The 137,206-nt window shown below is 39.7% G+C and overlaps 10 protein-coding genes, 1 long non-coding RNA gene and 1 pseudogene across 14 annotated transcripts in view; 4 read left to right on the top strand and 8 right to left on the bottom strand.

Annotated features, from left to right (window-relative positions):
* Window positions 1-2,058: 2,058 nt before the first annotated feature.
* LOC133733794 (dof zinc finger protein DOF3.2-like) lies at window positions 2,059-4,316 on the bottom strand. The gene is made up of 2 exons (XM_062161431.1): window positions 3,772-4,316; window positions 2,059-3,115 (listed from the first exon to the last, which is right to left on the bottom strand). Exons 1-2 carry the CDS (start codon window positions 3,799-3,801, stop codon window positions 2,201-2,203), a joined length of 945 nt encoding a protein of 314 aa, XP_062017415.1. The 5' UTR covers window positions 3,802-4,316; the 3' UTR covers window positions 2,059-2,200.
* Window positions 4,317-16,066: 11,750 nt separating this feature from the next.
* LOC133730471 (uncharacterized) lies at window positions 16,067-17,238 on the bottom strand. The gene is made up of 3 exons (XM_062158053.1): window positions 17,116-17,238; window positions 16,622-16,920; window positions 16,067-16,508 (listed from the first exon to the last, which is right to left on the bottom strand). The coding sequence occupies exons 1-3, from the start codon at window positions 17,236-17,238 to the stop codon at window positions 16,067-16,069; spliced, it is 864 nt and encodes a 287-aa protein (XP_062014037.1).
* Window positions 17,239-18,137: 899 nt separating this feature from the next.
* LOC133733050 (arogenate dehydratase/prephenate dehydratase 2, chloroplastic) lies at window positions 18,138-23,280 on the top strand. Its single transcript, XM_062160661.1, has 12 exons — window positions 18,138-18,515; window positions 18,605-18,672; window positions 19,704-19,796; window positions 20,807-21,007; window positions 21,095-21,175; window positions 21,538-21,633; window positions 21,710-21,787; window positions 21,890-21,979; window positions 22,059-22,132; window positions 22,331-22,412; window positions 22,499-22,574; window positions 22,988-23,280. The coding sequence occupies exons 1-11, from the start codon at window positions 18,266-18,268 to the stop codon at window positions 22,556-22,558; spliced, it is 1,173 nt and encodes a 390-aa protein (XP_062016645.1). The 5' UTR covers window positions 18,138-18,265; the 3' UTR covers window positions 22,559-22,574; window positions 22,988-23,280.
* Window positions 23,281-23,605: 325 nt separating this feature from the next.
* On the bottom strand, window positions 23,606-25,050 carry LOC133730035 (histidine-containing phosphotransfer protein 1-like). Its single transcript, XM_062157682.1, has 6 exons — window positions 24,918-25,050; window positions 24,668-24,798; window positions 24,488-24,556; window positions 24,240-24,311; window positions 24,023-24,095; window positions 23,606-23,911 (listed from the first exon to the last, which is right to left on the bottom strand). The coding sequence occupies exons 1-6, from the start codon at window positions 24,975-24,977 to the stop codon at window positions 23,879-23,881; spliced, it is 438 nt and encodes a 145-aa protein (XP_062013666.1). The 5' UTR covers window positions 24,978-25,050; the 3' UTR covers window positions 23,606-23,878.
* Window positions 25,051-37,408: 12,358 nt separating this feature from the next.
* LOC133733555 (protein NRT1/ PTR FAMILY 5.5-like) lies at window positions 37,409-41,928 on the bottom strand. Of its 3 annotated transcripts, none has more exons than XM_062161186.1 (3): window positions 41,473-41,928; window positions 40,335-40,549; window positions 37,409-38,764 (listed from the first exon to the last, which is right to left on the bottom strand). In XM_062161186.1, the coding sequence occupies exons 2-3, from the start codon at window positions 40,512-40,514 to the stop codon at window positions 37,427-37,429; spliced, it is 1,518 nt and encodes a 505-aa protein (XP_062017170.1). In that variant the 5' UTR covers window positions 40,515-40,549; window positions 41,473-41,928; the 3' UTR covers window positions 37,409-37,426. The 3 variants fall into 3 exon arrangements, with proteins under 3 accessions (XP_062017170.1, XP_062017168.1, XP_062017167.1); XM_062161184.1 differs by lacking the exon at window positions 41,473-41,928 and adding an exon at window positions 40,670-41,039; XM_062161183.1 differs by lacking the exon at window positions 41,473-41,928 and adding an exon at window positions 40,689-41,039.
* A 14,755-nt stretch (window positions 41,929-56,683) lies between these two features.
* Window positions 56,684-58,642, top strand: LOC133734625 (uncharacterized). Its single transcript, XM_062162235.1, has one exon. The coding sequence runs from the start codon at window positions 56,704-56,706 to the stop codon at window positions 58,417-58,419; it is 1,716 nt and encodes a 571-aa protein (XP_062018219.1). The 5' UTR covers window positions 56,684-56,703; the 3' UTR covers window positions 58,420-58,642.
* Window positions 58,643-58,998: 356 nt separating this feature from the next.
* LOC133731970 (NEDD8-specific protease 1) lies at window positions 58,999-61,078 on the bottom strand. Its single transcript, XM_062159422.1, has 2 exons — window positions 60,909-61,078; window positions 58,999-59,936 (listed from the first exon to the last, which is right to left on the bottom strand). The coding sequence occupies exons 1-2, from the start codon at window positions 60,970-60,972 to the stop codon at window positions 59,239-59,241; spliced, it is 762 nt and encodes a 253-aa protein (XP_062015406.1). The 5' UTR covers window positions 60,973-61,078; the 3' UTR covers window positions 58,999-59,238.
* Window positions 61,079-63,043: 1,965 nt separating this feature from the next.
* Window positions 63,044-72,917, top strand: LOC133731657 (V-type proton ATPase subunit a1). Its single transcript, XM_062159046.1, has 18 exons — window positions 63,044-63,416; window positions 65,073-65,117; window positions 65,666-65,788; window positions 65,993-66,100; window positions 66,804-66,917; window positions 66,998-67,171; window positions 67,253-67,390; window positions 67,766-67,873; window positions 68,025-68,132; window positions 68,695-68,843; window positions 69,426-69,579; window positions 69,698-69,858; window positions 70,772-70,978; window positions 71,090-71,273; window positions 71,367-71,450; window positions 71,712-71,905; window positions 71,999-72,058; window positions 72,200-72,917. The coding sequence occupies exons 1-18, from the start codon at window positions 63,273-63,275 to the stop codon at window positions 72,405-72,407; spliced, it is 2,463 nt and encodes an 820-aa protein (XP_062015030.1). The 5' UTR covers window positions 63,044-63,272; the 3' UTR covers window positions 72,408-72,917.
* A 202-nt stretch (window positions 72,918-73,119) lies between these two features.
* LOC133730470 (uncharacterized) lies at window positions 73,120-82,501 on the bottom strand (annotated as a pseudogene).
* A 7,674-nt stretch (window positions 82,502-90,175) lies between these two features.
* On the bottom strand, window positions 90,176-97,184 carry LOC133731890 (disease resistance protein Roq1-like). 2 transcript variants are annotated; one of them, XM_062159331.1, is made up of 8 exons: window positions 96,488-97,184; window positions 96,283-96,383; window positions 95,597-96,059; window positions 95,401-95,513; window positions 94,024-94,876; window positions 92,826-93,940; window positions 90,604-92,263; window positions 90,176-90,408 (listed from the first exon to the last, which is right to left on the bottom strand). In XM_062159331.1, exons 1-8 carry the CDS (start codon window positions 97,015-97,017, stop codon window positions 90,381-90,383), a joined length of 4,863 nt encoding a protein of 1,620 aa, XP_062015315.1. In that variant the 5' UTR covers window positions 97,018-97,184; the 3' UTR covers window positions 90,176-90,380. The 2 variants fall into 2 exon arrangements, with proteins under 2 accessions (XP_062015315.1, XP_062015316.1); XM_062159332.1 differs by having other exon boundaries at window positions 95,597-96,069; window positions 96,488-96,512.
* Window positions 97,185-125,126: 27,942 nt separating this feature from the next.
* Window positions 125,127-127,965, top strand: LOC133734217 (uncharacterized). The gene is made up of 4 exons (XR_009858150.1): window positions 125,127-125,757; window positions 125,841-125,964; window positions 126,759-126,835; window positions 127,911-127,965. It is a non-coding gene; the product is annotated as an uncharacterized LOC133734217 (long non-coding RNA).
* Window positions 127,966-135,513: 7,548 nt separating this feature from the next.
* LOC133731926 (disease resistance protein RUN1-like) overlaps window positions 135,514-137,206 on the bottom strand; it is a 7,702-nt gene continuing 6,009 nt past the window's right edge. The window contains exons 7-8 of the mRNA XM_062159375.1: window positions 135,948-137,206; window positions 135,514-135,746 (exon numbers count right to left, since the gene is read on the bottom strand). The exon at window positions 135,948-137,206 is cut by the window's right edge and continues 413 nt beyond it. Of these exons, the coding sequence (XP_062015359.1) occupies window positions 135,719-135,746; window positions 135,948-137,206 (1,287 nt within the window). The 3' untranslated portion in view covers window positions 135,514-135,718. The remainder of the gene's footprint in view (window positions 135,747-135,947) is intronic.

The following is a 137,206-nucleotide window of genomic DNA, read 5'->3' as shown; positions in this document are numbered from 1 at the left end:
AGATTAGAAATAATTTCGGCTTGTTTTGGAGAGAAAATGATAGGGAAGAAAACAATTTTTACGACCGTGATATTACCCTTGGCATTAACCTTATCGTTGATCTGGTTCCGACCAGTTTCAACGTTCCATGGCATGGGCTGGGGAGTCCTAATGGTGCAACTGACCTTGTGGTTGCACTTGAAGCTTTTCGTTATGGTGGTCATCGTAGCGGCCGGTGGCGGGGCAGTCCGTGGCATGGGGCTGCTGGGTCATGACTGCGCGACGCCAAGATTAGCTGGGCCTTTTGGGCTTGCTTACTCCTTTTGGGGCTGGGATGAGGTCTTTGGGCCTTGTCTTGGGCCTCATGAGAAGTGGGTCAGCCTTCTAGGGTCGGGTCTCATTTAAGTTTTTATGTACTTAGCCTATTTACTTGTCTTTGGTAACATAGTTTATAGGCTTTCTTGAATAAGTGAGCATTGGTACCGTCAAATGATCGGATCTAATCTATGTATCGCTGTGGTATACCACAAACTCTTTATCTACCCTGAGATGGTAGAGGGAGGATATGTAATGGTCTTTTCTGGCCTGAGTTTATTAATATATCAACATGATATTCTTCAAAAAAAAAAAAAAAAAAAAAAAACACTGGCATTCCCAATTCAATGTAAAAGCACCACTCGTTTAGTTTTGTACACTCTAGAAGAACGCATCCACCTACGTGTTCGAAACTTCGAATTAAAGTCTCCAAGTATAAATAGACCTTCTTTGCCCAAAAAAAAAAAAAAGTATAAATAGACCTTGAGCTGCTAGTGAGTTAATCTTCCCTAATCCTCTTCTTTATTCTTAGAATCAAAACATTCATTGAATGAGAGAGAGGTTACAAACAAAGAGCTATACATGGCCTCGTTAAAACTTTATACAAGTAAAACTTTAGATTTATAGTACTCGAGTTTAGGTAATATGTCCCCTCTTACTATACAATCATTCTTAAATTATTAATAATAATTTCGAGCCTGAGACTGAGTTCTTAGTTAGATTGGGTTCCAAATTTTATTTTATTTAAAAAAAAAAACACAAAGATTTATTATTTAAAAATATCTCATACACATAAAACATAATAAGAAAAAGAGTACGTACAACACCCTAGATAACAAAAGATACATTATCAATTAAATTAGCCTCATCTATCTTGAGTCCTCACTCAAATCCAAATCCCTCATTACACAACTCATTAAGCATTACGACTAAATATCTGCTTGTTTATAAAAAAAATTAAAAAGAAGGAAAAAAAAAGAGAGAGAATGAATAGACAAAAGATAGAGTCATGATGACGAAGGCAAGTAGATTTGGTCATCTCGAGTAAAATAACTCTTGGAATAGCCCCAACAACCACACCCATATGGTTCAAAATTATTTGGCAGGCACTGTCATTTTCCATAGGACATATTGTCATTCTCATATCCAAACCTAGTACCATATGATATAAAATTAAATGTAAAATTCCATGTTCCCATTCTATTGTTAGAACACCCATTGAAAATCTTGTCCCACTCAAATATTCAAATGTCAGTCCAATTTGCTCAAATTAACCAATAAACAAAACCAGACAGCAGATTTCAAAAACAGAAGCTGCTGACTATTCTCTCACGCCCAAATCCTAACTTGGATTTGGTCTGCTAAGAAAATGGAAAAATCCACCATGAAATTTGTGCTCATGCAAAGTCATGCTTCACTGAAATTTAAATCCTTGAGGGGAGGAAAACCCATCAGCGCCAATAATATTATAATTATTCCTCTCTAATTTAATACTCCCAAATTGAAAACACAAATATCTACCTGAAAAATCTAAGATGTAGTCATAGCAGAATATGTTGAAATCATCCAAAGCCTGTAACCAACAAACCAGTCAGAGTTCAGACTGCCCAAACCGTGAAACATCTCTCTCTCACTCTTCGTTTAAAATTTATATGGAAATGAATAATAAATAAAAATTCCATGGCAACCTCTGCAAGTTTTTTTTGTCTTGGTTAGCAAACAAAATCTGGGATTTCAGAAAAAAAAAAAAGAGAAGAGATCATATCATGACATATCTTAATACAAAACTTAATAGAGGACTGAAACTGACATTTTGAGTCTCTGATCATAAACTAAGTAAACAAATTAAATTTAAAGTACCCTATGCTTTTAGTTTTGGTAATTTCTGGGTGAGTACCACTTGATTTTAAACTAGGGGAAGAAGTCCATGCCAAGATGGATTTGCAAGTCCATTCCAGCTCTCTCTTCCTGAGTTATCATACTCATGATGAGCACCACCACCACCACCACCACCACCCATGTTCAAGTTGTGATGATCTCCATTGTTCATCTGCCATGGAAACCCCCACAAAACTCTGTTGTTGTTGGTCTCAGTATCTCTGCTCAGCTCTTGCTTCATTGTTGTGACCGTCACAGCTGTTGTGGTTGCTACATTGCTCAATTCCTCATAAGGGTGCAGCCCCATTTCTCCGCAAACCCCATTGTCCATTTCCGCCTCACCCACCATGGTGTTCCCCCCACTTGATCCAAACCCATAATACAAATTGTTCTGGAAGCTGTTGCTGTTGTGGGTTTCGAGAAACCCGGTCCGGAGAGCATCCAGAAACCCTGGCGATGCTGATGCAGATGAACCGTTCGACAAAATGTCGCTGTGGGAATTGGTGGTTGGGTTTCCTAACATGGATAGGTGATCATCATAACCCAACTGCCCACATGACCTCTGGAGCCTAGCAAAGGCAAGACTGAGGTCATTGGAGTCGTAGGAGAGCGACGGGAGGAGCGGGTTGGAGTTGGGAGTGAGTGGTTGTTGAGGGTCTTGCGACGATCGCTTCGATGAGGATCTCTTGTTCTTGCGGCAGCCACCGCCCACCGGAACGTTCCGCAGTGTGCCGCCTTTGGTCCAGTACCTCCTGCAGGACTTGCAGAAGTACCTGGGCTGGGTGAGGCTGTAGTTGTTGTAGTAGCAGAACTTGGTGTTGGTGGAGTCACATCTTGGGCACTTGAGGGCTTGTTCTGGCTGTGGCCTTGGTTTTCTCTGGTCTGTTTGCTGCTGGGATTTTGAGCAAACCAACATGTCTAGGGAATTATGAGCTTGCATTTCCTGAAAGGTGGATCCAAGGAGTGAATTAATTAGAATACAAAATGATGATAGATTATATTCTAATCTTGGCTTTTAAGTCATATATGGTCACTTGATTGAACACCTGACAGTTCATGATACATGTGTTGAAAGTCATAACTGACATAATGACATGTAATGCTCATCATCATGATATATTAAAACCAGAGAATTTAACTAAATTATGATCACAACACACTTAATTTCATGTTTGCTTCCTTCTTTTCATGAACAATCAGAACCGATTAATAACAAATTACCGACCGGGAATTTAATTAATTACAAATTAGTTGTGCTGATCAAGTGTGAAAATTTAAACCAAAACATGAAAATCAGAAACAAAAACCCAAGGGAATTTTTCTTTCCATGTTACTTTACCTACTCAAGCACAAAAAGAACTGAAGAAGAAGGAAGGAGAGGGATATCAGGCATTATAACAGTAAAACAAAACTCGAACATCATCAATTCCCCCTGTGGAAAAATGAATACTTCTTTCTTTACAAATTCGACCCGGCCGAGGAAAGCCAGAATCAGAATTAAAAACAAACCCAGATAGAGACTAAAGAAATGAAAAAAGCTTCAACAAGATCATGCTATCACTCAAAACCAAAACTCAAAAGCTTCTGATCATGTCCTACCTGGTTTTGTTGTCCACTTGAAGGATCCATAAGCTCATGCACTGATGAAACACTCCCCCAAAATTGAAAGAGAGAATGGCTTAGTTTGTGTACCAAACAGGAACTGGAAGATGGAAGAGTAAAGAGAGAGTTCTGGGTTTTTAAGAAAAAGGAAGGCAGTAGTCACATGCAAAGCGAGGATATATATATATAAAGCAAAGCAAACCCACAGGAGACTGACAGAGAGGCTTAGAGAGAAGCTTAAATTAGGTAAAAATAAAAATGATGGGTTCTGCCGTACGAAAGATGATAATGGATATGAGAGGCGGTTTCGAGGTTCTGGCTAGGTAGCTTGCACGCAGAGAAAGAAAGAAGGAAAGCTTGATGGAGTAATAGTAGTAGTAGTTAGTAGTAGTAGAAGAAGAGCAGCGAGTCCCACAGGTCCCTCTCCTCTTCCGTAACGGTTTCTTTATATAATGGGAGAGCCAGCTACTGATGATGATGATGATGATGATTCAGAGAGAGCCAGGCAAACCTCGCTTGCTCTCCTACGCATGTGGGCCCCACTATCGCGTGGATTGCAACTATTTTTTGTGCGGGCCCTAAACCGGCTGACCCCTCCCACCACTACCACCACCACCACCGCTCGCCTCCAATTTCCTTAACCTTACTTAGTCCTCTCTCTCTCTCTCTCTCTCACCTCGAGCGCAATCCTCGTGTTCCAAAAACAAAGAATTAAGATAATAATAAAGACAAACGAAAACAGAGACTTGGTCTAAGCAAGCAAAGAAGGAGAAAACGATGTGGGCACTTGGTTTTGGACTGTAGTGGGGGTGAGGGACCCACTGGAAGACTGGTGAAATTATTTGAATTGGTTGAATGGTTGTTGCTGTTACTGGGATTGATCGAGATTTTTGATGATGTGGACAAAGGTGATGATGTTGGGGACAGGCAGGGGACAGGGTTTGATTGAGACACAAGACAAGGAATATTTCTTTCCTTAGTTACTTCATTCTTCGTTACTATTATTACTCGTAGATCGACGACATGGCTAGAGTCCTAGAGAGACTGAGCTATTTAGCCCACTATGGCTACAGGGAGAGAGAAAGCAGCTCTGCAATTCGTTGCTTTGGTCTTGCCGTGTAGTCATGCTTCGTGGTCCATCTATGGGAGCATTTTGTGACTAGTCCTAATCATCCTCAAAGCAATATACTACCATAATTCACATCCCCTCCTCTTTGTACCAAGTAGTACCAACTCTGTAGTGTATGTGTCCCAAAAACTAGCTGTATGGGAGTTTGATAGTGTGCTCTAATGTATCTCAATCTTCTCATACATCGAAAATTATAACCGGATCTTAATAGTTTATGTGCATATTTCAATGAAATTGTATGGAAATTGGGTATTATATATACGAAATATATAGCTAACATGCATGTATATGAAATGACTCTTTTTAGTATATTTTTAGAAAATTCGAGGGTCGATTTCCTAATCACGACATGAAACGTGATCACGGTTATATAAAGTTTTCTTAACTCTTTGTACTACTCGAACAGTTAGGATTCTATTAAAACCTTTGAATCAAGAACCGATTGACTTAGCTAGTTGACATTGCTTATTAAACTAGATAAACATAAGATCAATTTCAAGCACAACATAGCTTCATTATAAATAACATATTCAGAAAAGATGTCAGCTTAATATTTCAATCGAGACATTAATTTATATTTTCACCATTTGCTTCTCTTGACGAGGAAAGCTCATAATAACATCTTCATCAAATCACCTCGTGGATGTGTGTTCTTGTGTATAGTCTAATCCCACTAACAACAAGATGCTTCTCTTAAAGTGCATTTCCAATTTTCTTTCATTTTCCCGGTAAAGAGTAGTGCCCTACTCCCCCGAGAAAGCAAAGGCTGGCTAGCTTAGAAATCCAATCCATCGTATACAAAGACCAAGACCAAGATCAAATTAACAATCATGATTCCCATTTTGTTTTCTTGCATAAATTGGTAGGCTATCTTCTTTTTAACTAAATCAAGCATCAAAATCAACATGACCTAGGCAATGTTTTCATGTCACCAAGAAAACGAAGCGATCTTTGTCGTTCTAAAAGGGTCTATTACTTAATCATTCACACTAGGCATTTCATCAACACCAGCTTTTCCTTCTTCGTCTCTATGATTAAAGCTAATGAAAAATTAGCACAATTAGTTAATTAACTTGTTTCTTAATCAAATTAAGCTGCATCATTACTTTGTTATCCACATGCAACCCATCATGGGGGTTGATAGCTCAATCAAATCGGGATCTGACGGCTCAGATTTGAGCAGCTTTACAAGTGTTGAAGTTACGATATAGGGACCAAGATTCTTGGAGTAGCTAGCGGGAAACACAATGTACCAACCACTAGTTTCTAGTTGCATGTTATAATATGTCAGAAAAACTATGACATGTACCGGAGAAAATGATAAACAAAAAATGATTGAGACCACCATGATCGATCACATTCTTTGGATCCTATGAGAATTTTGTCTTAGACTCCAAGAACCCAAGAAAGATCACGAATGATCGATCATTTTTATACAATTTACATAAGTAAAGGCTAGGTGAGACAAAACTCATTAATTTGAAGATATTAGAGGGTCAAGGCCTAAATCAATACTAGGATTGCAATTTAATTAGCTTATCAAAAGAAGACAAATCGAATAAAAAATGAGAATACATCCTTTGTAGCCTGTAACCTACAATAACAGTGCAACCACACCTCCACCACAACATCTTCTATCCACATAAAACCAAAAACCAACCTCTTTCACAATAACTGCCCAGATAATTGATAAACAATAACAATACTGAAGCTTATCTTTTTCGATAACAATATTTAAGCTTATTGATAGTAATCTTTTATTAGTTAGATGATTATGATGATCACAATTCACAAGTAAGAACACAGCACTTTGGGAGCACAATAAAATTTACAAAAATTCCGTTGGGACATTCCATGGGTGATGCATCAGCGTGGGGACAATGGAATGATATGGGGATTTGATCAGTCAAGTTAGTTGACTGGTCAAATGGATCAGTCAAAGACAATACTGGGGTAGCTAGGGCCCAATTTTAAAGCCGAAGTGGTAACCGGTGAGGTGGGAAACCGTGCCGGGAAACACAATATGATAGGCCTGACTGGACTACAGGAATAGAGAGTATCAGAGTATGCGTCTTCTGTCAAGTAAAGAATGTTGGCATGCATTCTCGTTCTCACTCTGTCTAAGCTTGGAGAGAATCTCTTGGGATTTTTGGCCAACTATTCACACCTAAGATTTGGTTGGGATTTCGTACGGCTGCTGCAGCTTATTGTTTAAACAACCAACGACATGGTTTTGTTTGTTGGGGAATTTCATAGTGATCTTTGAAAATGATAGGGATTGAGGGGGATGACTTTACTCATATATGGTCACTTAGTCGTACATGCATGGGGATTTTGGGTTCATAGAACCCATCGTGGTTGTTGGTGAGTCTAGGTTTTTTTTTTTTTTTTTTTTTTTTTTTTTTTTTTTTTGTAAAGAATGATTGATGCGGCTGCCCTCAAGCCTTCATTAATGAAACTGCTGAATACAAAGGGGGGGACGTAAAACCTAAACTCCGAACAATTAGTAACATGAGAACTTCCTGAATAATAACAAGAGCTCCCACTAATCTTATGTATTCAAACATGCACCAACTAGCAAGGGTTGACATACCAGATATCTGGGCAACACCATTTGCTTTACAAAAGTGACATATCGGAAAGTCAAAGCTCATACAAAGCCATAAAGCAATAAAACCAGCTTTTCCACTATGCTGTCGACCAGAACAACCTCTGGCGACACTTCGTTTTATCCTGCCACTAGAAAGTTGTGTCCATTTGAAGAGAGAAGAAAGTAAGGGAGTTGCTCGTGGTCGCATTCCACCCTGGAATTGTTGCAAATTAGAATTTATAGTGGTGTTCCCCTGGTCAGTTATGGATAAAAGAAACTATGCTCAATCACCTCTAAAGGTAAATCTAACTGTTGAAAACAAACAACTCAACTTAAAGTCCACAATGAATTTACATTTAATGGTGGTTGAGCATATTTTCCTTAATGAGTTACTCTGACCAAGTGAACATGTTTGTTAAAATATAGGTCTGCTCTAACAAACTGATGTCTGCGTTGTTGTTGTAATGGACATAGCGATATATATTTTTTTTCATAAATTGATCAAGGTTTCAATGAGATCAATGCATTTTTTATATCATAATCGATGTTATTAATTGAGTTCTATATGGCATTTAGGATCAAGTTTTTGTATATAAAACATCATGATTTTGGGTGGGTTTTTCTTATATCACGTTTAAATTATGACAGAATGTATATAAATTTTTTTTTTTTATATGGTCACGTACATATGTCATGTTTGATGTGAACTAGTATTTTAACATATTAGGATTTTGATTCGATTTGGATGGTGTCTTGATGGCTAAGTTAAGTAGCATGATATACAAATAGTTTTTCTTATTGGGACACGAGTCAATGCGTCTTAGTCTTTTGGAATTCTTGTAATGTCCAACACCTGTCGATTATGATAGAGAAATATATAATATAGAAAGGACTTTTGGGTCGCCATCTATCATGGCTAGGGCTGCCACTTGATTTGGTAATTACCAAACTGACCGAATACCAACCGATGTTTTAGGTTTGGTAAACCGACTTTTTGGTAATCGAAACCGATAAGGCCGAAATTGAAAATTACTGAAAAAGTTGGTTGATTTTGGTAAATACCGAATATACCGATTATCTAAATATCAGCTTTATATACTATAGTTTTCAATACACATACATGTATACTAAAAAGTAAACATAAAAATTTTCATAATCTGTGAACATTACTACATATATTACATCAATAGTACATGTATTTTAAGTAACTTGGTCAAATGTGGTTAAATAACCTAGTTTTATTGAAAATTGCTAAAACTTTTGATCTCATATGTACAAACGAAAGCTCTAATAAGTAGATGAATACAAAGTTTACAACTATCAAAATGAAAAACCTAATATTGTTCATTCTAATTTACATTACAAAGAATCAATTGTTCTAAAATTGGTAATACCGAAAACCGAAATATCGAATTTGGTATATATGATTAAAAACCGAAAATTTTGGTTGGTAATTGGTAGCTCAATATTGAAACCGAAAGTTTGGGTTTTGAAGTTGGTAATACCTATAACCGATTCGAACCGACCGAGTGACAGCCCTAATCATGGCACCTAATATCTACAGTATATTTTATTGTGACATAAGTCAATTGATATGAAGAATGTATCTATGACCTAACTGATCATATTTTTATATTTTCATATCTGACGCATATATATATATATATATATATATATATATATATATATATATATATATATATATATATATATTGATTGGGAGTGGCTACCTCATCTCAGTTACGTTAGTAAGTTAGTAACACACACACCCAGTCAGTATTGGGACCGAGGTCCACGAGAGTATCCCAGCAAAGCTAGACTAATCTTCTGCCGCAGGCGCACGAACTAGAAGTCCCCTCAAACCCACTGGCCACAAACTGGTGGGAGTTGAGATTCGAACTCTAGACATGGGGGTTCCATAATAGGCAGCTCGACCAAGCTTACCACACCAGGTGGTTTGACACATATATTTTCTGATAATTGAATATTCTTAAATTAAAATTTTTAGTGTGTGCAATATTATAAACATAATCTACTTAGGGGTCATCATTTGGCCCGTGGGCCTAAAAGCCCTACCCGGCCCGCAGTAAAGCCCATCTCAGCCCTGCCTATTAGGCACAAGGCAGGGCTAGGGCTGAGGGTTCAAAGCCCAAGCCCGGCCCATTATATGCCCATTAAAGCCCTCCCGGCCCAACCTTATAAGCCCGCCCGAAAGCCCATTCAAGTCTTGTATCAATATCTTTTTATGTAGTTATATTGAACTAATTATTGCATTAGGCCATATGTTTTTTTAATTTTGTATTTTATTTTGGTCAATCATTAACATATCATAATTTTTTCATAGCTTTTTGTATTTCTTTTAACAAAATAATATGACATATAAATATAATGGGCTTGGCCTTGCCCACCCAAAAAAGCCTATCCCGGCCCATCCCTAAAAAGCCTGTAAGGCCCTGGGCCCATGGGCTGCCATGGGCCTTGATTTTTAAGAGAAGCCCGGCCCTGCTCGGCCCGAAAAATAAAAAAAAATATGTTTTGGCCCTGCCCGAGCCCATTAATTTTGGGCTGGGCCGGCCCATTGACGACCCTTAATCTACTGCTTGCACTATAATATAATTTTTTTTTTGGGCAAAAGTTACAAATAATACCCCAATTTAAAGTCATTATACACTTTGGTTCCTCGTCTTCTAAATATATCACTTTGGTACCTGAACTTATTACTTATGTATAACATTCGTACATGCCGTTAATAACACCGTCAACTCAAGTGCCATGTAGCTTTCTGCCATGGGTATTTTCGTCTACTTATGTTTTCCCACCAAAATTTCATGAGAGAAGATCTAAAATTCCTTTCTTTTTGCTGAAAATAAAATCTTTCATCAAGGAAAATATTGTACTGAAAATTTAAGTTATTGTACTGAAAATTTTGACTTATTACTATGATCCTAGGAAACATATTAATTAAAATGAGAATAGGTGAGAGATTTATCATTTTTCAGCCTGCTAATCCACAAATAAAGAGTGATCTGGATGAGATCAGATTATCGGCTAGCTTTATTAATTGTTGATTCTATATCATCTTATCTTAGCTCTTTCAAGTGTAATTTCTTTCAAGTTTTGGGCTTTGAGCCTTTTCTCTTTTAATTGAAGAACTCTTCAGCCAAAAAAGAAAAAAATGCATGTTCAATTCATTATGCATAATTAATTTCAATATCAATCATAGCAGATTGTTTAGTAGAGTTGTAGAAGTTGCTAGAAACTTTTAGGATCTAGGGTTGTTGTCGTTATTTGCTTACTTTTTAAATATAAATTCATGGTCGTTTGGTTTCCTCGACATTGATGAAGGATGCAACAAGTGTTATTATTATTATTTTTAAATAAAAATAAATATGAATTAACGTAGTGAGTGTTTGTTAAGTGGCAAATACCATGAGATTTTTGGTGAAAAACATAAATGGATGAAAATACCCATGACAAAAAGCTACATGACACTTGAGTTAACGGTGTTATTAACGGCGTGTATGAATGTTATGCATAAGTAATAAGTTGATATATTTAAAAGATGAGTTATCAAAGTGTAGAATAACTTTAAATTGAGGTACTGTTTGTGACTTTTTTTTTTTTTTTTCAATGATTAAAACAATAAAGGCTTATTTAAAAAAAAAAACAACAAAGGCTAAAAAAAAGGCTCTCTTAATTAAACTACCGACACCAAAAATATCTAAATAGAAGAAAGCATTTCTAGCTTGAGGAGGAACTTGTTGAAACCAAACTTTTGTAATGACAGTATGTCCTAAGTGAGCAAAGACATCTGCTAAAAAATTAGCATCTCTCAATCATTTATTTTTTTTGGGCAAAAGCCATTTCAAACATTAAGAAATTACAGGTATTGAACAATATAAATAAATAAATAAAAACTCAGAGCATTCAAGAGTGTGAACAAAGTAGGAAGTCTTTGGAGTTTCCAGAAGCGGGAAGAGGAGCAAAGAAACAAGTAGGGACAAAGCTAGGGAGATTGATATGGGTTGGTCCAAGGTGGGACCCATGCTGATTATTCCCTGATCCCAACACGTGGCAGCCACAATGCGGCCAGGAGACGAATATCTCTGTTTACGAGGAAAAGAGCAGTGCACAGTCTTTGTCAAATACCACCTTGGGCCGCCTCCGTGGGCTTTTAATCTGGGCCCCACATGGCATAACTTCTCAAGTAAAGGATAATTCTCTCTCTGCAAATTTTGTCCAGTATTATAATGGGAAGATGACGGGGAGAGAGAGAGTCAGAGAGAGAGAGACAGAGATGAGGTTGGTTATTTTGGCACGTGGGAATGATGACGGGAGGTCACGCGGGGCACGAGAACGGAACGGGGACACGAATACGTAATACGTACGTGAGTGAGTTTTGGTAACGGATTCTGGGTTAAGGTGCGTTTCCGTTACGAAATACACTTCAAGTTGTATTTTATACCTGACGACAACGTTTGTGTACAAAACTCGATAACGTACCTACGTACGTATACATGTATGCATGTTGCTGAGAACTCTGAACCTGAAGAGGGTTATCCTCTCTATATATAATTGTTTTTTTTTTTTTTTCATATAAAGCGCATCCATCATTTCTATAAACTAGTTTCTGTTTTCTTGTTGGATCGACCAAGGTGAAATGTTCTGATCAGATTAGGTTTTGAGTTAAAAACGCACTCTTTGTATGGTAAAGGGAAAATATATTTCTAACAAATCAAGGGCCAAGTTTAGGATTTAGAAAGATCCTTCTCGATTCTCTAGATAATTAAAGTTAATTCTATGCGGATTATGAAACTCCAGAAATAGGTTACAATTAAAATGTAGACTTGTAACTAGTTAAATATCACAGATTCAAAAATTAATAAATCCACCTCTCCTATTGAAAAATGTATTGTCTCGCTCGATTGTACTCCACCTAATACTCATTGCAAACAACGTACACGCATTGAATTAATTTGAAGAATTTCGAATCTTCGATGTTGTACTGTTGGTCTACTCCAACTCTCCCAACATCTTTTGTTTAGATTGTCTTTCCATTGCTGGTTTATTTGTAAAGCTTCTTCCAAATTTTTAAAACTTTGCTGGCGATTATTGAATACTATAGTCGTAATTCTTTATATATAAGATTTCAGAAGGTACCTGAAGACTTAAAAGACTTGGAACATGTCGAAGAAAAACAATATACTAGAAATGAAAGTGATCAGGTGAATATATTCTTATCCCCTCGTTTTGTTTAAACAACAGGTCTTTCTAGCTAGTTCTTGTACAACTGTACATGTACACAGTACAAGAGAATGCATTCAATGCAACACGTTTTGAGGAACAGTTTCTTCCTAAGAATGGAATATTTTTTAAATTAGTTTAGTTGATGATTTGACTAGCAATATACCTTGTCGGTATTAGCTTTTGTGCTAATTAAAGATGGATTATGAGAACTAATCAACCATACAGTTTTTTTTTTATAATTAGATTTATGGTAATTATACCAAAATCTGCACTTTAATGGGTTCAAATGTTCAATTGATCCAGATGATCTGATCTAGTCCCAAATAGTATCCGAGTCCAATCCAGCATCCTTAATGGGTTCGAATGGTAGTGGGTTTTAGTGATTGGAAAACATGGTTTGGGCTTAGGAATGGTAAAAGTAACTAGGATATTGGAAGTTCCCAATTTCCCAACTGAAATAGAGCTATATATCATAGACAACTATTTTCTCTCCTAAAAAAAACCAGGGTTTCCTTGGTCTAGGGTTTTGAAAATCTGCTCGTCCGGTGGCGCTCGGGATTGGTATGGGCTTGCCTTGCCATACATGAGTCGCTGCCGGACGGGTCTTGATAGCTACTTTGTTCAGTTTGTCCTAGAGAGTGGTCTCGGCTCAAGGGGCAGAGGGCTGACTAGATGGTGAGCATCAGACGTAGTCTCTACGCGTGGTGGTTGGGTTGTGCAAGGATGGCTTGAGCGGCGGTGTGGGTTCTGCAAATCTAGCGGCGGAGGCGTGGGTCGAATGAACAGAGCGGCGGTAAGGTTCCCAGGGGCTATGCGGCAGCGAGGTTTTTTTGGCTGATCCGGCGTCGACTTGGTGGCTGTAGAGTTACGCGGCGGCATAGGCAGGTGTGGGATGTTGGGTTCTGGCTGGCGAGGACGTGGGTCGCGCGGCTGGATGATGCGAAGGTGCTACACGGTCACTGCGTGCGATGGAAATAGTTTGGGCTTTCACCAGCAACCCTGCTAGACCTGGAGTTTTGGGATTCCTCTTTGAGATGCTGGGCTTCGAACTTGGGCCACGACTTTGACCCTTGGTCCAACACTAAGTTTTTTAGTTTTTGTCTGAATTACAATAATGTTCTGTTTTTCCGGGACAGTCTAGGCACCTTTGTGCTTCTTGTTTTAGCATTTGGTCTTGGTCTTGTCGACTTAATTCTCAGTGTCTCTAGTTGTACACCAATTGAGGTCTCTAGGCGACTAGATTTACTGGTTAAGAGTTAGGTTGGGAGGGCCGGATCTTTCTAGCGCTTCTGGCGTAGTACCAAAGGGGGATCCCGCTATGTCTAGGTATTTGATTGTACAATGAGTAGGTTTATTTTATGTACCACTATCTTCTTGTCTGTCTAGTTGGCAGCGGAAGGGTATGTAACGACCTATTCTGGCTTTTGATGAATATATTTTCACCCACCGGCTATATATATATATATATATATATATATATATATATATATGAACAAGATCAAATGAATCTCTTTCAAACAAATCATAATCATGAAATAAAGTAAATGAGTTACTAATTACATCCTTCAAGCTCAAATGGAAAATGCTTTGGGTAAAGCCAAAGATTGTATCTAACCACCAAATGATGACCGAAGGATATTTTGAGATACCATATAAATTAAACTCCGAAGTAAATAAAAAAATATCACTGAAAACATGTAGCTAGCGAACTAATAAAATAAATCAAAATAGTATCATGCATCATTCCAATTAATATAACATAAGAAATTTAGAAATCAATCAACTTATTATAGTAACGTTAGTCATCTAAATTTACAAGCAAATCCATGTAGCTAATTGGATAGAGCGTAAGTTTACTAAGCAGAAAGTCTAGTTGGATCCCTACTTGGCGCACATTCAATATTTAGGTTTTGTAATCACATACATTAGTTTCTTCCAATATCTTAAATTATTCGTTTTTCTTACAAGCAATCATATACTTAACTTTCATATAATGATGCATTTTATCCTCATCCTTTTCATTTAAATAACAAAAGCCAATATTTTATCAGTGCTATATATTCATTGTCATGTAACCTGTGTTACCAAGTTTCTCACAAAAGTGGTATCATTCATGTCAAGGTTGTTGTGGTTTAAAAACCATAGTTTTCTCATTGATATTCATTGTAATGTAAACTTTATGTTACCAAGTTTCTCACCAAAAGAGTTGCAAGTTCATCCATGTCAAGATTGTTCTCAAGTCACAAATGAAAATACGTGAAATTAAGATTATATTTCATTTATGAGCGAAAGACATGAAATGAGTGACAAGTCTGTAACAACTTTTTTTATAAAAAAAATATGTTAAATTATGAAGCAACAGAATATGTTTGGTCCACTCGTGTTTGTATCACAAGACCTTTATATTACCCTCACTTATATTTATTATATTTTGTATTTGTTTTTCGAATTGCAACTTTTCATTTTCACAACATTAGTTTCCATTGAACTTGAGCTGCACAGTCCTAATAACTTTTTGGAAAATGTTCATTTAGGTCATTGTCAGTTAAAATTCAAAAGAAGCGTTGACTATAGTTAAGATATAAATGGTCAGATTAAATTAAGAGCACCATTTATATGTCATTCTAAATTTCTAATGGTAGTTTAGAAAATTAAATTGCATGACTAAATGCAACAATCCGCACAAATTGTGCTCACATCATTTTTTCTTCTTCTTTTTTTTTTCTGAGAAACATTTTTTCTTCTTCTTTGGTTTCTATAGGCTTTTTGCTCAAAATATGTGACCGATCCCGCCCCATGTTTTTTGGGTTTTGCCGTTTTGGGAAACCACCCATTTAACAACGCTATACTTGGCGAGCTTTTCCCTACAACTCATAGCAACTCCTCTCGCTTGCAATCGAGACCCCCATATCCGCTATCGCTATCGCCATTGCATGTACTTGCCCTTAACCCATGATTTACCCAGATTATAGTGGCAGGATTCATTTCCCTTGTTGTCCCAGAATGAAGAGTACTGGGATAACTTCCCAAAGAATATCGGCGGAGGATATTCCATCAATTCCAATGGATTAGTGTCAAAAATTATTGGAGTTAGTTTAGTGAGGCTCTCAACTTTGTTGTCTGTCTTTGTTGCTCTTTATAGGTCGGTTGTAGTTTTTTTTTTTTACAAGGAAAAAAAATTATAGATTAAAACCTCTGAAACAACCAGAGTTTACAGTGTCAAATAACAAAGATTGAGTACCCTCAGTAGGGACTCTATTAGTCTAAGTTACAACATCGGAAGTAGCATGTCCTAGATTGGCTATTGCATCTGCTACAAAGTTCGCTTATCTTAAAACATGCTTGAATGAGATGGATTCAAACTGTGAAGCCAGTGTCCTTATGTCTTTGATAATCTTGAAAAGTCTCCAGGGTGGTTTGAAGAGTCCACAAACAGCATCAATGACTAGCTTTGAATCACCTTCGACTTCAATCCTCATGAAGCCACGCTCTAAAGCACAATGAAGGCTATCATGAAGAGCAACAGCCTCTGCAACTGGAACTGTTATCTTCCCCATATGTCGAGTAGCTGCTAGAAGAGGCTTGCCAAGGAAGTCTCTAATTACAAACCCACCAGCAGCCGAGCCTTTAAGGATTGAGCCATCGAAGTTTATTTTAACATGATCACCAGAGGGAGTCTGCCACCTAATTAACTTTGGGTTTGTAGGCAGCAAGCTAGCTCTAACAATCACACCTTGTTTACCTAAAGCTGTAGTTACAGCGCTGCAGCTGCAAAAATAGAGCCCTGGTTGGCTTTAGCATTACGAAAAACAACATCATTTTGAGCTTTCCAAAGTTGCCAGCAAATGGTAATAATTTTCGCAAACATGACACTACAGTACGGTTGTAATAAGAAAAGCTCATTAAACACTTTAAGGTAGCCTTCATTCCAATTGACTTGGGGGTCAAGAGCAGCAAGATTCCACACTGCTTTAGTGACATTGCAATAGCCAAATAAGTGATTGGTAGTTTCATTATCTTCTTGACACAGTGGACAAGAATTGTCATTAATTAGTCCAAACCTTGACAGTCTACCCCTGGTCTTAAGTCTTTCTCTGAGAAGAAGCCAACCAAACATTTTCACTTTTGGTTGTATATTCAGCTTCCACAGCTTATTGATTAGCTCAATTTGATCATGTTTCTGAAAATAAAAAATTTGTAACTAAGTAGCTGAATTTATAGAAAACTTACCATTGGAGGCAGGTCCCTAAACATACTCATCTTGTTGATCTGTAAATGGAATGGGGATGCCAAGAAACTGGTTGACAATGGAAGGCTCCAGAGCAGCAGAGAGCTTTGCCTTATTCCAAAATTTGTCTGAAATGTAGTCACTTACCGTTTCATCTATATTAATCAGGTGCCTACTATCTTCAGGGATGTAATCCAGTAGTGGATGGTCTTGCGCCCAATTGAACGCCCAGAATTTGATGTCCTTGCCATTTCTTACAATCCAGCGCATTCTTTTGATAAAATTAGCTGCCTTGCATCGAGTATGCCATTCCAAGCCAATTTACCAAGAGCTGCATTGTTGAAAAAAGCAGCTGGTCTAATACCTAAATCACCCAGTGATTTGGGTTTGCAAACCTATTCCCAGGCCACAGATGGACATTTCATATCATTGCCCAGAAGAAGGTTCTAGCTTGTTAATTTGTCAATTTCATTGGTAACTTCCTTGGGGCATTTGAAACAAGACATGACATGTACCAGTAATATTAGATTTAATAAGAGTTGGTCTAACTGCATGAGATAGAGAACCTTTTTTCCAACCTGCCAATTTGTTGAAGATCTTAAGGAGAAGCTCTTTGGTATTTATAGGGTCCTTCCAGAAGATGAAATTGTGTATGCCAAGATATTTCATAGATCAGTTGTAGTTGCTCTCAACCATTTAAGATTTCATTTTTTAGGCCTTATAGCTGGGCTATGAGATTTCATTTTCTAGACCTTGTAGTTGGGCTTGTTGCCTCCTTGTGCATGCAAATTTTTTTTGCACATTTCTAAATACTCAATTGGATAAAATTTTCTTGTGTATTTTTTTATCTAAAAATAAATGAAATACCTACCCATGATATGACATTATAATTTGGTACGAAAATACCAAGCATTCTACTAGTCTACGTTTCGTGTCTAGATATAAATAGAGATTTTTAGAAATAACTAAATATAGGTTTTTTTTTATGAGAAAATAAAATATACTGGAGTGGTTCTATTCAAATCTCCTAATTTACTTTTTAAACTTCTCCTAATTTTTGTAAAAATTTAATCCCCATTATCTCTCTCTGACCAAAAAATAATTTTTTTTTTAAAATATTTATTCAATAATCGTATATTGAGTGGTTGTATTCATATCTCTTGAATATACGGTCATTGAATAAATATTAAATTTTTTCTTGGTCCATAGTCATCTAATAATTTTCTCTTCGTCGCCTACCCCGCCAATCTCGGCTTCACCATTCTCCGGCGCCGACCTGACCTCCACTCCACGCGCCATGGCAGCGACTTCCATTGCACGATCCGCCGCGACTCATCTCTCACCACCTCTCCCATCGAAGCCCTCGCCGTCTGATCACTTCCCTAGAACAACACTAAAGTTCTGCCCGAAACGGCGTCGTTGTGCCGTCGTCCTCGCCTCTCTTCACGGAGACGGAAACGGAAAAAGCCACCACCAGGTAGGCGGTGCTCTGGATTTGGAAGACTTGCCGTTCGACGACGCATCCAAAGACGTGCACACTCTTCCAAGTAACCGATCTTTTGCTCTGATTCAGATCCCTGTTTCTGTAAATTTATGGAAAATTGAGTTCATTTTTGATTCGGATTCGTTGATTCAGGACCTTTGTCTTCGACGTTCGCCTCCAATTCGGTTGCTGAGGGCTCTCGTCTTCGTGTTGCGTATCAGGTAGCTCTCTATTCTCTCTGCTCAACTCTCAGGGTAGTACAAGCTAAAATGAGTAGCTAAATACTAAATTGGACAACCAACTTTCAAATTGATCAACTAACTTTATAGAGCTGTATGTATAGGTATATGCAAACACCTAACTTTCAAATTCTGATCCTGACAGAGAAAAAAAACAAATGACATTGTAATTGTGATGATTTATTTATATTTAAATTAATGTATGAAGTTGGTTGTCCACAGTAATAGGGAAGGAAATCATGATCATATTGAAAGTGCACCTGGTGCGAAACTGGCTGATTTTATACATCTTGCATGCCGGATTTAATGATATCCGGAGATGTTGAGCTATCTTACCTAAATGTGAATGTTAGTTTGGCAAAGCTTCAAATAGATGGGAAAACATAATCTGCTTAGACTTGGGGTATGTATGCAGTATAAAGGGAATATGTGATCCAATATTAGGGTTGGACAAATATTGTAATTTTTTCTTATTAAGCGGTTTGTCGACAATTGTGAGTTTTCAAGTGGAAATATGAATGTATGGTTTTGAAATTTGGTTAGCAGTTTGACAAGAAAATGTTATTTTGATTCACAGTTTGACAAGAATACATTACATCATATGAGGTTATTCTGTGGTGAAGTCCTTAACTCTTGATAACTCTATATCTGGTCAAGTCTAATAAAAGTATAATCTGAGGGCTTACATAGAGGAGTTCCTTTGATAACCTGGATTTTACTGTTTTAGCCATTAGGTCAGATATAGTTGATTGATATGTAGAGTACGTGAGTTGAAAGAGGTATATTATAACCATCCATGTTCTCAGTTTGAGCCGTCAACTTAGATTCTTATAAGATCATTTTGGTGTGTATGTATGTAACAAATCTGGGTAATGTGACTTTTTGGGCTCTGATAATTTAAGTTGCAGATTGGGATTGAGTCACATTGGTTCAAGCATTTTTAGTTGGTAAAAAAAAAGGAAGGGGGAAAAAAAACTTGTTTATAGATGGTTGAATATTGAATTACATTTCAGGGTGTTCAAGGAGCATACAGTGAGTCAGCTGCTCAAAAGGCATACCCAAATTGCGAAGCAGTGCCTTGCGAACAATTTGATACTGTATTTGAGGTAATTATTTCTGTTTTTGCCATCCTCATTGTTTCTCTTTATTGGATTTGATTGTATCACTAAATTCTGGTAGCATTACATATCATTTATTCATTTATCTTTAGTTCATGAATAATGACCCACGATGTATGTGCACTATGGAAATGCAGTGATCATGATGCATATTCATTCTTGAATTCCCCTGATTTTTAAATCAAAGGGCAAATGCATTTCATTTCATGGACCTGAAGGCCTTGGATTGCATTTCGTTTGATGAATTTAAGTCAGGCTGCATGTGGTAGGGTGTCCTTTTGGATCTGATTTGAGAACCGCTTAATTCCTGTAGCTGTATTTTGATTCTATTTGTGGGAATTGATAATAGTCTTTCCAATTTGTTTCTCAATTTGTTGACACTGAAAGAACTTCCAGTTATGATATAAGTTTGGTAGAGGCCTTCTGTATAATTGAAGAGATGGGACCTTATGTATAACGGGAATGATACAGAAATATGTTAAGTAGGGAAAGAGCTGTTAGAAAACTAGTCAACTCATTGCATGCTCCATATTGTACGAATTTGCAATAAATCATTTTCAGCGAACTCACTACGAATATGCAATCTTTGTTTGTTGACTGTGAGAATCTGAAGGTTATAGAGATGCATAGCTTTAGAATCTTGTTTTGCATCTCCTGTGGTGTCATCCTTAGCCTTAGGCTCTTATTTTAGAGAGAAATGTCAATATCCTACCCCTCCAGTGTAGAATTATTTACCTTCTTTCCTTTAAATGTTTGGGTGTTGATAAATACAGCTCTGATGACTGGCTTTTTATTCTAGCTAATTGTACATTCTCCTATTGTTCTATTGTTGTTGACTTGTGCCTGTGTTCTTTTCTTTTATCTCTTTTTGGATATTTGTATGGTTATTTGTTGCCTCTCTAATAGGAAACTAAGTAAACCATCTTTATAGTGGAGACAATGTCCTTTAGTTTGGGTGAACTGTAGGGTTAATGCTTCTTTGGTCCAACTTACTGTAGGCTGTTGAACGGTGGCTTGTGGACAGAGCAGTTTTACCATTTGAGAATTCATTAGGTGGTAGCATCCACAGAAATTATGACCTTATACTCCGGCATAGTTTGCATATAGTAGGGGAAGTGAAACTTGCAGTTCGGCATTGCTTACTAGCTAACCATGGTGTTGAAATTCAAGACCTAAAAAGGGTTCTCAGCCATCCACAGGTATATTAATTCTCACTCCATGGTTCTCTCTTCATCTGGTATTTTACTTTTTATCATGATCTTCCCTCATAACTAGTCATATTTCAGGCTCTTGCTCAGTGTGAGCACACATTAACCAGGTTTGGATTAGTCAGAGAGGCAGTGGATGATACTGCTGGTGCAGCAAAGGTGAGCCCCTGATTGTAGTTGGACAGCTTACTCCAAGAATATCTGGTGCTAAATATATCTCATGATATGTTTGCACTGTTGTGTTTGTGCATGGAGTGTTTCTTTTCTGTTTCACAGAGAAAAAAAAAAAATCTTGGTTGCCTATTTTAAGTTGAAAAACTCAGTACTGTCATTTCTGGGGGCCTGCCTGTTTTAAATTGTACCATTTTCATTATTCTCATCTCAGAGGGTCTTCTGGTTCTATATCGTTGGGTTTCATTGCATGGTAAATTGTGTTATGAGGCCTCAGTCTAAAACTAGAATATTCAGATTGATTATCTATCATGGCTTATAAATAATTAATTCATTTTTATAAATTGTAGCATGTTGCATTCCACAAACTGAAAGATTCGGGAGCAGTGGCCAGCTCTGCTGCTGCAGGGATATACGGTCTGAAGATACTTGCAGAGGATATTCAGGTGTTGTCCAATAAGATTTGGTGTTATGATGACTTATAGTATGCATTAGAGGTTGCTTATATTTTTCTTTGTACAGGATGATAGTGATAATGTTACTCGATTTTTAGTCCTCGCAAGAGAACCTATCATTCCTGGCACAGATAGGCCATTCAAGGTGAATCCTGCAAACGTGTTTGTGTTGAGTTGTTGAATACATGTATTCCACACCTTTTTTTGAAAGATTGATCTTATTAACACTTGATTATTACATGTATAGACGAGTATAGTTTTCTCTCTAGAGGAAGGCCCGGGAGTCCTTTTTAAGGCACTTGCTGTTTTTGCATTGCGTCAAATCAATCTTACAAAGGTAGGTTCTGAAATCTCTAGGTCTTCCCATAGTTTCATTTTGGTAATCTATTGATAGCCCACTTTGTTTCTTTAACCAGATTGAGAGCCGTCCCTTGCGGAAGCAGCCCCTGCGAGCATCTGATGATAATAATGGTGGAATTCCAAAACCAAAGTAAATTCAGTGAACATCTCAACTGATTTATACTTCCATAGTAATGAAATAAACACGCAGTTGAGATAAAAATTACTGATAGGCCTTTATTGCCACGCCAATTTGATTTTGGCATTAAAAATTATAATCAATTTTTTTATCTGATAGGATTTTTAGTTAATGATTATTTTCCTATGATATTTTGTATTTTTCTTGCAGATACTTTGACTATCTTTTCTATGTGGATTTTGAAACATCGATGGCTGATCATAATGCACAGAATGCCCTTAGGCATCTCAGGGTTTGTATCTTTCTAAAATAATTCTCAACTCTATGGAAATAATCTTAAACAGAGATATGAAAGTGTATATTTGCTTTCCTTTGCAGGAGTTTGCTACATTCTTGCGGGTACTAGGGAGTTACCCAATGGATGGAAGCATGCTATGATTGACCTACAATTGTGGTAAGAATCCAATTTCTGAATGAATGTCATAAACTTGTTTGGAATGATTCAGTCTGTGTATAGGCGATTCTGACATGAGTCCTTATCATCCTATAACATTGATGTTGTATATGAATTGGTCCCTTCAAGCTTTAGTTGCACCTCTAAGTGGAGCCTGTTCAGATGTTCTCTAAAAGAAAACGTCAAAAGTACTTTTTTTTCTTTCATTTTTATCATTCAAGAATCAAGACTCAACCACTATTGTTCAAACCAGTTGCTAATTCTCTCTTGCTTTATATTTCTTAATCCTCTGCCATTTTTAATCAGCTTATTGTTATAGAAATTATTACCTATTGTAAGAATGTTGTGATTGTGTCAGATGGTCTTCTTGGTTTTTCAGTTCTGATCCTATTTCTACTCCACTGGTCTTGCAGATACAGGGTTTATGAAGGTACCTTTAATATGGATCTGCGTTGTTGAGCTTCTGTCTGTCATTATTGTCCCGAGTTAAGGAAAAGAATTGAATCATAGGACAAGCTGTTGTAGAGCTCGATTTCCTGGTTGGTTTTGTATGTCCTGCAAGTATAGTAGTTGGGTAATATCTTGTTAATAGAAGCTGGTTAACATTGCAGTTGGATGCAATTTTGTAGTGGCTTTCGCTGATTTTTGCCATTCAATTGTTTATAACTACTTGATGAATTATCAAGGTTTCTCCTTTGTTGTTGAAGATCTAGTCCTACTCAGCATTCTTGTCACTGTCGGTTTTTTTATTGTATTATATATTCCATTTTACCAATAAAATGTGGTCATATTATTGCTGCCCATTGTTGAACTTTCAGTTTTCCCTGACAAAACTAGTACTGAACCATACACTGCGTTGAACACTCGACATCAGTACAGGTTTTTTATTTATTATTATTATTTTTATTTGTTCTAACGATATTCCCCTTATTAATTAGAGTAACGAAAGCATTCAAAATATGTGTAATGGAAAAATAATCCAATTGACCAAAGGAAAAAGGAACAATAACTATTGGGTTTATATAGGCGATCATAAATAAAACTTGCATACATGTCTTTCACCACACCAGAAACTGACTCCTAAAAGTCCAATACAGGCAGTGTGCATAATGTTCACTTAGCAGTGAACTTATTCTAAAGTTAAAATGTAGATTCGGGTCCTAAAATGTATGACAAACATGACAGAATTACTAATTATTTATGGTAATGAGTTCATAACAGATCCTCAGTTCTGTTATAACCAACTTATTTAAGGAAACATCTGATCGGCTATTGGAGAAAACTGTTCAAAAGCTGTGCTCGATCTACTCCTCATTATCATGAATTGCTTGCTCCAACTGCACAATCCAGCATGTTTTTGAAGGTTTTAAAAATAAAAGAAAAATTAGAATATTAGAAGAGTTTACAGTAAACTTAAAAGACGAGAAACACCAAAGTTACCAATATACCTGAGCAATCTTATTCAGACTCTCCTGCAAGATAGAATATTCACGATTGACCCCTCCAAAGAGTGCAAGACACCTGAAAACATAACATTAATTTTCCTTAAAGCAAAGTTTTTATAAGAGGGAATTAGAGTCTTCGTCTATCGATTACATTGTTTAGGGTTTGTATAAATTCTGAACAATTAATTAACTGGTGATGGTGAGGGAGCAGATTTCTTACGCTTCTCTTTTGTTTGCCTCACTTGCCTCACAGAGCTCAGCGCAAACATCTGCCATCCGAGCGCCACCGATACTGTGATATCAACTTTCTTTTGTTATTCATGATCAATAATAAGTTGGTAATTTTGTATAGATGATAAAGACCATTGATATCCTTAAAATGAAAGAATGCATAAAGTCATAAACTGCTGTATCAAAAAGGAAAAAAGAAAAAAAAAAGAAAAAAGAAAAAGAGAATGTAAAGACTACCTCATGCTACTTCCCTTCAGTTTATCCGCAAGATAAGTCACCCTGGGATAGTTCACTGCAGGCTCGCTCCTAAAAAGAATTGAAAGCAACCAAAATCAGTTTTCAACATGTAATTTGTTAGGTACTTGAACAAAACCATTAGTTACTTGAACCATTAATGGAGAATCTAAAATTACTTACAGATTTTTGGTGAGTTCTGCAATCGTATCGTCTGCTCCACCAAGGTAAATAGTTATAGTGTTGGTAACAAACTGTGGACTTTGTTCATCTTGTAACCCTTTCAGTTCATCAAAGTAGTCATCCAGAATGCCCTGCCAGAGACAAATTAAAGTGGAGATTAATGAGCTTGTAATAAACTTAATTACAACCAAAATTGTTTTCTTCTTTTTAATGAAAAATGATAACACATATGGTGGGCTACTTAGCTGACCTGGTCTTGCAAGGAGCTGATGAGTTCATTGAGCTTCTGGTTGAGATCCTTTCCGGCCATTGTCTTCTTCTGGTTGTGAGAGAGATGAAAGTGCTCGAAATGACAAAAGAGATTGATGGAATCAATTACTAGATTGAATCAAATGGTTTTTCATGATTAAACTGGCCTCTTTCAATTTTATTTATAATGTGTCGGTGTTGTTTCATGCTACACAGGGTCTATATGCGTCAAATCAGTACGAGTGCTAGGTAGCATGAGCTTTGCATGTCTCTGATTTTTTCACAACTTGATTATGAGTATTTGGATTTGGATGCATTGTTTGACTCATGCTTCATACCAATTGTGGGGTTCAATGCAAACTTCGCCTGGATTCTCATTCTGATTGAACCCCAAATGATCCATCTCCATCCACATCAACAATCTATTTCAGTTATTTTTTTTTTCCTCCTCACTTGTTTGTGTGAGTGTGTGACGAGTTAGAAGTAAAATTTGGCTTGACCATACCTGAGGGCATAAATTTGTCACCAAAGAAAAAAAAAATCTAAGGGATTCAATTACAGAGAAAGAGATCAAATTAACTTGTTCCATTCAATATACAGAAGACAATCATGAAATCGATCACATATGTTTATTCTTTAGTACTTGATAATTAGTTAACTATAACGACCAATCCGAGTTCAAACATAACTTGAGCTGTCTGTAATGAAAACTAGTTGATCATAAGCTTTTCAAGATGAGCATACAAACTGCCAGAGCTTGATTGGCTTGTTTCTCTTCATAAGTTGATTGTGAAAGAGACGAGCGAAGCTCATTACAAGCTCTCTATATCTTCTATAATGGGCAGAATTATTTCTCTATACTGATTGAAGCATTCATGTAAAATCCTACTTGAACAATAGAAAATTAACTGAAATATACTATATCCTAGGAGAGGCTGCAGGTATAGTTTGCCTCCAGTCACCCTTTTATGGGAGCAGCACTATAGCTAGCTGTGAACGTGTGAGAGTGGGAGGTGTGGATATGATAAATTCATCCGACTTTGGGAGAGGGACTCGCTTTCGAACAATATTGTGAATGAGAAATACTACTATATTAATAGTTAATGATCAATATACTGAAAATTTGAAAGTTAATATGATTGCATGTAGTAGCCGTTAAGTTTAAATGTTCCAAGTCGTTAAGGACTTAAGGTCTTGTACTTTTTTTTTTTTGAAAGGAAGGTCTTGTACTTTAATTATTTACGTGAACTGGTTATTGAACTTAATTCCATTATATACAAAGATATTGTAGAATTTTTCTCATGTGTGTCACATATTGTAAGGCAATCTCCCAAGTGGTCTAGTCAATTCCATGTGATTCTTTTATGTTCCAATATCTTTGACAATCTGATTTCCGCCTTTTCAATGACTCTACGTACTCTCCTTCTCTTAATTTGCGACTATTTGTTCTATTACTTTATCACTAGAGTGATCATGGAGTTATTCCTATCGTTGGTTTTATATAGGAATCTAGTAAATGCTCGCTATATTTCTGAATCAATTGGTTGTATACGGAACAATTATCTAATAGGGCCAATCGTAGATAAAACTCACTCGCATCGATACACATATAGATAGTCGTTAACCAGAAATTGACTCATCAAACAGAGTACCTACATAATGTTCACTTGACAATGAACTTATTTTAGAGTTCAAATATAAAACAAGGATACATAAACATGATTACTAATCGTAAATGAGTATATAACAGATACTCAATTCAGTTGCAACCAACTTATTTCATACTCATAATATAGAACATCTGATCGGCCGAGAAGACTGGAATAAGCAAACAAACCAGCTCTCTACTTAAGGTGTATGTATCTCTTCAGACCTTATTATCATAAATTGTGCGCTCCATCTGCATTATCCAGCGTGTTTTCGAAGGTTGTCAATATATCAGAATAGTAGAAAAGCTAGCAGTTTGCAGTGAATTAAATACGAGAATTCAAATATCAAAGTCACCAATGTGTTAATAAGATTACCTGAACAATGTTGTTCAGATTCTCCTTCAAGTTTAGATATTCACGATTATGTTGGGTTAGTCCCTCCTTATTTGGAGGAGAGTAATTCATGTGGTAGTTTTTCGTACTACATGAGGAACACACTTTCTACTATTCCTTTGGTGACCCAATAAATGTAAAGGAAGGCTAGCTATATGAATAGCTAAGGTGGTGCAGCAATTGTTGATTGTTGGAGGGAAACATGCATTAATGAGCATGACAACATTGAGCATGAAACAAGGAGGAAGCTTGACTTTGCTTCCGTGCATACGTTGAATTGCATGAACTCCATGAAGAGCAATGCCTATATAAAGGCATCAGATACAATAACAAAATATCGGTAAATTCTACTATGGACCAAGGTCCACGTAGACCATAGGCAAAAGAAAAAGTCTTGGGTAGGGGCTGCCACGTGGTGGGGCCGTGCGGCCCTCCAATCAAAATTCTCAAACTTTTCTCTTTTTTCTGAAACTGCCCCTGATTTTTAACATGCAATACTCAAAATACCCCCCTGTTTGGGGTATGATTGGCCCGCCCCACTGCCACGTGGTGCGGGTGCCGTACGTAAGACCTTCTCTAGGCAAAATGGGGCATTTGGGTGCAAAAAATGCTGATTTTTTGCCTTGGTGCAGGTGGACCAAGGTCCACACAAGACTCTTTGCAAAATATTATCTGAGAGAGAAACATCTTCATCCAAGTAGAGAGTGAAGAGTGTCCACTTCATGTTAAGAGTGTAGTAGTGGTTAGGTAGCAAAACAAGTGTGAGAGAGAGAGAGTTTCATTCGAGTAGTGTTCTTGAAGTTGTGTATCGATCTCTTGTACCCACCTTATCATAGTGGAAGTTCTTGTTGTTGCTGCCCCGTGGACGTAGGCACCTTGCCGAACTACGTTATATCCGGTGTTTCATTTCCATTACTCTTTTATTTCTTTACATATTATATTTTTTTTGTGGTTGGAGTTATTACTTCCATTTTATTATTTTTCCCAACTGATTAAGCACCTCAAAGATCTCAAGGCACCTGCAACATCAAAATTGATTTTTCTTAAAACAAAATTTTCATAAGTGTACGTAGTAAAATACAGTCCTAATACTAGTAGATTACATTGTTTAGGACTTTAGGGTGCTTATAAAATTCTTATAAACTAATCGGTGATAGTGAGTGAACAAATTTCTTACTTTGCTCTGTTCTTTGCCTCACTTGCACCGCAGAGCTCACTGCAGGCATTGTCCACCCGAGAATCACCCACTCTGAGAACAAATTTGTTGTCACATTTATAATATATATATCAGTTAGCTTTCTTTTGTTATTTAGATGATCAGTAGGAAGATAATAATTTTCTATCTCTAGATGATAAAAATCGTCAAATAGAACTTTAACATCCTTCAAAAAAATTGTATAGATACCTTAAGTTATTTTGCTTGACTCTATCAGCAAGCTCTCTCACCCTGGGATAGTTCACTTCAGGTTCTCTACTAAAGCAATTAAAGTATCCAAAATTGTACAAATATCAGCCAGCATATTATTTGTGAATATATATAACTGAAGAATCATTAATCAATAAACTAAAGTTAATTGATTACAGAATTGTTGTGAGTTCTGCTATGGCATATATTGTCTACTTCGGCAAAGAAAAGAGTCATCACTTCTGTAACAAATTTTGGATTTTGTTCGTCTTGTAACCATTTCACTTGATCGAAGTAGTCGCCCAGAATGCCCTGTCGACATAGAGAGTAATTATTAGCGTGGTGATCGATCAATTGGATTAGGTTGCAACTAATTTAATTACACGCATATGATTGTTTTAGTTTTAGTTTTTTTTTTCCCGCTTTTTTAGTGTAAAAATGATAAAACATAGGGTGACTCAGTGAGAGAGATGAAAGAGCTCAAAATCACAAAATAGAAGGGATTAGTTATTACAAGATCAAATATATGGAGTGCTTCATATGATTTTATATATGTGTCAGTAGTGTTAATTAACCTAGAATTTGGGCCAGACACATATTCTGGATTTACTTGAACACTCCCTCTTGTGTCGCCCAAACGTGGTGCTCCTCTCGTTGCCTCATTAAAACCCTTGCCGAGTAACAAAAACCCTGTGGGACAAAAATAACATCGGTCGAAGGGGAAAAAGAGCACAACACACCCTTCACATTTTGAGACCCTACATGTAGACATCTCCCCCTGATGACAACAGTCATGGGAGTTCGGATAACTTCAGCAAACGATGCTACCAACATGTTTCTCGGAAGTGGAATTTAGGCAATGACTTAGTGAGCAAGCCTGCCACACCATCCTCAGATCGAACCTAGTTCACTTTGATCTTGAGGAGAGTCTGTTGTTGCTAGTCCACAGAATCCCAACGGATTCTATGTAAGAACAGAATGAGTATTTTCATATCCTTTGCATAAGACGGTCTCAGTCCTAACTTCTCTAAGGAACAGGCTTTGTAAAATGAGCGAGAGGCTTTAGAAGAAACCAATGAGGATTTTGGTTGGGCCTGAGCGTCTGAAGCGCTATTTGAAGCAAAGTTGGTGATTGCAGCATCACCTGGGGCGCCATCACCATGATGGACGCCATCCATGGTGTCATGGATAGGGACTGTGCCAGCCCTAGGCTGGTGGTGGACGGCGGCGGTGCCAGAGGCAGCGACGGCGGTCACACTTAGTCCAATAATCAACCTTTGATTCATGCTTCATTTCGCTCGAGAGAATGGATGTCCGTGTGAAGTCTTTTGTAGACGGATCATCATATCATGACTAGGATGATCTATCCTGTCGTGACAAAACCAATATGTGTCTAAATCCAAGAGATCTGCTCTCATAACTTTATTGGATTTAATAGCTCGAATAGTGATACAAAGTCCACTAGAGAGACGCATAAACTTCTCTAAGATGCGCCTTTGTTCGCAATCATTAGAGGTATTGCAAATGAACTCATTTCCATTCTCTACATGCGTTTTCGCATGGAATCCGTTGGCTATTCATAGGGTATGATTTGCCCTAAGAGCATAGAGAGTTTCTGTGACAGTAATCAAGGTGCCATTTGGCAGGGGGAACTTGGGCTATTCCATGTCCTTGAATTAATACTGATGACCTAGCCATTGTAGTCACAAAGTAATATGCTCAGAATCAAAATGGAGTCATAATGAAAAGAACTCGAAATTTTATTCATAACCCAACGGAGTACATCATTGTCTCTTAACCATTAGGAGAATCTAATCCAAATGCTAGCTAATGCAAAACAAAGGTAGTTGTTTGACTTCTTTCGGTAACTCCAAAATAAATATGACCAGGTGAGTAGAGAGATGTCGGTGGAGCAAAGCTCGCTTAAGTACCACTTATCTCAAAACCTTCTTAGACATCATACTCATTTTGGAGGAGCCTATGTGAAGAAAAACTAAACCAATGGCATTTACTACAAAGTATATGGCAATTGCCTATTACATTTCTTAGAAAAATAAAGACTTAAACAGAATTGACGATCTATTGATCCCAGCCAGATTTGTAGTCTTCAACCCTTCACGTTAGATCATCTTCTTGATCTTTTTGTTCCACATAGTGAGCTTCTCTTGCTTCACAATATGCTTTGTATGCGGTGACAATTTCTTCACGAGCTCTACAAATGTGTGCCCAATGACCGGATACTCCACATCGAGAACATACATCTCTTTGCTCAGACTCCATTGATTGAGGCACTTTGAAAGCTTCATTTAGATGGCTCTTAGTGTTGGTGGCGCCACCAACATGGCCAGAGGCGTTGCCTCCCTCTCTCTTTCCATGTTGACCTCTTCGGTTCCGTGTTCGCCTATTTTGGCGGTTACCTTCCTAAGCAGAGCGATTATATGGACCAGAACGTCCAGAAGTATCCCTAAGATTAGGGTTTCGCTCTTGGCGCCCTCTCTTAGGGGCGCGACTATAATTGGATTTCGAAATATGCTCTATTTCCACAGATCTCGAATTATAGTTCTTCACAAGGATGTTGTCATGCTTTTCAGCAACATTCATAGCTCCAATGAGCTCATGAAACCTTGTAATCCGTCTTGCAGTAACATCGATTCGATAGTTCTTAGCAACCATCAATGCAGAGACGGGGAAGGTAGAGAGAGTCTTCTCAATCAATATCGCATCTGTGATCTCTTTACCATAGAATTCCATTAAGGATTTAATGCGAAGTGCTTCCGAGTTGTAGTCAAGAACTGACATGAAATCACAGAAGCGGAGGCTATGCCATCTCACTTCTACGTCAGGAAGCAGGGAGTCACAGACGTTGCCAAGTCTTTCTTCGAGTTAGACCCATAGCCTTCTGGGGTCTTCTTCATTCATATACTCGTACTGGAGCGAATCATCCATATGATGAGTCATTAGGATGATGGATTTCACCTTATTTGCCTCTAAGGCTGCTCTATTTGCTTCCAAAGCTTGAGCTTGCTCAACAGTTAGCACGTCCTGGCTAGGCTCGAGAATCGTATCCAGGATTTCATCGGCTTGAGATGCTGGTGGACATCACGAACCCACCTATGATATCCAGAGCCAGTTGTTCCCAATGGAGCAAAGTCCAATTTGTTCAGGTTACTCATCTTGAAAGAGAACAAGAAAAAAGATTAGTTTTGGAGCGGAAAAAGCTACCACGAAAAACATATAAAATTTCTGAGCGTAATTGCTTCCAAGAAATTAGGAATTTCTTAGCGGTATCGCTTCCCCAAATTTAATTCCAAGAGGTATTGGATTGGATCGAAACAATGGCGTAAGTGGTCGATCATAAATTCTCTACAAACTCTAAGTTTGGAGATCTCAACAAGCTCCAAGCTTGAAGTGAGCACGAACCCCCACAGTTCGGCTTAATTATGTCTCCCCTATGATGAAGAAAGGGGGGTAGGAGAAGGGAGTTTGCAAGTTCTCGAGAAAAAGAAGAGAAATTGAATAAACACTCAAAAACGGGAACTTTTAGTAAAAAATACCTTGAAATAGGTCGCCGGAAATCTGGCAGGAAAAGTAGCCAGTGGCCGGAGATGACGTGGCAGTGGGTCCCTGTGCTGACATGGCGATGGGCCACGATGCTGATGTGGCAGTGATGACGTGTCAGTGGGTCTGCGTCTGTGGGCTGCCCTTTTTTTTTTCCTTTTTTTTCCTTCTTCTGTTGGTTTTTCTGCAGGCCGGTTTAGCAACTTCTAGATGGATTTTTAGATTTCTGTTTCCGGTTCCTGGATCCTGGGATCGAGACGCTGCTGGTGACAAAATTTGGTAGCAATCGGAGGTCCGGAAGGTGGTGAACCAGTGCAAGGATCCCTTTTTTTCTTCTTGGAAGGCTGGTTCGATACTTTCGGTGGTCGGTTCTGTGGTTTTCCGGCTGGTTCCGGTGGTTCCGCCGCCGGTTATGGAATCCTGGGATTGAGGGCTTCAATATATGCAGCGGTTATGGAATCCTGGGATTGAGGGCTTCAATATAGAGGATTACAAGACATAAAATCAAAATTGTACAAGGAAAGATAATCGGATATCTATGAATATCTTCGAGAATATCTCTAATTCAAAACCCTATTACAACTAGGTCAAGTAACCTAGAGTTTGGGCCAGACACATATTCTGGATTTACTTGAACAAATATATATACATATTGAGTCACATTTTGAGAAAATAAAAATAAAAATAATGTGTTCTTTTTATAAACAAAATAAGGCCTTTTTTGGCCCATTTCAGCCCTATTCGGAAGGTCGGCCTGTCCCGGCCCTTTAGGCCCTAGCGGCTAGGGCCTTTTGGGTGGGTAAAGGTTGACATATTTAAGCCCCGGCCCTAAATTTTGTTGACTTGGACTAGGTCCAGCCCGGCTTGACCCTAAGCCCTAAAATTTAGGGTAAGGATGATCCTAGGATGTATTAAGGACCTGCTCCATGCTTTGATCTCCATGTCTGTGTCATGTAGAATTGTATGTGCCACATATGTCTAAAAACAAAAAATAGGATGACAATGCTTAAATTTGGGGTATCAAAAATTATAATTTGTGATAAATTAGGTACCATACAAGCTTAAGGCTTCACCAAATTCAAAATATTAAAATTACCTTATGTTAAATAAGGGGCTAAATATTGTTTATTATCCTGTGATTTGGGTCCAACATCAATTCAGTCCCTCGACTTCCAATTTCATCAAAAACACCCCACACTATCATTTCTCGTCTAATAGGTCAATCTGTCATGATTCTGTCAAATTCATCCGTTTAACTGCTGATGTGGCATTCCGACTCAGCATAGGTGGGGCCCACATGGAAGGCAAAATTTCAAAAAAGTCCCTGACTAAATTTACTAATGGCTTATTGTTTGCATTACTAATAATGGCTTATGCTAGAAATTCAATAAGCATACAACAATCTTTCCGGATAAAATCGGGCTTGATCCAATAACTCTATCGACTCAACATCAGATGATACTACTATATCTCAATAAACCCTCCTACTCCAGAGCTAGAACTAAAATCAGCCTGAATAACACACAAGCAGCTTAATCAATCGACACTCACCTGCCTAATTCAGTGAAGAGCCTCCTCTCTTTTGGCAGCTTCCTCCTTGCTTTCGTAAAGCCCGGCTTCAACCAAAAGCTTCAAAATCCATAAACCCAAAATTATCAGAAAACATAAAAAGAATCAAACCAAAACAATCTTTCCAGACAAAAATTTCGAAAGCACAAACCTTCTCCAACTCTAAAGTGCTCTGAGTATCAGCTTCAATAGGCCCGGCCGTCGAAATCAGCTTTGTGACCCTGAATTTCTTTGCGACCACCGCCTGCAGCGGCTGCGTAGCACTCAATATCTATGAGCTCACCATCTCAGAATCCCAAAGCGAAAATTGAAAGAAAAATCTATCCTTGGAATCAAACAAACAAGAATTCGCACAAACCCTAGAATTAGGTAAAGTAGAAGATTTGGAAACCCCAAATTACTTTTCCAAGAAGGAATTGGAGATCAGGACTCCGACACCAAAGAAGTTTTCTCTGGACACCAAGAGCTTCCTCTCTCTCCTCGGGTATCCTTTCAGGCGAAAGCCTCTAACCAGCGGCTCGTCTCCTCCCTTGTTACTACAACGACTTATCTTGTCCATCATCTCTAACTGAAGCACGGACAACAAAAGCTATCTTTTTCTGGGAATTGTGGTGATGAGAGAGAAACGAAGAAAGAGAAGTGGATCTCAGGGTCTCTATCTTCGTCGGCGCTGGCATATGAACACTGCTGTGATTCATTGCCGTCACGGGTATTCTCTCCAAGCTCTGATCTACACATCTATGGCCAACAGCACCTCACCAAGTCCCAGATTCGATTTCTCAAGCAGCACCTCTTGGTGACATTCCCCTATAGTGTCAGGGACAATTTTGAAATTTTGCCTTCCATGTGGGCCCCACCTGTGTTGAGTTGGAATGCCACATCAGCAGCTAAATGGCTAAATTTGACGGAATCATGATGGATTGACCTATTCGACAATAAATGATAGTGTGGGGGTGTTTTTGATGAAATTGAAAATTGAGGGACTGAATTGATATTGGATCCAAACCACATGGTAGTAAACAGTATTTAGCCCTTAAATAAAAGTACTTAAATAAATAAAAAACTCAAAATAAATAATAAAAAAATAGAAGAGTTGAATTAAAGACATCCTCTATAATATATATATATATATATATGTGTGTGTGTGTGTGTGTGTGTGTGTGGGAAGGATCAGAAAAAGTGCGGACGTCGCTCCTCCGGCCTCGATCGGGCAGCGATGGCGGCGTTTCTGTTGCCGAACGGAACCAGGCCACGACGTGGAGCAGTTCAGAAGCGGCTAGACTCGTAAGCGAAGGGTTTGAAGTCGAGCTCGATGGGCTTCCATGGTTTCCGGCGAGCTCGCCTCACACTGATGAGTTTCCGATCACCTTCGCCTTCGTCGCTTGATCGAGGTTGTCCGGGATGTCCAGAGGGTGCGTCCGGCACCCGCAGCGCAGCGATCACCGCCTTCATGACGCCAGAGGAGGGACGTCCTCACTTTTTCTGGGTTGCGAACGTCCGCTCTCGAATGCTTTTATATATATATATATATATATATATATATATATATATATATATATATATATATCTCTAAGCATAACTAAACCAAGGTGGTCATGGGTACCATAAAGCCAAGCCTCTTTTTATTATTATTATTATTATTATTTTTATCCAACTGGGGTGTCAATCCATTAAAAGGTAGAAAGAGGCAAACAGTACATAATAACTCGTCCTATGAAGACCCGTTAGAAATGAGCTATTGATAAGAACCTTAGAACCTAGAATTCTACATAAAGATGCCTTTGATAGCAACCAAAACCAAGTAAACAAGAGAACATGACACTATCAAGAAGAGAACCGAACCGGGCCAAGTTCCTCACCCAATTTATAAAGCTAAGCCTTAAGGTTTCATCAAGGTCAATAAAAGTATTTTAATAAAAATAAAATAAAATATAAATAACAGACAGTTATGAGAGCTCAACTAATTATGACATTCTATTTACATAAAAATTGTCACTAAAGTAAACTCAGTGATCATGAGTTGCGCAACTTAACTATTAGTTTAAATATGAACCATGGGTTCAATCCTAATGTAAATATTTAAATTATACTATGTGAGTGCAGTTTGTAGACAAATGAATGTTACGATAAGGATTGCAAGTAAGATTGAAATCCTGAAAATATAAAAGCTGTATAAGAAAAGGTGATGACTTGATTTTCCGATTGAGGCATGTAAAATGCACTTGACTAAAGACAGATTTTGCCCCTACTCTTGTGCTTGCAGTTCGGTGGGCGTCCATATTCTAGAATACAACAATTGAAGATCCAAAATTAAAGGACTGTAATTTTGGACTCTGCCTAACCATAAATTATATTTTGTACTCTCTTGACACGAAGAAGACTTGTAGAAGAAATGAGAAAGAAATCATTGATTTGATTCTCTTGATCTCGTTGATATATTTTTTTTCTTTTCTATATTGACTTGTATATGATATGTTTTGAAGGAGTTATGACTATGGGTTTATATGGAAATCCAAGTGAACTAATACGTATGTTAACTTATCTCCTTGAGAGACAAACTAATTTCTAAATACACCTATTGGGAATAAAAACATGTACCCTTTCAATTTGAAAGGTCATGATTAATTATATTTTCATTCATATTTAATTGGATATTTGATATAATTTTCAACATATATGAGTTCCAATCTAGTTGTTTTTCTGAGAATGAGAGGCGAGAGCAAGTCCTCTCGTAACCCTAGAGCCGCCCCTTATGGGCTGCTTCTAGGGAGGTCCCAGTCGCCTCCATATCCTTATTTGTCTCGACGATCGTGCCTTGCAACATATCGTTTTCATTCTCGATGTGAGGGATGGTGGGCTGTGGTTTGTTTGGCAGCGAGTTTATTCAGTTTCGGGTCGAGACCCCGCCATGGACGGCTCCGTGGCCGTGGTCTGGAGAAGAGATTCGAGATCTGGTGCGACCGGTGTCAGCCTTGTTATAAGGATTGGCGGATTTTCAAGGGCGAGACTGAGCTGTTAGTATCTGCACTATAGAGCGGCGGCCAGGTCTTTTTTTGGTGGATTGCAGTGATCTTTTCAACGCCGGAGTTAATGGTGTGTCCGGCAATGGTGGCCTTGATGCAAGCGGCGCCGGAGTCGCGAGGTTGGCCGCTTGTTTTTTGGGTTGTTTTACTAGAGGTGTTGGCTGGGCTACTAGAAGTCGTTGTTTGGGCTGTTAAGAAGGGCTGGTGTTGCCGCTGGAGTCATTGGATTGGATACTTGGAGCTACTGGTTTCACTGCTAGGAGGTAGTTGGTCTGATGGCCGTGCTGGGTGCGGACGACGACAGTATTGTGCGGCGGTCGAAAAGTTTGGATGCCAAACAGGAATGGGGTGTTTAGATCAAATCTGGCTAGGGCATTGGGTTGCTGGGCCCAGCTCAGTCCATGTTATCAATGGTTCCAACCCGTCTCAGGGTAAGGAACCAATAGTTGTTTAATAGGTTTTCCTAGTATCAATTGTCTATGCTTGTAAGAATAGCTCTATGAGTCTTGTGGAAGTACTTAGCTTTAGTGTACCACAATTGCGTGCTCGGCATATTAAGTTAGGTAGAATAGATTGCCTGCAAGGCGAGGTATTTTTATGTGACATAGACTACTCCTAGCAGAAATGTTTTATTGGAGTAGTCTTCTGTACTATTCTTAATCTATGAACCGGGGCATACTATTGATATGTTCTATTTTCTCAAAAAAAAAAAAAAAAAAAAAAAAATCTGGTTGTTTTTCGTGTCTAATTTTGGTTGGTCCAATTCCAATCTAGCTCCTTCTCTTAGGCTTAATTTAGAAAATATGTATTTTCTAAAGGGAAAATTCTAATTTTTTTTCTTTTTTTTTTAGAATGAAAATTCTAAATTCTTTAAACACACGACATACATGAAATTACAATTTTCAGGACTAAATTACGCAAACAATGCAGTGAATTTCTTTGACCTCAACAGGTAGAATATTACTGGAATAAACAATATCAAATTAGCTGCAGTCAATGCAGCCAAAGTCCAGTAATAATTATCCAAATGACTTCGGTTTACCGTTTCTTGGAACCAAGTATGTTTTATTTCACCCACTACATAGACCAACACCACACTGCCTATATTTCCCATTCCCTCAAGAGCATCAACAAAAAACTCTATGTATTGACGCTTGGATTTTTGTTTTGCCCTTTCGGGATCAATGTGCCCCTCACCATCTTTTTCTGTACTCTTTGTTTCTTGTTTTGCCTGATTGGGGTCCTCATCATTCTTTTCTGTAGGCTTGAGTGTTTCGTTTGCCTGTTCCATGGGGGACTTAATGTTTTGTTCTTTGGAATTGGGTTTGTCCTTTGCTTGTATATCGACATCTTTTTCTGTTTTCGGCCAGTGAAGCACCACATCAGTGTAGAAAAGAGCAATGCACTTCTCGGAAAGCCCAGAAACGCCTCCAACGAGAAGAAACTGTGGAAGCAACCATAACATGGTCATGGGAACTGTCTCATCGGGCTTGTTAAGTAAACCATGTCTCTTAACCACGCCCAACCTTCTGTTTTCCACTAATGCAGCTGTGATACAACATAGAATCGCCAATGCCATCGACAATGATATCCCAATTCTTGGAGTAATAATCTTATTAGCACAATATTTTGATTGGCTAAACCATTTTCTGACCAAACTTCGGGGCACTAAAAGGAAAAGAACAGAAACCTTTAAGGATCCAACCCTGTGATTCATCTTGCTTGCTTGTTCAGTGAAATAAGTATTTCCAAGAGACGATACAACACCAATTGGAATAAGGAAAATACATATAGGGCTCATGCGCAAGATGCTTCTGATTTCTTCCCTGGTGAAAAGGTTCCTTTGTGCTTTGTGTGGACGTATAGTACTTGTCAATAAAGTAATTGTTGCAAGCAAGGTAAATATAGCAGGGAACCCAAACCTAAGCGACCAAGGCTTTAAATAAGCAGTTGTCCCGAGTACCAGGGTGGAGACCAGAATTTGAAATGACAGCAACCTTACTTTCTTAGGGCACACTGACAGAGCAAAGAACTTCATTTTTTTGGCGCCTTCTAATAGTGGCTTGATCAACTGCTCTTCTCTGAATGCACGAACCATAAAGCGACCAGAGGCTCCCAAAGCTATTAGAGTTAAGGCTGTGTAAAAGAGAATCTTTTGTACTTTGCCAATGCACTCGGCCTCATATGCTCCACAAGTGCCTGTTGCCCTATAAAGAACTGGTGGTGTTGACATGGTCAAGAGGAAAAACCCCTGCATCCATTAAACCAAAATCATGTATGTAAATTGTAATCATATTAGTTGGTAGTGTTCAAATTATTATTGGGTTAGTGTGTGTGTTTTCAAGCCTAATTAAGAAAGCTAGCGGCATGCATATTGGTTTACAGAATCCTTGTTCAAATAGCAAAGATAGAAAGCTAACCAAACAAAAGTTTCCTCCCATTTCGTTGTCTCTCCTCGTTAATGGGAAAGTTCCTACCACTCCTTCAATTCAATATGGTAATAATCCAAAAACCAATCAAAGTCTTATTGTTGTATTCAACCTTTTAAAAAAAGAAAAATTCGAAAAATGCAACGAGCAAGAAGTATCACATACAAAGAAATTGCTTTTGCAAGATAGTTTTGAAGCTTTTTGATAACTCATCTTCAGTAGGCAGACACAGAGCTTTGTTCATCTTCGCTCATCTTTTAGATACAAAAACCAACTTTCCACGTTTTTATGCATGTATAGCTTTCAATTTGTTGATCAAATGACAAAAATATGGTTGGTACAATCGTAATCAACTTAGTAAATTGAAATAAAAAAGTTAACATTTGAAAGACAAATAAATAAATACAGGTCGTTTTCCAAGACTATGCAAGAAATATAATAAGATCTTGCAGTACTTTGAACTGGACCTTAATTAGAAAACCCTAAAATCCTAAACCTGAAGCTAAACCTGACTCATTTTCCACTGTCCTCTACCTCTCTCTCAACTAGGACCACATTAGCTGCTTCTCTTCCAACAACCACATCGACTTCCGCTTCGGACCAACATGTCTCATAGACAACACGAGGAGGACAAAATCCGCCAACAAAGAACACGACGGATGAAGACAAACAGAAGGAGACCATCCACAGAAAAAGACGTAGAAAATGACCTTAGCCTTTTTATTAAGGATCAAATACTATCAAGGTGTTCATCACCTAGTCACCAGTGACTATAAAGTTGGTTTTGAGAAGTACATGTTAAATATGTTTTCGTACAAAAACGTTTTTACCAAATTTGAAAAGCACTTTACGTTTTTGAATAATAATCTCAAATTAAGTTGGGTGATTCAAATATTGAAAAAAAAAAAGGAAAACAAATTGACGTATGCGTAAACATGTGTAAAGAGGGTCATTACAAAACAGACAAATTACATTTTGCAATCCTTGTCCTTATAATTTTGACGAATCACTACCCTCTGCTCTCTGAAAATTTTGAACCCGAAAAAATTATATCATTTTACACATCTTTATCTTCTAATGAAATTAATAATTGCTTTCTTAATTGACACCACTTTGGCGCTTGCTTGTCTCTTTCTACACAATGGAATTGTCTAAATTGAAAAGAGAGAGAATATATGCATCGTCTCTGGGTGTAAATTAGAGGGTAATGCAATTAATTAACGTAGTTTGCCCTATATAAGAATTTGCATGTTAGGAGTTCAAAAACTTTCGAGTAGTGAGGTTGTGCTTTCTTACGTGCATAATGCTCTAGTTGATCCATGTTTTCATACAGAATGCTCTAGTTTAACAATGATGTCATATTTGCGACAGGCTAGGGAGAAATTAACTCACCATGGTGTAAGCACAACCGGAGAGTATGATCAACCAATAGTTACCGATTACAGTATCAACAACAAAAAGCATGCCCAGTCGCATTACGGCCACTGCGCCGGCATACACATTGACGACAGCGGCAGCATCTGTGAGATTTAACTTCCATACACTAGTCAAGTATGTAATCATTGTGCCCATTGCATATCCGGTCAGTAAATGCGTCTTCTGCAGAACTACAATTCAAGATTGATCGTTCAATAAATTCAGCAGAAGGGAAATTAAGAATCAATCCCAAGAAAATATCATTATATAAAAGAAGAAAAATTAAGAAAACAGAAACACATAACTAGGACCTGATGAGGGTCAAATTACCAGCGATTTTCACCCAAACCATCATCTGAATCATCCGAGTATTAGATGAGGCCATTGTTGAGGGGAAGGTAATTGGGTGGGGGAAAGAGAAAAGGAGCAGGGAGAGAAGAGGTTTGTGGACTTATATATGAATCTTCAATCTTTCTCGTTATAGAAGGTAGATTGATTAATATTTATAGTAAAAAAGTACTTCAGGGTTTCTCCGTTGAAGGAAATTTCCATCTATGGAAGACCTTTTCAATAATAATATTCCTACGTACATAGTTCATTGATAGCAACTTCAAGGAAAGAATAATTAAAGAAGCTGATATTCCTATAAATATCAATAAAGCTCAGACAAGGAAACAACAGTTTGAGAGAAGCTAAGGAAGACGATGATATTGTACTATATATTCTCGATGAATATTGAAAAGAAAAGGACTAGCTGCACTATTATTCTCCCTGTTTATACTTTTAAACTAAATTAGCTACTTTACCCTTTCACGGATCTTAAGATCCTACCTCAACCTCGAGATGGGAGACCAAGCTGGAGGTTGGAATAATATATATATATATATATATAGTGTGTAACTAAAAAACCAAAAATGAAGAAACAAAAGTAAATTAATTTCCGATTTGTTGTCTGGCACCGTCTGCTTCACCAAGGTAAAAATGGTTATCTTTGGAGACTGAATGTGAATTTGGATTTAGATTTAAAATCTGTAGGACTCTGAAATTACATATTTCAAATGCTCTTATTTGGATTAAAAATTTTACTGTAAGGATTTCATGGGAAAAAAGTTACCCAGATCTGATAGACATAGAGTGATGAGAAAACTCCAACAGAGAGAGACAGAGCTTTGAAAAACAAACAACACAGAGGAGCCCGCAACGTCGAGAAGAAGTCACTGCTGCCACCGCGACGCCATAAAGTTCCCGGACAGTGAAGAACCCGCCGGAAAAGCCGCTACATTCTCTCCTTCGATTCTCTGTTATCGAAGCTCGTTTGATGAAACAAAGAGCATACAGAGAACGACCAAGTCAAGGCGATGCCAAAACAACCAATCCGACCCCGGGAGATTGCCAGAAGACCGAAAACCGTTGGGTCGTCGTTGTGGGTAAACTGGTCGAGGAACCGCGTCGGAGACTGATGATTCCTCGAGCTGCTCCAGAGATGAATTTTTGGAGTTTGAATAGAGGTGAACAGAGCTGATCCACAGACGCCCTTTTTTTGGTACATTGATCCAGAGACGCCCTCTGTTTTTATGAGATGGAAACAAAAGTGATTTCAAATAATTACCTTGAGTAGGAATTTTAAATTCTCAAGAAAATTCATTCTAAAAAAAAAAAAAAAAAATCGTAAGAAAACTGTGGTGTGGATAAGTGGATTTGAGCAAGATGGTTTGAAATCTAAATACACGTATGCAAAGAATTCGCCAAACATGTAGATTTGGATTTGAAGATCAAATCCACAGTCTCAAATCCTCAAATCTAAACAGGCCCTAAAGAAATTTGCACTTGCTTCATCTAGTAACCCCTAATCAGAGTAATCCTCCACAATTCGACAAAAAAAAAAAAATTAGTGTCCACAATGCTCTGTCGAGACTGATCAAGAGACGAGTTACCATGGCTACTAATTAGCTTATTGTAATTATTTTTTTTTTCTTATTTTTTGGAAGGGGACTGGTGCGGCTGTCCTCAAGCTTTGATTAATGAAACTGCAGAATACAGGGGGGGAGACGTGAAGCCTGAACCCCAAATGTTGTAATTAGTTCATTGGTCCAAAGATTAATCCGCTGGAGATCCGGACGGCCAACAAGGCATTGCAACTCCTCAGCTGGGCAGGTTTATAATTCAATAAATAATACTAAATCAGTCTGTTGTTCAAATGCAAGATGTGGGGGTTCAACATCTTGAATATTTCCGTGGTAGGACCCAGTGCATCAATTGAGCCACTTGCTGTGGTTTTGTTTTTGTCTTAATGATACTCTATACGTAGGTTGTGTTAGAGTTGCATTTCCTGACAGGCTGATTATCTGACCCATTCTTGGAAGGAGCGGATGAGGTTCACTGATCGAGCTCTTGGTTGAGATGATTTCCGGCCATGATCTTCTTCAATCAGTGAGCTCGAGAGATGGAAGTGAAGATCGAAATGCCAAAATAGAAGGGATTAATTGATTACTAGCTAGGGATGAACTAATGGATTATGCGTCCGTGTTAATTTTCATCCTACATCTAGCTAGGTTAGTGTTTAGTAGAATAGTAGGATGCATGAGCTTTTCATGTCTCTGTTTCTTCACATCTTGGTTATGAAATTCATGTGTTGTACTAATAAATTTATTTATATTGATTTTTAAAATTAAATAAATAAACACACAGTATGTGTGTTTTCCTTCTAGTTTTATGTACATTAACTACTTATTGGACTCAATTTTCATGCATCATTTATTAACATATTGTATAATTTTCCTCACATTTATCACATAATCTAAGGGAAATCCCGCAAGTTGATCTAGTCAATTCGTTTCTCTTATGTTCCAATTTCTTTGACAGATTCTACATAGCCATCCTTTATATCTGGTTGCTTGTCTCTAATTTTGGTTGCTTTCTTCTTCTCTTCTCTTGGGCTTAATTTGGGACTAATTATTCTATTACTAGTGACCATCGAGTTATTTCAATTGTTATTGTATATATGAATCGAGTAATGCTCGCTATGTTTCTGAATCCTTGGTTGTATATAAAACAATAATCTATATTTCAAAAAAAAAAAATATAACAAATAAAACAATAATCTAATAGTTATATCAAACCCAATCATAAATAACACTCTCATACTTCGATAGTGATCGAACTCATCAAACAGACACATACATAATGTTCACCTAATCAACAATGAACTTATTCGCAAGTTAAAATATAAAAGGGCTAAATATTGTTTAGTCCCTAAAGTATGGCTTCGTCCTCATTTCAGTCATTGTCTTTCTAATTTAGTCTCAAAGGTCCCTGAACTCAAAGTGAGTCCAACTGGTCCATTCCCTCCATTTCCTCCGGTTGCTTGGTGACATGTCAGTTATATACTTGCCAGCTCAGCGCCACGTAAGACACGGAATTTGTAAAATGACAAGAATGCCCCTGCTTCAGTTTCTTCCAAAATTTCCTCCAAAATGGTAAGTTTGACTACTACAGCAAATCATGAACACGAAATCAAAACAACCAAAAGCAAAGCAAAATTGGAGGTACCCTGAGGGAGAAATTTTTGTACGTTCTCGATGGGATCCTTGCTCTGATGTGCTGGACGATTTGTTTCAGCTGATCGGAATCGGCTAATTCATTTGAATGTAAGGGCTTGTGCTTTGCCATCGTGGGTGTACTAAGCAATTGCTCAAACTGGGATGAAGAGGATAGGGGTGATGGTATGATGGTGGGATGTGGATGCCTATTACAATCAACACCAAGCTTCAATTAAAACATCAAAATTAGAGCGTACCCATTTGCCATATTAGCCCAGATTTTCTAAAAGTATATGCCCAGACAAGCAGTTCGACAATTTGGGTGTCGGGTGCAAGTTGGGAGTCGGGCTGTCGAAAGTTAGAGTGGTGGCGAGACTGAGAGTAGGTGTTGCTGTCGCCGGGAGCAGGTGCCTAGATGAGTTGTTGCGGGATGAATTGTTGCCAGATGACTAGCTTGTGATGAATCACCGAGAGGAGGTGATGAGTGTTGCCGGAATGTTGGCCGGAGATGTGATGGTTAAGGCTGATCCGCCAAAGGCCTACGAAGGTGATGGTGACGGTGGTGAGCCATGAAAGCAACTGGAGTTCGTCGACTGTCAGAGAGAAAAATCAGAACCCAAACCTGGAGTGCCTCTCATTTCATCTCTCTCCCATCCATGATCCCAGAACATGAAATTTTCAGATTGGAGAAATTGAGGGTGATGGAAGGTGACGATGACCAGCTGGAGAGAGACAAGTCGAACAACCATGAAGGTCTGGGTGTCCAAAGCAATAGTGGGTGCTACTCCGTCAGCGCGTAAGCCTACCTTCAGGGGTCAGTAGACATCTTGGAGGCCTGGTTTGACTCGTCGGAGGTCCCGTGGGCTACTTTTGGGCATCGCCGAATGACAAAGAGGCTGCCAGTGGATAGTCAGAGGCCTATGAGCACGATGGTGATGGGGGTGAGGCACTGGTGGAAGGGAGACAGAAACCCAGATCTATTTTCTCTCTCCTCGAGTTTTCTCACGCTAGGTCTAAAACTACCGTAATAGGGGACATGGGCATTCTAGTCACTTTACACAATCTGTGTCTTACGTGGCGCTGAGCTAGCAAGTACATAACTGACACATCATCGAGCAACCGGAGGAAATGGAGGGAATGGACCGGTTGGATTGAAAATTGTGATCAGTTCAGGGACTTTGGGATTAAATTAGAAAAGCATGGACTGAAACGAGGATGAAGGCATACTTCAGGGACTAAACATTAATTTTCCCAATATAAAACAACCGTAAACATGATTACTAATCCTAAATGAGTATATAACATATACTCAATTTAGTGGTAGCCATGGCCAACTTATTTCATGCTCATCATATATATAGAAATCTAACATCTAATCGGCCGAGAAGACTGGAATCAGCAAACAAACTAGCTCTCTACTTAAGGTGTACGTACGTCTTCAGACATTATCATAAATTGTGCTCTCCATCTGCATAATCCAGCATATCGATCAGAATATTAGAAAAGTTAGCAGTTTGCAGTGAAAATAAATACGAAAATCCAAACATCAAAGTCACCAATGTGTTAATAAAATTACCTGCATGAGCAATGTTGTTCAGATTCTCCTTCAAGGTTAGATATTCACGATTCATCACCTCAAAGCTGTCAAGGCATGCCTGAAACATTAACAATGATTTTCATTAAAACAAAATATTTCGTAAGAGTATGTAGTAAAATACATTCCTGATAGTGGTAGGTTACATTGTTTAGGGTGTTTATAAAATTCTTATAAACTAATCGATAATGGTGAGGGAACAAATTTCTTACGTTGCTCTGTTTTCTGCCTCACTTGCACCGCGGAGCTTACGGCAGGCATTGTCCTCCTGAGAACACCCATACTATAATGTCAGTTAACTTTCTTTTGTTATTCAGATGACTAGTAGTAAGGGAATTTTCTTAGGTACCTAGGTGTTCGCCATACACCAATTTTGTTAAATATTTTGGACCATTGAATTAGTAATATCTATACTATTATTAAGAGAAGAGGTTTTGTTAGCCAAAATAAAAAATTTTGACAGAAATGACCTTAAGAGATTAAAATACTTTGAGAATTAATTAAATCACAGGGGCTATTACGACAATTATAAATTATATTCTTATTAATAAAAATAAACAAAATAAATCTCACAACCCACTTTTCTCTCCCACTAACTTCTCTATGCAATAACTGTTTTCTTTCATTATCTTTTCTTTTTTATTTTCTGAAAAAAAAAAAAATTTAATTGCACATGCTCTGCATGTGTGGAGGAAGGCTAGTATCTAATTAATGGTCCAAAGTATTAGAAATTTGGTAACTTGTTTAGTTCGTAGCCAATTATTATTTGTTAAACAGTATTTATTACTAATTAATTTTATCATTAGCCAATTAATGTTTGATTATCAACTAACAATTACACTATTAACAATTACGTTTTTTCCTCAAAAACAAAAGACTTCTAATATAGACTCATGGAATTAATATTAATTAAATAGTCTTTATTACTAATTAATTATAGCATTAGTAGTTTCCTTAACCAAATATAATTCTTTTTACATGCATTTTACGACAACCACAACAATTAATGTAAAAATACATAATCTTTGTTTTAGATGTAATAACTACTTCACGTACAACTTGTTATTACTGTTTTTTGAACAAATTTACAAATGTTACCACAATGTGTTATCATATAGGCAAACCATTATATTTTGACTAAAGCATGCACGTATGTTCTCATTGGTGTAATGAAGTTCTCCCTTACGTAATTTAAGTAATATATTGTGTAATTTCCATCATCGAAGTTGTAATTACTTTCAATCGACGCAATTTACCAAAAACTACAACAATTGATGTAAAAACGATAATTTTTGTTCTAATTGTAGTAATTACTCCACCTACAACCTATTTACTAGTTTATGGACAATTTAACAAGTGTGACGATAAATTTGTTGTTAGAGTGGTAAATCTTTATGTTTTTATCATTAATGAAATGATTACTTCAATGAGTATGCATTTTACCACAATTTACAATAATTGATGTAAAAATGGTCATTTTTGTTCTACTTGTAGTAATTACTCCACCTAAACTAATGTACTAGTTTGTGAACAAAACGTTTGTGTGTGTGTGTATTAAGGAAACTATAAAATATGATTTAAGAGAAAAAAATTTATACAAATGTCGTATCATTCTTACATGTAGGAAAGTGGAAAAGCCCAATAAATTTTCTTTCACCTAACTCTTTCATAAAAGCATAACAAAATTTTGTGATTCTCGCAATAATAATGTAATAAATTAAAAGAGTTGTATATAATAAAAATCAATAATCAAGGTATTTAAAATTATATCATGGAACTCAGAGAGAGGGAGAGACAGAGAGAGTTTTATTGAGGTATTTGAATAATAGTTCTAATTCTTATTCAATAACGTTGAATGCTTTAACAATATTTTCGGAATCATAATGGCTCTCAACCCTAGCCGCCTTAGGCTGCGGCTTCAATGGCGATGTTTATCGTCAATCACTTTCTCAATTTATGCCAACTCTTTACCCGTTGGGGAGAGAGGTGGAAACTACCAAGAAGGCGTCGGAGGCAGACCTCCAAGGACGAGCCTCGTGCGCTTTCCTCCAAGCGACAACGATGGCTTGCTCCTAGTAGCGAGTAAAGTTTGCGGCAATTGGCGGTATGGTGCTCCTGCATCCACCCTTTCTGATGAATCGGATCTCCGACTTGCCTCAAGATGGGGGTGGATAGGAGGCTGGCCCTCGGGTTTGAACTTGAGGAGGCCTTGTTCTAGAGTCATCGAGCTCTGGGATCTGAGGAAAATGGTGAGGCCAGGGGTTCATCGCCGAAGCAAACTTGTAGAGGAAGAAGAGTCTGATGACGGTGGTTGGTCTCGGTCGCGTCGGGGCCGTCTCAAGGTGGAAAGTCTTGCTGATTCTCGGTGTTAGATTAAAGTTTTGCGAGATCTGAATTCGGTCGTGGATCCGACTAGGAGACGAGATGGCCTGCATCTTGTATGTGCGGCGGAGGTGGAGGCTGTGACAGTGATCGGAGCAAGAATGGGTATGCTCATTCTGGGTTGGGTGCCAAGATTAGTCTCGAGGTCCAACTCGATTGGGCGACCCAAATCTGCTGTATGGTCCAGGTCAAGTTTGCCGCCCAATTCTGGGAAGCTTTGGGTGCCTAGATCATTTTGGGTACTCAAAACAGATTGGGTGTCAAGATTGTGGATTTTGGCCCAAGTTTGGACCAAACAAGCGGGCTCCGGCTTACTAGGGTTTCGGTTATGGGATCCTGGTGGAGGGTATGGGCTCATAAGGCTTTTCTTTAGCCTTCCTTTTAAGTCTTTTATGTACTATGCTTATTTACTATGCAATCGTTTCGTAAGACAGGCCTGTTTAGAATAAGTGAGCATGGATGTTCGTTAATGAGTGGTACTAGATATATATACCATGTTTTCTTATTTGCCCTCTGTTTCTCAAGGCAGTGGAAAGGTATGTAATGTACTGCTCTAGCTTGAGACTATTAATGAGAAATGTTGAATTTCATTCAAAAAAAAAATATGCTTTAACAATAGTGTCCTAGTGAGATTGAAAAATGGAAATGGATAATGTCATTTATATAATAATTGATTTGAGAGATTTGGAGAGAAAAAAAAAATATATATATATCTATACTATTATTAAGAGAAGAGGCTTTGTCAGCCAAAATCTAAAATTTTGACAGAATTGACCCTAGAAGATAAATAAACTTTGAGAATTAATTAAATCACAAGGATAATTAAGACATTTACAAAATGTATTTTTATTAAAAAAATTAAAAAAAATACCCACAACCCACTTTTCTCTCTCCCATTTTCTTTTCTCTGCAATAACCAACTCTTTTCTTTTTTATTTTCTGAAAAAAAAAATAATAATAACTTGCACATGCAGAGCATGTGTGGAGAAATGCTAGTACTATTATTAAGAGAAGAGGTTTTGTTAGCCAAAATAGAAAAAATATACCATAATGACCCTGATGTTTTAGGGAATCAGAAATTGAGAGAAAATTGTTGTGTGTTCTCATCGATAATAGGGGCCTCTTTATATAGAGGATTACAATGCATAGAGTCTGAATCATACAAGGAAAGATAATCTCTAGATTCTTCTAATTAAACCCTATTACCACTAGCTCAAGTAACCTAGAGTTTGGGCCAAACACAAATTAGGGTTTTACTTGAACACTCCCCCTTGTGTTGCTCAAACGCGGTGCTTCTCTCGTTGCCTCGCTAAAAACCTTGCCGAGTAACAAAAACCCAGTGGGACAAAAATAACATCGGTCGAAGGGGAAAAAGAGCACAACACACCATTCACGCTTCGAGACGAACATGTAGACATCTCCCCCTGATGTCTGCGACTCCCTCTGATGACTACGATCATGGGAGTTCAGATAATTTCCGCAAGTCAATTCTTGCCACATGTTTCTCGAACGTGGATTTAGGCAATGACATAGTGAGCAGGTCTGCCATACTGTCCTCAGATCGAACCTAGTTCGCTTTGATCTTGAGGAGAGTCTGCTGCTGTTGATTATGCTTGGTGTTGTCGCTTTTGATGTAGCCCCGCTTCATTTGTTCAAAATATGTAGCATTATCCTAAATGCTTGTAGGCTCATCTGTGGTAGACTTCAAACCACAATTGTTCGAACATGCGTACCTATGGATCCAATCCATATATATTCACGAACCACTTCGTGAAGAGCAATAATCTCTGCATGGTTCGAAGATATAGCGACTAAGGTCTGTTATGTAGACCTCCAAGATATCACGGTATTTTCCCATGGTGAACACTTAATCAGTTTGGGAATGACCCTTGTATGGGTCAGAGAGATACCCAACATCAGCAAAACCTTCCAAAACGCTTATCGTTTTGGGATGGGGATAGTGGACTCAGGCTAGTGTTGGCGGCGTTCCTGGTGTGTGATGGGTCCGAATCCATCGTCTCTCTGTAGAGATCGATAGAACAAGCCCATATCAATCATACTTCTCAAGTATCGAAAAATATCTTTTACACCAATCTAATGGCGTCGCGTTGGCGCAAAGCTATATTTAGCTAACAAGTTCATTGCAAATGAGATGTCCGATCTTGTGTATTTAGATAAGTACAATAATGCGGCTATTGTACTTATGTAGGGCACTTCCGCTTCTAGCACATTTTCGCCATCATCCTTCGGACGAAGAGGATCCTTTTTAGGATTAAGACTACGGACGATTATGGGGGTGCTTGAAGGTTTGACCTTATCAAAATGCCTGAGCATCTATCAACACGATGCTCAAGTTCCAAACCGAGACATAATCGTGTTCTCCCAAAATCCTTCATCTCAAACTCGGATTTCTAGTGTTCAGCTGTTTCCCTTAACTCTTTAAGGGCTTCCAATGAAGATCATATCCAACATGAACCGCGATAGAATCCGAAACTTGTTATGGAAACGCGTGGGCATATCCATTCCCAATCAAGTAGTCATCTTAGTGAGCGTTTCAACCTCTTTGTAAAACGCGCTCCGTGGTCTAGAGCCACTTGACTTGGGTAAATGAAGTTCACTATGAACCTTCATGTATATTCCGTATCTAGATCCCCATAGAGATACGTAGTGACCACATTTGTAAGCTGCATAATCAGTTATTTGGAAACTACCAAACTGACAGGGTAGTGGAGTGTAGTGACATCCATTACGAGAGAATATGTCTCATCGTAGTCGATTCCAGGGCATTTTGTGAAAAGCCTTGCGCCATAAGGCGAGATTACCATATCTTTTTCTCACTACACTTTCTAACAAAGACCTATTAGTTAATAGGTTTTATGTTAGGAGGTGTTGGCATCATTGGCTCAAAAACCCTCCTCTTCGTTAGAGAATCCAACTTAACCTGGATCGCATCTTTCCATTTAGGCCAAATTTCTCTACGTTGGCATTCATTCATCAACGGAGCATGGTTCGATATCATCGGACTCAACAAACTCATGCGCAACTACATCATCAATTATGATGGAGTTTCTATCCCACATCTCATGTACACTAGTGTAAGTTTCATAGAGTTCTATATTCTCAGGAATAGTTCTGACGTTGAGGCGTCCCCCAACGATAACCATAACCCGGAAGATACTCATGAGACGGATTTTGAGTGTCGATGATCAAAGGATTGGAGTGTGTCAAAGTATCCTTCGAACCCACGGGCCTCCCATGTATCCTAGCTGGGGCTATGGCCTGTAACGCCAGAGTGCCACTCTCTTTGGCGTTGGCACCATGCCTACCTCCGTGTAGGATGGCTCTACGTCCTCTCGTAGGGACGTCCTTCCTTGCAGGCATGTTTGCAGCATATTTGTGTGATCTCGTCACTTTAGTTGGGATAGAGATGAGACATAGTGGGGACAGGCCATGACAATTCCTGTCGTTCCTGCTGAACATCTGTGTTATTATCTCCCCCTAACAACGGGAAGACTATCTCATCAAATTGACATCCGCAAATCTAGCGGTAAGGACATCGCCATGCAAGGGCATTAAGTGGCGGATGATTGTTGGAGTCTCAAATCCAACTGAGTTGCTCATTCGTCTGTAAGGACCCATTATAGAGCGTTGTGGCGGCGCAATTGGCACATAAATAGCATACTCAAATATGCATAAGTACGATATTTGTACCCAGCCACTAGCTGTAACGTAGAGGTAGATTGAGTGGCGGTGGGTCGTAGACGAATTAGCATAGCTGCATGCGATATTGCATCACCCCAAGCAGATATAAGGAGGTTGGTGCGCATTACCAATGTCCGGACTACCATCGTAGTCGTTTCCGCAAGACCATTTGGGTGTGCTCATGGGAATATGATGTCCAACATCAGTCCCAATGCAATAACCATCGAAAGTCTTCGATGTAAACTCACTAGCATAGTCAAATCCAATTGACTGAATAGGATGATTCAGGGAGTGAGCCTGTTGTCATATGATATGTGCTAGGAGTGTATCATAAGGAGTGTATCATAAGCAGCATTACAAGTGGACAATGGCACAACACGTGACCAACGTGTTTGCGTGTCAACCAACATCATGAGATATTTAAACATCCGCAAGTTGGTTGAATCAGTCCAGAGAATCCCCATGGATTCTATGTAAGAACAAAGTGAGTATTTTCATATCCTTTGCATAGGACGGTCTCAGTCCTAGTTTCCCTAAGGAATGAGCTTTGTAAAACGAGCGAGAGGCTTTAGAAGTAACCAATGAGGATTTTGGTTGGGCTTGAGCGTTTGAAACGCTATTTGAAGTAAAGTTGGTGATTGCAGCATCACCTGGGGTGCCATCACCATGATGGACGCCATCCATGGCGTCATGGATAGGGACTACGCCAGCCCTAGGCTGGTGGTGGACGGAGGCGGTGCCCTAGGCAGCAGCGTCGGTCACACTTAGTCCAGGAATCAACTTTTGATTCATGCTTCATTTCGCTCGAGAGAAAAGATGTCCATGTGAAGTCTTTAGTAGACGGATCATCATATCATGACCAGGATGACCTATCCTGTCGTGACAAAGCCAATATGTGTCTAAATCCAAGAGTTCTTCTCTCATAAATTTATTGGATTTAATAGCTCAAATAGTGATATAGAGTCCACTAGAGAGACACATAAACTTCTCTAAGATGCGCCTTTGTTCGCAATCATTAGAGGTATTGCAAAGGAACTCATTTCCGTTCTCTACATGCGTTTTCGCATGGAATCCGTTGGCTATCCATAGGTGCGATTTGCCCTAGGAGCGTAGAGAGTTTCTGTGACAGTAATCAAGGTGTCATTTGGAAAGGGAAACTTGGGCTATTCCATGTCCTTGAATTAATACTGATGGCCCAGCCATCGTAGTCACAAAGTAATATGTTCAGAATTAAAATGGAGTCATAATGAAAAGAACTCAAAATTTTATTCATAAGCCAACGGAGTTACATCATTGTCTCTTTGACGAAAGAAAATCTAATCCAAAATGCTAGCTAATGCAAAATAATGGTAGTCGTCTAACTTCTTTCGGTAATTCCAAAATAAATGTGACCAGGTGAGTAGAGAGATGTCGGTGGAGCAAGGCTCGCTTAAGTGTCACTAGTCTCAAAACCTTCCTAGACATCACACTTACTTTGGGTGAGCCTACTTTGAAGAAATACTAAACCATTAGAATCTACTACAAACATATATGGCAATTGCCTATTACATCTCTTGGAAAATAAAAAGACTTAATCAAAATCGCCAGTCTCTGGATCTTGGCCTTTGAAGTCTTCAACCCTTAGAGTGAGATCGTCATCTTGATCTTCTTGCTCCATGTAATTTACTTCCCTTGCTTCACGATACGTCTTGTACGCGTTAGTAACATTCTGGGGTGCATTACATGCTTTAGCCCAATGTCCGGACGCTCCACACCGAAGACAAGCATCATCATGGTCAAGCTCCCTTGATCGAGGCGCGCCTAGAGCGCGTTGGGGTCGGCTATGATCCTTGGTGGCGCCACCACCATGGCCGGAGGATCTGCCTCTCGATCTCTCTCTTAACACGTTGACCTCTACGGTTTTGTGTACGCCTATCTTGGCAGTTTCCTTCCTCTTTGGGGCGAGAATATGGACCAGAACGTCCAGAATAATCCCTTTCCTTAGGGTTTCGCTCCTGGCGCCCTCCCTTAGGGGCGCGACTATAATTAGACTCCGGAATTGGCTTGGTTCCCACGGGTCTAGAATTATAGTTCTTCACAAGTATGTTGTCGTGCTTTTCAACTACGTTCATGGCACCAATAAGCTCATGAAACCTTGTGATGCGTCTAGCATTTACATCAATCCGATAGTTCTTGGGTATCATCAATGCAGAGACGGGGAAGGTGGAGAGAGTCTTCTCGATCAACATCGTATCAGTGATTTTCTGCCCACAGAATTCCATCAAAGACTTGATATGAAGTGCTTCCGAATTGTAGTCAAGTACAGACTTGAAATCACAAAAGCGGAGGCTATGCCATCTCACTTCTAAATTAGGAAGCAGGGAGTCACGAACGTTGCCAAAACGCTGCTCGAGTTCTACCCATAGTTTTCTGGGCTCTTCCTCATTGAGGTACTCATTTTGGAGCGCGTCATTCATGTGACTTGTCATAAGAATTATGGCTTTAGCTTCATTGGCCTCTCTCGTAGCTCTATTCTCTTCAAAAGCGGTAGCTTGTTGAGGAGTAAGCACGTTCTGACTTGGCTCTTGGATCGTACTCAAGATCCCATCAGCCTTAAGATGCTGGCGCACATCACAGACCCACTTGTGGTATCCTGCGCCTATTGTCTCTAGTGGAGCGAAGCTCAACTTGTTCAGGTTACTCATCCTGAAAAACAACAAAAGATTAGGGTTAGTTTCGGAGCGAAAAATGCTACCACGAAAAAATTTCTGAGCGTAGTTGCTTCCAAGAAATTCGATTCCAAGAGGGGTTGGATTAGATCGAAACAATAATGTTTGTGGTCGATCATTTTATCTCAACAAACTCTAAGTTTGGAGGACTCTACAAGCTCCAAGCTTGGAGTGAGCACGAACCCCCACAGTTCGGCTTAATTTGGTCTCCCCTATGATAAAGAAAGGGGGGTAGAAGAAGGAAGGTTACAAGTCCCCGAGAAAAGGAAGAGAAAAGAAATAAAAAGTGGTCAAAAAGTCGCCGGAAAATTTGACCTGAAAAAGTGGTCGAAAAGTCGCCGGAAAAAGTCACCGTCGGCTGCCGGAATAGTTGCCGGAAATGGTCAACTGGCGTTGACCGGTGCTGACGTGGCTGCTGACGCTGACGCTGGTGTTGACTGGACGCTGACGTGGCAGTGCTGATGTGGCGTCTGAGGTGGGATGACGTCAGTGGGGTAGTGGGCTGACGTCAGTGGGCCAGGTGCTACTCCCCTTCTTTCTGGCATGCGGGCTTCTGTTACAACTGGGCTTCTGGGCTTTCGTTTTCCTCTGGGCTTGTCTATGACTTGGGTTGAATGGAACAAGGATTAGGGCAGATCGGTGGCGGTTCAAGGATGCAGTGATACTGCTAGCTGGTTCGGAATTTTAATGGCCGGTTCCGGGAAGGATTTTTTCTGTTCCTGGAATCTGGGGTGGGGCTGCAGCTTCTAACAGAGGATGGCGGTGAAAAGTGGACGGTAAGGATGTGAACCAGGCAGGGGATCTACGGATTCTTCTTGGGGCCGGTTCAGTCACTTCCAAAGGCGGGTTCAGGTTGATTCCGGCCTGTTCTGGGGGTGGCGTCGCCGGTTCCGAGTTCCTGGAGTTTATGGCTTCAAGGTGGTCAGCTTTTCCTGGATTTGAGGGTTATGAATTTAGGGTTTCAGGGTTAGGGCTTCGTGCTGATAACGTGTTTTAGGGAATCAGAAATTGAGAGAAAATTGCTGTGTGTTCTCATTAATAATAGTGACCTCTTTATATAGAGGATTACAATGCATAGAGTCTGAATCATACAAGGAAATATAATCTCTAGATTCTTCTAATTAAACCCTATTAACACTAGGTCAAGTAACCTAGAGTTTGGGCCAAACACAAATTAGGGTTTTACTTGAACACCTGAATTATTTAAAAAACTCTAAACTCATAAAACAGATAGGGTAAAATAGTCAATTTATAAAATAAACAGAAAATAGAAAAAAGAAAAAAAAATGAGAAGCAAATAAGTACGTGAAAAAAAAAACCACAAACTTCCACAAAAAATTGCCAACTCCTGTAAAAAAAAAAAAAAAAACTACCCACTCTCTGTTTTAAAAAATATATATCAATTTTCACACATAATGTGTGAGGCCCATCTAGTATATATATATATACACACACACTAGCCTCTTAACACACGCTCAAGCGTGTGTCAATTGGCCTTTTTTATTTTTATTTTTATATTTTATTTGTGTTTATAATATTTTGTTTGAGTTTTTATTAGTATTTCTAAAAAAGAGTTTGTTTTAGTAATTTATCTAAAAAATGTTTATTTTTTATGAATAACTTTTTTTTTCTTCAAAAAAAAAAAAAAGAACTTTTTGTTTAATAAGCAATTTTTTTATTTAAACTACCAACTCCAAAAAAAAAAAAAAGAAACTGCCATTGCAGTTAACAAAACGTCTAAGATTTTTTTTTTTTTGTAATTTCTTCAATTCAGTTTGCTGTTATATTTACTATTTTATCCTTCATGTGTTAAATTATAGATTTTTAGACTATAATCAAAGAATGGTAAATTGTGAGTTTTTGAAAATTTAACCATAAGCCTTATTGGCTTAATTAATACTGATATTTTAATAATCATTGTACCTAGTCATTTTATGGGAGGATGGTTTACTAATTCATAAAACAGATAGGTCAAGTAAGCAAAATTTAGACACTCCAATAGAAAAACTTCTTTGTAAAAGAGCATAAATTTAATTTTGTGTAAGGATTGAAAATAAAATTAAAAATAACAAAAAGGACGAGAATGAAAAATTCTGGCAGATGGTCTAAACTTCAAGATTAACTGACAAAAACCTGTTCATGATTCCACCAAGCATAAAGAATAACAATTCCTTTTCCAAGGAGGAACTTTGACGGTTTTCTTATAATGCAGGATTATGGTTTCCTATCATTTGGTTTTGGTTTCTTTGTCTATATCGTGAAAATATTGGAATTGTAGGATTAGATCTAATCTAATAAAATATGGTGTAGCAGTACGTATAGCACACTAACAGAGAGAGAGGTCCTACCAAAACCAAGCTGGGAAAGGACTACTCTTTATAAATTAGGGTTTTGTGATCCCCTCGATCTCTATTTCTCTCATGGCGAAAGTAAAAATTGCAGGGGCATGGGCGGGCGTGCTAGAAGTCGAATTGGACAATTGGACAGTATCAATGCTGAGACAAGAGGTTGCAAAGCGATCGAACTGCGAGCCCAACTCCATCAATCTGATCTGCGCAGGCAAAGTATTGAAGGATGGAGATGGGAGCGAGAATTTGACCCAATTAGGTATTAAGAACAACTCTAAGGTTCTTGCTAGTAGGGTTAGTGCTCAGGAGGGCAAGTCTTTGGGTGAGGAGTTGATGGCCGAAGGCGAACGCTCTCGGAGATTGGCTCGAATCAAGGCAGCTGCGACTGCAATGGCCAAGAGACATGCAGATGGTTCATTGCCAATTGAAGACTTCAATATAGAACTTGAAGATCAAACCGGAAAGAAAGTAAAGATGGGAACCGAGACTGATCAGCAGGCAATCATGATGGGTCTGATGCTTCATACAGATGCAAAGAAACTGATTAAAGAACAGAATTACAAAGATGCATTGGAGGTGTTGAGCATGGGAGAGGAGGCCTTCTCTCTATGCGACCCCAAGGTTATTGAGCTGGTTGACAATCCTTCTATACTGCAAATTGATATGGTTTGGTGTTATTTCATGCTCAGAGACATCAACTGTCTCTCGGTGGCGGGAGTTCGGCTTGAGAAGGCTAGAGAAGGACTCGAAAGAGCTCACGGGAAGGATGCTTCTCGTGTGAGACTGCTTCAGGCAGGTAGGTATCCGGAGCGTGCACTACATTTGAGACTGGAGCTGCTTGAAGGGGTGGTGGCGTATCATAGTGGCGAGGTTGACAAATCTAAGAAGGTTCTGACTTCTGCCCAAGAAAAGTTCAGGCTGCTACAAGTGTCGGATGAATCTCTTTCACTTGTGATGAGCATGGGATTTAAAGAACTAGATGCAAAAAGGGCTTTGCGGATGAGCAATCAAGATGTTTCCAGTGCCGTTGATTTTCTTGTTGAGCAAAAGGCAAAGAGAGACCAAAAACGGGAAGATGATATCCGGCGGCAACATGAAATTAAGGAGCAAAAGACATATGGTGTGACACCCCTGAAGAAAGCTGTGGATTTGGAGAGATTGAATGAATTGGTCTTCATTGGGTTCCAAAAAGAGCTTGCTGCTGAAGCGCTTAGAAGAAATGAGAATGACAGTGAGAAGGCATTAGATGATTTGACAAATCCAGAAACTAATTCTTCCATACAAGAACAACTTGAATCAAGGAAAAGGAAACGTCAGCGCCGAGCAGTAGATGCTTCAGTTGAAGCACTTGTACGCATGGGCTTTGAAAGATCATTAGTAGACGAAGCTTTGCAGGCTGGAGGGACAATGGACGACGTAATCCATCGATTACTCTCGGTACAAGCATCAAATCCAACAAATGGTGTTAGCCAATCAGCGGCAATCTCCACAGTTTCTGATAACAACAATAGCCAATCTGATGCTGCTAGTGACATTGCGAATTCTCTTGCTTCAATGCTTGAGAATCAAAATGATCAAGCTGGCAGCTCTAGTAATGCGTCAGAGCTTCAGAATCAAAATGATCAAGCTGGAAGTTCTAGTAATGCATCAGAGCGTGATGCAGAAATGGAGAGTGAACTTGCTGAAGAACTGGCACAACAAGACGCTCTCTCTGACTATGACGTTGAAGTTACCAAAGAAGGTGAAGCCATAGCCAAGTACTTGGTTCTTCTGGATTCAGCACAGTAAAACATCGACTTTAGCAATAGTGCAGAGGGAATGATTTATAATGTTGTTGTGATGTGGAAATAGACAGTAGGTGATCAATTTAGTTATGGCATTCCAGATGAAAATGTCACTATTGATAGCAGAGATCTAAAATGACACTGTTTTAGCATGGACATTTGCATCTAATGAAATTTCTCTTTTGCTTTTTTTCTTTTAAATCTTTTTTTTTTTTCCTTTAATTTTCATGAGCATTGGTGTTAAGACAGCAAATGTGGAATCATATATATTCATGCGGATGAAGATGTTTTTGTAAATCATCTTCTGAGTTTTTCAATTCGGATATTATTTCTTCTGTATTGGTCTTGCAGTCTTAATATCGATGGTAATTTACCGCCTTTTGTGCAGTTTTTCTTCCATTATTGTTAGAGTTCAAGAAAATAGATTAAATAAGAGCAGAAGCTTTTCCAAAGCTCGCTGTACTTGGTTGATTTTGTGTGTCCTGCCAGTACAACTCTGTAGGACACAAAAGCTTGAACACAATAACACGATGCAGAAGTAGCATTTTAGAGCAGAAGGGCAGAACAGAAAATAGATTCCACGCAAACAAGCATTGTAGAGCTATTTCCTGCATACACAAGTATCACTAATAACGGCAGTAAATACCTGTAAGCCCACACTTGAATTGCTAATCCTGAATTTCATAAGCTTAACAATGCCATAAAATGCTTCGATTTGCATAGGGTTTTTGTTCCCAGGTCTAAGAGTAAAGGGAAGTAGTACTGAGTAACCTAACTGCTAACTATATGTCAAGTTCCAGACTTACAGAAAGCTACTTGAAACTCACTTTTTGGGCATCAAACCTCTAATCAACCCCAGGATCTCACCTCGCATTGCAGCGACAGCCGATGGAGTGACTTGTTCCTTCACAGCACAGAACCACATATTATCTCCATCTTTGTCTTTACTTCCATACCAGCTGCATATTATCCTTGCAATGGCCAATACATACGTGCCACAATCGTAACCATTTATTTGGTGTGGTGAATCAGTACACTCTTTATAAATGGGCTCAGTTGTTGAACTGGAATCACTCATAAATTTCTTAACAGCATTATAAAGTCGTTTGGCGGGACCTTTATTCCATCTCCCTCCACTGCTATCATGATGAACAAATGTGTTGACGCTTCTCTCAAATGCAAGTAGGCTCCAATGATATCCACCTTCAGCTTCACTCACATCATCATTGTCATTGACAGGAAAGATTACCAGTTTCTTATCAGGCAAATGAAGAGGGTCTAGGAAGTCTTTTAGGCTCTCAGCTGGGCAATTCATTATCCAGAATGTAATTGAAGGTGGAATGAGTAAAATCTCCTCAGAGCATGATGAAAGATAACTAAAATAGAACTCGATGATTCGATCATTGAGAAAATATGGGCCACTGAGGATATCCAAGTCTGATCGTCTAAGTACCACATCATTGTAGCTGAGAATCTTTTCATCAGGATTACTTTTTGCCATTTGGTAGTGATGATGTATTCCTGATCAACAAAAGTCAAAACCCTGTATTACGCCACTACCATTTCGAAGAAAGGATCTTATAATTGAGACACATGGTAATGAACTAATGTAAGAAATGGCAACGAAATAGGCCGTTGAAGTAATAACAATGGTCAGACAGTTGCTCACAGGTGCCTGAGCAAAATTTTGGCCCTCAACAACTCTAGCATCACAACTATCCTTAGAGCCCCTATACACAAGAAGACTGAATAATGATATATAATTGATGAAGATGAGGAAACAATCACACGCTTCTAAACTCATTATTTTCCGAATTAGCTTCCTGCAAAAAACGCTTTCAACCAACAACCCAAATGAGCCAATGTACAAATTCATCGCCCTGTATCAAAGACATTGACATATAACTTACATTTCCAATAGGAACTCAACATTTGGTCCAAACTAACAAAAGTAGGGACAACGTTCCCACATTCTTGTTCTTCTCAAATCAGATTCAATAAGTCAAAATCATTTTTTCGAACCAAAAGTACACACACATCCATATCCTGAACTTTGCAATAGCATGAATGTACTCACATTTTTCTTTTCAGCAATGTTATCTATTCACAAAAGGTAATCTTTACAAAAACATCATATCTAAGCACCCTGCTATTCATCCACAAATCTTAAGCTCAACATCCAACCAGTACTGATATTCAGGTCTTGTATAAGCATACCCATGGGACCAATCTCACCCAGTGAAAACCAAAGCTAACCATAAATCTCTTAATTCAACGAACAAGGAAAATCTTGAAGTTCTTCAAATTCCTCAACTTATTAAAAGCTTGGCTAGAACATAATTTGAAGCAAAGAAGCAGAGAATCTAATGCTTTGTGTTCAGATGTTTTTCAGCTTAGAGGTATAATCTAGGGTTTTCATGCCAATTTTTCTTTTCTTTTTCTTTTATGCAAAGAACAAATGCGAGCAATTGTAAGAGAATGAAATTAACTTACTGAGAAATTCAGAGAATTTGGGCAAGGAGAAGCTCTGGAAGCGTGGTTGGTTTTCTTCTACCATGAGTTGTGATCCTCCTGCTATCAAGATTTAAGAAGAAGCTTATTGTGTAGGCGGCGGGTTCCAGTTTCGCGCAGTACGTCGTCGTTCAGGTGATTTTGTTGGTGTCGAGCCTGAACATATATATGTGCCAGGCCCAGGCGTATATGTAGATTTAATTTTACATTATTGAAAATGGTTAAACGGCTGTGATTGATTGATATACACTATATTTACTTTTTTACGGTTAGATCTTGGAAGTAATTTTGAAAATTACAAGTTGAATTATTTGGAAGAACTCAACAGATCGTTTACTTTGTATCAATGACAACGAGTGGAGTTAAATTGTCCAAAAAATTAACAAAGATGGGTAATCGAAGAAGAGAAGTTCGATATATCTATTTTTATCTTTGACATTTTATAGCAACTACAATGTTAGTCACTACACTAATGTTTAGAGTATTATCGTTCATTCGTGCCAAGTAAATGTGAAGTCCTCTTTCTCGTGGTTTACATAATAATGATGTTGTGGTCCCCTCCTTATTACGCCTGAGCTAATTTAAGGGCTCATAATTTGGCTCCCGAGTTTAAAGTATGGCTCGAGTAGGATTGTAGCAGTGATTTGATGTTTTTGAGTTAAAACCCATATGTGCAATTGCTCTATATTCTATAACTTGACTCAGTACAACATGTTTGTAGCATCAAATCATTAATACTCCAATGCTCTAAAATGGTCATAAAAACTAACAAAAGTACTACTGTCACAAACTTACGAGGAATTGAAAGTCAACAGGTTGGACACAAACTTAGACTTTAACGACTAATGGATTGATCAAACGATACAAATGCGACGATAGTCTGAAAGTCGTGCGAACTAAATCAGAGAAAACAAATTGCCTAATTCTTCAATGGAAAACATGTTTGACCGCTAGGATTTGTTTTGTATTCTCTATTGCGAACTTGTATCCAAATTCCAAATAGCTAGATAGAACCCTTCTATATGTTAGTGATATAATGCATAATTTCAAAGTGTATTATCGTCTCATGTTCTGAAGTGTTGCTTAAAAGACAAGCTCCACTCTAAATATGCTTTGTCTTTTTCTCAATGGCAATGAAAAGACATCAACATCAGCCAATGAACTACTCAGTTGGATCTAACACAACTCCATGATCGAAAAAAGAACACTTTTCTCTTTCTTCTTACGTTTTTTCCTCCAAACATCTACTATATCATTCTGGCTATCTAAAAGCATATTTATAAAAAAAAAATTGACAAATAAAAATTGAAAAATTGTCATCTTCAATTCCTCTTCTTCCTTACAAGATGTATTTTAAGTTTATATTGCACATATTATTTTTATTTAGCCAATGATTTACAATACTAATTCCTGAAAACCAACGATGCCTTGTTTTGTGAAAGTTGTGTGGCTATATGCATTTTTCATATTGAGAGAGTGAAAAATTATCTAGTGATTTTTAAGAAATGTGTCATACATGCATTTTGAGATAAAAATCCTTATCCATTCTTCTTCTGGATGGAATTGAAATATATATTTTTTATTGTACGCTAATTTATTGTTTAGTATTATTATTTTTCTTTTGTGCTCGGTTCCAATGGATCTAAATTACTGAATGCATGCTCTATAGCTCAAACTAAAATCATGGATATTGGTTTTATTTAGATAAATGCTAGACACGTAGAGGTCAATCAGTTAACGTCATTGCGGCTGAAAGTAACCAAAATCGAATCGATATATCGATTAATTGACTATGTCATAGTCGGTTCTCAATTTTTTTTTTTTACCAATTTCAATCTAAAAAATAAAAATAAACGATAATATCGGTTGAGTTAGCTGTGATAAAACCGAATTTTCTTTTAGTAGCGATCCACTTAATTTATACCTGACTCAGGTCGTAGTGTTAAAAAACCGAACCGATGGATCAAATCCGTCCGTAGTGATCCTCTTGGTGTATACCCGGACCCGAATGCTTTATAACCAGACCCGCTTGGTGTTGCCTGCCAAAGCCGTAACTAACCCACTGCGGCTCCACCGAAAAATAATAATAAAAAAAAGAAAATGGAAAGAAGAGGCAAAGCGTTTATAATATTCCAACTTCGACCGAGCCTTGAAAGTGATGCGAACTCTCCGATTCTAATGGCAGTTGGCAACAAAAATAAGCAAAACACCCGAAACTGAAACACCGTCACACTCTCTCTCTCTCTATCAGCCTCGAAGAAGCAGTTTCAGATCTGAGAAGTGGGCGAGAGCGACTCTCAGATCCAAATCGCCGAACGCCGGGGCGGTTTTCCGGTGTGGTCAAAAATGGAGAAGTTCCTGGACAAGTTGCCCTCCATGGATCTGATGCGCTCCGAGAAGATGACCTTCGTCCAGCTCATCATCCCCGTCGAGTCTGCTCACCGCACCATTTCCTATCTCGGCGAACTCGGCCTCCTCCAATTCCGTGACGTAAGTTTCCGATCCGTTATTACATTGATTTATGTTTGATTTGGTATCGTTAGGGAGAATTTTGCATTGGATTTTGTTTCAGTGTGTGGTTTAAGTAGTCGGAGTATGTCCTAGGAGTCGCGATTGAGAAATTTAGAATGGAATAGTAGAGTTTTATCACGAATTTCGATTTTCGGGTTGAAGATGTAGATTTCGAATTGAAACTGTTGCTTGATCCTAAGGATGGTTGCTTTGATTGTTAGGCTCTGTTAGGCTCATTGACGTAGTTTATATGTAGGAATCAATTTTACATGGACTGGAAGTGCATTGCGTATTCGAAGCTTTTTGCTGGGAATATTTCAGATCTGGTTGCATTGCATAAATTTTCAGTTAGGAAGGGGTTGCGTAGTGTTCTATTCTCTTCATTTCAAGAAGGAAAGGTTCCTTGGCATTTGTAATGGTAGATTAAGTATTATGTGGAAGTTATACGCTAGCCTGATGGTGGAAAAATCAATTGCAGGTTTTGTGTAATAGGAATATTTTTGTTGTATATTTAAGCCTCACATTTGTCAATAAATATAAGTTTCTCTATGACTTAATTGGAGACAGCAAATTGGCAATTGCATAAGCTGTAGCTTTCTCTCAATCAAGGGATTTTGATTTTAATTATGTATTCCATTTTACTTGAATGTGTTCTTTTTATGCTTGTTTTAGATTAGGTTTGCCAACCTCAAGTAGTTATTACAAAACCATACTTATGTTTGCAAAGTGCTGCCGTGATGGAAACTTGGCCTTTTGATTCTGTGAACACGGATCACCTCCTTTGGAGTCTGGGATTCGCATACATCAGTTTTTGAAGGAGTTTTGAGCACCACTTTACTTGACAAGTCACCCATATCTATGCCATCCAGTAGATGGGTATTCTGCACATCGATATTTATTGCGGATTGTTTTGCAATTTTAATGTTCCCGGATTTAATTTATTGAACACTTAAGTGGGGTTATATACACTATCATATCTATTTAGAAATTAAATTTTGTGTACGAGTATGATTAATTAGTCAATCATGATATAGTTTTCAAAATGATACAAGAATGGTGCTGATGTACATGGATATTAATCACTATCTTAAAACTTTATTATTCTAATATTTATAACTAGTATATAGAAAATTTTGCTGGTAGTTTGCATTAAACTGAGTATGTACTGGACTTGCTGTTGGACCTAACTACTTCATGACTTCAAATTTTACATTTTCTTTTGTTATAAATGAGTAATTGAAGGGAACAAGTTCTCAATATTATTAGCTCAATGGTGGATATCAAGGCAATATAAACTGTCCCTAAAATCATTTGGCCAAAATAAAAAAAGTCGCTTCATTTTTGTGATTTGTAAATATTCTACTTTTACCAGTGTTTGTCTTGGAGTATAGTGCAAATGTGGAAGCTATCTACCTGCACAAGGTATATAACAACAAAGTTTTGTCCCCTTTTCTAGGGCCACAACTCATGTATTTTTTGCATTTGAAACATGCTAAGAAAACACTGAAATTCTTTTTTTTTTTTTCTGGTATCTGGTTAATAGTTTCTTCATAGGAATTTGAAATACAGTCTCTTTGATGTGCACTGATATACTCATGGTCATGTTCTTTTTCTCTTTTCCCTTTTCTTTTGCAGTTAAATGCTGATAAAAGCCCTTTCCAGCTAACCTTTGTTAATCAGGTATCCACTTGATCTCTTTGACTACAGTTGCAATGTCAATGTTTTGGATAGCAGCATCTTGCTTAAATAGTTTCACATTTTCAGTTTTCAGAATGTTTTTATATACGTGTATGTTAAATGCCCGGTTTTTGCAATTTCCTTGGTATTGAGTGTAACAAGTCTACCAGTTTTTTTACTTGCATGACATGAAGTTTAAGTAGCGATCTAGAAGAATAAGTAAGCGATTGATTACTCTGTTGTCCAACATTTAAAACTTGATTGTGTATGCTCCCATTGTGCTTGTTTAACAAAGATAACAATTTATGGATTTTAAACTAGGGCATGATTCTTTAGTATGTTTTCTCCACCTGCAATCTACACTAATTGAAAACTGTTTATGTACTTATAAAATTCGTAATTCTGATGACATCTGGTAGTTGAAACCAACTTCATTGAAAAGTTACTGATGATTGTTTTATCATCATAATTCTATAGTTGGTGGCAAAGTTGTTCACAGTTAGCAATATTATTTATTTTATTTGTTTCTATTTTTGTGAGGATTTCCATAGGTGAAGCGATGTGCAGAGATGTCAAGAAAGCTGCGCTTTTTTAAGGATCAAATCAGTAAAGCTGGTCTGCTTGGGTCTATACGTCCAGTTTCACAACCAGATATTGAGTTGGAGGAATTAGAGGTCTATTTCTATATCGCTGCTCTAGCATTGTTCTTCCTCTTTCTCTGTCTGTATTCCCTCCCTCTGAGTTTTAAGTTTGCAAGAGTAATAGTAATGTTAAGCTGGAACATATTGTTTAAAAATGGCACTAACCAATTGCACCCTTATCCATGGAGCAATTTCTTGTAAACTGATAACATTCATGTTTGTATTTCTTAATTCCAGTTTCAACTTGGTGAGCACGAACATGAGCTAATTGAAATGAACTCTAATAGTGAAAGACTTCGACAATCATACAATGAGCTCCTGGAGTTCAAGATGGTATTACAAAAGGTAATTTTCTTTTTTATTTTCTCTCCATATTGGTGGTGTATTTGCAGCCTCGTATCAGCTGTTCTGTTTTTAGTAGTTCATAAAATATTTGTGCTGCATGTGTGTGCATGGGTTAATTGAAGGCTAGGTTATGCCAACCCCCTTTTTTGTTGTTTATTAGAATGAAAACCAATCCCTTGGGAGCACCAAAAGGAATTAATTTTTCTTAAGTTAATAAAACATTTGTTACTATTTTCAACTTGATAAGTTGATATGATGTCTCGATATTGTAGAAGCTAATAATCTTTTCTTAAGAAAGCACAAAACTAGTGATAGTGACTACCTTTGTTGGAACCATAGTCTGGATGAAAAGAGATGCGTAGATGTCAGGTGGGTATTGTTAGACATTATCTCGGCTCGTGTTAGCTGGTCATACAATTTGTTGGTTTGCTTTAATTAAAATTCTATACTAACCTGTTAATTTTGTTGTTGTGTCAGAAAATTGCTATTTGATCTGTCTTAGGTTCATAGTCGAAAGTGAAATAAGAACTTTTTTTTTTTATGGTCTTAGTAATGTCAGTGGGTTTATGTAACTTCCATTTTACGATTCAATGCTTTCATTCATAAACTATATGTGAATTTATTCTTTTAGGAAGCAATAATTATAACCGTTCCCTTTTAAATACTTTTACCTGTGCCTTACCTATTTTGTGGGCAATTTCAGGCAAGTGGCTTTCTTGTTTCAAGTAATAACCATGCTGTCACAGAGGAAACAGAACTAGAAGAGAATGTTTACTCAATGAATGACTATGGTGATTCAGTGTCATTGCTGGAGCAGGTAAATAATTAGCATGGCTTAATTTGGGTGCAAAACCTTTCTGTATGATTTAATTTGTAATTGATTATTACATTACACAGGATATCAGACGGGGACCATCAGATCAATCTGGTTTGAATTTTGTTAGTGGGATTATTTGTAAATCTAAAGCTCTAAGGTTTGAGAGGATGCTGTTTCGTGCTACAAGGGGAAATATGCTTTTCAACCAAGCACCAGCAGATGAACATATCATGGATCCTTTATCTACTGAAATGGTTTCATTCCGCCTCAGTATTATCTATATCTGCTTTTTGATTGTGCAAAATCAAATTTACTAATTCCTTTAATTATTTCAGGTTGAGCAGACAGTTTTTGTAGTCTTCTTCTCAGGGTTGCAGGCAAAAGCAAAGATTCTGAAAATTTGTGAGGCCTTTGGTGCAAATTGCTACCCTGTTCCTGAAGATATAACTAAGCAGAGGCAAATAACTAGAGAAGTAAGTAAATGGTATCAGTTGGCCTTGGAACATTGGCAGTTTATTATTATCTTGAATGGGAGAGAACTTCAAGCTTAAAGAGACAGTGTTTTTTCCTCAAGAGAATAAATAAAAAAGAATGATCTTTTAGTTTTTTGGTTCCAACATGTCACAAAACTTCTCATTCTGCTATCTGAATGGTAGATCTTGACAAGCGCTTGATAGCCTCATCCCTTCAATACTTCATGCTATAAATAGCTTCTGTTTGCAGGTCTTGGTTAACATGATAGTGTCTTTAACGTAGAGATTATTACCAAAGAGACATATTATAGTAACAAATAGTCAATACTCTTCGATCATGCATTCATGCTTAAAGTACCAGGTTTTCTTATGCAGGTTTCATCACGTCTTGCTGAATTGGAAGCAACTTTGGATGCAGGGATTCGCCACAGAAATAAGGCCCTTACTTCTGTCGGGTTTCACCTGGCAAAATGGATGAACATGGTAAGCTGTTGCTACTTTTTTTCCCCCTTGTTAACTAATATTGCATTCATCTGAGATACAAAGAATATTGATTTATTATGACTAAAGGTGGGAGTGTGGTTGAGCTATATCCCTATATTACAACTATGTCATGTTTTCTACTTGTTCTCAGGTAAGAAGGGAGAAAGCTGTATATGATACACTGAACATGTTAAACTTTGATGTTACCAAAAAATGCCTTGTTGGAGAAGGCTGGTGTCCTATATTTGCAAAAACAAAGGTAATTTATTTTTGGTATTATTTTTCTATTCCATCATTACTTTTGTGTGGGATGTTTAGATACCGTGCCTTTGCCCATAATTTTTACAGTAATACAATAGTTTTTTTTTTTCTTTTTTGGATTAGGTCTCATTAAATCTTCTATCTCCATCTATACTATTATTTAAGAGAAGAGTTTTGTCAACCATGACTGACTGATTTATTGATTATGTATTTGTGAGATGTAACTAATTAACTTTTAATACATGAATGTATGCTCACGTGAGTATTGTTGTTACATATCAAAGGTCTTTCTAATTATTTATTTTATGTATGGAAGAATAATATTGCTAAATTTACAAAAATTTAGTTATTGTATGTAAATAATCCAATTACTAAGGCATAATCAGATAGGCAACTTTTATGCTTTACTAAGGGGTCATTGCAAAAATCTGATTTTAACACTGGTGGATCTTCTGAATAATGTTAATGGTAACTGCATCTTTAAAATATCTTTAAATTCTTTCTGCTCATTATTAATAATTTTTACGTTTTGCTTTTCTTAATTTTTTTTTATCCAACAGATTCAGGAGGCATTGCAACGTGCAACATTTGATAGCAATTCACAAGTGGGTGTAATATTTCATGTGATGGATGCAATAGAATCACCTCCTACATATTTTAGAACCAACAACTTCACAAGTGCATTTCAGGAAATTGTTGATGCATATGGGTTAGTTAAAATATACCACTTATGAAGTTTTATTCTTTCTTTACTTATGAAAAGCAAAGTTGTTTTTAGATTAGTGCATAATTTTCGTTGCAATAATGGGCAAGGGATCCTACAAATGGTGGGATTCTGGATGAATTCTGTTTGTTCACAATTATTTAGATAGGGATAATATAAGGATAGAATATGAATGCATGATGGGTATCTGCCACATGGATTTTAGTATACAACTAAATTCTGATAATCTTGTTTTTGTCCTCACATGTAACAAAATTTAAATCGGTAATTTCATTTAAAACATCAGTTAACATTGTAGAATGTTAAGTAAAGTTGCGAGTTGTATGAAATCATTGCAGCAGATTGCATTGGGATTAGAAGAAAAAAAGGAACAAAGAGAAGATGGTCAGTTGCAGAGTGCGTGATGGGGCAAGAATTCTCAATTTAGTAGCAATAGTGTTAGGTGTTTTTATAAGAATTGTGTGTATATCAATATATAAATTAAATGGCCATTTAGAGCAAGTCATTAGCTAGCTGTGCTATAATCAGTTCTAGCCATGGAACTGATATGTGTCTTGAATTTGGCAGCGTAGCAAGATATCAAGAAGCAAATCCTGCAGTGTACACTGTCATTACATTTCCATTTCTTTTCGCTGTGATGTTTGGGGACTGGGGTCATGGAATATGCTTGTTGATGGGAGCATTAGTTCTTATAGCCCGTGAAAGAAAGCTCAGTGCTCAGGTCTGTCTCTTTCCAAATTCTTGCACTGAAATTTAAAAGGAAATTTATTATCTGAGAAACTTGTGGCTTTCCCACTTTTTTTACTATTATAATAATAATTATTATTAATCCTTAACAGAAACTCGGGAGCTTTATGGAGATGCTATTTGGTGGGCGCTATGTACTTCTTTTAATGTCTCTGTTCTCAATTTACTGTGGGTTGATTTACAATGAGTTCTTCTCTGTCCCTTTTCACATATTTGGTGGGTCTGCTTACAAATGCAGAGATGCTTCTTGCAGGTAGTTTTTATTTTAGATCTTCAATTACTAGCACTTTTCTGTTGATTTTTCTGGCTTCAACTGTAGTTGAGTATATATTTTCCTTTTTACATATGTATATTTTATATGATCTGCTCCTATAGTCTATCTAGTGGAGATGTGAATTAAATAGTTTTTTTTTTTTAGTTATATAGTAATTGTTGTCTAGAAGAACTTTTAGGCATCCTTTTCGGTGCTAGCTGGATTCTCCATTTCTCTTTGTAGTATGGGGAATCTCTCATACATATTGTGTACTGTTAAGGTAATTTCGTCAGTGGGCCTATAATGTGCAAGAATGTTGTGGTAACTCATTCCCAACGTAGGAGACATCTATATTATTTGGATGTTTGGAATATACTTATATGCTGGGCATGTGTCGGTTGCGTTTATGTGTTGTAACGTGTATTGAAGTCATCTGCAGCGGCTTGCTTAGATAAATATGCTTTGGGATATTAGGTTTCTGGATTTTATGTGTTTCTGTCATTGCACTGCTTTTCCACATTATGTATTTTATTTGAAACTTCGTGTTTGCATCACCCAGAAGTACTATACCAATTCACTGATCTAAAAGTTAATTTTTCTCTACCATTGGGGACCTCATCTCGTCTTGGTTTAGGAGTTTGGTGCTGTACTACTTAGGACTGTCTGGTCACTGTTTTTGGTTCATACCCATCAGGAAGCTTTGCTTTTCTTGCAACTAGCACCCCTTTCCCCATGCCACATTTTATTCAAATTGATTACTGAATTCTGATTTTACTTCAGTTATAACTGTCCTTCAGGCATTTATTATTATGTTGTGGTTATGCATTCCCACTGGGTGAACATATGGCATTTCTCAGAAGAAAGCTGACTGAATATTGTCATGTATTCTTAAAATCTGTCTTCTTGTGAGCAGTGATGCACACACTGTTGGCTTAATCAAGTACAGAGATCCATACCCATTTGGTGTGGATCCTAGTTGGCGTGGAAGTCGTACAGAACTGCCCTTTTTGAATTCTCTCAAAATGAAATTGTCTATTTTGTTGGGTGTGGCGCAAATGAATGTAGGAATTATTCTCAGTTACTTCAATGCACGGTTTTTCAGCAGCTCAATTGATATAAGGTGTGTCTCTTCTCTTCATATGTTTTTCATTTTCCCCATCGTTGTCTTTACTTGCAATTGAAGTTGACAGGAATTTGACTTTTTTGTATTGGGCATCTTCTTAATTATTAGGTACCAGTTTGTGCCGCAGATGATCTTCCTTAACAGTCTTTTTGGATATCTTTCACTTCTAGTTGTCATCAAGTGGTGCACCGGCTCTAAGGCTGACCTCTATCATGTGATGATTTACATGTTCTTAAGTCCAACTGATGATCTTGGGGAAAATCAGTTGTTTTGGGGCCAAAGACCACTTCAGGCATGAGTTTTAACTCTCTTGGTTGTTACTTTGTGTACTCAGTTGTTTTGGTTTTTAATTTATGTTACAGTTAACAGGGCTCTACTTTTGCAGATCATTTTGTTACTCTTGGCTCTAATTGCAGTCCCTTGGATGCTCTTTCCAAAACCTTTCATTTTGAGGAAGCGTCATACAGAGGTACTGTGCTATTATTTGGCCAGCATCTGTTTCAGAGTTTTAAGAAAACCACTAAAGCGATGAAAGTTACAACAACTTTGATCAGATGTTTCTTTTTGTTGTAAATATTAAAACAAAAATTGAATATTAGATCATTAGTATCCCAACTCGTTTTATGGACTCTGTTTAGGATATATTAGTGTTTGACTACGTAAAGCTATTTGACTGGAGACATGAGGAGCTTGGGAGGATATAATACTATGCTTACCTGTTATTCTCCAGAGGTTTCAAGGTCGCACATATGGGATGCTTGGTACCTCTGAAATGGATCTTGACGTGGAAACTGATCCTGTGAGGCAACATCATGAGGAGTTTAATTTCAGTGAGGTGTTTGTGCACCAGATGATACACTCCATAGAGTTTGTTCTTGGTGCAGTTTCAAATACGGCGTCCTACCTTCGATTGTGGGCTTTGAGGTATACCTGTGCATAATTCACTGTATTTGTGCTTATTATGTGGTTTTCTCTATCCATAGTGCTATTTCTTAATCTCTTTCACTGCTCTTACAGCTTGGCCCACTCAGAGTTGTCAACTGTGTTCTACGAGAAAGTCCTTCTCCTCGCCTGGGGGTGAGTTCCAACCTTTCATTCTTTATCGTGGCATACACGCACTTCAGCTTTTTAGTTTTCTCTGCCTTTCTTTTCCTTCATTCTTTTATCTGATCATGCCCTTCAATTACTAATGGTTCTGTGGAAAAATAATTGTAACAGGTACGACAGCTTTATCATCCGGTTAATTGGGTTAGCAGTTTTTGCCTTTGCAACTGCCTTCATATTGCTCATGATGGAGACACTCAGCGCTTTTCTTCATGCCTTGCGTCTTCATTGGGTGGAATTTCAAAATAAGTTCTACCTTGGTGATGGGTACAAGTTCAAACCGTTTTCCTTCGCCTCCATAGCTACTGAGGATGAAGATTAGTCCACTTGTATACCAGTTTTCTTAGTTCCGGAAGTGTATGTTGCATGGAGAAGGCAGTGGTACTTCTCAAGACTGAAATGCAATCGATAGAAGCCCCATTTTGGGTGGCATAGGGGAAGAGGATGCATGCATCTTTGGTTAACATGTTTTGGTCTTCTCGATTTTGACCTAGAAATGTAAAGTCCTGGCTCTGGCTCATATTCTTTTGGTCTATTGGTTTGGTACAAAAGGGTTCCACAGAGTCATGGTTCCCCTTCACAGGTATATTTACTTAACTGTATCTCTTTTATGTCTTATCGAAAGGGAAGGGAGAGGATTAGATTCACCAATTGTAAAGAGGAGCTTGGGAATCATTATACAATGTAGGCTTTTCTGGGATCCTAGTTTATTTAGCTTACACACATGCACGTGAAGTGCGGATTTTGCAGGGAACTGACCTCGAATTCTTTATAAATATTGATGTATAAGTCTAGTCATGAATCACAATCTTAATGAAATTCATTTGTAAAAGCGGTGATCTTTGGGATAGTTTCATACTTTAATCTGTTCTTCATCTTTTATCAATTTGATGACAAGGAAATTCCACTCCTTGATAAACTTGCTTACACTATAAGCACCCTAATACGTTACTGGGATTTTCCTACCCAAAGCTCTTCAGAAGTGGCATCACCATCAGATGATCCCAAACAATCCTCTTCGCATACTTCAGTAATCAAATATAAGGTCTTAAGGAGGAACTCCATGTGAGCATCTGAAAATAATCATCACTTCTAGCTCGACTATTAGACTCCTTAATCTGTATACAAGAAGCAAACATGAGGAAATGCAGGAGTCAGTTCTGTACCAACATATGGTTTATTATGGGAAAGGCAACTATCTTTTACTCTGCGAGACAGCGAGAGATTGAGAAAGCACCTGTGTAATGTTGTCAGGCAGTGGAGATGCATGATCATTTGCCATAGGAGCCCAGAGCTTTAGATTGTTTCCCGATCCGCCGGTGGCAATGACCGGATTATGTGGATGCGGCTGAATGTCATGTACACCTAGAGAATCGCCCATCATAACACGGATAAGTTCACCTCCATTCTTCTTCCATATGAAAATATGGCCGCAATGACTCCCACTCAAGACATACTCATCATTTGGCCCAAAGAACTCACTCTACATGTGTTTATATTTCTATGACCAACGAATTGTTCTGGCTTGTCAAGCTCCGCCATGCCTTTAGGTAGGAACGATGGGGAATGACCCAACCCCATATTCTTCTGGAACAGATAAATGTGCTCATCACTATAACTCACAAGTAGCTCACCGGAGTTGGAGTACGCCAACCCTGTGATCATAAAATGGGTTGTCTGAATCAGGTGAGCAGGGCGAAATGTGTTCACAGGTTTAACTAAACCACCTGAAGCATCCTGCCAGCATTTTCTCATGTCATAGACACGTGCATATGCATCATTGCCACCTAGACAAAAGTAGTTTGGATTCCATGGGTCAATCACCATGTCATACAAATCTAACATGAAAGGATGCTGCTCTCCTCTTATCAATTTGGAGCAACTGAATAGCTTCGTAGCAGTATTGCTTCGCAGATCAAACTGCAAAAGTTAAAATATGAGCTCTAAAACTAGGGCATCTGCAAGTAGCATATATAAAGAAAAGAAAAAGAAGCTATGTACGTGTTGAATAAAAGAATCAGCTGTAAAGTATGTTGGGGTTTCCAGGCTCTACAGCCAGCTTGTGAACAGCGCCTCTGTGACTCCCCAACCTTTTTGTATGAACTTGGCCACCCTCTAAGGCCTCACCTAGCCTCACCTGTAAGGAAAGGATATAAGTGAAAGCATAAGACGAGAGAAAAATTGTATACATAAGCCAAACTAGCATAGATTGCTAAGAAGTTTTTAGAAATCATCTATGCAGCAGATATTGATCAGAATGATGAAAGTGATTCTAAAACCTTGAGTTCTTCCGAGTTAGAATTGATATGTATGACCGTGGGAAATAAAAAGCTAGTCACTCAAATTTTCCTTCAAACACTTTCTCGCTTTGTTCTTCTATGCCTCTCGATCTTGTGACACACAAAGATCATTTCACTTCACACTCCCACATAGTCCAATACATCAATGTCTAAACGCATGGTACAAACAACCTAATATTTAATGCTTCTTTGATCATGGGATTTCATCATTAATTTTGTTAAATTTCTGATGATAATGAAGGGGTTCTATCTGCTGTTTGCAGGTGCTTCTGTATATACACGAAGCCATTTGACTCCGCATAAACTAAGTTCTTCATGTACTTAAAAGGATTTCAAAGAGTTTTTATAACCTACAAAAGTTTTGAACTCTTTCTGCCAAGTGCTATTAAAACACTTTTGATGTTCTAACTTCTGAAAGACTTTTAAAACTGCGAAAGCACAAACAATGCACATCCAATATACACTGCACAACAAAAGGTCTAGCAACAAAAGTTTTATTCATTAGAAACAGCAACACTAATTAATTTTTTTTTTTTTTGATAAATGGGGTTTGGTACCCAGTCAAGTTGGGAGGCTCATCCCCACGCCTATATTATTATTCATAAAATTTTGCCGCATCGGGGGGACGTAATACCTGTATCCCGAGTGTGCATAGTTGCGTTACATAAATCCTCATAGAGGACATCCTGTAAGAAGTCAGGAGCCTCGACTAAAGAAAGATCCACAACACGATCTAAACTTGCAAAGTGAGCTAACCTATGAGCAACACTATTTGCTTCACGATAAATGTGATGAATTCTGAAATAATCAAAACATTGCAAGTAATCTCTACAATCATCGAGAATTCGACTCACCTCAGAGATGTCCTCCACATTATGATTTAGAGCGGCCACTAAGATAGCACAATCACTTTCCACTTCAACCTCTTCTGGCGAACAGCAAGCAGAAGTCCTGCTCTGCATGCTTCAGCTTCCCCATGAAGAGCTGATCCCAAGTAGGGCATATATCGCGACCAAGCTCCCTTGAACCTACCTTTATCATCCCGTATGACAACCCCAATGCCACCACTCCCACTGTTTGCATTAAAAGCTGCATCTAGATTGATCTTAAGCCGTCCTCGAGGTGGAAAAACCCATTTGGCAAAGGTACCTCGATCCACCCTATGCGTAACTTTGACTGGGTGTAATCGATGGTACTCCTCCATCATGCTCAATGACCACGTTACTGCATGCATGGGGTTAAAGCTTCCTCCCTTCCAAACCAACCTATTTCTCTCTGACCAAATAGCCCATAATAGAATAAAGGGAAAATTCTACAATACTGGTATGTACCTCATACCCACATTTACAAAAGTGACAACAAATTTGTTGTCAGAGTGGTAATGTTGAGTCCTATTTTGTGTAATCTTAGTTCTAATAATGGTAATTACACCTCCTACGACATTGTTACAAGCTTTTAAACAAATTTGTTGTCAACGTTGTAATTTTTGTTTAACTATATGTAAATAGTGTAAATGAATATGGTAACTTTTTTGTTCTCAATGTTGTAATTTTGGTTCAAATACTTGTAATTTTTTGTTCAAATAGATGTAAAATGAGTGTATGAGATACTGGTATGTACCATAGCTTGTCTCTAGAATAAAGAATATATCCACCTGTTGCTTGTTAAGAGATTCAATGACAGCAATTATCCACTCTTTCAAAGATGTTGCTGCATGATTTCTAGCACGTAACCCAAGTGGGCTAAATAGCCATAAACATGCAACGACGTTGCATTCTTTGAATATATGTAAATCCGATTCAACATCACAATTGCAAAAATTACACACCTGGTCCGCCAAGCCAAATCGTCTATTGAGGGCAGCTTTGGTTGGGATGATAATGGACCATTAAATGCGTCTCATTTGACCTGCTTTGCACATAATAATGTATCAAAGAGGAGAAGACATTCATCCTGAAACAACTAACATAAAAGATGAAGGAATATCAATATATTGTTGTTATTGGCTTGACTTGATAGGCAGACAAAAGTTGTTTCCCATGTGTGATAGCTGCATGTGCTAGCTTAATAGCATAATTATAGGCATGTATATGTGCTTTTGAAGTGGGCAGCCGAAAGAGTTGAAAGCATGTGAACTAGATGCATGTGCTAGGATTAATTATACATATGCAGACAAGAGAATTATGGAACATGGCAGCCAAAAGTAGAGAGTGAGAAAGAGAAGTAAAAAAGAAACAAAAGTAGAAGGAATATGTTTCTTAATAAGTGGCAGCCATTGGAACGGAAGGGAATCCTAGGATTAATTATATGTATATAGACATATAATTAATCATTGCAGCTGGATAAAGAAGAAGAAGGAAGACACAGAGAGCAATAGAGAGAAAACAGACAGCAACGTGAAACAGAGAGAAGCAGAAGGGAGAAACAAAAATTGAAAGCCATCCTTGAATACTCTTAGAGTCTTTCCTCTTTCTTTGGAGACTTAGCAATTCCATAGTTGAAGCTTCTTAAGCTTAGTTGTTGGTGTTGTTAAGTATTGTATATGAGAAGTAAGAATTCTTCTTCTTCTCTATTTGAATCAAAGAGAGAGTTAATAGGTTTGGGTGTATTGGGATTTGGGTAGAGAGAGTTGTTCATAAACTCTTGTTGTATGTTTCTCCAAATTGATCATAGTGGAATATCTTGCCGGCTCCGTAAGTGGATGTAGCTCAATCATACCGATTGAGTGAACCACTATAAATCTTGGTGTTCTTTGTGGTTTGTCTATAAGTTGTTTTCTTTTGCTTTGTTTGTTATTGTTGAATTCATATCAATACCTTGTTTGTTATGCTTCCGCACAACAAACTGGTATCAGAGCACCGGTTCTGAATTTGGGAGTTGTGTATTGATTGGATTCAATGGTTGATACAAAGAAAAATTCGAGTTCGGGTTCATCGTCGACTACTAGGCCATCAATTGGCAATGCCAAATTTGAAGTTGAGAAGTTCGATGGAACAAACAATTTTGGCATGTGGCAGTGTGAGATGATGGATGTCTTGTGTCAACAAGAATTGGATATAGCTCTTGAAGACAAACCAAAAGATATGAGTGAGAAGGAGTGGAAGCAGATTAATAAGTGGGCTTGTGGTTCTATCAAATTGTGTCTTGCAAAGGATATGAAGTTCTTTATCATGAAGGAAACTTCGGCAAAAGAGCTGTGGAAGAAATTGGAAGACCAATACATGATCAAGAGTGCTGAAAACCGGTTTCACCTGAAGAGGCGGCTTTTCCGATTCAATTATCGGCAAGGTATTTCTATGTCTGAACACATCAGTGATTTCAATAAGATACTTGCAGATTTGGCTAATTTAGATGTGCAAATTAGTGATGAGGATAAGGCTTTGTGTTTGCTAAATTCTCTCCCTGACGAGTATGAGCATTTGATTACAACTTTGTTGCATGGAAAATAATTTGTGAAATTTGATGATGTGTGTAATTCATTGATAAATAATTAGTGTCGAAAGAAGGAGAAGCAATTGCAGAAAGTGACAGGTGAAGCACTTGTAGTAAGAGGAAGATCTGGAGATAGAAAGTTTGGTGGAAAAAGAGGTAATTCTCGTTCCAAGTCAAGAGGCAAATTTCCTGCAAAAGATGAGTGTGCCTTTTGTCGCCAAAAGGGGCATTGGAAGAAAGATTGTCCCAAGTTGAAGACTAGAGACAAGAAGGGTTCTGAAGTGAATGTTGCGAAATTTGAAGATGATGATGACTTTGGTTTCGCATTGAGTTGTTCTTCTACCTTCGATGATTTTGAAGAGGATGAGATTGATTTTGCTTTAGCAAGCTCATCTGCACTTGATTACTCTGAGAAATGGATTCTGGATTCGGGTTGTACACACCACATGTGTCCGAACAAGGAATGGTTCTCTACTTTAAGAGAACTAAATGGTGGAGTAGTTTTGATGGGAGATGATAGTCCTTGCAGAACTAGAGGGATTGGTACAATTCGTCTCAAAATGCATGATGGGGTTGTTAGAGAATTGACAGATGTTCGGTATGTTCCGAACTTGAAGAAAAATCTTATCTCTTTGGGAACTTTAGAATCAAAGGGTCTCACAGTTACATTGAAGAATGGAGTTGCCAGAGTTGTGTCAGGTTCACTTGTGATGATGAGAGGTACTAGAGATAGAAACTTGTATTTTCTACAAGGGAGTACAGTGACAAGTGAAACAGCAATTTCTGAGACTATAGATGATGCAGATACTACCAGATTATGGCATATGCGTCTTGGACATGCTGGTGAGAAAGCAATGCAGGGATTAGTGAAGCAAGGTTTGTTGAAGGGTGCAAAGACTTACAAATTGGAATTTTGTGAACATTGTGTATTGGGAAAGCAGACTAGAGTGAAGTTTGGTACTGCAGTTCATCAGACTAAAGGTGCTCTAGACTATGTTCACACAGATGTATGGGGACCTACCAAAACTGCATCTTTGGGAGGTAAACACTACTATGTCTCTTTTGTTGATGACTTCTCTAGAATAGTATGGGTGTACACCATGAAGCATAAAGATGAAGTCTTAGATATATTTGTGAAGTGGAAGAAGATGATTGAGACTCAGACCGGTCGAAAAATTAAGAGGCTCAGATCAGATAATGGTGGTGAATACAAGTCTGATCCATTCTTTAAGTTATGTCAAGATGAGGGCATTGTGAGACACTTCACGGTTAGAGAGACACCACAATAGAATGGGGTAGCAGAGCGCATGAATCGTACTTTACTGGAGAAAGTTCGATGTATGTTGTCTAATGCTGGATTAGGCAAAGAGTTTTGGGCTGAGGCAGTTACATATGCAGGCCATCTCATCAACAGGTTGCCTACTGCTGCAAATGAGGGTAAAACGCCCATGGAGGTATGGTCTGGAAAACCTGCTACTAATTATCATTACTTACATATTTTTGGTTGTCCTGCTTATTTTCATGTCAGGGAAAGCAAGCTTGATCCGAGAGCCAAGAAAGCTATTTTCTTGGGATTTAATGATGGTGTGAAGGGATTTAGGCTTTGGTGTCCAGATGTGAGGAAAGTTATTGTAAGCAGAGATGTGACATTCGATGAGGCTGTTATGGTTAATCAGAGTGAACAGACTGATTCTCAAAAACAGGAGATGACCATAGAGAGTTTGAAGCAGGTGGAGTTTAAAGAAAAAGTTGATGAAACTCCAATTGATCCAGGTAGTACTACAGTTGAGCCAGATGATTCAACAAATGAAGATTCAAGTATTGAAGTAGAGGCTTAAGCTCAAGAGTCTCCATAGCAACATGGACCTATTGCACTTACAAAAGGAAAAAGAAATGCTCCAAAGCCAGCTTGGCTAAATGATATGGTAACTTATGCACTTCCAATTACTGAAGAAGAAATTCCTTCTACCTATGAAGAAGCTGTGATACATGCGGATAGTGTAGAGTGGGAAAAAGCAATGGATGAAGAGATGAAGTCTCTTCACAAGAACAAGACTTGGGAGTTGGTTCAGTTACCACATGGGAAGAGAGCAATTGGCTGCAAATGGGTATTTGCTAAAAAGGAAGGATCTCGGTACAAGGCTAGATTGGTAGCTAAAGGCTATGCACAAAAAGAAGGAATAGACTACAATGAGGTATTCTCTCCTGTTGTGAAGCATTCTTCTATTCGTATTCTTTTAGCCTTGGTTGCACAGTTTGATCTTGAGTTAGCACAACTTGATGTCAAAACTGCATTTTTACATGGTGATCGAATTGAAAGAAGAGATCTATATGACTCAACCAGATGGTTTTAAAGTTGCTGGTAAGGAAAAATTAGTTTGCAAACTGCATAAATCATTGTATGGTTTGAAACAGTCCCCAAGACAGTGGTACAAGCGGTTTGATAAATTTATGTTTGGTCAGAAGTACACTAGGAGTCTCTATGATCCATGTGTTTACTTTCGCAAGCTACATGATGGGACCTTCATTTATTTGCTCTTATATGTTGATGATATGCTAATTGCATCTAAGAGCAAGGTGGAAATTGAAAAATTAAAATCACAGTTGAGTGGTGAATTTGAAATGAAGGACTTGGGAGAAGCTAAGAAGATTTTGGGCATGGAAATTGAAAGAGATAGATCGAAAGGTAAGGTTTGTTTGTCACAAAAACAATATTTGAAGAAGGTACTACATCGGTTTGGCATGGTTGATAAATCTAAACCTGTAAGTACACCTCTTGCCTCTCATTTCAAGCTTAAATCTTCTATGTCTCCTAGCACTGATAATGATATGCAATATATGGCTAAAATTCCTTATGCTAGTGCTGTTGGTAGCTTGATGTACTGTATGGTGTGTACTAGACCTGACATTTCACAGGCTTTAAGTGTGGTGAGCAGATATATGCATAACCCAGGTAAAAGTCATTGGCAAGCAGTGAAATGGATTCTACGGTATATTCTTGGTACTGTGGATGTTGGAATTGTGTTTCAGCAGGATAAGATGAGTCAGTGTGTTGTTGGATATGTGGACTCTGATTTCGCAGGTGATTTGGATAAGTGTCGATCTACTACAGCTTATGTGTTTACTCTTGCTTGTGGAGCGGTGAGTTGGAAGTCGAACTTGCAATCTACTATTGCTTTGTCGACTACAGAAGCTGAATACATGGCGGTAACAGAGGCTGCAAAAGAAGCAGTTTGGCTTCGTGGTTTGCTTGAGGACTTGGGAATAATTCAAGATTATGTGGATCTCTATTGTGATAGTCAGAGTGCTATTCATTTGGCAGAGAACCAGGTTACTCATGCTCGCACTAAACATATCAATGTCAAATTTCACAAGATTCGTCAACTGGTGGAGGATGGTGATATAAAGCTCCTGAAAGTTGGAACTGAAGAAAATCCTGCTGATATGTTGACCAAACCAGTTCCATTGAGCAAGTTCAAGCATTGCTTGAACTTGATTGGTGTTCGTAGAATTTGATCTTCCCTACGGGGATGTCGGAGCGGCAAATTGGTATGTGATATTCTACTTGTGATATTATTGTATGAAGTGAAGCCAGGGTGGAGATTGTTGTTATTGGCTTGACTTGATAGGCAGACAAAAGTTGTCTCCCATGTGTGATAGCTGCATGTGCTAGCTTAATAGCATAATTATAGGCATGTATATGTGCTTTTGAAGTGGGCAGCCGAAAGAGTTGAAAGCATGTGAACTAGATGCATATGCTAGGATTAATTATACATATGCAGACAAGAGAATTATGGAACATGGCAGCCAAAAGTAGAGAGTGAGAAAGAGAAGTAAAAAAGAAACAAAAGTAGAAGGAATATGTTTCTTGATAAGTGGCAGCCATTGGAACGGAAGGGAATCCTAGGATTAATTATATGTATATAGCTGGATAAAGAAGAAGAAGGAAGACACAGAGAGCAATAGAGAGAAAACAGACAGCAACGTGAAACAGAGAGAAGCAGAAGGGAGAAACAAAAATTGAAAGCCATCCTTGAATACTCTTAGAGTCTTTCCTATTTCTGTGGAGACTTAGCAATTCCATAGTTGAAGCTTCTTAAGCTTAGTTGTTGGTGTTGTTAAGTATTGTATATGAGAAGTAAGAATTCTTCTTCTTCTCTATTTGAATCAAAGAGAGAGTTAATAGGTTTGGGTGTATTGGGATTTGGGTAGAGAGAGTTGTTCATAAACTCTTGTTGTATGTTTCTCCAAATTGATCATAGTGGAATATCTTGCCGGCTCCATAAGTGGATGTAGCTCAATCATACCGATTGAGTGAACCACTATAAATCTTGGTGTTCTTTGTGGTTTGTTTATAAGTTGTTTTCTTTTGCTTTGTTTGTTACTGTTGAATTCATATCAATACCTTGTTTATTACGCTTCCGCACAACATATATCTCAGTAAAAGTTTCACCTGACCAACTGCACAAGCGGTTACTATTCTCTGATCATTCATGAGAGGCATTATCTTTGTCTGATATACCATCTTCAAGTGTCCAGAATCATAAGAGAGTCTTCTAGTTTTAGTTTCCCAGTTCCAAAATATGACTTGTTTATCATAAGACCCTGACACAAGGAGGTCACCAGTGGAGTTGAATTCTATGGAGCTTACATAATCGTTATGCCCTTTTAATTCCCCATACATACTAATTGCTTTACGATTCTCTGCACACAAAAAAAAAATGTTAAGTTCGTGTAACTTGACCATTCGTAATGATCAGTGGCAGACTGTCTGTTTAGGGTTTAAGGTTCCATGCTGGCCTTAGACTAGTAGTCTACCATGTGTTGACGAGTTAATGGATATGAGATTACAACACTAAGCTTATATTTTAGGCATATATTTTAATATTTAGCTGTTAACGCAAGTTTTTAACTGGTTTGGAAAAAGAAAAAAAGAAAAAAAGAAAAAAAAAAAAAAGAAAGAAAGAAACCTGATTAGCAGAGAACTGACGAGCAAAGCGTCTGGGTCGCCGTAGGCCCGTCTCTCGGTTGCAAATATCGAAGAAGCCATTAGTAATTCGCATTTTGTCACAGTGAAGTTAGAAGCATACGTAGGTACAGAGAGAAAAGAGGGTTTCTCCGGAAGAGATAATCGAATGACTAAACTTCGGTTGTTGGATTGTTCAAAACTTCAAATGCAAAAAAATAAAAATAAAAATTACGGTTGTTGGGAAGGACACAGAGTTAGACTCTTACATGGAGAAGGATACACAATCTAAAATGGAATCAAAACTTCGTCCGTGAACGGATTGTGCCGCCAAATACTTGACGACTCGACTCTTTTAATCTTTTTTGGAAGATTTTTGACGACGAAACTTTCGTTGCTTAGAGGATTTTCTTAATGAACCATTTGTCAGAAAAATGCGTTATTTTTTATTTGGGTCTTTCTAAATGTACCCAACAAAATTCTAAGTGTACCCAGCTAATTATTTGTATTGAATAATATTTAGTTTAACCCAGCAAAATTTCCCAAAATACCCTCACCTTTCAAAATAATGTCCTCAAAAACACACCCAGCAACATCTTTCTCTTCTGATCAGTTAGAACCCATACCAATTATGGGTTTTGAGATGCATGATTCTGGTAGGAATGGGTGACTGGAGCAATATGCTAATTGTTTTTGGTTCAACTGATTTTCAATTAATTTAAAATTAAAGCAAAAGAACTTTTTCAAGAGTTAAGAAATGTGGAAATCAGTTACTCTGCACTTCACTTGTTTTACTCCTATTTAATAAGCCTCATCTCATGGAATTGATTTGTTGTCCCTATCCAAAATCAAGAACTAATATTCAATGAATATTAGTAGCCCATAGAGAGAAGAAGAAACTAACTACCCAAAATTGTATTTATTCTGGGTTTCATTTTTGTTGATCAAATTTGAGCTTTAAGCACAATGCTTGGAAATGAGGTTGTTGGGACTTGGGATCGTCTTGGTGGCTGTGGACAAGTGGAAAAGAAGAACACCATTGACCCCATTTCACTGTGCTCGGCTGCCTCACAGTGGCAGTGACAAAACTGGCATACTTCTCTCCCCACGCAAAACAACCTAGAACAGTTTATGACATGACGTTTTCCTAGGTATAAGATGTTGGAAAAAAAATTTCTGGGTAAATGTTTAGCGATGGGGGTATAATGGAAAATTAGTCAAATTTATTTATATATTTTTAATTTAAAAGAAGTTGCTGGGTGTACTTAGATTTTTGCTGGGTACATTTAGAAACACCCTTTTTATTTTTGATTTTTTGTATGGGACACTTTTACTGCCCACATTGTGCTAACAAAATATTTATCCGCAGAATGTCTTGCTTTTTATTTAGTTTTAATTTTTATTTGATGATTTTTTCCTATGATATTCTCGTTGTTTAAAAGATTTTTCATGCTAGTAAATTTTTGAAAGAAAAAAGTAATTTTTTTTGTGAGTTACAATTCATAAAAGAATGCGGCTATTGCCACCATACTACTTTGTTCACTGGTTCACCCTACAAGTTTATGATTTATAAAAATACTAAAATATCTTAATATGAAATTACAATAAAGAACAATATCTAATTAAAAATTACAATTAGTTTCCTTATTACCCCTACAGAATACGTATTTAAACTTCATTCTTAATATTTTATTCATCTTTAAACCTGGTCACTTCATGAGATTGACTGAGAGAGATCGATGAGGAGGAAGCCAAAAACAACTGAGAGAGATGTGGAGGAAGTCAAATAGAAAAAGAATTTGAGTTAAACCTTACATTAGAAAAAGGTATTTTGGATACTGCAAATGGGTGAACAAAGTAAACATGAAATTAAAAAAATGTGTAGGGTGAGAAGAGAATGTAAGGTGAACAAAATAATTAATAGGGTGATAATAGCTGCACCCTTCAAAAAATAAAAAATTATAGTACCTTTTTTTATCGTCGTTAAGAAGAGGCACTAGATTATTAGAATATTAAGCCCCGTTCTCTCTCTCTCGTTGAATGATTAAGTCTGGTACTTGATGTAAGAAAGTTGGTCCCCTCATTTTGGTGCGCTTTGATACGATGGCTGTGATGGTGTACTACGGGAGATCCATGGCACTTTAATAACGTCATGGTAGAGGAGTCTTATGCTGGTCACTCTGACCGACCTTGGCAGAAAAATTTGTACAACTACTACAGTTGGATGCAATTGCAAAAATCTCCCTCCAACTCTGAAAACTAAGTATATGCGAGAAGTATTGGAGCTATGTTCGGTTTGATGGCTACAATTGACAGGTTTAGTGTGATGCCTATGTCGCCGGCAGTTCATGTTTGGATTGACCTAGCTTTGAGCAGTGTTGTTTAGGGCAAGTTTACCCGTTGGGTCATCAGGTCACCCACTATTCACTAATTTTTAGTGTTAATTTCGTGTCCTGGGTCACGAGCACAGTGTATTTCGTGCCCTGGGTCACGGGCACAGTGTATTTCGTGACCTAGAGAATGAAAATATACACTAAAAAGCAGTGAATAGTAGGTGACCCGGTGACCCAACGGGTGAACTTGCTCTTAGTTGCGGCTACAATTGAAACCGGTTCCTATGACAGAGGTTAAAATCTTTTTTCTCAATGAGAAGGTTATCAAAGTATGTGCACGTCGTCATTGTTTGGAGCACTCTCCATGAGGATGTTGAGGTTAGGGCTCAGCCGGAAGTGCAAAACCGGCCGAATCGGCCAGGAAAATCAACTCGGGGAACGAACCGGAAGAAATACGACAAAAAAAGTCATTTTTTTGAACCGGACCGGCTTTTTTCGGTTTGAGATCGGGTTCAGTCGCTAAACCGATCGGATCGACTGAACCCGATCGGATTAAAACCAAACAGGCCGAATAATTAAATATTTAATTTTTATTTAAATTTACATAATTTTTATTTAAATTTATATAATTTTTATTTAAATTATATTATTTTTAATGGTTGTCGAGTTTGTATTGGTTGAAATCAGGTTACACATAGAACCTAATGCACCTGATTCCTCTCAATAGAAGGAAACCCTAAGAGTAAAGTTAAACTTTGAGGCCGTCATCTCTCTCGTCTCTCTCATCAGACCCTGTCGTCTTTCTCATCTCTCTCAGACTCTCGTCCCTCTCATCTCGACCCCTTCGACCTTCTCATCTCATCTCTCACATACTGAGGACGACGATCAACGCTGACCAAGGACGACGACCGACGCCGATCAATGCAACCTACCAACGACTGCCGATCAACCGAAACTGAACCGGCCTGACCTGAAAATTCGGGTCACCCGAATTTTTCGGCCCAGCCCATTAAGATTTAGTTTCCGGTCCAAAAATTAAGCCCATCAAAGAATGCGTATCGGATGCGGTTTTGGCCTATAACAGACTCGTGCCTACCCTTAGTTGAGGTGGTGGTCTTGTGGTGGATTAGTTGAGGCTCATATTTCCAAGTCTCCTTTGAAAATTTCTTTGAAAATTCATTTTTCTGCCGAATCAGCTCATCGGTGTAAATTATCAAACCCTATTGTTGGAATGTGTTGTACACTACCTGAATGTTGCCTTAAAATGTGTGCATAAGCAGACTAAGGTTGATGAATGACTAAAAGAAGTCCAAGTTACTCGCACAAATTAATAAACATAATTGGTCGATGGTGGGAAAGGATTTAGATCACCGAGGAATGGACGGTTGGTTAACATCAAGTGCACTTTTTGATTATTAAAAAAGAGTTTGACTACAAATATCAAAAGTTGGGATCCCCTAATAGGTGCTGGGTCAATTACATTGTTGATGCATAGAAGAATTTTTGGTCGATAGCTACTCCCCACATTTTGTATTTGGAGTCACACATGGCCATTTGCGACTCGCATGATTTTTTTTTTTTTTGTGTGGTATCTAATCAAATCCTCAACATTCTTTAGTTCTAGTTTGCTAAACCCAAAAAGAAGTAGACATGATCCATTCAAGATGCCAAGATGATGAACATTGGGCTTTAGGACAGTACTCAATTGTGACTTAACCAATTCGCTCCCAAATGTGATTTTTGCGTCTCTCTCCAGCTTCGTTGTGCAAATTAATCTAAACAGTTTTTTTGAAAAAGAAAAAAAATCTAATGAGGAGTTATAGGATACTTTGTAGTTTATTGGTGTCTCCATAGGGGCTCCCTCCGTGTATTATAATGAGTTTGCAATTTTTGGGGGCCCATACTATTAAGTTTGTTAATTATTTACTTATTTTGGTTTCTCTATTTTTTTTTTTTTGGTTTTTTAGAAAAAGATAAATAATCATTCGATCAACCATAAATCATACATTTGGGGGGGGGGGGGGGGGACAAGAACCAAAACCCCAAGAAACCGCGGTTACAGATACTATCAGGCCAATGGACCCATTTTCAAGGCTACTTTGACCATATGAACCAGAAAGTCATTTTCAAGGCCAATGGACCCCTTTTGTTGTATAGTCATTTCAATTGATCAACAGAGAGACAAATCAATTGGATTCCGTTTATAATTGTCATTTAATTATAAAAAAACAATAATATCTTATTTCTAAATCACTTAAGCTATATAAATTTAATAAAAATTAATAAAAAATAAAAACCGCCTAGGCAAGGACTAAAATATCGGATTTCGAAGATATATCGATGGTTTAAAAAACGGAAATTTCGATGGAAATATTGAGAAAATTTCGATATTGATAAATATTTGGAAAAAACAACAGAAATCTATATAAAAATATGGAAATTTGAAATGAAGCTTTAAGACATGCTTATTTGATCAATTATCTCTTGTATTCATATCAATAAAATATTGAGCAAATTCATTGCATATGGATTTGTAGTGAAATAAGATAAATTTATATGCGCTGACAAAATAAAGATTCTTGACATTTAACTTAATACATTTCAACTTTTGATGTTATATGGATTGGAACACAATTTTGAAAATTACACCTATAGTCTTTTACACATAAACTATGTGTAAAAGAGTAAAAGTTAAATATAATTGAAAATAATTTGCCTTTTATTACGTCTATTTACCAAAACATCTTAATGAAAAACCAATCTAATTAGAATGAAAGACAGGTTTAATCACACATTTCATTTATTTTTACAGAGAGAAATAATTGTATGGCTAATATGGTTTTTATTTTTTGGTCAAAATTTGACCAAGAAACTTGGGTTTTGTTAATTGTTAGAAGCTTAACTAATTTAATTTTGTTTTGAGAGTTAAATACAATCGAAGGTGCGTGGGTACTAAGAGTTAATTTGGTTGGATTGGCAAAGCATCTCCATTTGTTTGGTGTTGGCAGAGGTTCGAAACCCAACTGTTGCCTTTTTGACTTAAATTGAATTTTAAGTGGAAATAAGTGGGAGAGAGATATGGAGCACGTGGCAAAAAAGTACGAGAGAAATAAGGGTCACGTGGCGGGTAAATGAAGAGACAGAATTAGGAATATTCCTAAAATATTCTCTAAAATCTTGAATATGCTTTCACGAAATATCCTGAAATTTCGGGAAATATCAAAAATATCGCGCGAAATTTAGTTGGTACTCAACAAAAATATCGCGATCTTGAAAAAACGAAATTTTCGGCAATTTTTTCGATTTTTTAGTCATTGCCCCTAGGCGCTAAGCCCCGGGTTACCGCCCGACTAGCGCCTAGCGTTTTTTAGAATCTTGGTAAAACCTCATAGTCAACCGCAAAGAAGACAACGTCCTCTTCAACACCGTGTCCAAAGGTACCAGACCACGTGTAAATGATCGCTCGTCAGCGAATCAACAACAAAGGTAAACCAGAATTGAACAAAATCGTCCTCGTCCTCGGAAATGACACCATTTACATGGCATAACACCTAGACCTGATCCTAGCTCAAAGGAGTAGGAAACCAACCCTAGCTCAGACAAGTAGGGACTTATTAGACCTAAACTAACCAAAATTAAAACCCTAAATAAAACCAAACGACCGCCTCCATGAACCACATCTCGCCGCCAAGTAGACAACCCCGATCCTTCGATAATCCCTATAGCCGGAATAAGATGGTCGGTGATCAAACCCCCTCTACCAGATCTAATCCGCGCTGGACCCTGAACCAATCCACCCTCGCCTCCATGATTCCACCCATGCTGGATGGATCCAATTCTCCACCGCCAGGCTCCCCCGATCACCATCACACTCCCCCACGATCCACCACAGCCCAGATTTGACACACCCCTATCACACCATCGGGGCAAATCACAAAACCTTCTTTCCAGCCGTCGAGATCCCCTCCCCCATTGATAAAAAACCAGGGCAGCCCAACTAGAAACATCTAGCCATGACCGCAGACCAAGCCTTAACCAAATCAGGAGGCCAAACCGAAGAATCGCCACTGCCACCCTGACGAGAGAGACACCACGAACAAACAACCCTCCTACGAGAACTCCACACCACAGGGGAACAACCATAACCCGTCTGGCAGCAACCCCAGCACCACAGCGCGGCCAAAGACCAAGGCCAGAGGGAGGGCGCCGCCAGACGAGAACTGTCAAAACCAGGGAAACCAAGTTTTCCTAAGAGAGAGAGAGAGAGTTCGGCCCCACCTAGTGTAACGGTAAAATCCAAACGAACCGTTTAGCAATCCTCTATTTTTTTTTGGTTAAAAGGTCTCTCTTTTACAATGCGGTCTTTTTTGTTTTTATTTTAAGGTAAATCTCATTTTAATAAAACTGTAATTATAATAGAATATTATTCTTTACACTGATCGTAATTACAAAACTCACTAAAATAATACAATTTAGAGTTGTGCAGGTGTGTGTGTAGGTGTGTCATTTTGAATTTTTGATATTAGTGTATGTCCTGGACACACGAAATTTAGAGTACAAGAGCCACATGAATACGTAATCTACAAGAAAGTAATTATATCCAACTGCTCTCTTTGTTACCATAACTTGAATATTTTGTCTCACTTATTAATTGGTAGGCTAGCGATGAGAAGTTGAGATCACCTGCTGGATAGAAGTTTTTTTTTTTTTTTTGGATATATGGATAGAAGTTTTATTTAGAGATAGAATTGTTGGATTAGACTTTAATTTCTTAATTTTGTTATTTTTCTTACTAATTGTAATTGAGAGTAAATTTGGAATTATAAACTAAAATTTTGGTTATAGGATGAACAAAGCATTTGATTCGGTGAAAATAAATTCACCATTTTATATCTTTATTCAGGTCACCTGGTCATTGTACATTTTTAATAATTTCATGATACAAAGGAAGGTTCTTCGGGTTATCTTGTATGCTGCAGTTTGAACTTTTCTTTTTCAAGTGTTCTCTCCTCTTTTTCGAAGTGCCGTGCGTGATTGTGTCAAACCCCAGTTCGATCCCTTTTTGAATAACCTCTTTAGTAATTAAAAATTTATGCATGCAATCTCCAACATCAAGATTGCAGGCCAATGCAAGAGAGAGATAATAATAGCATTCATACAGTTTATACTGCACACTCAAAAGCTAACTGAGGAATCTTGTTCTGGGACCGGACCATTGAACATCTCTTTCTTTTTCTTTTTTTCCTAGTGCAGCAGCAGCTCTCTTATAGCCGATTATGCACTTCCTCCCACCTGACAAGTCAATTTGGAATGAAAAAGAAGTAATTGAGTCACCAATTTAGGAGGTGTTTCAACAACGTTTACACTACTCTAACTGGATATAGACGATCCTAAAATGACTGGAAGGACATTTGGGATGGCTGGAATAAAGAGGAAGAAAAAAAGAACCAAGAATAGAAAAGAATACACTTGAAATTTATGACATACCTTTTCACTAAAGAACTCAAATGTTGTTCATCATTGAAGTGGACTTGGTTCTTGTTGTCGAAGTGGTAAGCAAAATACAAAAACTGGAGGCACTTCTCCACGTACAAGTATTCCAATGAAGGGCACTCAGTTTCAATAGTACCACTTTCAGTGCAGAACCTTGTGAGCGCCGGAAGATCTATCAAAGCTAACTTCTTCAACGCTGGAAGTTTAATCTTGCTGTTCAAGCTATTGCTTGCTTCAATGACTCTGTCCAAGCTAGGACACTGCTCTATGGAAAGGTCTTCCAACTGAAAAAGACATTCAGCCACATCTATTGTGAAGAGATTTTTCAACTCCTTGCACTCGCAAATTGCCAAAACTTTAAGATTACGGAAGATTGCAGACGGAACAGGACCATTACATATGCTTACTAGTTCGGGTAGAACAGAAAATCTCATCTCCCTCAATTTCCTCGAAATCTTTTCTGGATCAAGCCCTTCATCAGAGCCAAATACAAATTTCATTCCTTTCAGATTTATACAAATGATTTCTTCCAGATTTTGTAGTCTCTGCAACAATGTTGATGGTAATAGTGCATTCACCAAGCTAAGACAAGTTTGCACTTTCAAGAACTTGAGCTTGCGTAGAGACCCAGGTGGTAGCTCACCAACACATAACTCCTTGAGGGAATATAAGCAGCACAGATGCAACTCTTCCAAGTTCTCAAATATTGGTTTATTTGAAACCCGTGTCATTGTGTTGATTATCTCTTTCAAGTTCTTACGGTTCCCGTTCACAGAGAGATATTTCAGTGCAAGTAATCTGCCATGGTCATATTCCCCAACGATGTCATTCAAGTCTTCGCAATCTGTGTACTCTAGCTTCTCCACTCTCTCTGTCACAACGCTGATAAACCAATCCGGTAACCTATTGATCTTTGTGTTAAGAGTCAAGGTTCTTGAAAAAACATCATGTTGAGGGGGCAACACGTGAGGGACGTGGCCGCCGATGCATATATCAAATTCTACCCAATTCGGCTTGTACTCAACACTTGTAGGCAAGCATGCTGCATCAGATATGTAAACTTCCAAAATGTTTAAATCCAACAAGCCAGTCAACTCATCAAAGTCAGCATTGGTTTCTTCATGAACTGCGTCCTCAACTTTACTTCCCCACGTCCCAAACTGAAATTTCATGTGCAGTTCTTGCAGTCTATACAACCTCGATATCACTTTAGATGGGATAGTTTCAAGATCTCTACCAGTGACGTCCAACATCCTTAGTTGGGTCAAATCTCCTATTTGTTTTGGAAATTTCTTAAGAGGAAGTTCTCTCATACTAAGAATCTCAAGTTTCTTAAGTTTTCCTAGAACAGATATGTTACTTAAATTTTTGCAAAAATCCAAATTCAAAGTTTGGAGGTTGGTTAGGAAACTGAATGATGAAGGTAGTGACGAAACACTAGTGAAGCTAAGATCAAAGACCCTTAGCGCATTAGGATTTTGAAAAAAGGTTTCTGGGATGTCACATATTCCGGCATTACTTTGTAGTAATAAAATTTGGAGTTTTGAACATACCAAATATTCGGGAAGCTTGTGAAGCTTGTTTCTCATTAGTGAGATTGTTGAGTAGCCTTCATGGGCATCTCTTGTCCAAATCGAGGGCCAGGAAGTGAATTCTGAGACACAAATGACATAGAATTTGTTAAGAAAAATCCTATCAAAACACGAAAATGAATCGTAGCTAAATTCTCCAAATTTAATTAAACCCAAACAAATAGCAAAGCAATCAAAAATTCAATATTAATATCGATAGAACTTGTGTGACTAAAAGAATGACCGACTTCAGCTGTTCAACAAGTTTTATGTCAAAGACTCAAATAGTAATTTGGATCCTTTACTTATATTTATCCCTCTGGTAATTAAGCTTTTCACCCTCCATCAATGTAGGAAATTTTACTTTTCTTAGACGATAGAAATGGTAGAAAAGCAATTGGACGAGCCATGTTGGTGAGTATGGGCTAGTGTATGCAAATAGGATCCTGAAACTAATATGATGTATAAGATAAATTCATATTAGAAGGTTTAAACGCTAGCTGAGAAGAGTCTATATATAGAAGTAAATTCAAGTAATCCTAGTTGATCAGTGAATGGGCCATTCAGCAACGAAACCGACAATGATGACTGAAGAAGTTAGTCATGTATAAAAGATAATTAAACAAAGGGGATGCAGTGGCATACCATGCAGCCATCCTGCCTCTGTCTCTGCCTCTGGCCACTCCTCTAGTTCACAACCAGCTTTTACTAAAAACCCATCACATTCTTTGGTCAATGCCAGATTTCGAATGTCATCAGTCATCCTTATGCATCCCTTCTTTGTACCGTCCAAAAGCAATCTGGAAGCTTTGAGGTACTTGACCAGAGATTGTGCCCTATCTCTGGCTTCTTGTATTGTATCATATTGAAACAAACCTTTTCCAATCCCATACTTGAGCAAATCTTCAATTGGGATATCATAATTTTCTGGGAATAGGCAGCATAGCAAGAAGCATTTCTTGGCATCTTCATTTGCCAATGAACGAAATGGCTCTTCCCCAGCTTCGAAGTTGACGGGTTGAGCTGTTTCATTCCATTCGTCCAAGCAGTCATCTTCAAATGCCCATTCATCCAAGTATTCATTCCATTCATCCAAGTATTTATCTCCAAGTGACCTTGCAGCTGCTTTTATTGCTTTTGGAAGACCACCACATTCTCGAGCTACCTTCCACTCTTCACCATCGGAAACGGTAGATTCATCAAAGGGCTTCCCCAACGTATCCATTAATAACTTATGAGAATCTACCACTGACAGTACATTGAGAGGGATCAGGGCATGGCACCCCATTGAATGGCAGACGTTGCTTTTCCTTGTGGTGAGTACAACTTTAGAATTGCACCTTTGAAGCTCATGGTGACTGGGAATTCCAATGCTCGAGAGTTCAAGACTCTCCCAAATGTCATCCAAGATTATAAGCATCCTATTTCCTCTCATGATCCCCTCCTTCAAGCCCAGCGATTCTGCCAATGTGCCTTGAATTTCTTCCAAGTCAGGGTTTTTGGATACGACAACCATGATCACATGATCAAAAAGCCCATCTTTCTTAGATTGTGCCCCAACATGTTTGACCATCGTCGTCTTTCCAACGCCACCCACTCCATGCACCCCAAGGACAGTGACTTGATCATCTTTTAATACCTTCATAACCTCATCCATGGCTTGCCTTGTCGCTTCAAATGTTTCAAAATTTCCGGTGGGTGCTTGAAGTACTTTCCCCCATAAATGTTTCACAATGTCTTCAATTAGCTCTATATCCGTCCTACAAGGAAGAAGGGGTCAAAATAATTATAATCTTCAGCCATATAATAAATCGAAAGTACAAGTCTTGTAACATATGCTTACGGGTAGTTGGTTGAATGCCACCCACAGATTCCAGCCACTCCTTTCAAAGCAGCTCTCCACTGGTTCATCTTCTCAATGTCTTGTCTAGCTTCGTGCTTAATGAAAGCTTTCCCAAAACTTGTCTCTTCCTTTTGATGGCGTACATCAGTGGGTTCCACCTCATAAAAAATTGGGAGAATTGTGTCCTTACCCTCCATGCACTGGAAAATCTTTGTAAGTTCATCCAAACACCATGCAGAAGAAGCATAGTTCTCCGACAACACAATGATCGCAAACCTTGATTCTTTGATTGCCGTTAGGAGATTTGAAGCAATAACAGTCCCTTTTTCTAGTTGCACGTCATCCTTGAAAGTTTTGATCACTCTGGTGTTTTGCAATTCACGGTATAAATAGGCTATAAAACCCCTACGAGTGTCTTCCCCCTTGAAACTCAAAAACACATCATACTTCGGCCGAGGATATCGTTCAGCTGATGAAGGCGGAGACGTAGAGGGGACAGCTATCCCTTTTTCAAGATGTTCTTCATCGGTGAATGTCTTAGTCACTCTGGGGTTTTGTATTTCATGACTTGAATAGGTGACAAAACCCCTTTGAGTGTCGTTTCCCCTGAAACCCAAAAACTCATCATTCTTCTGCCCAAGAGCTGGTTGAGGACTTGGTTCAGTTGAGGAAAGAGATGCAGAGGGGAGGGCTACCCCTTTTTCAAGGTGGTCTGCATCCTTGAATGTTTTACTTAGTCCTGTGTTTGGCAATTCATGGTCTGAATGGGCTACAAAACCCCTGCGAGTGTCTTCCATCCCGAAACCCGAAAGCACATCATTCTTCCACACAGGAGCTGGGTCAGGCTGGGGAGCTGGTAAGAGATGTAGATGCTTTTAGGGTGGTGGTCAAGGCCATTATAAAATTGTAATACACCAAAATTTAGACAAATCTCAAGAACAGTTAAGAAACCAACAAAGATACTCACAGTGATGGAATGTAAACCAAAATAGTGATTTAAATGACGCTAGCAAGTGAAGAGTCATTGAAGTTAGAAGGTCATGAGGTGAATTAAGGTTTAAGGAGTCTTAAGTTTTATATAGTAGTGACTTGTGACATTTTATCTCCTATATAGGTAATGACAGTTTAGGATGTTGGAAGGTTTAGTAATAACGGTTCTAGAAATAATGAGTATATGTCCTAGGTGAAGCCGATATAAGTTTTATCAGTTGTAACTTGTAAGTATGTAACAGTTGAGTCAGAATTTTGTAATAGAGCTTGGTAAGGTGTTTTAAGAGTCCATATATAGCCTTATCTAGGAGCTCTGTATGTGTCCTCAGGCTGGAGACATCTCCAACAAATCACCAAAAAGAGAGAGAGAGCTAGTAATTAACTTACAAGTTTGGTCCATGACATCTCCTGTTGCTTCAAAATCTTCTGTCGACTCTGTAGACTGAAGTAGTCTACTGCACATAGCTTCCCCAACGGCTTTGATAAGTTCTCCTTCACACCTATTTGAGGAAGAAGGGTCGAATAAGGATAAACCCAAAAGTAATGTGTAACTCTCTTGTTAAGATAGTTTCATCATGCTTACTCATAATCCTCTGAATTCCATCCAGAGAGATTGGCCACCATTGACAAAACATGTCTCCACTGCCTGACCTTCTCATGATTATCCCGAAATCTTTCTTCATGTACAGCGAAGGCATCTCCAAAACTCCCCCTTTGATGTCGCACCTCAGAGGGATCCACATGATAAAAGATTGGCAGAATTCTATTTTGGTTTCCCATGCATTCAAAAATCTTTGCGAGTTCCTCTAGGCACCATGATGAATAAGCAAAGTCTTGCGAAAGAACAACAATGGCAAACCTCACCTCTTCTATGGCGTTTAGGAGATATGAAGATATATTCCGCCCTTTTGGAAGTGGTTCATCATTCTTTACCATGTTCAGGTGTGCTGGTTTCTTTTGCAATTCAGCTAGTAAATAGGACAGAAAACCCTTACAAGTGTCCTCACCCCTGAAATTTATAAACACATCATACTTCCAACGAGGAGCTGATTTTAGCTCAAGGAAGTGATGTACAGGTTGCCTTTTAGGTTGATCAAGGCCATTGAAAACAACTAAAAAGGAAAACATGCAAGATCTATAGAAAGAACAATGAAGAAATTAACCAATAAAAAAGAAGGCAGAGCAGAAACTACAGTGAATCCAAAACCCCACAACTTACAAGTGAATAATGGAAGAGGAAGTATTAACATTAACCGATTAGTAACTTACAAGTTGCATCCATTGCTTGTTTTGTTTCAATATCTTCCGTCGACTCAATAGATTTGCTGCAGACACACTCCGCGATTTGTTGGACAAGGTGTCCTTCTGACCTGTAATTAATGAATAAGAAGAGTCAAATGATTCTCATGCAATTAAACCCAAATGAACTAAAGTACCCAACTCTTGTTAAGAAAGAGTCTCATCGATCACTTACTCAGAACTCCCACATACCCAGCCAAAGATGCTGCTGATTTTGTTCAAGGCGTCTCTCCATTTCATCAGCCTCTCTCTTTGATCTGTTAACTCCACTTCATGTGCAGCGAAGGCCTTTCCATACACCCCTCTTTGAGAGCGCACTTGAGAGGGATCCACATGATAGAAAACTGGCAGAATTGTTTCCTTATTATTTTCCATGCAGTGCATAATCTGTGTGAGTTCATCCAAACACCAACTGGAAGAAGCATAATTTTGCGAGAGAACAACGATTGCAAATCTTGATTCTTGAATGGCCTCTAGGGTACTTTGAGAAATCCCCTCTCCTCTATCCAAACTAGTTGGGTCGACATCCATGAATGTCTTGATTTCTCTGTTTTGCAATTCATTGTATAAATAAGAGGTAAAACCCCATCGGGTGTCTTTACCCATGAAACTCAAAAACACCTCATACTTCCACCGAGGAGCCGATGATTCAACTGATGTAGCAGGAAGTGATGCAGAGGCCGTAGGGGATTCCAACAAGGCCATTGGAAACAACCAAAAGAAAACAAACACGGTATCTAGGCAATAATGCAACAAAAGAATAAAAGCAAAGAAGAAACTGGAAAATCCACAAGAAAAGAGAGATCGATCACAGAAAAAAGAGAGAGAGAAATTGTAGGAATATGGAAGAGGGAGAGTTATAACTTGAAGGTGGTTTGGTGTTCTGGAGTGGAGGCTACAAGAGTGTTCTGCTAATCATCCATAGTGCACGTGCAGTCAGAGAACCTTTTGACTGTATTTAGCGCTTTTTTTTTTTTTTTTTTTGTCAGAGCATCTCCAATAGACTAGTTAAATTCAATTTTTAGCTATATATAACTATTTTTAGAGCAAAAATCAACTCTAACAGACTAGCTATACCCAAGTTAAATTTAGCTTTAGCTAAAATGGCTAGCTATATTTAGCTAGAGAATCTTACATAGCTAAAGCAAAAGTTATATTTCTCTCTCCTCTTTTATCCACATGTCAGTTTATGATTCGATAAAATTTAGTATATTATTTACAAATAGCTACTACTGCTGGAGCAACATTGTTAAATCAATAGCTATATTTCATATCTTTAGCTAAATTTAACTAAAAAGTAATTCCTACTGTTGGAGATGCTCTCAGACTCTTTGTTCCGCACCATCCTTCCTTTGTAGACATGCAAAAGCATTTACAGACCTACAAAAGCTACCTTTAATGTTTGTTTGCACAAAAATAATATAGGAGAGTGAAATTTGCGCTCTTCAAATTGTAAACCGCACTCTCTTTTGAATTTTTAATATTTTCTTCATCTTTGTGGCATGTGAGTTTTCCCTTATTACCCTTTTAATGTCTCTTCTTTTAGACAGGTTCCAATCTCCCGCAACCTGTGAATGTTTGTGGTTGAACATACCTGAACAAGTGAGAATACTAAGCCTTCCGTTAGAGAACACCGCAAAACTAGCATCATTCCCATTTTCAGTATCTTATTCTCTACAACAGCTAAGAACAGAGAGGGTCCTTTTGAATTACAGCTTATGATAATTGTTTTTTTTTTTTTTTTTTTTTTTTTCCGTAAGAAGCTTATGATAATTGTTGTGATTGATCTGGTATGTGAATGAAGGATAAAGTCTAAAATCCGAATTGCAGTCTCAGCATCTTTAATAATTAGACTGATTCCAAAACAAGGTTCCCAGTCAGAATTCTAGTGCCGAGTTATGAGTATGGGTTTGGAATATAGTGGTTTGGACGTGGGGTATATTGCAAGACGGCGGCGGCGGAACTGATCTTCATTCCCAAAAACTCAGAAAGTAAGAAATCCAAGTGCGATCTCAGAGCCATTCCTGGTAGTGCAGCCTACCCACAATTCCAATTGCAAACCGAGATTGAAACTAATAGCAAACGATTGAAAATCTGAATTGGTTCGGCGTCATCTTCTTCTTCGATTAAGCCTCAACCAGTCGTTGTGGTTGATTAACAGGATACAGGGGTGAGATTGGCACACACACTCACCTCCTATTCGTACTCTCAACCTCCCCCCGATTTGGAAAGGTGATCCGGTCGCCGCCAAATCTTCCTCGCTAGCCACACCACTCTCACTCTAATTCCGACGATGATTTTGTCGGCTCGCTTCACCATTCGGACCATTTCTTGCCTCTGCATCTCCACAACGGCTGCGGCGGCCACATGGACAACATGGACGGTGGTCCAGACTGCATGAATCCGTACCCGCCTCAGGGGCATATGCACATGAACTGCATGAGGAACCACAACGACTCCTTATCGGTGTCCTCGCCACTAGCTTCCCAGTCATTACCGCCGCCTCCACCGCCTTTGCCGCCGAGAGTTTTGACTTGGGACTTCATAAACCCTTTCGAAAGCATAGAAAGAAAGTTCTCATGAAGAAGAGAGAGAAAAGTCAGATTTACAAGGGTAGAATAGGAAAGATATGTAAAGAAAATTATCAAAATATAAAATATAGAAGGTGGGAGTGTGATTTACAATTTGAGGGAGTGCAAATTTCACTCCCCATAATATATTGGTATTGGTAAGGACTCATATTTTTCGAGCGGCTCAATGTCATGTACTATATCATTATTGCTGACACTTTATATTATGCAGGGTAGCCCCTACACTGGAACTATGTTCATCAATCCAGCTACGAGAGTTCCCTTTTTCACGCATCTTTCTCTTGCCCTGCTTTCACTCACTGTTAATATTACCTTTGTAGACATGTAATGTATCTAACATTTGTGTTTGGACCCAAAATGAACATTTTGGCCTGACACGGCATGTGTTAGAGAAATTGAGCCAATGTCAGTGACTCAAGCTATATATTGTCGACAAGCTCGAAATATATATTTAGAGGATAAATAAAGCCTACTATGGAAGCATGGAAGCATGAAAAGTCAACTTTAGCACATTTTCCTACTTCGGCTAGGAGAAACCGAGCTAAACAAGGAAGTAGGGGCGGCAGACTAACCAAATGAAATCTAAATGAGCTAAAACTTTTCAGATTAATACTAGACATCCCAAGGATCATTTCTTATGAAGAGTGACAGAGCTAGTTTTGAGTGGAATGCCTTCAAACAATCAGTCCAATTTTCTATAGAAGCAAAACTGGAAAACTGGACCTGTAAGAGGTCCAGCAGCATTTCCGGTCCAACCGCATGGAAGAAAGCTTTGAAACTTTGTCAGGATGATCTACACTCATAGTGGAACATTTTTTATGAAGAAGTCGAAGGCTCATTTTAAAGTCTTGTTGGAGAAATAATTGAAGGAATAAAGGGGCAGAAACTGACCTAAAACCAGCTCAATATTCACATGTTCATGTTTCCTACCCACATGAAGAAAGCTAGATGCTTTTCTTTTCTTCCTTGGATATATTTCTCTACTACAATCTCTTTAATGGATCATCATCACTTCCATGTTTCTGCACCTTCATGCTTTGCTTTCATTTCATCATTTCTCTATCTTTTCCATATTTTACAAATCACTTTCATACTCCACTTTCATTATTTTTCTTCCACTCATCATTTCAATCTTCTTTTTCTTCCCTATATAAACACATTCTCCTCTCATTCTAAACACACACATTCACAACATCAAAACATCTCTAAGATGATCTAAGTTCTCTCTAGAGCAACCTCTCTAAGAGTAACTCCTCTCCTTCTCTTTCTCTTACCGGTGATCACACACTCTTAGTCCTAGTCTTCTCAGAAGCCGACTTTCAGTGCCGCCAAACCCTCTGTCAACGTACTTCGGTCCTAGTCTCCTCGAGAGCCAATTGCAGTACCACGACCAAACACCAACACCAAGACACACATTCACAACATCAAAACATCTCTAAGATGATCTAAGTTCTCTCTAGAACAACCTCTCTAAGAGCAACTCCTCTCCTTCTCTTTCTCTTACCGGTGATCACACTCCTAGTCCTAGTCTTCTCAGAAGCCGACTTTCAGTGCCACCAAACCCTCTGTCAACGTGCTTCGGTCCTAGTCTCCTCGGGAGCCGACGGTAGTGCCACGACCACAACGGTTACAGAACCAGCCAAGCAAGGGTAACGCCCTAGCAACCCAGCCAAGCTAAAGTCACGCTTTAGCAAGTTCTCCTCACTTCCCAGTGGTTCTCGCTCTGCTCGATCTACAACATCGAGTATCGATTGTGATTTTCAAGAAGCTCAGCCAAAGTCCTCGCCACGAGGCACAAAGAATCCCGCGACGAGGTTGGTGCTCTCCTCGTCTACAATCGCTCAACAGAAGTCAGGTCAAGGGACACCCCCGACGACCGCACCCGAACGGTGCTGGCACGCCCGCGCAAGAAAAGAGACGGTTGACCAGCTGCAACAAAATTGGAGCCAAACATTTTGGCACGCCCAGTGGGACCACATCTAAAGTTTTTTCTCTTGAAGCACATTCAACCACCGGGCTTCAAAACCAAACATTTTGGCACGCCCAGTGGGACACATCTGAAGTTTTTCTCTTGAAGCACATTCAACCACCGGGCTTCAAAACAAACATTTTGGCACACCCGGTGGGACGAGGTTAGAATTTTTTTTCTTTTCTTGAAGAAATTCAACCACCGGGCTTCAAAACAAACATTTTGGCACGCCCAGTGGGACTACACTAGAGTCTTTTTGCATTTGTTCGCCATCATTGAGATGCTAGGGGAAAATCTTTACCAAAAGAAATTCCTAAAGTAAATAGATGGTCAATGTTGCCACCACTGGCGATACTGCCATTAATGATGAGTTTATGCCTATTCCCATCCCAGAGGGGGCAAGCATTGATGAACAGCTCGCGATCATCATGACCAACATCGAGAGGCATAAAGAAAAGCGAGCCAGGGACATGGCCAGTTTGATCGCAAAAACAAAGCAGAGGTTTCGTGATTGGGACCAACAAATTGAGCAGAACACTCGAGAAGCTAGAGAACAATTCTATAAGCCTTTCTTGAGCAGCGACAAACAGACCACTCAACATGTCGAGAACATCACATCTGAGTTCACAACCTTACGCGAGGAACGTTCTACCTTGGCTAATTCGCATCAAGGCGAATTCGAACGTCAAAAACCTGCACGCCAAGAGGTTGTTTCTGAGACTAACTTGCCTATAGGTGGAAATCAACCTAAGGGTCTCACTGGTGAGTCACAGCCTTACACAGAGGCTGTGCATGGAAAAGATCATCAACAAGATTGTTCTTCTGACAATACAATTGTCTCTGAACAAATATCTAATTTCTCCACTGATCAAGCCAAATATGTGGCTACTGATCAGATGCATGAGGGGCAAGATATGACCCATGATCATCCCTTTGATCAAGAGAAGTTGGCGACAGTTGGCGACAAAGCCGATCTTGGGACACCGTCATCTCCCAAATTACAATTGAAGATCATGCCTCGTCAACCAACAAAGATACTTAGGGGGCAAGATTACCCCTCTCACGAGCCAAATTCCTCCAAATTCTTTAACGAGAAGTGTCTTTGTTCTTTTCCTACAAGCTCTCACAGGAGGGATTTTTACCCTACAAATTTTGATACATCGGAGCTTGGAATGAAGCATAGATGGCCTCCCCCGTGGTCTTCTAGAGGTTAGCCAAACGTGTCGCTGCTAGCTCCTTGCTTTATTGTTAATTTCCTGTCAATTTTCAGTTTTTTACCTTTATAAAAAAAAAAAAAAAAAAATTTGGTAAGCGGTTGTGAATCATAACGGAATAGGTGAAGTCTCTTTTGTTAATATTGGCCTAAACTCCTTATTGGTGCCTAGTTCAGGTCCCTTAAGGTTAAGGGCGGCTTTTATTAACACTTGTTAAACTGTCTTCACACTTATGACTTTTCTCATCTTAATAAGTATAGCCTATGTGAAATGGTGTCTAGAAATGGGACAACGTTCATGACAGGTTCTTGAATCCAAAAGTGCATGCAAATAGGCCTAAACCACTATGTGGGAGTAGCTCATGCCAAAATGGATTCTGCCTATCTTGTTCGCCCTCCCCCACCTGGCCATTTCAGTAAGGTTGCCCAAAGGATTTGAAAGAAAATTTGTGTCTAAGACGACTATACTTGGGCCGCATGTCTAAACCTTGATTCACAATTTCTTATTAAAATAAAATATAAAAAAAAATATAAAAATACAAAAAGAGTTTCAAATTTGTGCGTCGTGGAGGATGCAAAAAAGTGTGTTCTTGCCTAATAGTGGCTGGAACTTGCTAATATACTTAAGAGACCATTGGTATTGGTCTGGGCACATATACAAGAGGCATTTAATATGCCTAGTATGGTATTAGCAGTGGAGGAGGTCAAATCAATATTTTTGCCAATAATTGTGGCGAAAGCTGGGTTGCGAATTGTTGGCAGCGAAGTGGTTTTAATTACATGGCCTCGCAAAGGATGGTTTGCGAAGGAAGACTGACGATTAATATATGTATGCTCACTATGTATAATTAAGAAGGAGAGAGGCCACTGTTCAAGTAATTTTTGTCAAGCCAATACAAGTGGCTTTGGAGCAACGACATTATAAGAGCAGTGCTGATTCAAGACCTCTTTAGTCAAGACGAAGACCTTTGACTTCGAGGTCTGGGGGGCAATGTTTGGACCCAAAATGAACATTTTGGCCTGACAAAGCATGTGTTGAAGAAATTGAGCCAATGTCAGTGGCTCAAGCTATATATTGTCGACAAGCTCGAAATATATATTTAGAGGCTAAATAAAGCCTACTATGGAAGCATGGAAGCATGAGAAGTCAACTTTAGCACATTTTCCTACTTCGGCTAGGAGAAACCGAGCTAAACAAGGAAGTAGGGGCGGCAGACTAACCAAATGAAATCTAAATGAGCTAAAACTTTCCAGATTAATACTAGACATCCTAAGGATCATTTCTTATGCAGAGTGACAGAGCTAGTTTTGAGTGGAAGGCCTTCAAACAATCAGTCCAATTTTCTACAGAAGCAAAACTGGAAAACTGGACCTGTAAGAGGTCCAGCAGCATTTCCGGCCCAACCGCATGGAAGAAAGCTTTGAAACTTTGTCAGGATGATCTACACTCATAGTGGAACATTTTTTTATGAAGAAGTCTAAGGCTCATTTTAAAGGCTTGTTAGAGAAATAATTGAAGGAATAAAGGGGCAGAAACTGACCTAAAACCAGCTCAATATTCACATGTTCATGTTTCCTACCCACATGAAGAAAGCTAGATGCTTTTCTTTTCTTCCTTGGATATATTTCTCTACTACAATCTCTTTAATGGATCATCATCACTTCCATGTTTCTGCACCTTCATGCTTTGCTTTCATTTCATCATTTCTCTATCTTTTCCATATTTTACAAATCACTTTCATACTCCACTTTCATTATTTTTCTTCCACTCATCATTTCACTCTTCTTTTTCTTCCCTATATAAACATCTTCTCCTCTCATTCTAAACACACACATTCACAACATCAAAACATCTCTAAGATGATCTAAGTTCTCTCTAGAGCAACCTCTCTAAGAGTAACTCCTCTCCTTCTCTTTCTGTTACCGGTGATCACACTCTTAGTCCTAGTCTTCTCAGAAGCCGACTTTCAGTGCCGCCAAACCCTCTGTCAACGTACTTCGGTCCTAGTCTCCTCGAGAGCCGATTGCAGTACCACGACCAAACACCAACACCAAGACACACATTCACAACATCAAAACATCTCTAAGATGATCTAAGTTCTCTCTAGAACAACCTCTCTAAGAGCAACTCCTCTCCTTCTCTTTCTCTTACCGGTGATCACACTCCTAGTCCTAGTCTTCTCAGAAGCCGACTTTCAGTGCCACCAAACCCTCTGTCAACGTGCTTCGGTCCTAGTCTCCTCGGGAGCCAACGGTAGTGCCACGACCACAACGGTTACAGAACCAGCCAAGCAAGGGTAACGCCCTAGCAACCCAGCCAAGCTAAAGTCACGCTTTAGCAAGTTCTCCTCACTTCCCAGTGGTTCTCGCTCTGCTCGGTCTACAACATCGAGTATCGATTGTGATTTTCAAGAAGCTCAGCAAAAGTCCTCGCCATGAGGCACAAAGAATCCCGCGACGAGGTTGGTGCTCTCCTCGTCTACAATCGCTCAACAGAAGTCAGGTCAAGGGACACCCCCGACGACCGCACCCGAACGGTGCTGGCACGCCCGCGCAAGAAAAGAGACTATTGACCAGCTGCAACAAAATTGGAGCCAAACAATTTGTAAATACAATATTTCACACCTAAACAATATTGACAATATACAAACATCTTCTCTTCCTCAAGCAACACTTATTCATTTCATTCATAATAATGAACCCCGCGGCAATGCGCGGGCAATCTTGCTAGTGGTAATGATGTGATACTTACATGTCAAATGATGATGTTGTTCATGAATGCAGATGAAACTCACATGGAAGAGAGCCTTTTTTTGTTATGTTTTTATACCTAATTTGTGGTCCTGTCAAAGCTTTTGTTTATCATGAAGCTGAGGAAGAAGACAATGGTGATCATGATCGACCAGTTTCTATTTCAAGATAAAGATTGGCATATATTTTACCAGTGTGAAAGTTATGTCTTGTCAATGTTGCCTTCCTTTTTTGTTCAAAACAAGCACTCTAATTTATAGGGATGGTAGGAGGGAAGACTATTGTGCAGTAATGTATGGGCGGGAAGACTATTGTGCAGTAATGTTTGTCAAGTTGCCCCTAGGATTTCTTATAAATACAAGGAATTTCGTTAGTTTCATTCTAATCTTTATGTAGAAATTCATGAAATGTTGAGATGGAACATGATGATTGGATTCTATTTTTTGATCAACAGGACATAATATTTTGTTGACTTTGGAAGGGTTTTTGCAAAATGCTATTGAGTTTAATACATGCTTTTTAGGATGGAACATGCTCCCTCATAACCAAAAGAGCATAGTCTAATTACTTTAATAATTTTTAAAATTGTCCAATATTAATTTTATTGAATGGTCACCATAATTTATAAAAATGGATGGTTAAGAATAATCTACATGTACATAAAAATATTAAACTAACCATAAAAATAGAACTTTAACTATTTTATATTACTAAATAATTAGGGCAAGAAATGATTTCATGTCCAAATTGGTCATTCCACAAACAAAAATCACAAGTCAGTTTTGAGTTTATCAAACACTTTGCCACTGTTTTTACCACTGATAACACTTATAAAAAACCAGTTTACCAAACACTCAGTTGCTTTGCTTTTCAGCCACGTATTCTCATAAATAAGCAGAAGCCAGCTTTTCCTCAAAGAACAGTCATACCAAACATAGTCCTAGACCTGAAGAAGACACCGAGTATGGGGACGGGGGAGGGTTGGTAGATACAACCAAGAAAGGACCCTGCAGGCCCGGCCCTGGCCCAGGGCCCAAATTTTGGGAGAGAAAAAAAAAAATCCTAAATCCCTAAAGAAAGTCGCGTATCTGACATCTCCCTTCTTTCTCTTCGGCAAAACCTCTCTTTAACTCTTCATCTTCTAATTCTTCTCTTCTTCCTCTCATTTCACAGCTCCCAAGTCTCGTTAATCATGGAGGAAATCGAGCAATATACCCGTTACCAATTTATGGAGAAGACAATTCATCTTCTCCATAATCTCTCTATAAATAGGCTAGCAATTCCTCAATCTAAATCTCAGTCTCTCTCTTTGACTCTCTCTCAATCTCGTTGTTTTACTTGTTCACAAATCACAAATCTTGGGCTTTGTTTCTTATACCTGGTACTGGAAGCTAACCATAGCTCTTTCCAATTTTATATCTATATAATTGGTGTATGTTACTTCCTGGGATGAATTCGTCAAGCGATCCGTGCAGTTGTTCTTGTTCCGCAACGATCCTGATTCGGTAATACCTCACTCTCCGATTTTCACTTCTTGTTCTTTTTTTTCTTGTTTGGTTGCTTAGGAAATTGAAGATGAGGATTGGAATGGTGCAGTTCTTGATTGCTTTTATGTGTGTGTTTGATTCAATGTCTAACTTCCTTTGTTTTCCAGAATTCCAGTTTAGTGCTTTATCAGACCAATTGTATCACTCACCAGACCACCACAATGATGTGAGAAGGAAAGTCGTAAATCAAGTGATTCAGGTTAGAAATATGATACTATTTTGTTCAACTGAACTTTAGCAATGGAATTTTGTGCACCGGCCATGGGTTTTGATTTTTCTTTTCAATTGTTTACAGCATTGTGGTGTCATTGGTGTGAAACTGTGAACAAAGTCAAGGACTCAAGGAGGGCGGTTTGCGTAGACAACGTATTAGATTTCTCACATCCAGGTTCTATTGTTCGATTGATATTTGTCCTTTTGTTTTTTATTAGAGTAATGTTTCCTAAGAAATATGCTTCTGGTAGTGAAAAAAGAAAAAGAAAAAAACAGCAAGAAGATTTTATAAGCTCCCAAAGAGGTTCTTTAGATAAGTTTTTAAAGAAAAGAGGTGTTTATTCGGATAATAAAGGTGAAAATGAGGTAACTGAAGGAGTTCAAGATATAGGTGAGAACGAAAATGAGGTAGCGGAAAGAGTTGAAGATATAGATGAAAATGAAAATGAGGTAGCCGAAGGAGTTGAAGATATAGGTGAACATGAAATTGATCAAACATAAAATATGGAAGAAACAAATGTGCTTGAAAGTGAGAATATTGAAATAAATCGTGTGAGTGAACCTTTAGAAGGTACAATGCCTTTGAATATAAATGATCCTAGAGTTTGGGATAGTTTAGATGGAAAAATGAGAGATCTGCTTGTTGAAAAAGGTCCTATTAGAGAAACCAATATTGTTTTTCCTAAGGATAATCTAAATAGGGGGTTCTCTTTGGATTATTTTTCTCAAAAGATGAGTAATGGTGAACTTTCCGATAGAAAATGGTTGGTTTACTCAAAAGATTTGGATAAAGTATTTTGTTTTTGTTGTAAAGTTGTAAAAAAAGCTCATTCTAGGAGTCAATTAGCAAATGAAGGAATTAATGATTGGACACATTTGGGGGATAAGCTTAAACAACATGAAAAGAGTCGTGAACACCTCTCTAACCTTAGAGCTTGGAATGAGCTACGAGTGAGATTGAGCACAAATCAAACTGTACATACATGTACATTTACAAGCATAATTAGCTATAATGGGCTACGCTCATGGTACCGCCAGAGGTACTAATTCCCGCCAAAGGAATAACATACAGATACACAGCCAGGCGAGCTACAACCTGAGCCTCGGATCACCCCCAGATCACCGCCGACGCGCTGCCACGCGCCGTGCCAAGATAGCATCAGAAGCTCCTGAAGCTGGGGACTGAAGCACATCAGTCCCACATCGAAAACAAGGAGAAGATCAGCCTCCTCCTCACCTATAAAAGGTTCTCTCCTCTCTCCTCATAAAATACACATTTTACTACTCATTTATTGTTATGCTGTCTATATGCATTGACTGACTTAGGCATAGGAGAAGTGAAGACCGCCCAACGATGTCTCCCTCTGACGCCCTGTCTTTCGTTTGACAGCTAGCAAAGATCATCGAATCAACAGAGTATCGGTCTGCCCACCGGACCCGTGTTAAACAAAGGTTTGACTACCGCCAGACTTTGAGCATTAACATTGGCGCCGTCTGTGGGAACCCTTGAACAAAGGTCATCCCACCACAATCACCATGACTAACGGTAGCGGGGGAAACGCTGAAGAGCAGGCGGACCAATCCGCCATTCCCCAACCCCCCGACCCAGCATTAGGCATTAACCGCGCACTATTCACCACCCCAGCCAACCCCGGCGGTGAGGCAAATCCAAGCAGCAGCCGCCCACCGGGCCAAGATCTCACCACTATGTACGAGCTGGCACTGGCGGACCTTCACAAGGCAAACAGAGAGTATGAAGAGGAGCGCAGAGAAAAGGCTGAGGCCCAAAGACAAGTGGCTACGCTGATGTCACGTTTTGATGAACTGAAGAGGACGCTGGAAGCCACCGCCAATCCAGCGCAGAGCGAGCAATCACGCAGCACCAGGCGTAGTCGGCCCGGCACCAGCACATTGGTACCGGGGCCAGTCATACAGATGCAGGTACCGCTGGACCCACCTGAACTATTGGGATGGGACCACCGCCCATCCCCCAACTAATGTTGGAGCAGGAGGCGGAATCACTGCCGCATACCAACCGCTCGGAAGCTAGGGCGAGGACTGAAGGCAATCCGCCTGCGCCAAGGCGCAGACAGGTCCAGCGGAATATCCAGGCTAGTTCCACCGGCGATGCAACCGCCCAGATACTAGAAAGGATGCAACAACTGGAGCAGAGATTAATCCGGGCGGAGTCAGGCGCCCCAGCGCCAACTCAAAATCCACTTTTCGCTTCCAAACCTGGGCCCTTCACCGCTGCGATTCTGCAGGCTATCAGACTAGTGTATGCAAAAACCCCAAAGATGTCACATTATAGCGGCATGTCTGACCCCTTCGTCCATATGGACACCTTCAAGAAGGTCACCAACAACAAGGGATTTGACGACGCCACCCTGTGCCACTTGTTCAGCGAAACGTTGGATGATGAGGCAATGAACTGGTTCTTCGAGTGTCCGCCAGGGTCCATTGACTCATTCCATGCACTATCACACGCCTTCCTCTCTCGGTTCATCTTATTGTCCGCCGGACATCACAACACAAGTCAACTGTTCAGCGTCAAGCAAGGGGAGGACGAATCACTGAAGGCATTCGTCATAAGATGACGGGCGGCAACGTCTCAGTGCCGCGACCTAGACAAAACAATGGCATCGGCCGCCTTCAAGCAGGGACTCCTCAAGGGGCCATTCCTCTATCACCTCAACTACAATCATCCAAATGCGGCATATGACCACGTCATGAGTGAGGCGGTCATTCACGCCCAAGCGGAATTCATCACATATGGAGAAACCCCACCGCCACCAGCAACACCAACAAAGTCAACACAGCCATCCTCCAGTCATCAGGAAACCGCTAACAAGACCCCTTCAGCGCCGCCAACTGACAAGAAGAGGGAGTGGCAGCAGGGCCACCACCAGAACAAGCGGCAGAGGGACCAACACTACAACAAGGGCAACCGCCCAACCCATGGGGATAACCGCAACAAACAGGCGGAGTCCTCTCAGCGGTATGCAGTGTTTACAGTCCTCACAGCCTCGTATGAGGAAATATACAATCAGTGCAAGGATCAGATCCCACCGCCACCCCAGCCAAGATACCCAAAAACGGGAAAACCAAGAAACACCGGCAAGTGGTGCAAATACCACGAGGACAGCAGTCATAATACCGACAGCTGCAATGCTCTCAAAACGGCCATTGAGACCTTGTACCGTGACGGTAAGATGGAGCAGTTCAAGGTGCGCCAACCGCCACCTGTGATCGCCAACATTGAGACCTTGGGCCGCATCAACACCATCGACGGCGGTGCTCCAATCACTAGCATGTCTCACAGGGCAAGGAAGCGCTATGCACGCGCTAATCACCCAAAAGAAGTCTGCAACATCCGCTACGAGAGATCCGCCAAACTTCCAAGGTCAGGTTGGGAACCTATTACCTTCTCAGAGGAGGAGGAGCGCGGAGTGCATTTACCCCATGACGACCCATTCTTGGTCGACGCCATTCTTGGCAGATTTTCAGTGGGGAGAATCCTGGTGGATAGCGGGTCCGTTGTCAACGTCATCTTCAGCGGTTGCTACAACCACCTCAAGCGGAACAGGAAATTACTCCAAGATCACGAGCCACTGCTCAGCTTCTCCGGCGACGTCACACAACCGCTGGGTTCCGACTACATACGGCTGACTATTGGCACCAGTCCATGCATGGCGGAGGTACATACAGAGTTCATAGTCTTCGATTGTTTCAGCTCGTACAACGCCATCATTGGACGGCCAGCCCTCAACAAGCTCAAGTGCATCATCGCCAGGTACATGCTTCTCATGAAGTTCCCCACACCCAACGGCACGGGCTGTGTGAGGGGAAGTCAGCAGTTGGCTCGAGAATACTATTCAACAACTATAGCGCGGTCAACGCGCCGCCATGAAATCCTGACGGTGGGTAATCGGGCACCACCACCAAATATCTTCGAGGACCCTAGAGATGAGGAGAAGAAGTATGTAAAGAAGGAGCCGGTCAATCCGGAAACGTCGTTGAAGGTTGTCTGCATCTCGGACGAGCACCCTGAGCGGACAGTCCGCATATGCGCCCAACTAGACCCAGAGGTGGCGGCGGAACTCACTCAATTCCTACGTGACAATGCTGCGGTCTTTGCATGGTCATACGCGGACATGCCAGGTATCTCTCCTGAAATCATCACACACAAGTTGACCATCAAACCATCCTTTTATCCCATCAAACAGAAGCGGAGGGCCTTTGATGAGGAAAAGTATCGGGCAATAGGAGAGGAGGTTGCCAAGCTCCAGGGCGTTGGGTTCATCCGCCAAGTCATCTATGCCCAGTGGATTTCCAACTTGGTCATGGTAAAAAAGCCCAGCGGAAAGTAGCGGATGTGTGTCGACTTCAAAAATCTCAACAAGGCATGCCAAAAGGATAGTTTCCTGCTACCCCGCATTGATCAACTGGTTGATGCAACCGCCGAGCATGAGCTCCTTAGCATGATGGACGCTTTCTCCGGCTATAATCAGATCAAGATGCATCCCGGCGACCAGGAGTGCACCACCTTCACCACCGACAAGGGCCTTTACTGCTACAATGTTATGCCTTTCGGTCTAAAGAACGCCAGTGCAACTTATCAACGACTGATGAACGCCATGTTCGCGGAACATCTCGGAAAAATAATCGAGGTCTACATGGACGACATGCTGGTCAAAAGCATAAAGGCCAGCGGACATGTGGCAAACCTCAAGATCATAGTAACCATTCTCCTGGCCTATGGTATGCGCCTCAATCCAGAAAAGTGCTTCTTTGGCGTCACCGCCAGCAAGTTTCTGGGTTATATCGTCAGCGAACGAGGCATCGAAGCTAACCCGGACAAGGTACAAGCCATCCTCAACCTGGAGGACCCTGAGTATAAGGTACACGTCCAGTGCCTACAGGGCAAGTTAACCGCCCTTTCTCGATTCATCTCCAGACTCACTGATAGGTGTGCCCCATTTTTCAAAGTCCTCAAAATGACTCACAAGAAAGTCATCGACTGGAACCCAGAGTGTCAGGCAGCGTTCCAGGACTTGAAAGAATACCTGGCTGCAGTCCCACTCCTTTCCGTTCTTGTGCAGGGAGAAACACTGTACATATACCTAGCGGTATCAATATCAGCGGTAAGCTGCGCCATTGTCCGGCGTGAGGGCCAGGAGGAATTCCCAATATTCTACGCTGGAAGAGGCATGAACGGAGCAGAAACAAGATACCCTCCCTTATAGCAACTCGCTCTCGCACTCATCGTTGCACCCAGACGCCTCCGCCAATACTTTTAGGCCCACACAATCCATGTGTTAACCAATCAACCACTGAGGCAGGTAATGCAGAACCCTGAACATTCGGGGCGCCTCAGCAAGTGGGCCATTGAGCTCAGTGAGTTCGACATTGATTACAAACCAAGAACTGCCATGAAAGGCCAGGCGGTGGCGGACTTCATTGCTGAACTCACCGACCGTCAGCCAGAACCCGGCGCGGGGACAGAGCTCGGAACGGAAATGGTAACCGCTGAAGAATCAGCTCCCTTACATTCAGACTGGAACCTGCATGTGGACGGCTCCGCTAGTGCCAAGGCCAGCAGCGCCGGAGTCATCTTAACAGGACCCGGGGGATTGAACGCGGAGTACCCGTTAAAATTCAACTTCAAAGCTTCAAACAATATGGCGGAGTACGAAGCACTCATCGCCGGCCTACTCCTCGCCATCGACTCAGGTCCTGACAGCGTCAACATCTTCAGCGACTCCCAATTAGTCGTTAACTAGGTCAACGACAGCTTCCAAGCCAAGGACCAACAGTTAGCGGCATATTTGGGGTACGTCAAGACACTGCTCAAAAAATTCAAATTTCACACCATCACACAAATCCCCAGGGAAAAGAACGCCAAGGCTGGTTCACTGGCGAGACTGGCAACCGCCCAGCCACATCAGAGTCCGGCGGACACAAGAGTAGAGTGCCTTGACAAGCCAAGTATCACAAAGACTCTGGCGGAGATCTTCAACATTGAAGTCAATCCCAGCTGGATGGACGAGATTATCGAATACAAGCGCAACGGGACATTGCCGGAGGACAAAGTCAAGGCGCAACAGCTCAAGCGGAGAGCAACCCGCTACAACATTCAGAATGGCAAGCTTTACCGCCAGGGGTTCACCCACCCCAACCTCCGCTGTTTAACCCCAGAAGAGGGAAAGGTCGTGCTAGCAAGGATCCACGGCGGAGAATGCGGAAACCACTCGGGCGCCAGATCCTTGGCCAATCGCACAATGTGACAAGGTTACTTTTGGCCCACACTCGGTGATGACGCCCGGCGGATATCGAGATCTTGCCACAAATGCCAACAGTATGCTGATCTCCCACAAGCACCGGCAGAGCCCCTGTCAATCATCATCGGCCCATGGGTCCACTCTACGTGGGGCCTCGACTTGATGGGAAAATTCCAAACCGCCAAGGGCCAGTTCAAATACATCATTGTTGCTATCGACTACAACAGCAAGTGGATAGAGGCAGAGCCACTGACGGCAATAACTACCGCCAAGGTAATTCACTTCCTCTGGAAGAACATCTACTGCCGCTATGGTGTCCCACATACAATCATTATAGACAACGACACACAGTTCAATAACAAAGAACTCATATCCTTCACCGCCAACCTTGGCACTAAGTTGAGTTTTGCGTCTGTCGCCCACCCCCAAATCAACGGCCAGGTCGAAGCAGCAAACAAGATAATCAAGAAGCTGCTGAAAAAGAAACTCGACAACGCCAAGGGTTTGTGGGCGGAGAAGCTTCCAGAAGTTCTATAGGCCATCAGGACAACTCCAACTTCCGCCACTGGCGAAACCCCTTTTTGTATGATGTTCGGAACAGAGGCTGTCCTACCTATTGAGGTAACTCAACCTACCGCTAGGGTCGAAGGCTACTGCCCAGAGACCAACAGTGACGGCGTCAACCTGGACAAGGACCTCCTAGAGGAAAAACGACACAAGGCCCATCTGCAACTTGCAAAACAAGCAGCGGGTATCGCGTTTCTACAACGCCAGAGTCAAAGCCCGGAACCTCCAATTGGGGGACTGGGTAATGAAGGAAGTCATTCCACCGCCAACAAAACTCTGCCCAACTTGGGAAGGTCCATACAAAATTGTGGAAGTCGTTAGCCCAGGCACTTTCTACTTAATGGGAAAGGATGGCGTCACAACGACCCACCCTTGGAATACCGAACACCTTCGGTATTACTACAAATAGTCATGCTGCTACCCAGGAGCATCTTGACTTAGTTAAAATTTTGTTCAATATTTAGCTAAGGGAAGCTACCCAACGGGTATTACCCCACTTTTGTACACGCTGATCAATCAGCTATCATTGAAACGAGGAATTATTCAAACCATTGTTACCAAGTCTAGCACTGAGGGCAACTGGCAACGCCAGCAAATCGTCAACGGACCACGTCCGCTACATGGTTCACTTGGACCAATCTTAATTCCTTTAATGTTTCATTGATTAGCAAAACAAAACTCTAAGTCAAAACCCTAGCGGTACAAACATATCATGACAAACACCAAAATTCAAAACTTCATTCCATATAAAGGGCTGGGACTCCCCACCAAAAAATGTTCATTACAAATTTTTTTTTTACGCCTCAGCGGCTACAAAAAAAAAAAAAAAGTTCCAACATCTGTCAGGGGTTGGCCTCAGCATCTTCACCTTCAGCATGTGGCGGCGAGAGTGCGCGGCTTGTTTGGTCAGACCCTCGGGCGGTGGGACTTGGAGTCTCTATGGTACCATCCGCCCGAGTATGAGCCGCCAGGAAACCAGCACGGGACACCTCCGACTGGGTTGGAGGAGGAGTCGCTGGGAGCCATCCGCCTGGCGTGCGCCACTCTCTCCGCTTCCAGAGCGAGGGCCTTCAGGTTGGGCGGGGACCACACCCTTCGCTGGCGGGGCATTCTGAGCTGGCGGCACGTTGGGCTGGGCCGCCTTCGCCCAGTCGATAGCACCCTTTTGTTTCAGCATCTCCACATTGGCTAGGGCCCCAGCCTTCGCCGCCTCGGTCATTGCCCTTTTATAATCCGCCGACGGTTTGAATGCCTCAACAGCGGCTCCCTTCAGCTCTCAAGCGGGTGACCTCACCTTCCAGCTTCTTCACCTCGGCTAGCCTGGCGGCGGACTCCCGCTGCAGGATATCAATCTTCTTATCCTTGGCAGCCACCCGCTCCTGCAGCAGGGCCATGTCTTGCTCCAGCTTGGAGACATGGGCATTCTGCTCCAAGTCCCGCTTGATGGCCACAGCCAGCTTGCCGCGGGCATCTGCGGCATCACAATCCTCCTTTGTCAGGCGCCGTTCCACCTCCGCCAGCTCTCTCTGAAGACCCTGGACCTCCTCCCTGATCTCCCGCTCAACCCGGGGCTGCTTTGACGCCGCCAGGAACATTTCATGCATCCCAACCGACAGGTGACCGAAGGTTGAGCTAAAGGGCGACTGGTCAATGGCCGTTGGGCGCGAGATCCCCGCTAGGCCGCCAAACCCCCGCCGCTCGCAGAGGTGGTAGAGAAATTCCCGCTCACCATCGGTCATGAACTCCGCGTACGCGGCGAACGAGTCCAGGTCACTCGCGGGCATCTCTCTCTCCTCGACCACGGGAGCCTTGGGCGGAGCTTGTCGAGCCCTTTTCTGATGGAGGACCCCAATGGTCTCCACGTCGTCCCCCTCTTCCTCATCAGGGGAGTCATTCTGATGGCGCCTTCGCTGGAGCACCCTTGTGTTCCCAGTAGCAGGCCTCGATCCCCTCGTCGGCGGCTCCTCCCTTGCAACGGTGACTGTTTCCGCCGGCGGCACCGTTTTCTCCTTGTGTGACCCGCGCCGGTTAGCAGGCACCCTCTCTTTCTGTGGCGCGGCGGTAGCAGACCCCTTTTTCCCGCCTTCCACATTGGCCCCCGCCTGAACGACAGGCAGGCCGTCACCACTAAGGTGGGAGTGGTGCGGCATAGGAAGCACCACTGGAACCTCTGACGGGCTCAGCGCCAGCGTTTCCGGGTTCACGACCGTCTGCTGAGCCTCCAACCCGGACGCATACATGGTCTCCAGGAAGTTGTTGATCTCTGCGCGGTCCATATCCTTATCAAAAGCGTCGCGGCTCGCTTTGTTACCTGGCGGAGTTTCTAAAAAAAAAAAAAAAACAAACCACAAACCAGTCAGCCTGAGGCACTCTTATCGAAAGTACAATATGGCGGAGATTTCTTACCAACGGCACGAGTCAGTCGTTGATCGACCAACAACTCCCAACCGGTAAGAAGGCGAAAATCCAACAAGTTGCGATTCCGCCAACAGCCTCTGATGCATGCCACGCGACACTCTTCTTCACGCGTCAGGTTATAGCGCAAGCCCGCTGCACAAACACAATAATCGTCAGTAGAAATACAAGGCTACGCATAAGAGAAACCGCCAGCTATGTTCAGCGGAGACCGGTAAACAACCTCGGATATGTTGAAACTCCGACTTAATCCTAAAAGTCGGCTCCCCCTCGTTGGACCCAGCTTGATATTCCCACCCCGCCGTGGCAACACAGAAGGTCCCCCGCCAGTAGGACATGGAATCCTTTAGGTTCTCGATCAGCTTGGGCGCTCCCTGGCAGCGACTCAAATTCACCTGCCCTCTGCAACCTTGGCGCTTCACATACACTAGCTCGTAGAAGTGCAGCACTTCCGCCACAGTTGGTCCCTCACAACCGGACAACCGCCATAGTGAGTTCAGCGCCAACATTAACCGCCACATATTGGGACAAATTTGCCCAAAGGCAAGGCCAAACTCGCACACCAAGATTTGAAGATTTGGCACCAGCGGGAGTGTCACTCCTTGGCGGAATATCGCCTCGTGCACGGCGGCAAACCCCTCTGGAAGAATAGATGCCTTCTCGTCCACCGTCGGCGGACGCAACTTCACCGAACCTGGCAACCGGAACATCCGCTTCACCCGATTGACGGCGGCAACATTCATCCGCCCTCCTGCCTCGTTAACAGGGGTGCCGTCCTGGAGGACCCACGTTGACTCAGCATCCTCCCCCGCCACCTCTCCCCCGTTAGCGGAGCCACTGGCAGCGCTGTTACTTGCCAACCGCTCATCACGCCTATTTTTGGCAGCGGCAGCCTCCCCTGCCTTAGAACTCTCCGGACGAGAGGTACGACCCATAGCTACTTCCCAGGGTATGGTTTGTAGCGGTTCTACCTCTACCGGTTCTGGCAGTGAGGTTCCTGCATGGGCAGACGGACGCAACGAGTCAATAAATATTCTATCCGCCACGCTGAACGACACGTCAGACCCGGAATCCTCACTGCTCAAAATCTCTACGACGTTAACCATCCCAAACCCTAAAACCCAAAGCAGTTAGCTCAAACAAGATCTAGCTTATGCCTATATCAGTTATAGCCAAGAACATCAAGAACAGTTTACCCAGAAAATGCCAAAATAAGAACAAACACACTCAACCCAGATTCGACCATCTATCAAATCCCTAAACGCTAACTCTCTGCCAAATACCATAACCCACCCCCCAAATCTCACTTCACGCCCTCAGAGCACACCAGAGAAGAGCATATAGCACCCCAAGAACAGAAATAACAAAACCCAGAAACCAACAAATCCAATGAAACAGGGAAGAGAATCAAGATACCAACCTTAAATGGCGAAAACTCCGGTGTGATGGTGATCAACAGTCTTCGATGGGGAAAATCTTTGTTTTTCCGGGAACGATACCTCCACGAAATTCCAGCAACCTCTTTCTTGAGTCTTGGATGAGCAAAGCGTGAAGACAACGAGTAAGAGTTTGAAGCCTTAGCAAAGTGTCAAATCTCGCTGAGTTCCCCCCCTTTTATGTCAACATTAACGAATTCTAAACCGTCCACTGAAAAACGACATTGCACGCCAGCCGTACACGTGTCCCACGTCTCCCCTTACTCTCCGGATTAACCGAGGCGTCGCCTCGGTTACGGAATCCATAATTACTCGCATTAATGGCGAGAAGACGGCCAGGCTTAGGAGACAAGCCTCCAGACGCTAACCCTCTAGGAGTTGGCCACATGTCGACCACCATCAGACAAAGCGTCTAATGGAAGTAACCACTTGGGAAGAAATCACCAACCTTCCGAAGTCTCCGCTGAGCGACACCCCACCAGCGGAACTTCTCCCTTGTCACCTTCCAAGTGACGAAGTCTCCGCTGAGCGACACCCCGCCAGCGGAACTTCTCCAATGTCACCTTCCAAGTGATAAAGTCTCCGCTGAGCGACACCCTACCAGCGGAACTTCTCCATCGTCAACTTCCAAGTGACGAAGTCTCCGCTGAGCGACACCCCGCAAGCGGAACTTCTCCCTTGTCACCTTCCAAGTGACGAAGTCTCCGCTGAGCGACACCCCTCCAGCAGAACTTCTCCATTGTCACCTTCCAAGTGACGAAGTCTCCGCTGAGCGACACCCCGCCAGCGGAACTTCTCCCTTGTCACCTTCTAAGTGACGAAGTCTCCGCTGAGTGAAACCTTGCCAGCGGAACTTCTCCCTTGTCACCTTCCAAGTGACGAAGTCTCCGCTGAGCGACACCCCGCCAGCGGAACTTCTCCCTTGTCACCTTCCAAGTGACGAAGTCTCCGCTGAGCGAAACCCCGCTAGCGGAACTTCTCCCTTGTCACCTTCCAAGTGACGAAGTCTCCGCTGAGCGACACCCCGCCAGCGGAACTTCTCCCTTGTCACCTTCCAAGTGACGAAGTCTCCGCTGAGCGAAACTCCGCCAGCGGAACTTCTCCCTTGCCATCCTGCAAGCGGGGCGTCTTCCGCTACACACCTCTAGCGGAACCCCCTTTTCATCTTGTAAGCTGCATACTTTGTTCCGTGCAATATCGCTCAATAAAATACCACTAGGCACGTCTACTGGACGCTGCTTCCTACTACAGTCAGCGGGGGGATATCCGCCAACGGCGGATCCCGAGGTCACGCCTCACTCTGACAACGACCGCCACTCGGCGTTACGGTCAGACCGTCCCTACGGGACATGGGGACTTATCAACAGTCTACGATGGCCCTGATCAGGCACGTTGACCCCCGTCACTTGGGTACTAAAGATTTGTCTCGCTACCCAACACCCTCTGCTCCGTGCAGCTCCCCCTCAACAAACAATTTGCCGACCATCCGGAGGTCTATCTTCGCCGGGGAGTGGGGGACTCCTTGGGGGGCCTAGCAGGGGCCCACCCGAAAGGGTATAAAGCGTTTGCTCAGTAAATCCATGGTTGACAACACACTGACGCTAATTATGCTGTTGCAAGTCTAGCGGAAGATAACGCTTCAAACCGCTGAACAACTCCCCAACCAAGATTGCCCTCCTTGACTGGGGACTTGGGGGACTTGTACATACATGTACATTTACAAGCATAATTAGCTATAATGGGCTCCACTCATGGTACTGCTAGAGGTACTAATTCCCGCCAAAGGAATAACATACAGATACACAGCCAGGCGAGCTACAACCTGAGCCTCAGATCACCTCCAAATCACCGCCGACGCGCCATACCAAGATAACATCAGAAGCTCCTGAAGCTGGGGACTGAAGCACATCAGTCCCACATCGAAAACAAGGAGAAGATCAGCCTCCTCCTCACCTATAAAAGGTTATCTCCTCTCTCCTCATAAAATACGCATTTTACTACTCATTTATTGTTATGCTGTCTATATGCATTGACTGACTTAGGCATCGGAGAAGTGAAGACCGCCCAACGCGGTCTCCCTCTGACGCCCTGTCTTTCGTTTGACAGCTAGCAAAGATCACCGAATCAACAGAGTATCGGTCCACCCACCGGACCCGCGCTAAACGAAGGTTTGGCTACCGCCAGACTTTGAGCATTAACACAAACAATTGATAAAGAATTACGAGAGCAAATCAAGAAAGATACAGAGCATTGGAAAGAAGTCATGGTTAGGGTAATTATTGTTATTAAACGTCTTGCAATGAATAATATAGCCTTTCGTGGAACAAATGAAAAAATCTATGAGGATTCAAATGGAAATTTCTTAGGCTCTCTTGAATCAATAGGAGAGTTTGATCCAATAATGAAGCATCATTTTCGACTCATTCAAAATAAAAATATTCATTATCATTATCTTAGTCATAAAATACAAAATGAATTGATAGCTATGTTGGCATCAAGTGTCAAGAGTGCGATTATAAAGAAGATTAAAGAGGCTAAATATTTTTCTGTGATTCTTTATTGCACCCCTGATGCTAGTCACAAAGAGCAAATGACTTTGATAATAAGATGTGTAGATGTTGCAAGTTGCCCAATAAAAGTAGAAGAGTATTTTTTGGAGTTTTTAAATGTGGAAGATACATCGGGTTTGGGTCTTTTTAATGAACTACAAGCTGCTCTAAGCTCTCTTGATTTATTGATGATGTGAGGGGACAAGGTTATGATAATGGTTCCAATATGAGAGGAAAACACCAAGGTGTTCAGAAAAGGTTACTTGACATAAATCCTAGAGCTTTTTATATGCCATGCGGTTGTCACTCTCTTGATTTAGTACTTTGTGATATGGCAAACTCTTGTCTAAAAGGAAAATCTTTTTTTGGAGCATGTCAGGCCATTTACAATGTGTTTGCTAATTCAACAAAGCGATGGAACCTTTTACTTGAATGTGTAGATGAATTAACTTTGAAATCTTTGTCGGCTACACGGTGGGAAAGTCGTATTGAAAGTGTGAAAGCAATAAAAAGTCAATTTCCCAAAATAAAAGAAGCTTTAATCAAACTTGCTGAAGTTGGCGATGCATATTATAATCATTTGAGTTGGGAAGTTGGGAAATTATTAGATGGTGAATTTTCAAGTTTTGATTTCATTTTAAGTTTGGTTATATGGCATGATATTTTGCACAAAATAAACATGGTAAGCAAAAATTTGCAGGCTGGAGATATGATTCTTGATGTTGCTATTAAAAGTTTAAAAGGGTTGATATCATTTTTTGAAAAATATAGAGAAGATGGATTTAATTCTGCTATAATTGATGCTAAAGAAATTGCAAATGAAATGGGAATTGAGTCTGTATTTCCTGTGAAGCGTAGGGTTATAAGAAAGAGACATTTTGATGAGATTCTTGATACAGATAGAGAACAACAATCAGCTCAAGAAGATTTTAGAACTGATTACTTTCTTGTCTTAGTTGATATGGCTCTTTCTCAATTGAAGAGTAGATTTGAACAAATGGAAAGTTTTGAATATGTATTTGGCTTCTTATTTGATGCATCACGGTTGGTTTCATTAGATGATGAAGAACTGAAAAATTGTTGTTTGAAACTTGAACTTGCTTTGAAACATGGTGAGGTGTCTGATATTGATGCAAAATATTTGCTTTCTGAGTTACAAATATTGCAGGAAATGCTACCAAATGAAGCATATGAAACAGGAAAACCATGGAATTCCATTAAAATTATTGAGTTTGCAAAAAAAAAATGGATATGTTTCCAAATATTTTGGTTGCTTATAGGATTTTATTGACGGTACCTGTTACAGTAGCATCTGCGGAAAGAAGTTTTTCAAAATTAAAGTTATTAAAATCTTATTTGCAGACAACGATGACTCAAGATAGGTTGAATGGTTTAGCAATCTTGAGTATTGAAAAGAATATGTTGAAAAATGTTGAGGTTGAGCACATAATTGATGACTTTGCATCTAAAAATGCAAGAAGAAGTCATTTTAGATGAGATTTGATTGATATAAAGTGATGTAATCTTTATTTTTCGGGGTATTGGTCTTACGTCCCCCCCGTTGTATCATATTTTTTTTCATCAATATGAAACATTTAAATTTTATATATAAAAGGCCCAATTTTATTCTTCGGCCCGAGCCTTGAATTTCCCAGGGCCGGGCCTGGGACCCTGCAATGTAGAATTTTACATTTTTACTATGCAGCATTTTCAATTAATTATCACATGGACATCAAGCCGAAGAATTATATCTTCAAAACTCCTGGCATTATTATTTGTGGTCTGAAGCTTTTTTTTTTAAATAAATATTTATATATTCACACGGTTTTACTAAGCCACTGTCTGGGAAAAAAAAACATACACCAAGACCTAAGTCCCCGCAACAATAAAAATGGTATAGAACTCTAGCAAGTAATCTCCATTCTAGAATCCACTGCTCACTTATTCAAAAATTGGAAAAAGAAACAAACATAAACTAAAAGAATTGTTCCCATATTGATGTAATATGTTGAATTAATAAAATTCTCTTTCAATCAAGAAAAAATATAGCATCGCCAATGCACGCAACTGTGGTACTTAACAACATTCCTCCCTCCTAGAGTATGCCACGCAGCACAAGCCAAGACGGGAAGCAAACATTCTACATCTTCTCTTTCCCCGTTTCCAAAGAAAGAGAGATGTCAGGAGAGGTAGAGGAAGAAGAAGTAAGATGGGTTTGTCGTCTTTGACTTGTTGCCCCGTCCCCTGCCATGGCTTTTCTTGTCCCTAGCAGCCAACATCACTTGAACCTCCACCAAGCCATCTTCCTTCCAACGCTGCTGCAGCGGCACATAACCCCTGCATGGTTGTTTGTACCTATTTTTGGGAAATTGGCTAGTAAACTCTTGGCCGATAGATGAGGAAATTAAAGTGTTTTATCGTTGGTATCTCAATAAAATTTCATTTTTATGAGATATTGATTTTTGGAGAAGAAATTAGAAGGCAAGGAAACAACGGCAATAACTATTTATTGGAGTAATTAATGTCGAGATTTGATTGACTTTGAGGTATTAAAGACAATATTGCATAACTAAAAGCAAATCAATTATAATGGCGCGACAAAAAGAAGGTGATTATGGTGTGATTAAGAAACGGAGCAATAAGGAGCGTATTGTAACGCCCCAAACTGCACCTCACCAGCTTGAGTACGTCACAGTGCCGCGAGCCTCTAAAACATAAACCGAATGCTCGATTCACATCCTAGAAACCCGCAAGACGTTTTGTTTAACAAATTTTTCTGTAAGACACAGCGGAAACTTGTAAAAACTTTTGAGGTGAAATGTTTTAAACTGTTAAATTAAACTTGTTCGTCAAGAACTTGATATGAGGAATTTCTCAGAAAATAACGATCATCAAGAAATAAGAGTTTAGCAATGTTTCGATACAAGACTAACTTTCAACAAGTTTTGGGAAACAATTTTTAAAGAAATAACAGTCGAGATAAACCCAAAACCTGCTTTCTATTACGACGATTAAACGAACTAGTTTCCGCACACCCAGCTCCGTCTGGTCCAATCCCGTTATCAGCGCACAGTACCTGCAACCACACTATTGTGGGGGTGAGCGTTCGTCCTCGCTGCTCAGTAAGAGCTTCACCGATTAGGTTTGAAAACCGACGCATAAATAATAATTTTGGGTACCCAGTATGAAAATGTACTTAAACCAATTTCTTTTGAGGAACGACAAACTTAAATATTTTTCAGACTAAAAAACCGATGCATGAAATTCAATTACTAATGCATGAAGTACAAATACATATGACGCCAAGTAATACCTGATGGCCGGTCTCGTAGACCCACTACACGACCTTACCTCAAATTAGTAAATAACCAAGTAAGCTAGCGAGAGCGTCCACTACCTAGCTACACACACGGAACAGGGTCTAGCTACACACACGGAACAGGGTCGTCATTGCGATTGCGCACCGTCCGACCAGTGTAACTAACCCTCCGGAGCAGTGGCGGAGCTACATTGGGGCACACTGGGTCCCGTGACCCAGTCAACTTTTCACTATATAAATAATTAAGCTACTAAGGTAACAAACAGCCAGCTTAGTGCGGTGGCCGGGTTGGTTATGTTTTTGCTACATTAAGGTCTGGGTTCGATTCTAGCAACCATCAGTAATATACTAATATTTGTTTAAATTTTTTTACAAGTTTAATGCTCTCCTGCAGCACTAATTATTATTATTATTACTATTTTTTTATGTGGCTTGCTATTATAAACTTGACATAATTTAACAATATTCTTATCTTAAATTAATCTTAATTTTAGATTACAATATTTCTCTCAATTTTTTTTATCAGAACTTTCATTAAAATTTTGATATATAGAGTTCTAAATTTTTTCTTTACAATTTCTAAAAGTCCTCACCTATGATGAAGTTCTAACTCCGTCACTAGTTGATACTTTTTAGTGATGTGGAAAACTCTTGTAAAATAAAAAAACATAGTTGCAACATGTATCACCTCTTAATTAATCACAAATTTCTTGTTATTTTCTAAAAAAAATTTATGTTTTAATATTATTTTATTATTTTTGTGCCCCAGTGATCCTAAGTTTTTGGCTCCGCCTCTGCTCCGGAGGTTAAGGGGATCGAACCTAAGGAAGTCAGTGCCACCATTCGCGCTCAAGCCATCAACATCTCTCACAGTTTGATTAGTATGCATTGCATTTTAACGTAACCAAGCCATTCACCTTATCATGCATCACAATTAAATATGAAAAACAACTAACCGAGTGAGTCCCGAGTCCCCTACCTGAATTCCGATGCTTATCTTTCACTCCGTTCGAGAGCTATGAACCTTCCATTCCTCAGATAATTGGAGTCCTAAGTCCGTCATAATAATCGTTAATAACTCGTTGAACAAATATTAAAGTTTTGACAATTAAAGAATCATCCGACCAAGTTTTCCTGGTTTGACCAGGATTGACCAATGTTGATGTCGCGACACAACAGTCAATTTCACTAAACGTAGTTTTATCGACCACATACACAATTCCGACCAATCATGACAATATTGGACAAATTCGAATATCGGCTAATTCCGATTCACATTAGGTGCACCCAAAACTACTAAGGGCACCCAACCTCAGTTTACTTTTCACTTCAACCAAGTTTTAATTTCCTTAACCTCTCTGTACAAAGCTTGGCATCCACTTAAATATGGAATTCTACCGAAACTTGCTTCACCCATCAACAGCTCCGATCACTACCAAGCATGTACTAAGCAATTGTTCCAAACAATTATATAGCCAATTCATCTAGTTTTATGTGCAAATACCAATTCTCAAGTAATTACACTAATCCACGAACACCTTAACAATTGCATCACAATTCCATAATAAAGTTAAACTTATACTCGGAAAATTCAAATTTCCACAATAACAACCAAATTCCTAGCTCACCTTAAGAATGGTGTTCGAACTGCTGCCTCACTTCCTCGACAAGAACACGGGAACTGGTAGAAGACCTCTTTCGACGAAGAACACAGCAGCCTGAAATCCTCCGTAGTAGCAAGGACAGAAAAACTCATCACACGATATAAACTCCAAAGGTTAGCATGAGACGTAGGTGGTCTGGGCAAAAATTATAGAACGTAGTTTCATTTTTCGTTGTAGCAAACAGATTCTTTCGTGCTGGATTCTCATGTGCTTATATTTCGTTATGTGAGTGTGTAATACCCCGAAAATCCAATTTATTTTCCGAGAACATTTTTGAATGATTTCGTGGTCATGGGTGATTGTACGAAGCTTGGAGAAGTGTGGAAGTAGTTCGATCGATTTTATTTCGAAATCGTACGTATTTAGGGGCGTCTCAAAAATCGACTTTTTATACGTACCAAATTTGGGAAAACTTCCTTCATGAAAGTTGTAGAACTCGTCGATACGATCGCGTGCATATGCGGAACACAAAAATCGGAGTTGGAATGAATTAGTTATGATTTTTTGAAATAATTTCCAATTTGGTATAAAACTTCCAAAAAATGGAAGTTTCCAAAAATATTTTCATTTTCCGGTTTTGGAAACCGGCTCCTTTCTCTCTCTCCCCCCGCATCCGAAACCGGCCGAAAACAGAGCAAAGCTTCGCCGGCCATTTTCTTCCTCCGGCCACCGTTTGCCTCCAAACTACCTCCATCAGCTTCGCCTCACTCCTCCGAAGCCATCTGTGGCAACCTTGCACGGCGGTACGGCCCCTAGCGGCGGCGGCGGCCCGGTTTCGATTTAAGCTCGATTTTGGTGAACGCCGGTTTTCTCCTAGCTCCGGCCACCAAAACTTCCGATCCTTGGCTCCATGAACTCCCCTCAACCTGCTGATCATCATACTAGGAGGATTGCACCTAGAGTGACCGGTTTCACGTTCGTCGGAGCTCGGTAAGTTTTCAATCCGAAACGAAAATCTTTTGATCGGTATATCTCGATCTGTAGTGCATCTTTTTGATTGATTCTTTTTTCAGTGGGTTCCCCTTGATGTTCTTAACAACTCTCTAGAAGGAATCAAGGCCTGAAATTGAAGTTTTTACGTTGAAAATCGAGCTCGCCGGTTTCTGGAAAATTCCGGCCACCTTCATACTGTTCAAGGTAATTTTCAACCCCTTCCGGTCATTTTCAGACTTCGTGCTAGTTATGAAAGTTGTTCAGCTTGATGAGAGGAAGAGGAGAAGCCAGGCCCCGCCACCATTGGCGGTGGTCGGCGGCGGCTCTGCCCTTTTTCCGGCGACCTTTTCCGGCCACCTCCGGGGGTCAAAAATGTGATTTCTTTACAGTTTTAGATTCTACGTTTCGATACGATCATTTGCATATATAATTCATAATTTTTGGATATCGTATGATTTAATTTTGAATTTTTGCGGTTTCGATCGATTTCGATAATCCAATTAATGTTTTTCGAAGATCGGACCGTCCGATGGACTTGTAGTTTTGATATGTTGATCGTATGACTGTCCCAGTGGCTTTGTGTGGTCATGGGCGAAGATCCGACCGTTGGATCTTCGTATAATTGAGAATTGGTGATTCGGAAGGCGATTCGTGAGAATCCGACCGTCAGATTTTCGTATAATTTTATGGAGATGTTTGTTAGAGTGATTCAAGAAGATCTGACCGTTGGATCTTTGTGATAATTTTGGAGGATGATCCTAAGAGCGATCCGTGAGGATCCGACCGTTGGATCATCGTATAATTTCGATCCGACCGTTGGATCATCGTATAATTTTGATCCGACCGTTGGATCATCGTATAATTAGAATCCGACCGTTGGATCATCGTATAATTTTGATCTGACCGTTGGATCATCATTAAATTAGAATCCGACCGTTGGATTTCCGTATATGTGTGCTTTTGAGTTGTTGGCTAAGTTAAGATCATTATTGGATTAGGTGATCGATGGATTTATTTGGCGGACGATTCGTGAGATTGTTAATGGAGCTGTTAAGAAGACGCAGCTGGATTTGAGGTGAGTAAAATCGCACATGGTTCATTTACGAACCGAAATTCAGTGATTGAATTCTATAGTGATATTGTGGAAATTGTTTTAAGAAAATAACTATTTGTTTTGAATTATATGGGCTTGATCGACTACGGTCCATAGGTAAGTAAAATGTATTTAAAATATAAAATGAATTTCTCGATTTTAAAGGCATGTGAACTATAGTTGGTATTAGTGGTCATTCCTGTGAGGGTGACTACGTATATATATATTTACGTGAAATATATATGGGATGTGGGGTATTTGGTGAAGTGTAAAATTGATGTGATTGATTTACAATTCCAAGCATTACTCTTTCAATAATATAAATCATTGTATATTGTTGAGTTGATTTTGATAAAGAGTAATTGAGTAAAGTGAGATGATTGAGTCGTGTGGACTAATTGATTTTTAAAGTTGAGTAAAATCATTACATTGATGATTGAGGCAAGGTCTTCGTAAGCGTGAACCTTGGCCAAGGTGACACATTACGACGATTCAGTTAGAGCTCTAGTCTGTCTGCCATAGTATGACATGAAAGCAGCGAGTAGTAGAATTACTCGTGATCATGAATACAGTATGACATGAAAGCAGCGAGTAGTAGAATTACTCGTGATCATGAATACACTTTTGTTAATTGAAGTATGACATGAATATTGCGAGTTGAATTACTCGTGATCATGAATACAGTATGACATGAAAGCAGCGAGTAGGTGGAATTACTCGTGATCATGAATACACTTTTGAAAATTTATGTATGACATGAATATTGCGAGTTGAATTACTCGTGATCATGAATACAGTATGACATGAAAGCAGCGAGTAGGTGGAATTACTCGTGATCATGAATACATAATTATTTTATAAAATGGGTTGGGTGAAGAGGATGAGTGATGCTTGATTTTGGTTAAGAAATTGAGGTTGAATGTAAGATGGTGCTGAGGATGTTGAGTTGTGATGCATAACTTAAACTGTGCAATTTCTTTGTTTACTCATACGAGCTTTCAGAAAGCTTACCGGGTTTGTATTGTTGCAATCCCGGTACACTATTCAAATGGTGTAGCGGATAATCCTGCAGGTTAGGAAAATCCGGATGGAGCTCGAGCTGATTGTGAGTTATGGCATGCTCATTTTGAGCTTTACAATTTTACTTTGTAAGAGTGAGTTGTAATAAATAACTCGAGGTTCGAGATTTGGAATTTGTGTATCGTGTGGTGAGGTTATATTGAGAAAAAAATTCAGGACGTTTAATTGTAATTGTTATTATTCATGTTTCGGGTTTGAATTTATCATTCAAAAATCCGGGGCGTGACAGAGTGCCTTTGCAATGTAAGCAAACAGATTTGTATGAACTGTGCTAAAAGACTACGATGAGTTTGAGATAGAAAATTCTTATAGAAAAAGAGAGGACTCTGTCCATGATCTGTGCTAAAAGACTTAAGTTCTCATGCCTTGCTTTGTATTAAACCAAATGTGGCTGTTGTGTGTATGAACTTTAAGACTTTAAGTTATGAACCTTTTGCATGAGTTTGTGTAAAATGCAGACAGAAGTTTCAACCAGGCACAAACTTTCACATTCTATTTTCCTGTTGCATTGTATGTATGCTTTCTATCTTAATCAGAATGGGTGATGTACTTTAATAATTACTATTTCAAATGCCAAATTGCAGTTGAAGAGTTCAATATGTTTCAATATATGTTATTGAACTTATTTTGTCCATTTTTGTAGAGTTATTGTGACATTTTTGGTTGCTAATATCAAATTACATAGAGAAAATCTGGCAAATTGGTGCATGATTCGGTGAAGTTCCTTCGATTTTAAAAAATGTATGTATCAAATTTGGAGGTGGAAACAGAATCTCCCCTTTGACGAAGCAGTGATAGTCCAAATATTGCAGTACCACAATCAAAATACAAGCTTCAAAATAGTTTAGATTATCGAACATGCCAAAGGAAAGGCATGACTGCATGAGAACTTGGTTCAGCATTTGTGCTAGACTTCTTTTGAATTCTCTCCTAAGCTTCAATGGATCAGCCCCTTTCCCTTTTACAACCACTGTTATTGAGAAATCAAATCAAAAGTTGCAAAATTCATCCCAACCCAGGCTGCAAGAATGCCATACAGATGGAACACCTTATCTACCGAGGATACAGCAAACCATAAATTAATAACAAGATGTAGATATTCCTTCAACCCAACATAACTCAACCTTAGTCAACCAATCCGCCAAAACCAAAATTATTCATGCAAAATCAAAATGGGATTTGAATTCACACCTGCAGTAGAATACTTTAAATGAACTACATATGCAACCAATCTCAACTGGAATTTAAAAGTGTTTGGCATCAAGGGAATCATCCAAAACAGATCAAAGCCACAATTTAAAGCAATCAATCTTCTCGATTGTCATGTTTAATTTCAGGCCTTCCTTCTTCAACGCCCCCTGCAACACCAACTGTGGGATCGAATTTGACGGGCGCTGTTGCAGATCTAGGATTTTTGAATGGTGGGTACTATTGAAAATCTTCTGCTGTAATGGAGGGGACTTTCAGACTACCCTCGACAATCGCCGAGCACGCCAACCTTCAGATCCGATATCCCTGCTCTGCTCTGGTTTGGAGGCGTCAATGCTGAGTAAGAGAACAAACACCGTAGCTTCCCTCATTTCCCCATATATAAACGACGCATGTCATGCACATGCCGGTGCTTACTGACAGTTTTTTTTTCTTGGGTTTGACCATAAACTGTGAGTCTGCGTGAATCCACGCACTCTCAACTGAAGGCAGGTGGGTGGCTACCTAGGTGGGCTGAAGAATCTCTGCCTCTTTTGTGCCACAATCTGTAAGAATATCCATGCAGGGCTTGAGCCCAGCCCCCACCAGCATGCTCAGGTAAAAACTTGGAGATCCAATGTGGCTGGCAGAACCTTGGGAGTTCCAATTCATGAGGAGAAACCCTGTTCCAAGAGCTGACGTTACAAAGTATATAAAAAGGTAAAAACTATTATCAACACAGATTTCTAGGGTTCTTCATTAACCCCTTTACCTTCAATGATGCCATTCCTTGATTTTTACAGAAACTTTGGTGACCGCAATGAAAGAATTGTCATTGAAGATGACCCTTGCAGGCCTTAATAGAGGGGCAATAGACGTCTAGTGCCCCCCCAATAGACGTCTATTGCCCCAATAGTCTATTGCCTCCCAATAGACATCTATTACCCCCCAATAGGACTTTCAGTCGCCAGAATGGGAACTAATCTCCTTAAATTTAGACAAATAAAACTTTGATTACAGAAAAAAAAAAAAAAAAAAAAAGATTACATCAATTTAAAACGTCTATTGCCCCCCCCCCCCCCCCCCAATAGATGTCTATTGGGAGACAATAAAACATTTATTTTATTTTTTCTTTCCTTCTAGGACTACTATTTTGCAACCGAAGTAGAACCATTTACCCAAAAAAAAAAAAAAAAACAGAAGTAGCACCACTATTTTGATTTGAAACCAAGAAGCTCCATCCAAATAAAAATAAATAAAAAAAGCTTTTGTAAAAAGGAGACTGGCTCGGGACTTCAGGGAATATCTGGCCGGAAATGAAGAGAATGGGCCGGAGCGGACCGTTTCTAAAACATTTTTTTTCTTTGATTATAGGTCTTCTGCCCCATTTTATCTATTAAAAAAAAAGAAAAAAGAACATTGTCAAAAAAAAAAAACGACTTCGTCCAAAAAAAAAAAGGAAGAAGCAGTGGATCTCAAGCCAACCACGAATCTCATGAAAGCCCTTTACACAATTTCCATTTCCAGCACCTCAGTTTTCCACAAATCTCATACACACATACAGGATCTACCATCTCATTTAACAAAATTTTCACGTAACTTGCCAAAAAAACCAAAAAAAAAAAATTCACGTAGAAAATATAAAGCAATTAAACCAGAATTGGGTAGACCATGCCAATAACTTTCATAAGCAATTCAGATTCAATCAAAGCACCTGTTCATGACGTCCATGATGTACAAAAGGACTCGCCTTCAATAATATCTTGTTATCTAGTCCTTTCTTTGGTACTAAAATCAACGTCCTCACTTTAAACTCAGTGGCTCCATTTTCGATCTTTGGCTGTCGAAGGCGAAACCATCTGAAACCAGAATCGGAATCTTCTGGTGAGAGATGCAATGCTTCTACCCGTGTTTCGATGAAAACCACTAGTCCACCACCGGACTTCCGACGACGTGGACCGGTCCTGCTCATCTCCTCGACCTAAATCCTGTTTCGACGCCGCGCCGGAGTTAGAGATCAGAGAGAGAGAGAGACCGGAGGTGGAGATCGGGGAAAGAGAGAGAGAAGAGAGAGAGATCTGAGGCAGAGATTGGGGAAGAGAGAGGAGAGGACGGAGAGGCATAAAATGTAATTCATTAATTAGATTGAGGGCAGAATAATCATTTTTCTTTAAATTGGGTTAGTGGGAATAAAAATCTGTTGCGGGGTAAGTGAGATAATTTTTGCTCATTTTGGGGCTTTTGGTCAAGGACCTTTTTTTTTTTTTGGTTAAAAAGTCTCTCTTTTACAATGCGGTTTTTTTTGTTTTTATTTTAAGGTAAATCTCATTTTAATAAAGCTGTAATTATAATGGAATATAACTCTTTACACTGATCGTAATTACAAAACTCACTAAAAGGATCAATTAGGAACGATGCAAACCCTATTTTACCTAGCGGCGATTGCCACGCTCACCCTATCGCTGTCTCCTCATGGCGGCGACATCTATGGCGGTTCCGGCCAGCCTCCAAGCCCAAAACTTTTGGTCTGATCCTCTTTCTCCCATCGACTGTCTTCGATTTGTCAAGATGTGTACTGTCTTCTTGGGATAGCAGCATACAGTCGTGGTGGTGGCCGGATCGGTGGAGGCTCCACTTTCAGATCCCTATTCTTGATAATGATGGCGGTGGTCTGTACTATGGATGACAGGACCCGCCCCGAATTTCGCCCTGAAATCCGAGGTGGCCTTGCGGGGCCCACCTTAGAGATAACTCTACCGAGAACTGGTCGAGTCATTCCTAAAGTGGACTACCCAAAACAGTAACCCACGCTAGATCAGAGCCAAACAAGGAAGTGCGGAAGCTATTCATCAACTATGCCTCGAACCATGTACGCCCGACCTCAACTAATAGCGCCTGCAAACTGGGCATTTGAAACCGAAGGGCCCAGGGGAAAGTACATAAAAACGTTAGAGTGAGTGGACAAAAAAATAAACAATTTAAAAAGAAAAAGATTTCATACTTTCCCACATTTATTCCTTTTAAAAACCCGTTGCATGCAACATTTAAGAAAAACACATTTATCAACAAATCCAAGATTCTCGTAAAAACACACCAGCCCCGCTGGTTACGATAACATCGAAATCCAAAATTCTCGTGAAAACACATCAGCCCCGCTGGTTACGAAAATAACAGACTAGCCCCGCTAGTCAAGTCACGAAAAAGTATGGGGAAGAAGTTATCACCATACAAGAAGGGAGCCTCCCAAGCTCGGGTCGGAGTGTCCCACACTCTAGAGCATCCCATGCTCTGCTCTTACTCACTCACAAACACATAGTAAGCAGGGAGGAGTACTAATAGGCTAGCTAGCAATAAATATGACGACCCAGGTATGGCGGGTAAAAACCATATGAAAACTCGAAAATCAATAAGGCTTCCCCAATTTCTCACGAGAAAGTACAAATCCAATGACGTGGCCCCGCACGCCAAAATAATCTCGAAATCATAAACCAAATCCGAAATCATCATCAAGGCATTCTCAATGCCAAAACCGAAAGTCGATAAATAAACAAGAAATAAGATTCCGTCGAAATCCCATTTCGAAAACTCTTTTAGAAATCCCAATTCGACGAATAAAATATAATAATAATTTCCGGAAATCACCTCGGAAAAATAATTCGTCGAAAATCACTTAAATCACAAGTTCAAATCCGAGCGAATAAAACTCACGTTCCAAAAATCATGATGGAAAATCCAAGCAATATTCCAAAACCGAAATCATATCCGAAACTAAAATAATATGATAATTAATAAAACATTAATTCGAAAAAAATAAATGCATGCATCAATATTCAAAAACAAACGTCCACTCACAGTACTATTGGCGACCACACAAACGAGTTCCTTCATCTAGCCATAGCTCGCAACAACGTCCTGTACACAAGTACATTTCCATAAACGACAATTCGAATAAATAATTACGAACCTAAACGAAACACGAAAATCTCTATCTCCACTACTTCTCAAATTCAACCCAAATCTCTTCCACAACACCAATTCCTCAATCAACATATTCCACAACGAAAACGAGGAAAATCCGACGGTGGGAGTTCCAACAATTCAATCACAAAACACCGAACTTCGAAAAAATCACAAACAATTCCAAACTCCTCCAAAATTTACCAAACTTCACATACAAGCTCTACAATAATCATACAATTTAATGAGCTAAAAACTGGAATTAAATCATTGCACAACACGCCTCCACGTGCCACCAACAGTGGCGGCGCGTGGGCCTCACGCGCCGGCGGCCACCACCTCCGATGGCCACCAAATTTGGACAGTAGCATCTACTCAACACACCCAACCATTCATTCAACTACAACAAGTTCCAATTTTACATGAAAGAGCTCCAATTCGGCCGATGAACACAAGCCCAGAAATTTCTCAAGAACCCTAAAATTTCAATTCATCAATTCGACTTCTACACAACAAATCGTGACACAAGGCCATAGGGGAAATGATCAGTGATGAAAACCGAACCTTCGATGCCAATTTCGTGGCCGGAAACTGCCGGAATCGCCGGAAATCGATGAAAGTTCCGATCGGCTACAGTAACCTTCACAGCTCAATTCCGAGCTCCACCGGTCGAGCCACCGCCAAACACCACCCCAGGCGTGACAAGGAGGAGGAGGCGAACCTGCCGGTGCCCGGATTCCGTCGTGGGTTGGCCGGAGAAGGAAGAAACCGGAGGGAGAAGAAATCGGGCCGAAGAGGAAGAAAATGTCGGGGGAGAAGAGAGAGAAAAGGCCGGGTAAGTTTCCAAAAATGGAAACTTACCACAGTAACTTGGCTATTTATAGAAACTTACCATAAACAGTAACTGTAAACAGTAACTTTACTATTTCGCTTATAATTATCGCATACGAGCTCCGATTTTTACGAACCACATATGCACGCGCTCGGTTTAACGTCCTCTACAACTTTCGTGAAGAAACTTTTCTCAAATTTTGACCCGAACAAAAAGTCGACTTTTAGGGCCACTAAAAGTACTAAACCAAAAGTAAAAGTGAAAGTAAAGGTCGTTTACCGTCCAAATGACTAGTAAACGGGTGAATTTGGGTTCGGGACGTAACAATGGAGGCGCGGTTTTTACAGTCGGGTTGACTTCGTCTGGAAGCATAACTGCATGTAGGTGCAGTCTAGAGGTTACGGATCATCACCATGCTTCATCGACGTCGGACTGGTCTTGGCCGAAACCGCGAGTGCTGCTGGAGTTTATGGCACAACGTAGTTGGACATGGGTGTCCAGATCAATGCGGATGGGCCGATTTTGGCCTCCAATCTGAACCCCGCTTGCAATGACTTCAACGAAGGACGTGGCATCAAACATGACCCTCGACGGTGGTCACTTGGCTGGCTTTGAATTTTGGCATGGAGATGCTGGCTTGAACTATGCTAGCGGTGGTGTTACTGCTGCTGGTTCAGGGCTATTGGGCTTGGGCCAATCTCTATGGCTTTGGCCTACTTGCTGCTGTGGGCCAGAGAATAAAGATGAAAGAGGAGATGGGCTTGGGCTCTTCATTATTGAGGCATCCAAGGTAATGCGGGTCATCCGGAGTTTGGGCAGCTGTGGGGCCCACTACATCTTGCTGTTAAGCCAATTCTCTATATGGACCGGGTAGCACTTGTGCTCGGCAAAACATCCCAACCCTAGCTTGCAGGGCATAGGAAAAATATAGATAGGTGTGGTATGGGCCTATTTACTATGTCTTGCTATTCTTCATAGTTTATAGGCTCATTTTTAAATAAGTGAGCGGTTAGTGCGAATATAGGTGGTTTGTTTCTATGTATCACAGTAGTTCTCTTACTATAACTTCTTGATCTGTCTAGTCGAAAGCAGCAGAAGGATATGTAATGGTCATCTTGGCATGCGTTAATGAAATCCACATTTCTTTCAAAAAAAATTACAAAACTCACTAAAATAATATAATTTAGAGCTGTGCAGGTGTGTATGTGTGTAGGTGTGTCATTTTGAATTTTTAGTAACGGTGTATGTCCTGGACACACGAAATTTAGAGCACAAGAGCCACAAGAATCCATAATCTACAAGAAAGTAATTCTATCCAACTGCTCTCTATATTACTGTAGCTTGAATATTTTGTCCAACTTATTAATTGGTAGGCTAGCGATGAGAAGTTAAGAGTAAATCTGGAATTATAAACTAAAATTTTAATTATAGGGTGAACAAAACATTTGATTTGGTGAAAATAACTTCATCCTTTTATGTCTTTATTCAGGTCACCTGGTCATTGTACATTTTTTCATGATTTCGGGTTTATCTTGTATGCTGCAGTTTGAACTTTTCTTTTTCAAGTGCTGTGCATGATTATGTCAAACCCCAGATCAATCCCTTTTTGAATAACCTCTTTACTAATTAAAAGTTTATGCATGCAATCTCCAACATCAAGATTGCAGGCCAAAGCAAGAGAGAGAGAATAATAGCATTCATACAGTTTACACCGCACACTCAAAAGCTAACTGAGGAATCTTGTTCTGGGACCATTGAACTTCTCTTTTTTTTCTTTTTCTTTTTTTCCTAGTGCAGCAGCAGCTCTCTTATAGCCGATTATGCACTTCCTCCCACCTGACAAGTCAATTTGGAATGAAAAAGAAGTAATTGAGTCAGCAATTTAGGAGGTGTTTCAACAACGTTTACACTCTACTTCTCTAACTAGATATAGACGATCCTAAAATGACTGGAAAGACATTTGGGATGGCTGGAGTAAAGAGGAAGAAAAAAAAGAACCAAGAATAGAAAAGAATACAGTTGAAATTTATGACATACCTTTTCACTAAAGAACTCAAATGTTGTTTATCATTGAAGTGGACTTGGTTCTTGTTGTCAAAGTGGTAAGCAAAATACGAAAACTGGAGGCACTTCTCCACGTACAAGTATTCCAATGAAGGGCACTCAGTTTCAATAGTACCACTTTCAGTGCAGAACCTTGTGAGCGCCGGAAGATCTATCAAAGCTAACTTCTTCAACGTGGGAAGTTTAATCTTGCTGTTCAAGCTATAGCTTGCTTCAATGACTCTGTCCAAGCTAGGACAACGCTCTATGGAAAGGTCTTCCAACTGAAAAAGACATTCAGCCACATCTACTGTGAAGAGATTTTTCAATTCCTTGCACTTGCAAATTGCCAAAACTTTAAGATTCTGGAAGATTGCACACGTAGCAGGACCATTACATATGCTTACTAGTTTGTATAGAGCAGACAATCTCATCTCCCTCAATTTCCTCAAGAAAATCTTTTCTGGATCAAGCCCTTCATCAGATCCAAATACATATTTCATTCCTTCCAGATTTATACAAATGATTTCTTCCAGATTTTGTAGTCTCTGCAACAATGTTGATGGTAAAAGTGCATTCACCAAGCTACGACAAGTTTGCACTTTCAAGAACTTGAGCTTGCGTAGAGACCCAGGTGGTAGCTCACCAACACATAACTCATTGAGGGAATATAAGCAGTACAGATGCAACTCTTCCAAGTTCTCAAATACTGGCTTATTTGAAACCCGTGTCATTGTGTTGATTATCTCTTTCAAGTTCTTACGGTTCCCGTTCACAGAGAGATATTTCAGTGCAAGTAATCTGCCATGGTCATATTCCCCAACGACATCATTCAAGTCTTCGCAATTTGTGTACTCTAGCTTCTCCACTTTCTCTGCCACAACGCTGATAAACCAATCCGGTAAGCTATTGATTGTTGTGTCAAGAGTCAAGGTTCTGGAAAGACCATCATGTTGAGGGAGCAGCACGTAAGGGACGCGTCTGCTGATGCATATATCAAATTTTACCCAATTCGGCTTGAAGTACTCAATACTTTCAGGCAAGCATGCTGCATCAGATATGTAAACTTCCAAAATGTTTAAATCCAACAAGCCAGTCAACTCATCAAAGTCAGCATTGGTTTCTTCAACTGCATCCTCAATTTTACTTCCCCACTTCCCAAATTGAAATTTCATGTGCAGTTCTTCCAATCTATACAACCTCGATATCACTTTAGATGGGATTGTTTCAAGATATCTACCAGTGACGTCCAA

The sequence above is a fragment of the Rosa rugosa genome, chromosome 2, assembly GCF_958449725.1.
Source record: "Rosa rugosa chromosome 2, drRosRugo1.1, whole genome shotgun sequence".
NCBI classification, from domain to species: Eukaryota; Viridiplantae; Streptophyta; class Magnoliopsida; order Rosales; family Rosaceae; genus Rosa; species Rosa rugosa.
This window is presented reverse-complemented; position numbering and strand designations above follow the sequence as displayed.

What these genes read in the sequence shown, in the direction of transcription:
- LOC133733794 (XM_062161431.1), bottom strand. Translation starts at nt 3,801, where the DNA reads ATGGATCCTTCAAGTGGACAACAAAACCAG. An exon ending in CAAGTGGACAACAAAACCAG is followed by an intron (nt 3,116 to 3,771) that starts GTAGGACATGAT and finishes TCCACCTTTCAG; the next exon opens with GAAATGCAAGCTCATAATTC.
- LOC133730471 (XM_062158053.1), bottom strand. Translation starts at nt 17,238, where the DNA reads ATGCGCTGGATTGTAAGAAATGGCAAGGACATCAAATTCTGGGCGTTC. An exon ending in TGATTAATATAGATGAAACG is followed by an intron (nt 16,921 to 17,115) that starts GTAAGTGACTAC and finishes TTTTATTTTCAG; the next exon opens with AAACATGATCAAATTGAGCT. An exon ending in GAGCTTTTCTTATTACAACC is followed by an intron (nt 16,509 to 16,621) that starts GTACTGTAGTGT and finishes CTATTTTTGCAG; the next exon opens with CTGCAGCGCTGTAACTACAG.
- LOC133733050 (XM_062160661.1), top strand. Translation starts at nt 18,266, where the DNA reads ATGGCAGCGACTTCCATTGCACGATCCGCCGCGACTCATCTCTCACCA. An exon ending in GTCTTCGTGTTGCGTATCAG is followed by an intron (nt 18,673 to 19,703) that starts GTAGCTCTCTAT and finishes ATTACATTTCAG; the next exon opens with GGTGTTCAAGGAGCATACAG. An exon ending in ATGCCCTTAGGCATCTCAGG is followed by an intron (nt 22,413 to 22,498) that starts GTTTGTATCTTT and finishes TTTCCTTTGCAG; the next exon opens with GAGTTTGCTACATTCTTGCG.
- LOC133730035 (XM_062157682.1), bottom strand. Translation starts at nt 24,977, where the DNA reads ATGGCCGGAAAGGATCTCAACCAGAAGCTCAATGAACTCATCAGCTCC. An exon ending in CTGAAGGGAAGTAGCATGAG is followed by an intron (nt 24,312 to 24,487) that starts GTAGTCTTTACA and finishes TTGATATCACAG; the next exon opens with TATCGGTGGCGCTCGGATGG. An exon ending in GTCTGAATAAGATTGCTCAG is followed by an intron (nt 23,912 to 24,022) that starts GTATATTGGTAA and finishes TGGATTGTGCAG; the next exon opens with TTGGAGCAAGCAATTCATGA.
- LOC133733555 (XM_062161183.1), bottom strand. Translation starts at nt 40,743, where the DNA reads ATGGCCTCATCTAATACTCGGATGATTCAGATGATGGTTTGGGTGAAA. An exon ending in GGTTTGGGTGAAAATCGCTG is followed by an intron (nt 40,550 to 40,688) that starts GTAATTTGACCC and finishes CTTGAATTGTAG; the next exon opens with TTCTGCAGAAGACGCATTTA. An exon ending in CCGGTTGTGCTTACACCATG is followed by an intron (nt 38,765 to 40,334) that starts GTGAGTTAATTT and finishes TAATGGATGCAG; the next exon opens with GGGTTTTTCCTCTTGACCAT.
- LOC133734625 (XM_062162235.1), top strand. Translation starts at nt 56,704, where the DNA reads ATGGCGAAAGTAAAAATTGCAGGGGCATGGGCGGGCGTGCTAGAAGTC.
- LOC133731970 (XM_062159422.1), bottom strand. Translation starts at nt 60,972, where the DNA reads ATGGTAGAAGAAAACCAACCACGCTTCCAGAGCTTCTCCTTGCCCAAA. An exon ending in CAAATTCTCTGAATTTCTCA is followed by an intron (nt 59,937 to 60,908) that starts GTAAGTTAATTT and finishes TTTGTTGATCAG; the next exon opens with GAATACATCATCACTACCAA.
- LOC133731657 (XM_062159046.1), top strand. Translation starts at nt 63,273, where the DNA reads ATGGAGAAGTTCCTGGACAAGTTGCCCTCCATGGATCTGATGCGCTCC. An exon ending in TGCAGAGATGCTTCTTGCAG is followed by an intron (nt 69,859 to 70,771) that starts GTAGTTTTTATT and finishes TCTTGTGAGCAG; the next exon opens with TGATGCACACACTGTTGGCT. An exon ending in TGAGGAAGCGTCATACAGAG is followed by an intron (nt 71,451 to 71,711) that starts GTACTGTGCTAT and finishes GTTATTCTCCAG; the next exon opens with AGGTTTCAAGGTCGCACATA.
- LOC133731890 (XM_062159331.1), bottom strand. Translation starts at nt 97,017, where the DNA reads ATGGCCTTGTTGGAATCCCCTACGGCCTCTGCATCACTTCCTGCTACA. An exon ending in AGATGTCATGGACCAAACTT is followed by an intron (nt 94,877 to 95,400) that starts GTAAGTTAATTA and finishes ATCTCTTACCAG; the next exon opens with CTCCCCAGCCTGACCCAGCT. An exon ending in TTGAGTTCTTTAGTGAAAAG is followed by an intron (nt 90,409 to 90,603) that starts GTATGTCATAAA and finishes TTGACTTGTCAG; the next exon opens with GTGGGAGGAAGTGCATAATC.